Source organism: Colias philodice, chromosome 14 (genome assembly GCF_061535455.1).
Source record: "Colias philodice isolate Cphi_HAF_F1 chromosome 14, ilColPhil1 Martin Lab GWU primary, whole genome shotgun sequence".
In the NCBI taxonomy this organism is placed as follows: domain Eukaryota; kingdom Metazoa; phylum Arthropoda; class Insecta; order Lepidoptera; family Pieridae; genus Colias; species Colias philodice.
In genome coordinates, this window is record NC_143099.1 from 2,967,182 (window position 1) to 3,089,077 (window position 121,896).

The 121,896-nt window shown below is 32.4% G+C and overlaps 5 protein-coding genes and 1 non-coding gene across 7 annotated transcripts; 3 read left to right on the top strand and 3 right to left on the bottom strand.

The window, feature by feature from the left end:
- Positions 1 to 21,604: 21,604 nt before the first annotated feature.
- TRNAE-UUC (transfer RNA glutamic acid (anticodon UUC)) lies at positions 21,605 to 21,676 on the bottom strand. Its single transcript has one exon. It is a non-coding gene; the product is annotated as a tRNA-Glu (tRNA).
- A 1,058-nt stretch (positions 21,677 to 22,734) lies between these two features.
- Positions 22,735 to 60,777, bottom strand: Dh31 (diuretic hormone class 2). Of its 2 annotated transcripts, XM_089703338.1 has the most exons (5): positions 60,624 to 60,777; positions 24,407 to 24,490; positions 23,890 to 23,994; positions 23,638 to 23,658; positions 22,735 to 23,312 (listed from the first exon to the last, which is right to left on the bottom strand). In XM_089703338.1, exons 2-5 carry the CDS (start codon positions 24,487 to 24,489, stop codon positions 23,183 to 23,185), a joined length of 339 nt encoding a protein of 112 aa, XP_089559464.1. In that variant the 5' UTR covers position 24,490; positions 60,624 to 60,777; the 3' UTR covers positions 22,735 to 23,182. The 2 variants fall into 2 exon arrangements, with proteins under 2 accessions (XP_089559464.1, XP_089559465.1); XM_089703339.1 differs by lacking the exon at positions 23,638 to 23,658.
- An 8,052-nt stretch (positions 60,778 to 68,829) lies between these two features.
- On the top strand, positions 68,830 to 72,334 carry LOC149482706 (uncharacterized). The gene is made up of 5 exons (XM_089703334.1): positions 68,830 to 68,914; positions 70,771 to 70,821; positions 71,366 to 71,446; positions 71,695 to 71,928; positions 72,247 to 72,334. Exons 1-5 carry the CDS (start codon positions 68,879 to 68,881, stop codon positions 72,274 to 72,276), a joined length of 432 nt encoding a protein of 143 aa, XP_089559460.1. The 5' UTR covers positions 68,830 to 68,878; the 3' UTR covers positions 72,277 to 72,334.
- Positions 72,335 to 73,157: 823 nt separating this feature from the next.
- LOC149482707 (uncharacterized) lies at positions 73,158 to 81,028 on the top strand. The gene is made up of 6 exons (XM_089703589.1): positions 73,158 to 73,170; positions 73,429 to 73,522; positions 79,926 to 79,995; positions 80,093 to 80,224; positions 80,491 to 80,724; positions 80,948 to 81,028. Exons 1-6 carry the CDS (start codon positions 73,158 to 73,160, stop codon positions 81,026 to 81,028), a joined length of 624 nt encoding a protein of 207 aa, XP_089559715.1.
- Positions 76,888 to 79,614, top strand: LOC149482708 (general odorant-binding protein 66-like). Its single transcript, XM_089703327.1, has 5 exons — positions 76,888 to 77,017; positions 77,288 to 77,338; positions 77,779 to 77,886; positions 78,114 to 78,344; positions 79,458 to 79,614. Exons 1-5 carry the CDS (start codon positions 76,973 to 76,975, stop codon positions 79,542 to 79,544), a joined length of 522 nt encoding a protein of 173 aa, XP_089559453.1. The 5' UTR covers positions 76,888 to 76,972; the 3' UTR covers positions 79,545 to 79,614.
- Positions 81,029 to 81,040: 12 nt separating the features above from the next.
- Positions 81,041 to 121,625, bottom strand: LOC149482709 (uncharacterized). Its single transcript, XM_089703244.1, has 4 exons — positions 121,476 to 121,625; positions 86,169 to 86,265; positions 82,418 to 85,634; positions 81,041 to 82,205 (listed from the first exon to the last, which is right to left on the bottom strand). The coding sequence occupies exons 2-4, from the start codon at positions 86,231 to 86,233 to the stop codon at positions 81,369 to 81,371; spliced, it is 4,119 nt and encodes a 1,372-aa protein (XP_089559370.1). The 5' UTR covers positions 86,234 to 86,265; positions 121,476 to 121,625; the 3' UTR covers positions 81,041 to 81,368.
- Positions 121,626 to 121,896: the final 271 nt, after the last annotated feature.

A 121,896-nucleotide genomic window follows, 5' to 3' on the forward strand; every position in this document is an offset into this window, starting at 1 on the left:
CTGCAATTCAGAATAGTTTATTTACATTTTAAATCACGTGTATTATGTGATAAATAAAGTAAAAACATAGCAAACAATTTCACATAAAACACAAGTTGCCATCAATTAATTAATTTACACGCTGAATTTATTTTTTATCATGACAACCCCAGGCAGGGAGTGTCTAACGCAATCTTACCGACCCTGAAATATTCCCGCGTTTTTCCTTGTGTACTTTTATTAACTTGCTCTTGATTGTTTGTGGAGAGAATATTGTGCCTTTTTGTTTATGTTTTATGTAAATTAGATACTAATAGACATACTCGGTAGTAATTGAAGTGACTTCCTTTTATACATGTATGTATTTCTCGATCTCAAGTTCCTGCGTGTTTATCGTAAATAATTCTAAACAACAGAAAAAAACAAAAGAAGAATATTAAATAAACGTTCTCTGTGGCCTACTTTCAAGTTTTCCTAACAAAAGCAAAGCTATCTGATATGTCCTTCTTGTGAATACCAGAATAACTTATCAAAATTATCCGTCGGCGGTAAATGTGATTGCGTAGGCGTGAAGACGACAAACAGACTTAGTTCTGTTATATTTATAGACTTTTGTATTAAGTACGGATGTTAATAATTCCTATTATGTAATACAATACATTTTTTATGAATATTTCATTAAAAATCACTCATTTCTTATGACATTCTGTTGTACATTTTAATCTCAAATATTATATTTCACACGTTTTTTTCACAGTCTAAAAATACTAGTATATCTATTATTATATTTATAGTACTAGAAACGTGTATTTTTTTTACAATTCCAGTCGTTTAGTATAAAATCAAATTTTACGACAGCATGCATATAAATGAGACGCGAAGCGTGTCTAATCTGCAAGTGATTTAAAGGCTTATTACACTACCCGATATGAAGGGCCCTGCATCTAGGGTGGGCGTGTTCCCTAGTTAGTGTGGCGCTTATTACACTTCTCTGCGAATTGGGCCCTAACTCAGTTTATACGCGAATCTCTAGAGAGATAAACGTATTGTTGCATTTTACATTATGCCGCCGTCAGTATCGAAACTTCAAAAAGTTGCTGTAGCAGTGGCAACCGTTGACGCAATAACAAATATTAAAAAAAGAAGAGAAAGATCTGGGTGAAAGAGTATTTGCGGTTACGTGAAAAGCTTTCAAATATGCAAATACTAAGCGTGCTTGAACCGGGAGTTTTAATGAATTAATTAGAGTAGGTGCAGAACAATTTGAACACTTGTTGAGTTTTAAAACAATTAAATAAACAATTGATTTAAACAACTTATTTATTTGTTAACATGACGGTGTGATCACAAAAATTTGGAACTTCCCTTTTAAGTTATATAAACCTGTAGTAGGGAAGTTTGGTGACACCTTACATACAAAAGCAGCCACTCCACGCACTAGTCGCGCGGCAACTGAGCTCCCTAACCGCCCTAAACGTTATTACATCACCCAATCTGCAGGGCGCTTAGGGAGCTAGGCAGATCGGGCAGACCCGATCGCCCTAAATCGGGACACTAACTCCCTAAGTCTTATTACACCGCTCTTAGTTAGGGTTAGGGTCCCTAAAAATTGGGTGGTCTAATAAGCCTTTAAAATTCATTATTATTTTACAACTCGTCGTAATGGTCCGAATATTAATGACTGGAACCTTGACTATCTTTGAAGCCTAACACAACAATTTAACAACGTTTAAAATGATTAAAGCTAGCCTTTCTAGCCAGACTATATATATAAGAGCCGTATATGCCGCCATATGTTTTGCATAGAATACAAACCTGATGAAAATAATTATTTCATCCCTATTTGACGTCCCTCAAGATTATTTTCGGTATGAATACATATGCCCTTCTTCAAGGGCCTTATCTATGTAATTTACTAAAGTAGTTGCCATTGAAAATGAATGAAGTGATATGTCAGGTATACATAGACTATAAGAGTACAGTTATAACTAATTTTGTTACTTAGTAGTTTCTCGCCGCGACTTCATCTCTTGTTCGGAGTTAGAGCTCTAGCAACTGTAACTACAAATTGCATACAATTATAAATGGCAGTTCTAGCGTAAGACATGTTCATGTTCAAACATACCGTCTAACAGAAATATACTTTAAATACTGTATTGTTTCTATGAACACTCCTATGATGGTTATTTTGCAATATTCTCTACATTTCCCCTGTAGCTAATTTTCGTGAACATTATAATATATTGTTTGACACAAAGACCTGTTTTTAAATAGAATCTAGGTGTTTACAAAATGCAATGGAAGCAATGCAACATGTTGTCTGTTGATTACTCAATTTCTCTGGGGCGGGCGGGCCAGCCGGCTGGCCGGCGACAGATTAATGGAAAACGGTGACGTGTGCCGGTTCAACTTACAAATAGTTACCATAACTATATTGAAAAGTCAATATTGTAGTCTATAATTGAGTGCACAGAAATGTGCGTGCAAAAGTGGCACACAATGATGAATCATATGCACGAGGAGAGGCTGTTTGTATTTTATATCACATTTATTCAAATGGAAACAAAAATCTGATTTGCCCTTTATCCGAACTCATTTTTTATTAACTTGTCAGTGAGCTTTGCCGCGCTTATCATATAGCTAATTTAATGATACATACTTACTTAATATTTTTGGGATGATTATACTTACGTAATTTCCTTGTAGCTGAAGTCACGATCATTAATTAGTCTTACAATATATGCATACACGAGTATCTTACATACTGATGAAACTACACACTCGAGTAAATTTCTCGATGCACGCATATTAATGGATGAGTTTGGAGTTAATCGCTAAAGGGTGTAATGTATGGAATGGTTGGCTTAACAAATAGATTACCAGCCTCACCCCTTCATTCCGTTAATTGGCTAGCTATCGCATGAACTGTTATTGGTTAGCAACAAGGTGAATAGTCTACTAATAAACTATAGGACGGTCAGGTTGTTGCTGCCTTATGCTTAGGTTATCTACGGTATGCTTTTATATAGCAATGACATTTTTGGGAAATAGGGAATAGCTTTTACCTATTGCTCTACTACAGTCAGAGACGTGAAAAAATGTAATGGAATTCTACATTGTAATTGTAATAAAAAACGGGAAAAATGTAAGAAAAATTATTAGCAAGAGCCCTTTTCCTTTTTCCGAATTAATGAGGTTTGGCAAATGTCTAATGTGTAAGTTTAGAGTAAAGATATAGAAAAAAACTGATGATTGATGACATTTTCTCAAGTTCTTTCTACTAAAACACGAAGATCTAGTCATACTCGCAATGTACTATAAATTCCTACAATATGAGTGCGAAAATGTCTACGAATGCTTTCTGGAACCTAATATTATGATATGAGAAACTGTAAAGCCTCAGTCTTTCAGGCGTCAGGTTACGAATAACATACATTACAATGTATACCTAGAGGGATAATAAACGACGTAGTTTAAATGTTAGGACGGTACGACCTTTAGCACTACCAATTTAATATGTATTTCAAGAGTCCTTTCGTTGGTGATAAGTTAAAAGTTTTTGTATGGAGGGATTCCATATCATTAGTTCCAAAAAGAAGGAGTACCTATAATATTCAATTTACTTTGGTATATGATTTCACACTTCTTATAATTACTGTGTTATTGTTAGGGTTAGTGTAAATGAGTATCAGAGTGGAGTTTCGTTACTTCCTTAGTTATGAAATAAAACTGAAAATATTGATGTTGTTTTGTAATATTTATTTCGCTAATCAGTACGTTGATTTCATAATTTGTTACGCCATAAGCAAACCAATTAATTAATGAACAGCCTGCAAACTGACGAAGAAGTAAAAATGACCATGTAACAATTAAATGCCATTACAAAATACATAAACGCACACGTATTCATTTTATATTCTAAAATTTTAAAATAAACGTTTGCTACAAAATATTTTCTCATAAAAAATATGCTGTAATCTTTATAATAGTTGGAGATTTAATATGAAAGTTTAAGAGATTTACGTATAAGTTAGCGCAGCTGGGAATGAATGTGGATTTTATTCCTAAAATGGTGGAATGTCGTGGTGGAATTGCTAGTATTATATGAAATCCTACCCGTTTTAGCACGAAATCTCGCCTTAAATTCAAAATGTACGAGACTGGAGCTACGTAATTTTCATACAATAAATTTCAGAGGGACATTATGTCTTTGCGTACGTAATGGAGAATTCGAGTAATTGGACTATATTAAATTACATTAAGGTATATATTAAGTTATATATTATGATTACTTGAAAGCGTACCTATATGTTCTATGTAGCATTATATGATAGTTATTCCCTTAGCTTATCAATGATTTAGGAAAATACATTCACTTTATACGTTATTATAATATCTGCGTATGGTAAATTTATCTAATTATATGGATTGCAAATGATTTAGTTAGATTCTTTTAGGTTATTGTTTTTGGAATATTAAATTTAGTATTTGGGTCTAAGAAGCCCTTTTCCTACAAGTAAGTAAAGACATAAACAAAGGGTTTAACAATAAAGATATACAACGCAATAAAAAAGTTATTACTCTGTGATAAATAAACCCGTAGACTTCGTAACTTATTTAGTAAAGTGAACACTGTAGCCTATATTTGGCTCTATATTTTGTAATAAATAAATACTTCTATTCTCATAATATGAAGCGGAACAGTTTGTTTTGTTTGAAAGCAAAAACTCATATTATCAAGAATTACAGGTCCGATTTGAAACATTCTTGGCGACATTATACATATTATATATGTATGACCCTAGTAAACTGCGGGGCTGTTAACTTTAAATATGTATATGCGATTATCAGCGATTGACGTGGTAAATCCCGTTTTCATGAATCAGGATATTTTATTTACTGTATTTTAATTATTATTTGAATATTTAATCGCTATCGAGTAATCACAATCTATTCATAGTGAGGATAATTGTTTAGGAAGAGAAAGTAATTGCGGGTTCCGGTATTGATTATATAATATTTTACTCGAAATTCATCGCGTTATTGTGCTTATTCATTTATGTTCTCTTCACTATACATACTACAGAATAAGGTAATATTTAAATATACATAGAATTATAGGTACGTGATACTAGACCGCCTTATCACTTAATAGAGATCTCTGGCGAGCCTCGCTTAATTTGCGAAAACGATGCTATGGCGTTAATTTTGGAAATAATAATATCAACCTTATATATCAATATGTCTTTTTTTATTTTTGAACGAAGATATAGTGTATGTAGAGCCCAGACTCCGTCCGGGACAAAAAATAGAGTATAATCTCACTCTGGAATAATATAGCTTCCAATTGCTTTTTAAGTTTAAATCAATAAAAAACAATAAACCAAAAAATATTTATTATATTATCAGCGACAGAAGAAATGAACATTATGAAGAGATTCAGAGTATTCTATAAAATTAAAATGACATCTTTAACCCAATCTTTAACAAGTTGCCTAACTAATAACTAACATATAACTAAGGTTAGTTACGACTAGGTAGTCGTAGGTGGATAAATCGATTGAAAATTGAACTCACACCATTCTATTTTCACCAGACCAGCTGTAGACATTTAAATTAATAGCGTTAAATATAGAATGTGTGAAAGATAAATTAACATTAAACAATTTTGGCAGATTTATGTGTATCATAATAACTTCTATAAGCACTGAATTTATCTGCGTAACGTCAGTTTGGCAAGGGAATCTTTTACAGTGTATTATGCGTATTATATATGCGTCAAATTATATGAATTCTTATTGGATTTCTATCCAATAATATAGTAGATATATGTCGTATATTGCCGAAACATAATACTGGCTGTCCCGGCAAACGTTGTACCTTACCCATATGCACATAAAATTTCATGACAATCGGTCAAGCCTTTTTGGAGGAGTTTACCTACAAACACGAGAATTTTATACATCAGAAGTATATTGCCGAAATTCATTCGAAACGTAACCTTATTTACGCATTTTCAATCTACGTTTTATTTTACAGGGAAAAGTCACCAATTCGATTGAGAACGTCTTCCGATAAACGATAGCGCCGGGTGCTGTCAATAAACCAATTCAACCAAGGACAAACTTGCTTTATTTCTATATCATTTTACTTAAAACATCGCCTACATCAACGAGAATCTAAAATTGGAATATAATTGTAAGTGAGAAATAAAATTGGATGATTATTAAATAAAGAATTGATAAAATTATTATGTTAATCTGCTAGATGGGTAGATAATAGATATTAAAATAAAAAAGAAAATTAGATGTACATTAGTATTACAGTAATTATTACATATTTGTTCAATAAAAAAATAAATAAAATAAAAATCGTTTATTGAACAAGGTTCCTTACATCATAATACCCCAGACTCCCAATATAGCTTTCGCTGTTTCAATACTGTCCTAGTCTATGCAAAACTTATTTTTCCATTGATATTAAATATATTATACACATTAGAAGAGATTAGAACTTACCCAGAATTATTCTTTCTTTGGATTTTCGGAAGATTCTCAGATGCCGAATTTGTTTGTATAGTAAAAGGTAACTTTAAATTAACCCTTACCTTACAAAGAACGAATGGTGTCAGTTCTAAATATAAACGAGATTTTATTTAAACGGCGACTCTGTGCCGGATTTTAAAAGGTTTCCAAAGTGTTCAAGTGTTGTGGCAATCACGGAGAGTGCTTTTCTAATCAATCTGTAAGGAAGTTTCCAGGGTTTACAGTGAAAATTTAATTATACATTTATAACACCTTTTAAATTATCCAATTGGGTACATTACTTCCAGATCTTTCTCTATTGGATTTAAGAGAGAAATATTGAAAGAATAGTACTTAATATACGTTCGCAGTGTGATTTTTATAGCACTATAATATTATAGTCTTACAATAATTGACAATTTTCAATTGCTCTGTTGACTGTATCTCTATCTACATATTATGAGACAATTGAAAAACTCTTTCATACATACAAGACAGTGACTTAAACGCGTGAAAAGACAACCTATAGGTACTTATACCAAAGATAATTTATCCTAACATCTAACAGCACTTCGAAGTAATTAAAAAGAATTGAAGAGAGCCACCCAGCTGACCCATTTCCGTTCACGACACAGTCGGGTCAAATTACACGATTTAAACCGTATTGAACTCTATTGATTGAATACTAAAGCACAAATTGCATTACTAAATGATTTCGCTTAATTGATTCGAGAGACGTTCCACAAATGCAAGTCGATTGTGTAATTATTGAAATAGTTTTGCGGTATTTAAATTTATGTTAAAACGTTTTACGTTATATATTAAATAATTTAGCTAAATATACCTATTATGAATTCTTCACAATTAGTAATAGTAGTGGTATTATTATATTCTTTCTCAGAAATGTGTCAGTTCTTAAATTCGTAGTGTATTATTATTTATTTGTAAATAACATAGGTACTTAATTTTATCTTCATCGATAGTTCTGCGGTTTTCCGACACTCACTTTGGGAAATAATTGAATTTGGGATCCGAACTTCGAGAACTTAGTACGAATTAAGCTTTAGCGAACTCAGTCTACTTTGAAAATGAATAATCAAATAAGTATGACGCAAATCTAACATAATTAATAGGATATTGCGAAACAATAACATATTATCAAAGTCAATTACCTACATAGACATTAATTACATAAACACTTCACCAAAATAATCTTAATATTGTGAGTATAATATTATTCGAGTGTTTGTAAATTTATCATGACCTACGGCATCGTTTACAGATATTTTGGCCTGTCCTATTTCGAATCCAGGGCTATCTTGACCTTTTGCTTTGACAGTATTAGCACAGATAGTATAATAGTGTACTGTATTAGTAAATATGAGGCCAAACTCGTCTAATTTCGTCCAAACTATGAGTAAAGTTGCTGTCATACCGTAACGATGTTGTGCTTGAGGATTGCCATCGTTTATGTTACCTAGTTATTAGGAATCTGAAGGACGTACACGAAAATGTAATAAATATAAGTATATAAGTAGGTTAATATTATACTAACATTACGATTACATTAAACCACAGATAATATACTAGCAATTAAACTTGTAATATGATTGAAATTGTTACGAACTATTTATTACAGTTTATTTTTAACTGATCATAGATTTTCGTTGTGGATTTTGCAATACAGATCTATTCTAATATATATTATAAAGCTGAAGAGTTTGTTTGTTTGTTTGAACGCACTAATCTCAGGAACTACTGGTCCGATTTGAAAAATTCTTTCAGTGTTAGATTTTTGCCCATTTGTCATTACGCTAAGACCAACAGGAGCGGAGCCAAGCGGGTGAAACCGCGAAGCGCAGCTATTTTTAAATAAACATCGATGGGTACTATTATCCGGATTGTTGTTTATTATTGTATGATCCATTCTTCGATGTCATCCCGGACAAAGATATGATCGAACGTTTCCAAGAGGTAGTGTGTAGGCGGCGGAAAATAACTAGCAACATAACCTATTCCTAGTGTATACCAGTCAGGGATAATTTATTCATGTTGTAAAGAATCGGGATTTTCGAAAATCTTTTTTGTTTGTGTTAACATGATTTTACATCGAGTTAAAAAAAAATAACTAATGAGTTACAAATGCTGATGTAGTTATAAAAGCCGTATAATTTTGAGTAAAATAAATATCCAAAAATTCATTAATGTTAATTCTGGGCATTGCCGCATTATTGTGGAGTAAGTATTTGCGAATACAGATTAAATAATTTTGGCGTTTGCTTGTTGTTGTTGGTAGGCTTAGAGAATCGAATTTTCAGGCCAGGTAAAGTCAAGATTAAATATTATTAACTTAATACATATTTTCATATTCCTTTTGTTGTTTACCATAAATACGAATACACATTTGTTGCTTTGGTTTCTTTTAATGTATTGGAATAGCATTTAATTCAGTTCAAGAGGTTGATTACAAACATATCGCTTGTTAAATTTTACTATCGCATACAGTTTTCATGATTCACTTGTTCTAAGATTTCTGATGAATCACGGCTTACCTTCCATACGCTGCTGATAAAATATTTACACCTTCAGCCATACTCTTTAAAACTCAAATTGATAAATTATCTTATCGTACTAGATGTAAATATTCTTTTCTATTCTTTCACGATATTGCAGTTTAAATAATACATATATAAAAATTCTGTTCGATACTTATGTAATATATAAGACATGCGAATATAGGTGCATAGAGTAGGTACATAACTATAAAAGTACATAAAACTTTCAGTAGGTTAACAGTTATATGCAGGTTAACAGTTATATAAACAATTTTAACTCACACTGTTAATATTAATTAAAATAATTGAAACATTTTAAAACAACATATCAGCGAGGTTAGTGCTACGGAAGTGTGTGAAATAACCCAGCGCGTTTCAAGAATTTAATTAAAAATAAAATAGTCTTAGATAATTACAACCTACTCAAATATATGTATTAACGACCCAGCCAACATTAAAACGAGTTCATTATCCCACTAATTTTCGAGACATTATCAAACTTTTCTAAATATAGAAGCGGAATATTCCCTCGCATTTACGGCATAATAAAAGATTCATTGTCAAGATCATATCTCTATATCCCTCACAATTTGTACCTTTCAAATTTAAAACACAATACCTGGTTTCGTATTCGCTAAGTTATTTTAAAGGTAAAAGCACTTTGTTTGCAAAACGAACGCGACCGAAAAATGTAAAATAAGCTTTCGGAAATGGGCTTCAGTTTTGAGATATAGACTAGATGGAATTCTGAATGCATTCAGCATAACGTATGTGCATTTCAATTTCAAAACACCGCGGCAAATAGCGATGTTATATTTTTTATAATTTACGTAACTATCGTTCGTTATTTTTATAATTAATAAAACAATTATGTATTTCCACAATGAAGCAACAAATTTGAAGCTACAAGTAGTATTTAATGATAAAAATCTCAGTTTCACGAAGAGCAAACATTACGTAGTGCAATTAATTGGATTCGGGCAGCTAATGACCGAAATCCTACCTTTTTCTGCAATCAAATCAGTGCTTTCGGTGTAACTTTGGTTTTTGTAATACTCGTGTTTACTTTCTTTTATAAGGAATGGAATAAAGAAATGTGGGTTATAATATTATCTTTTTGTTTCACTTATTATTTAGATTACGTTTATGTCCATAAAAATTAATTAATCAAACTGAAATAATATTAAGAGAGAAGCGTAAAAGATAATTTGGAGCTTTTACTTAGGCGATGTGTTATATTTATCCCTATAAATTAAGTCTATTTTGGGTTATTTGGCTAGTGTTAACTTGTTTGTACGTCCGAAGTCATCAAATCTATGTGACAGTCTTTAATGGTGCTCTCATTAATTATAACGTTTAATGGGAGCATAATAAATGCGATAAACGTGTTACTGAGAGCGCAGTCGAGTTATTAATAGATATACTTTATTAGTGCACACAATTTAAAGGACGTTGCCCGGACCTAATTTGCATCTTCCTTTTAAATTAAAAATGTTTCTAAAATAATACACTATTTTCAGCTCGTAAAATTGGTCTGGGTTTCGCAAACATCGTTCTTTCTAGAAGATATTTTTTATTTTTAACAAAATAAGATCGATTATATTTTTCTATTTTAAATGTATAGATAGGCATTTACGTTAAGATTCATTTTGGTGGCGGAAAAGGATGTTAAACAAGGAAGTTTTTACTTTCGTAGTTCTGATTGATTACGAATGTTACATAATTTGGTTAAGTACTTAAGTACTCAGGTAGACTTAATATTTCATTACTGTGATAACTAAAGTTTAAAACCAAAAGTCATTCTAATCTCTTTCATCACTTTAAATATAAATGAAAGCAACGTGCGTTTCACACCTTTCAACAAGTCTAGAAGCTATAAAGAAATTCCCACACTAATAGCAAAATGAATGGAAGGTTAATAGCAAATTAGACTTGGGAAAGTTGAACGATGCTTTATTACTATTAAGACAACAATGCGATAATGAGTTAAGATATAATTTTCTTTAATAAGAGTCATCGTTTGATTAAACTTGCAGGTACTTTATGCAGTGTATTTTTACTTTATAAAAAATATATAAGATTCAAAGGATATTTTTTTTTGATATACCTAATGTAACAGATTGAATACTTGTTTGTTAATTTGTTTCTTACTTTATGTGTAATGTGCCTAGTATATATATAGTATGGACTCTTGACTAAAATTTGTGCTCCGCTAGCCGCCATGCCGAACGCCAAACTTTAGCGTGAATAGTTCATTAGAGAGAGCTCAGAAGATAAATTATAGCGGCAGTGTGTATAATACATAATTATACTCCAATTCCATTACTCTCATAGCCTGATGACATAGAAAATATATAACTAGACAACATAATTTACCAATTTTTCACATCAATTAATTAAAAATTTACCACTATTTTCAACGGAGCTTTCGTTTTTCGCTCCATTCTCCTTCGTAGTATAACAAACACTCTGAATCCTCGAATATTTACTTGAAAATATTTGCACATATTGTAACCTTGATTGTCGATAAACATGTTGCGTTTGTCGACTTAGTGAATTATTTCACTTGATTGAAAGAAAACAAACTCTTATTTGAGCTCTTGATTGTCTTCGCGGGTCCGCAATTTGGGTTTGATTGAATCAAAGTTGATTCACGGTGATTCTTTTCATTTGATATTTTTTGCTTCTTGTTTTTAATTTATTTTATATAGTAATTGTTTCAAGGTCTCTAATATGCACTATAGATAATTTTTGTGATATATTATAATAATTAAATTTTAGTTTAGGTTTATTGTCTTGATAACTTAAACATTATTTATTTCTGGATGACATCTGAGTTTACATTTATCTAAGATGCCTTCTATAAATAATAATGTTAAATGTTACCTTAGCTAGAAGACAAAATATAATCTGCAATATCTTTTTCTTCCCAAAGCAACATAAAATCGAATGTATGATATACACTGTATTAGTAGTTCTTTGCTGTTACGATGAAACAGGATCTTCTTTACTTATCAGTCCCCACACGACATCTATTACAGTTCCCTGGAGATTATTAACGAAAAATAAATGGTATGATAGAAAGTGGAAAATCGCAAGTTTATAAGAAACAAAATAAAGAAGTATTTATATATAATTGTGAACTACATATTTGTAATTTTTTAAAAGACTTATGGCGTAGTGGGTAAATATTGATGTAAAACAAACATGGTCGATAGTCGGTCGATTTAAAAAATTGCAGTTAAAACGGTAGATTAAATTCCTTTACAACAATGAGATATTTCCCGTAATAGTACATGGTGTATATGGATACGGAATCTTTAGCAATAGTTAGTTGAATCTTATATGTTAATAATAATTTTGAAGAAAATAAAAACTTTTTACTTAGTATTTCTAAAAATAATCTTTCCTATTTTGGAAAAAGCAAAACATTAATTCAGGTGGAAAATAGAAATATTTATTTATGCTCGAAAACTATTGTGCAAACTCAGAGCAGCCCACTAGTCCATATAAAGCTTTTAGGGTTCAATCATGCAATATATTAAAGAACCTTATGACTCTGATTAATCACGGCCAATACATCAATGTCAACATGTCATGTTACATGAGAATTATTGATTCATCCTTTTAAGATGATATTTAATATTGAAAATCAGGAATGACAGCCGAGTCTACGTTTTATGGAGCATTACATTCTTTATAAGATTGTATTAGGTAGAGTAATCTAATATATCTAATCTAATCTAATATATATATTGTATATATATTATAAAGGCGAAAGTTTGTAAGGATGTATGGATGTATGGATGTATGGATGTTTGTTACTCTTTCACGTAAAAACTACTGAACCGATTACAATGAAATTTAGCACACATATAGAGGGTAACTTCGATTAACACATAGGATAGTTTTTATCCCGGAAATCCCACGGGAACGGGAACTATGCGGGTTTTCCTTTGCAAACGCGGGCGAAGCCGCGGGCGGAAATCTAGTTAATAACTATAAGTATACTTTTCACTAACTTATACCTTAAAACCTAAACTAAGACTATAGTTATTATACAGGGTGTACCAAAAAGTAGTGATGAACGGAAGCTGAGAGGTAGAAGACCTAGAGGGCTATCCGAATCACCCCCATGTATGTAATGCGATTTTTCGTATTTTCGGAGTTATGACGATTTTTTCAATTTTTCACCTATCGCCGAGTACGATGATATTTTCACTCATGCTGACGTCAATGATTGCGGAAGATGCTTGATTTTTTTTGTGTGCTAAGCTGAAAGATAGGCCAATTCAGTATGGTAACATTTACTATCGTTAGATCTTTGAATGGAATAAAAAAAGAAATAAATGGCAAGAAAGATAAAATTACCCAGTATGTTCACCACTTCAAGGGCCCGTAAAAAAATAAAATCACATAAAAAAAGTTTTCCGTTTGACTTTTAAAAACTTGCTCTATCTGTCAGATAGCTACCCTGGAAATTTCATTTTATTATTCAGAAGGCTTCAATCGAAAAATTTAAATCTAAATGTGGTAAGTGCAAAAATTGAATTAACATGATGATCATTAAAACCAATAAATAGGTGTTTAATTACCAGAAATTTTTAAAATAACCCCGCTGTTGCTCAATGCAAGTGCGACATCACCGTAAAAACTTGTCTTTTAAATGTCTGAATGCCCTTTTATCATTTTTAATGGTTTCTTCTACTACTATGAATTTCCGGGTTATTTTGTCCAAATTGTGGCATTCTCTCAAGTAGCCGAGGTCTTTTTAATATTCCCATTGAAACAAATCAATGGGGTTTAGGTCGAGGGACCGTGGAGGCCAGGCTTTAAGGCAGGCTTCACCGGCGCATGCGCAGGCTGCAACGACCAATCCATCTTTCAGGGTATCTTTGCCCTTTAGCCTGGCCTGCACGGTCCCCGGACATAAACCCTATTGATTTTTATCCGTGGGGATACTATAAAGACGAGAGACTGCCACAATTTGGACGAAATAACCCGGAAATTCATAGTAGCAGAAGAAACCATTAAAAATGATAAAAGGGCATTCAGACATTTAAAAGACAACTTTTTACGGTGATGTCGCACTTGCATTGAGCAACAGCGGGGTTATTTTAAAAATTTCTGGTAATTAAACACCTATTTATTGGTTTTAATGATCCTCATGTTAATTCAATTTTTGCACTTACCACATTTAGATTTAAATTTTTCGATTGAAGCCTTCTGAATAATAAAATGAAATTTCCAGGGTAGCTATCTGACAGATAGAGCAAGTTTTTAAAAGTCAAACGGAAAACTTTTTTTATGTGATTTTATTTTTTTACGGGGCCTTGAAGTGGTGAACATACTGGGTAATTTTATCTTTCTTGCCATTTAATTCTTTTTTTTATTCCATTCAAAGATCTAACGATAGTAAATGTTACCATCCTGAATTGGCCTATCTTTCAGCTTAGCACACAAAAAAAATCAAGCATCTTCCGCAATTATTGACGTCAGCATGAGTGAAAATATCATCGTACTCGGCGATAGGTGAAAAATTGAAAAAATCGTCATAACTCCGAAAATACGAAAAATTGCATAACATACATGGGGGTGATTCGGATAGCCCTCTAGGTCCTCTACCTCTCAGCTTCCGTTCATCACTACTTTTTGGTACACCCTGTATATTTAAACTCGTAACACGAAATAGAGATTGAAGTAAAGAGAAAATCAAAGAGAAAACATATAAAATTAATATTAAATAGCATAATATCATTGATTGAAAATACAGCTGCCCTGAGGAAAATCTTTACTCGGAAATTGTCATCGCATTCGCACTTATAAGAGAACATATCTGCAAACTTATTAAAAATTATTCTGTAGCACCATTTTTTCTCTTTTATTTCATTGTTCTTATTGTTAAGTATTTAAGTAGTTCAAAAGTACAATAAAATTCAAAATAATATAAATACCCAAAGTTATAACCGCCAGGGTCCCTCCGGGTCCTGCATTCGATTTACATAACAAATTAACTTATTTGGACAAACGGCAATTAAAAATCAATTATCTTTGAATGTCCTTGATGAAGAGGGGTTAGTAAATAGGACTCTATTCTGCAGATTAAAAATAACATCGTTTTTCCATCCATTAGAGTTGTTTATTATATTTATGACAGTATTAATCTGCTCCATAAATCCTAGACAGCGTCAGGCAGATTATGTTAATAGCAATCTATGAACGGAGGTTTTTCCAAGCCAGTTGGTTCGGAAAGGCTCTACGTAACCGGCCGACTGGAAACTCGTAACCACTTGTATATGTATCGGACGACCTCAAACGCAGTACTATTTTTAGATGAGTATTTTTATGCAATTAAAGGTTAGTTAAATGTTGAGACCGTTTTGGTACAGGGTGTGGGTATAATGAACTTTGGACGTCTGCAGTTGGGTAGAGACTTAGCGGTGACGTTAAAAATTTCGAGAATGAAATTCATAATTCCCATTATACGTTGATGCTTATTATTATGTTTTTTAAAAAAAATAGTGCAATAATGTCTCTTTTGTAAATTTTTAACATACATTTCATTACTAAAAATTAACATCTCGTCAAGTATACAATAAAAGGTACATATAACGAACATTACAACAAATAAGATAATTCTTATAGAAGAGAGTTTCTGTAACTAATGGTTCTTGTCTTGTTAATATGATAATAATTATTACCATGGCTGGGATTCTAAGACAGGAAAGCTATTCAATTTGCATACAGTTCAAACTACTGCTTATCTCTACATGTATGTTACAGAGGCCAGCTTCCAGCAGGGTATGTGTTAAACCCACCATGTTAATGTGACCTAATTCTCAAAAGCGTACTCGACACCCACTTTAAAACAGGGGTATTTGTAAATTATTCTCGTTAAAATATGCTAACTAGTAAAAGTAGTTACATTATGGATTTGTTTTGTTATAATTAAGCATAATTAATTAAGTACCCATCCACAACGTTGTGCATCTTTTATAATTTATTCAATGTTTTAAAACCATTTACGAGTATATGGAAGTTATAAAGATCTCATTCTTGACAAATCCAGGTAAAATATAAATAATGTAAAGATTCAATTTCTACACGTAAGTATATTTCTTCGTAGAGCTCAACAACGTAGCGCCATAGTTGCGTAAATGGAAAAGTGATTATTTTCATACCACTTGTTCCAGTACAAATGTTCATTTTCATATATTATGTATATGCACTGCTTATTGTTAACTTCATCTATAAAGATTTAAGTAAAATAATAATCACTCCTACCTCTTACGTAGGCGGCGGCGTATTGCGTAGAACTAGAAGATAAGAATATGCAATGACCAATGTAAATCGATAAAAGACAGAAATAGTCCACTCCACTGAAGGTTCAAGGTCCAGTCTGACTCACTATCTGATTACAGTACACGTGTAACAATTGTATAATACTTTCATATTAGAGAGAGCTATCTAGCGCAGTGGCGTAGCCAGGTAAAGAATGACCCGGAATAACAAAATAGGGCCTCTGAACGATGACCGGTAAAAACGCCTTGTCTAGTTAAGTCGCAAAGTCACATATTTATGTTGAAAATGTGAGAATTTTTTTTAAACTTCAGTTCTATTGAGATTTTTTGTTAAGAATCGAGGGCCCCCCAGGTAGCTCTAGGGCCCTGGGGGCCTCGCACCACATAGCCTAAATAGCTACGCCACTGTACTAGGGTAGTTTATCTTGATCGTGAACTTCCATTTCAGTCAGTTAAATTACATTAACAACAGTTACTAGTTATTGATTTCATGAAATAACTGGTTTCAATATAGAATTACATCAAACATAATTAATAAGCCATGGCTTCAAGGGCTATTGTAAAACCAAGTATATAAAGCTTCTAAAATATGTATGGATTTCACATCAGTATTGTAAAGAATAAAGATAGACTATCAGTTGAACTTCATCGAGTATTTCAATTATAGGCATCAGGGATCCAAACAAATCTTTAACAACTATAATAAAGCATACAGGATTCTCTGTGAAAGAAGTAAAGAGTTACTACAGTGGCAGACTGAATATATCTTTATAAATGAAGTGAAATACAATACAGTCTTATAATCTCGCCGCAGTTCTCGTGTCGTAAAAAGTATAATACCTCTATTTTGTCTCGATTTTCTAAACGATTAGTATGCACTGCGAATAATAAGACCCATTCCCACGAAAGCATTGCTCTTTGAAAGGCTGTTGAACTTGTACAAAAATATTACTCGTTATTTTTAAATCTTTATTCCCTATGCTCAAATATATTCCCACTTCTCAGAATTCAAGACACTACTATGTTTAAAGTGTAGATATTAATGTGTATTATTTATAGCTACGTTATATATTCTTTCTTTTTCGTTTCTGTTGGGTAAATTTTATCTAATACGATAGAAAATGCAATTGAGAGTTTAATGTTTGTAATGCCACTTTAATTTTATTGGTCTCATTGACACTAGTTTTGATTGTCTCTATTATCTTCAATAAAATTTAAATTTCAGTACATTTGTGTGATTATTATATTGAAACGACGCAGAAAACCATTATTTTAAGAACCCCTAGAATAATTTTGATATAAGTTTCCATTGAATGAAGATAAAATTTTAATATTTAGTTTAATGCACTTTCTGAAGCCAGCGAGGAATAAAATAATTAGGAAAGTCTGCGCTAAAGCTTCTGAATTATGTATCGCATTCAAGTTTAAAAGTTTTATATTAAAATTTTCAATCCATTAGTAACGAGTTTTAATTCTTATAAAATTTCCACGTTTCTGCAAACTTCTTGTATCATATTTCGCTATACGTATTGGAATATGGTCATTGGTCATGAAAAGTTTTACTTAATTTTATTTGACGATGTCCATGACTAATTAATTTGGAACTGCATATTTTCATATATTTTTTTTCTTTTTTTATCTTTGATCGGTTTTAAACTGTTTTAAAAGGTGGTGTTTTACGGAATTTTCGAAATCCTTTTCATACGCGGCATTACATGATATGTGATGCAAAATAGAAGAATAACGTTAATAAAGTAAATTGGCGTATTCAATTTCGTACGATGTATGGAATTCAGTAAAAAATAATATATTAAAACAGGAAGATGAGCAAAAACACTAGCATTATGTTACATAACAATTTACTTCGGAAAATACTCAAGTGTATCGCAAGAATCTAAAATGTTCCCCAAATTGATTTTCTCTCTGGAGTAACAAATATCTCGACGATTCAAGGGCGAACATTGAAAACAAATAAAAGTTAGACAATACGATTGAAAAGTAAATATCATATCGAAACCACGGAACACTCGACCTGTTTTGATATCCAATGGCTATTTTTGACACCATTTCATAGAATTTCATATTGTGTATAGGAAAAATATACTTAAGCGATGTTTTGAGTAATAGGGATTTTTAATAGACAAATAAAGCAAGAATGTGTTATTAGAATGAATTTAAGAAATTATTTTTGTCTCAAAATACAGCTTCTATGTGTATTGTGTAGTGCCCTCTTATCAGCTAGTGCTTTTAGTAAAAACAGGAGTCTATTTCATGTACATTTTTTATTGTATTCAGTGAATATAGGTAAGATAATAATAGGTTTTGAACAAATAATGTACCTAATACACTATACAATTTTTAAAAGTGATATGTAGGCTCAAAGTCATGCAGGGTTATCTAAACACAGCTTTATACATATAAAATATTTTCACGTTTATAATCGAATGGACTTGTCTGTTTTTTCCTATCAGTCAGCAATAAGACGGCTCTATTATATCATTGGTTGATTTATCATTTATTCGTTTAGGAATAGAAACAAAAAGATTGGCTTATATTTTCGAGATTACAGAGTCACAATTATATCAAATACTTTCGAAGCCAATTCTTACGAAAGATGTTCGAATGATATTATCCTTACGCTATACGCCATTGCGGTGCTTTTCTTTGCCAAAAATATTAAAATTCAAAAGGCTCCGTCCGATCGTGTATTGCACGTTTTATAAGTTCAATGTAAATTCAAAATGTGTGCATGTAAATGGAGAATCAGTGACATTTATGTCTATTAAGTATTGATTTATTGGTGCAGGGATAAAAAATATATTTTTATGCATTTATAAATAGAAATAATACCTATATCTTACGCTAACGTCTATGTTAATATTCAATTCTATTTATACCATTTTGTACTCAAAATTAATAAAATATATGAAATATTGTATGATACTTTTCCTTCGCCAAATATAGTGGTGGAAATAAATTATTACGTTCTTATAAAATATGTAAAAGCTGCCTGCAAAGTTTAGGATTTCTCACTTATCGATATATCACATTTAGCACACAATAAACATTTTTGTTAATTAGGCAGAATTTATTACATTGTATTTATTCAAATTATATAATATATTTAGCATCAGCTTGTCTTTTTTCGAAGAACCAACCAAAAATATGTCAACGGTAAAAATTTGGCTTACGCTTTTAAAATTGTTAACTAAGTACATACTAACTAACTAAGTGATTCATTAGCAATTTGTACATACCTATACTCAAAGAAAGAAACTATTATCGTAATGAACATAAAGTAATTACGTAACCTTCCAAGTTCCAAGATTTAACGTTCACCTAGACCCCAGAGAATAGTTTTCTAGAAAGAAATAACCGATTTGCAATTAAAAACGACGCGTTGGACGTAATTAATTATTTTTCTTCTGCAACTATTTTAGTTATTTAAGAACTGTATTGCTACTAGATAATATTATCATAGTATTTATACTACATAATATGGTATTATGTTATCTGTGCTACTAGTATATTATTATATTATCTATGGCAATGTTGTACGGATTGTATGAGGCGTTAGCAAACGATGAAATTGAAAATTGTAAGCATATAAATTTCAAGTAAGCAATTGATTGTTATTGTTCAATTTATTTTTGTGAGCATTAATCCGCTTTGTATCTTTCGCCATTGTTTCTGCCCTGTCTGAAACAGTTGAATAGGTATTTTATATTACACAGTACCGGTTGGTATATTTATATGTAAATTATATTATAATTTATATCTTATATAAGCCGACGGCTTCGCTTGGGGAATGGATCATATTGCGAAAAGAAAATTTGAAAATTAAATAAAAAAAAATTTATGCCCAGTACTTTTTACTTAATCTATTGTGATGTATGTATCTACACAAAGAAACATTTTATACGACAGACAGATATTCCCTTACAAGTAAAGATAGCAAACGTCGAATGTCTGAAAAATAATTTTATCCGAAAGGTCTGAAATGTGTTCTTTCACGCAAAAACTATAAAAGCAATTTGGCTGAAATTTTGTATGCGGATAAATTGTGGCTAGAAATAATAATATTATGTGGGTTTTTATCAGCATAAAGTTTTATCTTGTGGTATATCCAAATCATGTCTTGAATAAACTGTGAAAATTTTCATGAAATTCGCACTTTGTAAGAAATTTAAGCGTAGATATTTTTCGTAACTAATGACCAAATTTATAATTAAAATTCCTCGCTGTTAAATATAACTCTTGGATATAATTGCATTTTACATTAGTCGAGATGAGTCTAGACAAGTATAAAGTATTATATTACAGTCTGGGTATAAGTGTTTGTAAAAACTATTCTTTTTGTCTGTATGTCACTGTCAAGTTGCTATTAAAGATAAAAGCTTTGGGTAAAATAGTGAAACATTAACATTTAACATTAACATTTGAACCTATAGGTGAATTCTTTTATGGAGATTAAAGACTTTGAGTTAATTTAAATGACGCAATTAATAAATCGTTAAAAGTTATCCCAAATAAATAAAAATAAGTATTAAGGCTAAAGTCACATGAAGACGGGACGTATAGTTCTCGATAGGAAGGCTGCTGGCTGATATATTTTATGATGCAAAGCAACATCCATCGGTGAAACCAAGAACTAAAACCATTAAAACCATAATAAATACGAGCAATGTTATTTGTAAGGATTATGTACCATTACGCAAGTCTATTATTCTAATACTTTGTATTTTGCGTAAGCACATAATATGAAAGATAAAAATTAAAGCTTCAAAGTTATTCAAGCAAATGCACGATTTTTCGCTCGTTATACAAACCAGTAAAAGTTGATCCGCAAGAACATTTATAATGGACGGGAGAACAAAGGCACGTGGGACTTATCGTCGAGTATAGAGGTCTATGTATATTGGGGACCATTAGTCCGCGTTTTGTTGATACAGCTTTAGCTAAGCAGATGTCGCAAGCGTTGAATGTAGAATACGGTATAAATATGGCTGTATAGACATTACCTTTTGTTGGTTTATAAATAGAATTGTAACTTTGTTTACTAATTTTTAAAACCCATAACTTCTGTTTCAATAAAATTTTCTTATATATTTCGTTAAAAAAAGAACTTTTGCGTTTTAAGCATCCAAAATCAAATTAGAACTTAAAACGGTATGTTGTATTATGAAATTTTTAAGTTAACAGAATTTCATAGTATAAGAAAAATAAAAAGAAAAACAAAAGGATTTTCCCGTACCGGGAATCGAACCCGAGCCTCCTGGGTGAAAGCCAGGTATCCTAGCCACTAGACCATACGGGAGTTATGAACACTGCCAAAATACCACTATGGTTATTGTAGAAGTAACATTAATGTGTAAATTTAGTTATTTTTGGTAATAGACGTCTTATTTATTATTATTAGAATTTTAAAGAAATAAATACCGAACAACGTAACAATAAAATACCGAAAAATGTTCAATACAATTTTTTATACATTAAAATCGAAATGAAAATTTTCAATAATTAATCAAATATGACGTATTTCGTTAATCAATAATATCACGAATTCTACATTAAATAACTGTACAGGTAAAAAGAAATGCCTATGAAAATATTAAAATTGAGTACCTATCGCCATCTATGTTATTATTCATGAACTATGTATTTGTAATTCGCAGCGCGCGCTGTTTGCGAATTTTTTCTGTTTTAATTTAGAACAAAACTTGATTTTGTAGTAATACTATTTGTTATCACTAGATGTCATTGTTATCAAAAATCGCTTCATGGATGTAAGAGGAGTTTTTTTTTCAGATTAAAATCAATCTCCAACTAAGCGGAGATAATTTTACGATTTATATTCAAAATAATGATAAAATTAATGTAATATTGATTATTTCCATTATTTAAAATTAGATTAAAGATTATTTTAACGCTTATAGGTATCTAGTATCTACCTATGTATGAAATGTTTTAAATTGTAGGTATAATATAATTTATAATATTAATATCACAGAATACATAATATCATAATATATTTTATAAGCTAAACGCTAAACTCAAACGCTAAATATCGCTAAAACGCTAAATATCATAACTAAACAGTAAACACTATAATTTCATATTTTTTAATACTCTTTAATATATGTAAGTAATATAATAAATTTGGAATTATTTTAAATCTACTGTCATTTTTATTATTGCCTAAATGCGGCCTATTATTCGGAAAAATATACCTACTGGTAACTGGACGGAAAATAATAGCTTCTAGCTTTTTTGTATATTTTTAAATGTACATATAAACAAATAGGATCCTTTTGGGAAGGGGAATTTATAAAAAAAAACTCATATAAAATACGAATATCTTTATTTCGACAACAATTTAAGACAGAAGGATTTGTAACTTATCCAAATAATTATATTATTTATTTACTAAACTTTGTCACATACGTTTTAAATAGGAAAATAAACGTTTCTTACAAGTAGATAATATTATCTAACAAAGCAAAGTAGGTACATCGAAAGCGTAATTTTTACAATGGAAAGACGAAACGATTTATGCCGTGGCTAGGTATAACAATATAATACTGAGTCAAAAAATACTGACACTACCGAAGAGATAGATAGATGAAATATAGATAGGGTGTTTAATAAGTAATTTTAAATCTCTATATAGGAATTTGAATTACACTACGTTAGCAATAGGCCGATTGTTTGATACTATTGTTGTTTGTAACCAAAAGCATTTTTTTGTGTTTGACACAAACGATAGTGGAGTGTAAGTTTAATAAGTCGTATCAGCACGCATGTGACTATAATGTAAGCGTTTTTAGTGTGCGTCGCGTCGCCTCCTGCCGGGGCCTCCTGCGAAGTTGGCGGCTGCGACTCCCATCATGTGCTTTGCGTGGAGGGCACCGGAGTAGCCGCGGTTCAGGCCGAGGTCCAGGGCACGCTTCTCGCTGTAAATATAAGGTTGTTTAATACACATCTGGTAGTACCAGAGACGTAGAAGAATGTTAGGAAGATCAATGTTGATTTTCGTCAACAATACAGAATAAGCGCAGAAAATGGAGAATGATGGGAAAGTGTAGGTGTAAATAGTGTAGGTACATTGAGTAATAATATGAAAATAGTCAAATTATTTTTTAATTTAATTTCGCATTAGGTACCTACTAATATCAATTGGATATAGGTGTATGACTTTTCCTGTAGTGGGTCGTTTTAGGTATGTGGGCGGAAACTTGCTTAATATAATAAAATTGTTATCATAATGTGACTACATACCTTGAAATTACATCTTTGTAGCTGTAAAAAAATTGATATTAGTATTTGAATGAATACTTACAAGTGGGTTAAATACAGGTTTTTAAAACTACAATAATATTTAAAAGTGCCCAACATAACAGCTCTATCTATTAGGATAGAGCACAAAATATGCGTTAAACAGATTTTACTTAAAAAAATTGTCCAGTAATTTAAACTTTTATTTCATTGTTTTTCGAGTTTTTAATTGAATTTGGTGGAAAAAAAACTTACTTAGCGACTCTGCGTTCAAGCTGGAGGTAGTTGTCCAGGCGGTTAAGCATGTCCACGATTTCTTCAGGCTCGTATGGTCCATCGTCGAGGAAGTAGTTGCCAGCGCTGAAACATTAATTTTAAAATTAGTAAATTCTTGAATTATTGAAGAGCTTTGACAACGCCGCTAAATTTCAACAAAAAATGTTTGTTGAAAATTTAATGAGCATTATAAGTCTTAAGCTAAGCCTATAAGAGCTTTCTTTGTGAGAGGTAAGTATTTATATGATGAGCTTTAAGTAAATATTATTACGTGATTATTAGTTAATCTAATAATGTAAAAACTGTCATGTGTAAAACATTGAATTAATATAATTCAGTCACAACGAAAGCTAAAGTTACAAAGTGAAAAAGCTCTATTTACGTCTTTCTGTTTTGATAGACTTTACACTACAGCTATACTTATATTGCATTTCAATCTATTCACTAGTACTTTACTAAAACTGTATTCTTAATCCTAAATATATTAATTACTTACATCCTGGGATAGCATGTGGCTGGTGTCGCCAGCAGAAGTGCGCCGAGGAGGAAGAAAGCAAGCAAACACGTGAATCGCACCATTCTGAAACGATTAATATATTTTATCATGTCATGTTTGCATTTTGCACGTAGATTATGGAGTGAGGGATTAAATATTGAAAGAGATTTCATGTTATCGTGTGTTCCATATATCAAGCTTTTGGGTACAGCAATTTGCTTATGAAAATTCAGCTTAGATTTAATCAATTTATTTTATTTTCAAAGTATCTATTCATATATTTTGCGTTGACTTATTTTCTGTTAATATAGAATAGAGAATAAGATAATACGTGTACATTTTTAATGCATAATTACGGTAATGCAAGTTTCATGAATGTTCTATTTCTACACAATTGACTGACAGATATGAAATATTTTCCTGGCTATTTTAGAACGACAATACACATAGCTTGCTAGAGTTTAAATGAAAAGAAAATGTATGTTGCTCATGATTAATATCATTTATCCCGCATTATTGTTCCGTATATTTCACAAATACGAAATTAAATGGACATAGTTTAAAGTACCGAGTATTATTATTGAACATTGCAAATGAGGACAAGGATTATGAGCTCTTGAAACTGAAGCTATGCCTGGCTGTTTAGCTTCACAATTACGTAGTCAATTAGCAGGTAGGTCTAGCAGACAATCGGATCAGTGCACTCCACAAGCGAGGTGGACTTTGTTTGATACTAGTGTCGAGTATACTCGTAGCTTCTAGAACATTCTATTGCAACGAATGGTGATGAAGGATACGTTTAATATTTGAATTGGTTTTCGATGGTATATTATTAATCGGATTTGAAATAGTAACGTAGAGCTTTTGAACTTTAGAACTATTATGATTTGAATTGAAAGGTACATTAAAAGTACCTATATATTACGTGAAATATTTTTTCTATATTTTGGTTTTTAATTTTTATTTTAGTGCGTAAAAATTATCAGTTTAAGATTTCTCCGAGGACAATTTTTAGCGCCATAATATTATATCTATTAATGTAGACACTTAAAAGTTTCATGAACTCAAAGATGCTAATACCAGTATAATTAAGTCAATTAAAGTATATAGGACTACATAAGTGTGCTCTTATCGTTAGATATACAACACCTAATACGATGGCTTTGTCTGTAAACGGTTATAGCTTTTCACATTACGTGGAAGTATAGAAGATATCTAGCTTTAGTAATCTTAATTCAAGGCATTATGAAAGAAGCCTTTGTGCGCTTTTGTTCGTGATAATGTTTATTGTGACGAAAATAGGTATTCTACTAAACTTTTTGATAAGACTAATTTAAAAAAGAAATATTTCGAATTAAAATGTGTCGTGAAAACCTTTACGATACTTTCTCATAATTTATAAGTGCTTTTAAAGATCCAATGAATTTTTATAATTGGTCATCAAAGGTCATTTCTTTGCTAAAATAATAATTTCATAGATTAATCAAAAGATTTATATAAATAAATCAGGAATTTGACTCGCATATCTTTTGGATTTTCAATATTTTTATAATTTGCCACGTGAGAGATAACGACAAAATCACAACCTTCAATAGTAGGTAATTGGCAATGGCGGCGTAGTTCGTTTATTAATAAGACTGTCAGACCGTATCCAGATTTACGTATCTCATATTAAATTACGAAAAAAAATCAGTAACTAACCTCAATTATGAATTAAGCCGTCATAAACAAAACAGAATAAATTTGCGGATCAGAGTCTAAAGGCGCGTAAAGTAAAGTTTTTGGGACTTTGTTAAATATAGACGTAGGGGTCGTAAATTTTATTTATCCTAACTGTTATAAGTCATTGTTGACACGACATTTTGTTAAATAGTCAGTCGTGAAAGTTTTATAATTAATAATCTGTGTTTTACTAATAATTTATATAAATGTTATTTTAATTACTTGATGCCTGAGGGTTTTTTTTTCATTTTTATTTAGTTCTTACCGGTACAAACTTAACAAATGAATTAAATGTACCTAACTGAAAAATAAGACATTAGGCATATCTATCGTCATTATTATTCACAATATTCTCCATACATGTCTGTGTTCTCCATAGATAGTAAATATAGTTACTATATCTAAATACGATTGCAAATATGTAAAGATCAATTGATTGAACTAATACAAACTGACGCTTGGGTTTGGGTACATTCCCTTGTGGCCGTGATGCTGAACCTTATGTAGATAGTATGTAAATATTGTTCCTATAATAAAAATGACTAATGTAAAAAGATGATATAAGAAGGGTTACAAAAGCAAGATTTGATTTTGTATTGTAAGGATGCGACTTATGTTATCGTTTACAACAGATATGAAACGGATAAGCTACCATATAAGGTAATTTTAATCATAATTATATCCCTTTATACTGGAAAGTCGTGCCCCGGAAAACACATCGTTTCAAATTGTTAGAAATAAAAATTAAAAATACTCGTAGGTAATCCTTGTAAGAATAAAAACTAAGAAAATAGCTTTGGATTGCAAAAGTTAAGATTCAACTAAGGTCGAAAGCTAACATTTACTTGCTTCATCCTGAAAAAAAATCCGTAAAAAGACAAACCGGGCGTTTGTTTATATGCAAAACAGCAATTTCATACAAACATCTAATATTACTATTCGATTATCTTTTATCGCCGGTGACCGATCATGCATATAGTTGACATAACCCACTCGATGCTAATGAGCATGGCGCTGATTGGACATACGAGTGTGTCGATCGATGGACATGCTTACCTTTGTTAATGAAACACTGAAAATAAATCACGTGACGTAAAGTTTGTTTAAAGAAAAGCTCTTATGTTGGACACTCTACAGCTATTTGTTTTACACCAGCTTCGACAGTGACCAAGGAAATTAAAAAGTAGCATATATACAACCTTGCTCTGTGTATACAACCTCCTATCTCCACATACGCGAAATAAAGACAAACAAACTATAGCATATTAGTAACGTATATATGTATAACTTATTATGTTACTACTTCTCAAATCTTGATGAAAATTTTTATGTAGTGTATACGGTATACCTAATTGTATAACGTACTTATATTTAAATGTTCCCTTCGTGTATCGCGTTGATACATCGTTGATGCCTATTAAAATATTCGTTCGTTGTTTTCATATAACAATGGTATCTACGTGTAGTGGAACGCACATTAGAAATTCTGTGGTTAAATTTTGCCTAATGGATGATCCTAGTTTTACTTATTATGTCATCTGTTTAAATTGAGGTACAGGTGTGCAATTATTAGTGGTATGAATAATAAAATATTTGTTTCTTAATGAATAATTCTATTAGTTTTAAAATCAAGGAAAATAATAATAGCTTATCCATCGTGCTTTCAATAGTCGAATAAAATAAAATTCCAATCGAGAAGCGTGGAAGACAGTTACGTTTCTCTTTACAGCATCTTCGAAATTTCAAGTCACTTAAAAAATTCAACTTACAGAACAAGAGTTGCCTGTCTTTCACGTAAGGTTTAGCAATGTAAATTTATGTGAACGTTTTATTTTACGTGAGCTTTTTTACGATTTCTGAAATACAATTTATTAAAATGATTACAATATATTTGGCTACAGTAATCTAATTTATATTACAGACTTTCTTCTTATATTTAAATTCAGAGAAAAGAAACCTCATACCAATAAACTCATGTAAATTGTTAAACCATCTGCACTCTCTCAGTCTAAGCTTAACTGGATTAAAAATTTAAACCAAAGAAAGTCATAAAGCCGTGACATACGGAGCAAAGGATGGACATTAACCGTTGGCTCGTTTTATTATTCTGTCGTTGACGTACATTGCCCGTAAGAACGTGTCCACCAGCCTGGCTGGGAGCTTTGCACAATGCACATATTGTTATATAATGCGGTGCAAGCTCGAAAAAGTATTGTTAATTATGCTTTAAATGTTTATAACAAAAAGCGCGCGAAACAAAAGGATTTTAGCGGAATTGCTAACGAGATTTAGGTTTGCGACTTGGTTTTATGAAGTGGAAATTAATATCCTTTATAATAATACAATATAATGTTTAAAGAATATTTTTCTTTTATTAACATTGACTGGCTATAAACATAAATACCTACCTACTTGACAAAAATAGATGTGATAGATTTTTTGAACTTGAGGCACCGGAACGATAATCAGGTATCTAAAAATACGGTAATTGGCAATTATAAAGAATACTGATATACGTAGTGTAATCAAATTGCAATGTGATGTTACACGTTAGTGTGGGTGCGATAGTAAAACACGATTTGTAACCTTACACTACAGTGATAAGAAAAATCAAGATGACCTTTAGGTACTCAAAACTTCGAATACATACCGTGATTATCTTTAGAGTACTCTTGATATTATCCACTTAATATTGAAATGTATTAATAATAATTTATCCGGGATAAATTAGCTTTATTTACTAAGGGCCGATTTTTCAATGCTTGGATAAAACTTATCCGTCCAATAAAGTATTACACGATAATATTAAAATGTCACTTATACTGTCAAATACGGGCAATTAGAATATGTTTTTAAAATGGTAGTTTTATACATTATTCGACGAATAAGTTTTATCCAAGCATTGAAAAATCGGCCCTAAATGAATTATTATAATTAATAACGGACAATTATAAAAATCTCTTTGTTCTTTACAAAAGCAATTATCGTTAGAAGTTCCAAGAGAATTTGGTAACAAAGTGATACCTTTATTTATTATTTTTGAGAAGATCGCTTTGATTGGTACAATTTTAGTACCCAGCTGTGATGGATGGCCTAAATTAAGCTGATAAAAATTAACATGGAAATAAGAATATTATGGAAATTAGTTACTTAGTATCTTTTTTCACAGATATATGTAAATTTTTGGAGTTAACAAAAATTGGGACATAAGGTAAAGATTAGATATAATCGTTAATTATTATAAAGCTTCTACTATAGTGAAACTTAATTTCTATCAGCCTTAGTCATATGTTCCTACATAATACATCGAATATGGAAAGCGAGAATATTACTCAAATTATATTATTATTCGAGTAAAGCACAGTTTGTCCAACAAGTAAACTCAAGAAACACAGTTTTACAAGCAAGAAGTTTGTATGAGAGTAATGTATGAACTTTTGTGATGTAGAAAATTGCTTTCGACAAGCAATTAAGACGAGTTGCAAGATTGTGTTGTATCCGCTGGGAAGTGGATGAATGGTGAACGAATATTTTGAACGAAAATTGATTAATATTGAAAACTTAACAACAAGAATAATGGTGAAAAATAAATGGTTCTTTAATAATTTTTGAATGTAGAGCATATGGGAGTTGCCGTTTATAGTAGGAAAATTTTGAAAGTTGTGAACCCCATTTCAGATTTTCATAGGCTTTATTTTATGTTTGATTATTATTGTTGTTATGATTATTGTTTGAATCGTGTCGAAATAGTATGAAAATAAATAGAATATAATAATAAATTGTCGACTTATTCAGCAATTTATAATGATTCAAGTAGATTTCCAGAACGGAGAAGCATGAATAATATAATATTTAAAAAACATTGAAGTTCAACAGAAATTTCACGAAAAGTTACGACATAGTAAAAATTCTATTTAACATTCTAATTCTTGTTCTTGAGTGGTTACTACCAAGTTTATAACCTATGCTTAAATTTGTTCAGTTCAAATATTTTAAAATGTAGAACAATTTATTATATTTTTATGATTAAATATTAACAATTTTTAACATAAACCCAAATAGTAAACAGACAAATTTTCACTTAAATATATAATAACTAAAATTTACAATGGAAGAAATACAATGTAATTACATATTTTCCTAATTACCTCTTTCACCCCTCAAAAGTGAATACAGTGAGTATCATATCCTTTGTACTACTAGATAATATTACTATACTAGATACTAAATTTAAATAGATCGTAATATATAGAACCTTCTTGAACCGTCTCAAAAGAGATACAATTTCCTTTACTTTTTAAGGAGGTGAAAAGTAACAAGGTTCTAACATTTTACACGGCTCTATCTCGTATCCCACGTACATTCAATAAATACAATTTCGCTAGCCGTGCTCTGCTTTCGATACTAGGTACACTGTGATTTACCACGATTAGTGACCTGCTGTACCTATCGGAAAATTGGGAAAGTTAAGATGTTTATAAATTGAGAGAAAAATACAGAGTAGAAACATCATGTGGGCAACTTAATTTTTAATTGTCTGGGTTTGGTTTATCTATGGACAATTTTTCAGAAATTTCAAATGTTTCGTGTCTTTTCAAAATTTTTAACTTGTAAAAATACAACAACAAAAGTAATTTTCTTCATATTCTTCAATGTTCCTGATTTTAGAGTTTCAAGTTGAAACTCGTATGTATATTCTAATTAATAAATACAGAAACGGAAAATTGTCATAATTTTCCTGTTTTCTAGTATTGAATGTTATGTGAACAATCTACATAATGTACGGCAATGTACATTATGTAGATTCAAAATGGGTCATCGGGTAAATATTCCAAGGACTTATCCACTTCAATGTTACTTGAACATTGAGTTGTGTAAGTTAAAGTTCAATTTCATTACTTTTTAAAAGTGAATGTTACCGAAATATAAGTATATCTATTTTTTAGGTTCTTTTGCGTATCATTAATTCTTTAATACAGATAATGAAACATTCTGATTTAGAAGTTTTTTCAATTCCATATTTAACTAAAAACAGGAAAGACGAAACAACAAAAAAGCTAGCACTTTTAATAGACTTTATTATTCTTTACCCATTAAGGCGTTTACAAATGTGCACCTGACACGTTTTCTTCAACCTTTAGATGTGTTCCAGATATCGTTTAAGATGAAAGAACATTGTATGGACGTTCTCTAAGATAGCTTTGTCTGTTCTGATTTGAAAAGAAGACGACTACGCTATCGGACTTTTAACGTCGCTATTGTGCCTTACACGTTTTTGACTAACATTTTTCATTTTGTAATACGTTTTTTTGATTTCGTGTTTCCGTAGAGCTATCGTATTTTGTAGAGCTTATATAATATCATAAAAAGACTTAAAACAATGTACTAGAAACATAATTATCTGCATATTAACGACAGCAGAAATTTTTAATTCTGAAATCTATGACTGTCAAAATTATTGTTCCACCAAAAATATTATGCACCAAAGAATACAACCGTATAAAGTTGCTAGTTAATGTTATGTATATTGTATAAACGTTGTGTAAATATTTTCCTACGACTTTAATGTGCTTCCCTATATCGTGAAAAAATAACGTATATTTATACAAGAAAATTGTTGTTATAAGGTAAAGTTAGATTTATGCCTTTTAGCCGTATAAAATATTATGCTATATAGAACTAATTTATTTCTGTTTTATCACAAGAAAATTTAAGAGACTTGTTTTATTTATACGTAAGTATTTATTTATTTATTTATTTGATTTGCCAACAGATGTACATCTTATATTTATAATATACTAGCGGTCCGCCCCGGCTTCGCCCGTGGTACATGTTTACGTTTTCTCTACATAAAAACCATCCTCGTACTTCAAGGAATATAATAAAAAAAGAATTATCGAAATCGGTTCAGCCGCTCTCGAGTTATGCGCTTACCAACACATTTTGCGATTCATTTTTATATATAAGAAGATTTTGAGTATGTGACATAAATTAGCATGCATAGCAAGATGTAGATCCAATTACAGGCAAATACAACATGCATTTTTGAGTTGTATCAAATTATAGCTTCTAATCGTAGTATAAATTCTAATCAGAAAACATTATTCTCATCAGTATAATTTTTATGTAAAACGCTTTTATATGCAAACAAACTAAGAAAGTTGATGTCAACTTTTGTGCTATTAAATAATCTATTATGTTCCCGACAAACTCTAGCAATGACGCTGTTGAAGCCTAAATTGGTTCTATATCTTTTGACAAAAAATACATTGGTTTTCCTAGAGTATCTCCTTGGAACAGCTATATTAATTTTTGATAGAAGATTAGGACAAATATACGAATTTGTAAGAATAATTATGGAGTAATCCATATAAATATTATAAATGCGAAAGTTAGTGAGGATGGATGGATGTTTGTTAATCTTTCACAATAAATACTACTGAACCGATTACAATGAAATTTGGTATGTAGATAGCTAAAGACCCAGAATAATACATAGGCATTTATCCCGGAAATCCCACAGAAACGGGAACTATGCGGGTTTTTCTTTGAAAACGCGAACGGAAATCTAGTAAATAATAAGGTACCTAAGTCTGAAATTCTTAAGTCTTTACCGAGGTTTAAAAAGGGATGAAGGGCAATGTTAATGAAAAGTTCATTTGTGCATGTCGTTAAATAAATATTAATAACAATACTCCAAAGGGAAGTAATTTCTACAGAACGTGTATTTCTGAAGTTTAATTTCTTACAAACAAAAGCTACATCGCAGAAAGTGAGAACGTTTTGCGGAATTCGCTATTCTACGACATAATAAAGGTATTTTAAAATATGATTCGTTTCAGTATTAAATTTTTAATAACTTTCAGTATACTTTTATATTTTAGTGCAATATTATTAAAAAAGTAGTTATATATGGACTTTTTTTATTGTACAATAGGGGAGCGCTTGGCCACAATCTCGCCTGATCGTAAGCTGATATGTGGCCTAAGATGGAGCGCGCTTCCCTAGAATGTACCTGTTCACTCTCCTCTTGAAGACCTCCAAATTGTACTCGTCGGGGAATACAGATTCAGGAAACATGTTCCAGTCCCTCGCGATTCGAATAAAGAAAATTTAATTTAGGATATATGAACGCATTTAATTTAATTATGTCTATCTCGGCAATGGATACATAAGGATATTAAATCTTAAATATTGATAATCTTACAAAAATCTTCAACCAGGGAGCACAGAGCTATTTCAAATCGCGGGACGCGACAAATACCACACAATCATAAATACGATTCTTCAAGCTTTGTATGCAATAAGATATTTAATCTTTTTATCCATACATATAGAATATTCCGCTGTGAAGCCAACGAAGCCGCAGAGATAAACCTTTTGTCATAAATTGTATTGAAAGGATTCGTTATCTGTATTATGTAAAGGAATTGGACTGTTTGCATTATTTCACAAATTTTATACACATCTATATGAAAGTTACATTGCAATTTATCTCGTTTTGACATTTGTATTTAATTACAATAAAATAATAATAAAATTTCATCATATTTATAATTTCGCATATTAAAAACTCCGCAGTGTTTGAGTGGTACCCATTCATATATTTTCCATAAATATATTAACAGGCTTTGACTATCTATTTCTATTTACAATTCAAGGTTTCATAGGATATGAATACGTAACAAAGCAACAGGGCCAGGACAAGGCCTAAAACTTCAATTCCTTGTAAAAGTTAAGACAACTTCATAATCCCTTTGGGATCGAGGAATGATGACCCTTATCTTTGGGCTTGTAACTTGTTGTACATGTGTTCACGCCGTCATTATAAGGGACACGGATTTGAATAATTGATTTAAACAACACATGTTTGTTTCGAACAATTTGTAATTTCTAAAAACCATTTTATACCTACTGGGAAGGCTAAAGTTCAGTTATACCTAACATAAAATGAACAGGTATATATAAGGCATATAGTTTTTATTTACAGATTCATCTGTATTTATCAAATTAAATAAAGCTTTAAACATGAAAAAGACCACCAAAAAATTAATTTTGCCTTTTTAAATAGGTATAGGTAAGCCAATGTGCATATTTGAATCACGCTACACAAGTTTACGTATTTATACCCTAAAGAGTTTTTACAAACCATAAATGATATCCAACACAATAATATAAAGGAACTTACAGCCAAAGGAGATGTCCAAAAAATGACCCAGAATCGACAGGAATGAAATGTGTACCAATGGATTGGTAATTAAATATAATATAATATAGCAAAAGCAGTAATCCTGAAATCGTTATAGTATAGGAGCTAGGAGCAAAATAAAATAAGTAAGAAATTCGTTTAAAAAATCAAAAAATAAGTTTACGTCATGTTGTAGCTTAATATGACGTTATAATAATGTTGTATCACTTGTGTTATACATGATAATTATCATCAACACATTTTAAAAGCAACAGCAACATAATAACATCATGTTCAATCACAACATAACTGACTAAAGATTCCGTTATTAGTAGTTTTTATTTTGGTTCAAGATACTACAATTGCCATAGTACTGTGTGTATTATTGGTGCCTAATTCTGTGGCTAAGGATTGGAAATAAAAAATAATAATAGGTATAGTATAGGAGTTAAAAGACAATAGAACTGAATAAAAAATCGTTTGAAAATTATTATGATGTGGATGAGATTATCGTTGTTATTATAATTTTAATTTTTAATTGATTAATTGCTTTTGCTGGTACATTCATGTGTAACACAATTTGTTGTAGATTCGAATGTAGTTGTTATTATAGATAGGTAGATTATAATATCATTAAAACTTAATAAAATTAGACCTAATTATAAAAATAAATGAATAACAACGATATTCTAACACACAACATAACGAGTTTTTATTATTTTCAAACGATTTTTCACTTTGTTTTTTGGCTCTTAGCTCCTATACTATACAGATTTTTTTTTTCAATCTTTAGCCATAGAATTACCAATAATACATAATATAATACTATAACAATCGTAGTATCTATAAAATAAAAGAACAAAACTACAAATTCGAGAGTTTTTGTTATGTTGTGCTTTAACGTTTTTGTTTCGTTTCTTGTAAAAATGATATTTATTAAATGTAACACAAGTGATAAAACATTATAACATCGTCATATTAAGCCACAACATAACGGAAACTTATGTATATTATGTTTTTTAAGGAATTTCTTAGTTATTTTATTTTGCTCCTAGCTCCTATACTATAACGATTTCGGAGTTGCCCCCTTGGTAATATTATATTATACTTCAATGCGAATCCATTGGTATACGTTTCATTCCTGTCGATTCTGGGTTTTTGGTTCATACATTTTTGGACATGTCCTTTATCGATGTACAAAATTCCTTGACTTATTAAAATACCAAGAAAATATCTATGGTTAATATCGAACGTTTATTTCGCCTCAAGACATTTCACTCTATTGTGAGATTTGCCACAGCCAATATGGACTTATATTTATTGTCTTATAAATATATTATGATTTATAACCCAAATATATGTCTTCCATTTTTACTATTACAAGGTTAAAAAAAACTATATACAAAGCTTAAAAAAACTCGTAGTAATAAGTCAGAAAACATATTTTATGCTGACACCATTATCTGAAATTCGTGATTTATGTGTCCAGAGTTATAACATTAAGTATTTATCAAATAATAATACAAAATAGGAATTTGGTAGTGCATTTTATATTAAAAATCCCCTTCTAAAAATTTGTCGAATAAAATTAAACGAGTACGATATAGGCACAAAGAAATACCGCTCAAGTATTTGGTCAAAACTTAAATATGCATGGTTAAGTTTCTTCACACGTTTGCATCTCGGTCGCCAACTACGGGAAGTATGTTCGGCATCCTTTGAAAACATTTGCAATATCTTGCTTCAAATAAACTTTAAGCTTTGCTATATTGCTAGACAATGTCGTACTTAAACGAGCATTCTAGGTCAAACTGTACGAAATGTCCGATGCATAATTTCATGTCACTAAACATAATTTCATATTGGCCGAATACTTTATCAGAAGTTTCAAACTACATACGATTAGGCCTACTCAAACTCAAACATTTAGGTATTTCTTCAATTAGACTTCATATAGAAGCACTTTTGAATGGCCTTTGTGTGATTAATATTGTGTACTTTCTCATTATTCAAAATAATTAAATTGAATATCACTATGATTTTTAAAATAGAATTACGGCCATTACTTTTAACCTAACCGTTTATAGCCATCAAATCTTATGAAGCGTTTTATTTTCTATAAAGTTATTTTTGTTTTCTCCCCGTCGTAATTTGATCATGTATTTTTTATTACCCCGATATTGGGCAAACTGCGAGATTTGATTCCGCGGACGTTGGCTAAACAACATTATTTGATGAACGCAATAGTGTAGCAAAACCTCGACTTTGACGGATCGAGATAAACTTATTGCTTCGCTTGATTTATTATCTTTTGACGATTGTTTTGATCCTAATTGAGTTTGTTAGCTTGGGAAGGTTTATTTTTTACGTTTATAGCGTACGAGGTTGTACATATAGATATAAATAAAATATATTTATTATTTACGTCTTACGCACTGGTAGCGCAAAAAGAAAGTCTAGAATTTATAAGTTGTACCTCGCTTGATTTAAGGGCCTTTCGCAAACCTTTGCAACTATGAGAGCTATATCCAAGAGGCAAGAAAGATGAAGAATTCCATACTTCTGTTTTCTATTTAAAGACACTATTTGTACGTAGCCTGACTTCTGGGCACCATATCGCCTTTTGAAACAGTAGGTGGGCCGTGGTATTTACACAACCCACCTAACACGAACATGGATGAAGATATTAAGCCTATATGTTATTTATTTATTTACAGGATAATTTAATACAACTTTTTGTTTACTATATGTTTATAAGACGTCTACATAATAATGTATTTCCGAAAACCGCCTTACGATCTCGATAATTGACCCTTTCATGTCCCTTCACACCCAAACAGACTAATATATGTATTGTTGTCCCGTCACGCTTCACCGAGAGACGGCAATAAGGCGACATGTCCTTATCACGACGTGTCGTAATGGACCTTGCGTGACACGTGATAAGAGAAAGATTTGTGAAAGGAGATGGTGAATAAAGAGGAATAGCAGATTAACGAGATTTTTGAAGAGCGGAGTTTGGAAAGCAAGAAAGAATATTCATCGCGTTTAAAATAAAATTTAACAAGCAAAATCTGAACGTGAAAGTTTATAAGTATTCAAAGAAGATGTTTACTAAACAACGAACCATTCAACCGACATACAATATTACATATTTTATTGTGAAATATTTTAGTGACGTATATTTAAACCCTAAAGAACCAACAAATCTTCGTTTTTCTACAATATGACTAAGAAATAAATAAAACAGTAGGGGAATTTAAGAAATATTGTAATTAAATATAAGCTATATTAAACCTATCGTTTAATAAAAGAGCGGTTAATCCTTACATTAATTCAGATTAAACACAGAAGTGTCCTTTCGGAATAACCAGATGATTTGAAATAGTTACCGACATTACTCATAAAGATTATGAGGAGTGAAAATTTGTCCAGTTAATTCTTATTTATAGACATCGTTTAAAGTTAAATGACTTTAGACTATGAAACCTAATAAAATATAGGGCTTGTGAACAATTAAAAAGAAGGACAAAAAAATGTAAAGCACAGGATGAATGGAAGGAAATGTGTTCATTTAGCATTGACTTAACGTCACTTCTCAAGTTCGCGAAATTAATAAAAAAAAAAACATCATTTCTCTACATGCCGAACGATATTCAATTTCGGAAATACAACATGCTCAGGCATATTTTTTTTCTATTCCATAAAAAATATATTTATAAAGCATTTGAATGCAGGCCTATCAAAATTACTAATACTTACTTATGAAGTTTTTTTTACACTAGGTAGGTATTAAATGAATATTTCACTATTTACCTAGTGTATTTTAATAAGAATATAAACAAACAACTAATAACAAAAGGTACATGACGTACTTTGTTTTCATATTTTCCTTGTTTAAGGTAAAAGTTCACCGTAAGCTTGAACACACCCCAATGAATAATATAGAGTTATTTCACTTCGTGGTATTATTTAATTTGCTGGTTTCTTTCATTCGTACAGATTAAAAACATTTAAGGAATGAAGGAAATAATATTATTTTCCTGTTCATAGTTTTATTTAAAACTAGCTTCCGCCCGTGACTCCGTCCGCGCGGAAAAATTAAGATTTATTTATTTCTACGTATTTTTCCGGGATAAAAAGTATCCTATTTTATGCCCAGGATAATAAGGTATAATTATACCAAGTTTCATCGAAATCGAACCGTTAGTTTTTACGTGATGCCTTCACATACAGACAGACAGACAAAAATTTTTTTAATCACATATTTGGGTTTGGTATCGATCCAGTAACACCCCCTGCTATTTATTTTTTCAATATTTTCAATGTACAGAATTGACCCTTCTACAGATTTATTATATGTATAGAATAGATTTGTGTACATATTTCCTTTAAAAATAGATGAGTACCTATTTTGTTAATGGTCAAAATACTAATATGTACATTGTAATATATATTTGTACTAGCGGTCCCCCCGGCTTCTCCCGTAGTACCTACATGTTTAAACTATCCTATCTCTCAAGTTGGATCGAACTGCACATGGTGTGCGAATTTCATTATAATCGGTTAAGTGGTTTAGGAGTCCATTGAGGACAAACATTGTGACACGAGATTTATATATATTAAGATTATGTATATAGAAAACCATCATATTCATATAATATGTAAACTTTTATATCTTTTCATCTACTGAATCAACTTTGTCGCTAATACCTTTATATTTAACAACCTTAATGATGAAGTAACAAACTTTCTTATATAAATGAGTAAGTATTATTAACACGCTCATTAACTGGTATAGGTGTAAGTTAAAACTTTAATTAAATACATAGAACTCATAAAGCCTGAACTCACAAGGGGTAATAGCGCTTTTATGACGATACTGCGTTGAAATAAAGTGACACTGGGTGTAACCTATGTTGTTTCAAAAATCTTTGGCATGTTTGAGGTAGAAGGGAAAACTGACAATTTTAAAAGCTTGAGATTTTTTTTAAACTCTACTGTATATACTGATACATATTAGTAATTACCACTTTTATAAAAGCAAAGGCTATCCTTATTACCTCTGATATTATGAAAGCGAAAGTGTTTGTTTCTTTGTGTGTCTCGTCGAAACGGAGCGATTTTATGATATATTTTTTTAGTACAATGATCAGGTGACTAGAGAAACTACGCGGGCGAAGCAGCAGTCAGAAAGCTGTTCGTAATCTCTCTGAATTTAAAAAACAGCTCGAAATAAATATCATTTATTTTATTCATAATGAATTGACGGACTAAAGGACACATGGAGTTAAAAGATTTCATAGTAATATTGACAATATAAAGCTATGTGTATAGATAACTCGAACCCCTTTGTTCTATAAATGTAGGACCCCTCTTTGCTTCATTGCATAATCGAGTGCCATTGAAAATAAGGTTAATGTTTTAAATAAATCATCGCATCACTTGGTAATTGTATGATTTGACATTTATAGTAGAGCCAATTTAATAGGCAACATTTGACGTCTATCAATTTTATCTTCATAGGGTGGTAAACTGCTTAAAAACATCGATTAAAGTGAATTAATCGATACGAACTTGAAACATTTGTCAATCGAACTTGAAACACATGTCAATAATTTATGATAATTTTTATTCCCAAGTAATCAATGCATTCGATTCTAGATGTCAGATTTCGATTTTTAGAGTAACGTCTCTGGTATTTAAAAATAAAAAAGGTTTATTGACACAAAATTGTAGCGACGTCAGTTCTTTAAATCAGAAATTGTTAATTATGTTTAGAATGGTTTATCAGTGAAATCAAATCCTAAAATTACTTCTATCGGTCATTATTATTATAAATATGTAATCGTAATTGAAAAAAGTTAAACAAATGTGCAGTTCTAACAAAACGAAATATCATGTTATTCTATGTCGTGGTTACTAGGTTACGTTGTTGAATTTTGTTGAACTGTCAAATGTTGCCTATTAAAATGGCTCTACAATAAGCCGCAAAACTCAATATTATATTTTCCTATATGGAAGAATATTTTTTATTGAATTGGAAATAACAAATAAAGTCGTCTATAACATAATAACATCATATTCTATGTATAAATGTACACAAAAGTTTTTTTTCCTTTAAATTTAGATATCTCGAAAGCCTACAAAATGATGCTGAGTCGTAAAATGCAGTCGCCGACATTGCATTGAATCTATTAGCTAAATTAGTATGCAATTAGCACAAGGAACTATCTAATTAATGGTGAAATTTATTTATGAGAGTCTAATTGCTTTTGGAGTGGCTTTTAAAATTGCATTTCCTATTCCTGCTGACTGCTCCCAAGTAGGCAAAGCTATGGCTATATCAACCCACAAACATTTGGTTATAATTTTGAAAAATGTTAGTATCCAATGAAATAAAATACGAATATTCACATTAACAATTTTCACATAGGTACAAAAATATGTTAGTAAATACCAAATAGTCCGGGATACATCGCCCATTTTTGCAAGTGATTACTATCAAGCTAATTTTTCGTCAGTAGCTTTATTTTGATGAGATGCCCAATAATTTCATGTACGAAACTCTCGATTCTGGTAGCTTACAGAGGTAACAAGGATAAAAATTTTTGATTTGACGGTTCTCAAATATTTATTACGCAATTTGTAGGACAATATGTCTGTTGAATTATATAAGTATTAAATAAGTGAAAATAAAAAAATCAGCTGGTTAGTAATCATTTATGATGACTTCGTTATCGATACACATTGGAAAGGGGGACTCTTTGATCATACCATAGATTTTGTAGGACAAATATTTTTTCGAATAATTTAGATAATTATCTTGAGATTGAACATAAAAAAAACATTCAGTTAGTAATTAATATTTGAGAACCATCAAATCAAAATATTTTATCCTTGTTTCCTCTGGTAGCTACCACAATCGAGAGTTTCGTACATGAAATTATTGGGCATCTCATCAAAATAAAGCTACTCACGAAAAATTAGCTTGATAGTAATCACTTGCAAAAATGGGCGATGGATCCCGGACTAAAATCACTGTTCTTTTGACAACAGTTTAGTAAAAAGCACAATACGAGTTTAATCTGCTAAACTGAAATAGTATTTGGTTTGGCTTTCAAAAAATCCATTCAACGTTCGACTCGATTTGTGACGATCACTTCATATCAAAAATAAATAAAATTGCATCGAAAAAGTCTATTTAAACTACACGTGGCACACAATTTCTAAGCAGTTATCTCTTGTATAATGGATATACCTTGTAAGAACATTTGTGAGGACGGCTAGAGCAATTTATTTTAAAGATATTTTATAAGTAACAATGTCAACACCGCTCCCAGGTTTGCACGTCGTAAAACCACCTCTGGAGCGACCCCAGGAAGTGCATTTTCTTTTGCTTTCAGAGCTCTAAGACAATATACACGATAATAGATGATATTTTTTTTTAATTTTCTTGTCCATCTAAGGTACAACTACAATAGTATTGTCTTGAGAGTCGCTAGCATTTCAGATATGTTTTACACAAAATTTTAGATAATAATATACATTATTATTTTATATTGTGTTCAATAAATTGTAGATTGTATTTAAACTGCGAAATTACGAGTTGAGGGAAATTATTTTAAGCAAAAACCTACTGGGATCATTACCAAACATATTCACATTTAAATGATTACCAGAAAGCATTCAAAGAGTAAATCGCAAAAATATTAAAAATAAATAATAAAGTTCTATGAAAATTGCGAAAAAAACGCGTGCAAAATTGTGACTCAAATAACGCAAAGGAAATCTCACGAGAGCAATTCGTTTAAGCTGTATACACCTCGCTGAAATTTAAATTTCTATGATGCTGTGAAGTGTGCTTATTTTTGCGAATAAATTTAAATGTTAGCAAAAAAATTAAATATTTTAATATCATTTAATAGCGTGACGTCATTCATAGTATCCGGGTTCATTGAAAAAATATAAAAAACCATATTTCATTTCGTTGTTTACAAACAGAAGCGTCACACCTATAGATTTTATTTTGTAAATAAACATGTTATTAGGTCGAAGCTGGGTCAACCAGTTTAGTTCACGAAGGCCTTTTACAACGCATTGAAGAAAAATCAAATAAAAAGAAGCCATACTTTATGCATACCTATTAAGAAAATTTCGTGTTGAGAATATTAAAATTTCCAATTCGACTCCAATTAACAGACAATATGAAAAACGTTCTTATAAATTTTAATTTATTCGTAATACCCCAACGATGATTTCTTTTCAAATACAATCTGTGAACTAGTGAAACGAAAATCTTTTGTCTATGCCTGTTTGAGTTTAATCAATAGAGAAAATTTTTGAGTTGGCAAAAATTATTAGCTGTGTTTTACCTGAAAATAAAACACATATTAAATACTTACCTATATTTGAAGCTTACTTCATTGAGAAGGCACCTAGCTTTTTCCGCCTATTCTTCCCTCTCTTTCCGTTGTATGTATGCTATCTCTCTCGCACACCTCTCCACCAGGTGGCGGGGCGCACGATAATGTCGGGCGCTGGATGTTTTTCATTGAGTCGAAATCCACAACAGGTGGACGTTAAGTGTAAGCTTCAAATATAGGTAAGTATTTAATATGTGTTTTATTTTCAGGTAAAACACAGCTATTAAACACTTGACCGTAATTTGAAGCTTACTTCATTGAGACCTGCTTGTTACCCACCTGGTGTACAATATATGGACGCCAATGTGAATTTGAATACATAAGTAATTACTTATTTCTTTATTTGAAAGAGTAAGGTGTGCAGATAGTATACCTACCAATAAATCACACAAATTTTTATATTATATAATATATTAACAATCCCAGATGAAAAGTTAATCAAATAAGAACCAAAAAGTTAATCATAATGATTAAAAGTATTAGAACTTATGAGATTGGTTCAAGCGTACCTTAGTTAACCTTTTGGGCTTGAAAAGTTAAAGTTACTACAATTTTCACTATCTTTAGCGTAAATCTGCGAAAGCGCCAGTAACGACTTTCAATTACGCATTTAGATGTTACTTACAAAATGAAGCAACAGCTGATCCCGACGAGGCAAAAATACCTCAAACTCAAACCTTTATTTATTCAATTAGAACTCTGTAGAAGCACAATTGAATCATCTTAACATAGAATTACCACCTGTCTCAACTCACACAGTTTTAACCCAACCTGCTACAAGCGGACAAGAAGAGAACTTGGTCCTTACTTTTGGGGTCAGAAATAAATTTAAAAGGTCACCCCTTGAATAAGGCAATAAAATATCAAAACAGGTAAACGGTTTTAATTATAATACAGATTTTTAACATCCAACCAAACCGTGCGGTATCTATTAATGTTTAGAGCCAACGCCACCAATCATAATCTAAACATGGCTAGTACTTTCAGTACAATGCATCAATTATTTATTTAAAACTGATAGGTCATAAACTCTGTACTGGAAACAAATATACTGAACTTAAGAGACTAAAATGATAAGGAGCTTATCTGTGTCCCAAAACTGCAATTACTACAGCCAAGTACGTTACTTTTAATCAATTCGGTTTTAAGATATAATTATGATTTACATCAGAACTTATATACCGAAAGCCTCGGGACTACATAACGTGACTTATCTTCTTATTCTTATACTTATATAAAAATGAATCGCAAAATGTGTTGGTAAGCGCATAACTCGAGAACGGCTGAACCGATTTCGATAATTCTTTTTATATTCCTTGAAGTACGAGGATGGTTTTTATGTAGAGAAAACGTAAGTACCACGAGCGAAGCCGGGGCGGACCGCTAGTTAATAATAATAGTGTTTGTGCACAACACTAGGCAGTCAACAGCTATATGAACGTCAGATAGGAAAAGAGCCAAATTTATTCAGTCAGTAACAAAGGATTTTAACTATAGTTACTTTATTCTAATTCAACCAACTACTACTAGCTACTCCGTATGTCTTTTGGATAGACGGAGGCAAATAGGATTTTTATTCCAACTATATCATTTGATATTTTGAAAATGTACTCCACATTTTCATACCGTCAGAGTCATTTTGCAGATTATAGTGGTGCAGCACTGAACACTGTCTATTAGGTGGCTGATGCTGCTGACCGGGCCTTCAGTTCCGCTTTCCAGAATACCTTCACCCTTCTAGGTGTTACTACTACTGAAATAGCGGTACTCTATCGCGTCGTTCAGGTCTCTAACTGACTAGGATTTCTCATATTATCGTAACAACCCTCGCTCGTTCTAACGAGGATAAATTATCGCCAAGGAATTCTGCTGCAGGATAATGGCAAGAGAGATTATAAGCTTAACTATGCATTATTATGTTAAGGAATATGGTGGGTTTTGAATACTATCGTCGTCTGAAAGTATCTCCTTTCGATTAACTGCATGAAGGATGCAGATCTGATCCCATCTTTGTTCCGTAGGAATGCTACGACAGTCTAAACGTTACACTGAACAAAGAAAATTGCCCTGAATATAGTCGGTTGTTCCAACATCCGTAATATGGCTAGCCTAAGGTTAGTTATCCCTTGATTGTAACTGCTACCAATGGAGGCATTGCTCTTGTGTTGTCCACAGTTGTGCGAGTGCAAAAATGAAGAACTGAGCTCGTGGGGAGCTATGTCGAATGAATCTGTGTTAAGATTATGATAGTATAGGACAGTTAGCTGTGGATGCGAAGACAGGACATTACTTTATTCATCCGTAAACACGCGAGGCAGCCACGGACAGCGATATAGCAAGAACTAAACTAGCAAAGTTTAGTTCGCTTACCAGACTTTGTCATGTTTTAAATGCAGTATATCCTCTGAATAGTATTGCATTTATGACTATTGATAAACTTAATTCACCCGTAAACACGAGAAGCAGGCACGGATAGCGATATAGCAAGAACTAAACCAGCAAAGTTTAGTTCGCTTACCAGACTTATATTTTAAAAGCCGTATAGCCTGTACATTTCATTTATTGCCCCCCCCCCCCCTCAACGCAAAGAAATGAGAAGTCATTTGGCAGAGCTTTCTCGTTAAGGGTAGGGGTTCCAAGTAATATCTAATAATAAGAGGCTTTTGTTTAGAAAGATTGACTTTCCGTTATTTATCCTCTATCCTATGTAACTCAACAGTCAGTATTCTCAGCATTCGTTGAGTACTTAAACGTTTTACGTTAATAGTTGTATATAACTTTATTATACAATATAATAATCCTGGTGGGATGACAAAAAAACTTGTCTAACAAACGATTATCCTAATCCCTCAGCGATTTATTGTTTGAGCCCCGAAGAAAAATCTCATGGGTGCAATAATGAGGTCAAATGGGTTGAAAAACGAGTCAAATAAATTGCCTACAAGACCGGGCAACTAAAATAGGCCTATGAGAGGTCAACTATACGTAATCAATCGTCATTTGTTACATTCAATCGCTTTGCGATTAAAAAATCTCTTCCGATGTTTGTATATGAAAATTGGTCGGCTAGTGCCATTTAATTACGATACCAAACATACCGTTGACACAAGGCTTGGTGACAATCCTCGAAACCACCGCCACAAATCATTTGCGAGATGATATTTGATCAGACTCGCCTTCCTTTGTTGTGATTAGGCTTTGCATTGGTAAATACAATTTGTTCAATTCCAATTTCCATAATTGGTAAACCAATGGTGGTTTCCTGATTCCTGAAGCGTAAACTTTTAGGATACGAAGTATCAATTTCATGCGCCCATTATTTGACGTATCTAACCTTTATTGTATTTATTAGGTCATTTACTATACTGCCCACTGTGAAGTAGATTTCAAAACCTTTTTCTACCTACCTTAGAAGAGTGAAGATCCGATACGGTCATATCCAAAACTTCTTTCGTGGGTCCTCGTTGACAAAAGCAAATATCTATGATCATTTTAATGATCAATCCTTTGTATATTTGCACCAATCGCCATTAAAGCCCCGCGAGGGCTGATATATATTTGCACCATTTCCCCGTGGGGACGGTTGTTATCAAAGCCCCGCGAAGGCTGATATATATTTGCACCATGTCTCCGTGAGGTACTGTTGTAATCAAAGCCCCGCGAGGGCTGATATATATTTTCACCATTTCTCCATGAGGGACGGTTGTAATCAAAGCCCCGCGAGGGCTGATATATATTCGCACCATCTTTTCCGTGAGGGACGATTGTAATCAAAGCCCCGCGAGGGCCGATATATATTTGCACCATTTCCCTGCGAGCGACAGCTGCGCGAGGGATGTTTGTAACTAGAAATAAGTAGGGCCTGCCAAAAAATGCTTAAGAGACACCCTGCGAGGGTGAATTTGACCTGGCTAACCCCTGCGAGGAGTAGTGGCCACATTTATGTATTCTGCTTCGAGCAAGAATACACCTTAGTGCTAATATAAAAATAGCAGTGAATAATCATTTAAATAATATAGCAATTAACAAGGTCCTTTAACTTATTTTCCAATGTTAGCGACATTTAATAAATTCATAATTCAAATCAATTCACTAAATTTTAAAATGAACTTCGATTCATATTTATTTTTGTTCATGCAATCGATGTAACATTTAGTTGCTTTATATCCGTTAACATTCCTTACGAACGCAACCATACCGTCGTAGGACGTTATATTTAATTGCACAAAATAATCTCCACTCACCCGCAATTTTTTACTTTTTGTCAAGGTGTACAAGTTTATAATATTATTCTAAAACGTTAGAAGTGAATTGTAAATCCTTTGAAATAAGTGTATCTAAATCTAATTTATATTAAGATATCTCGATAATTATTATACGATAACCCTTTCAGCACAAGTTCAGTAAACCAAAGAATTTAATTGTAAAATTTTTGGTACTTACTCGTTTTAACAAAAAAGTTGCATCATTTGAACATAGGAAACGTAATTTTCAATCAAATTAGCCGTGTGTAATATGTCTATTTTCACATAAAAACGGATCAGAATAATACTCATAAAAGGACACGTATAGACTACGGATAGTTTTGAATGTGTGGAACATTCATGGTACGTATCTACTATACATGAGCGAATTCCATCATTATTCAGTTGAGCGGTAACTCCCGTACGATTTATAAAATAATATCACAACGTGTTCTGACATGTCGTGACTTCTTGGAGCTGACTCATCTCGTTCGATAATTTTTAGTAATAAACTATGATAGGAATTCCGAACCGTTCCTAGCGATAACGACAATGTAATAAAGTCGTAGCAATGGATTGTATGCCTGTAAAGCTTTGAGTTGGCTCATATCCATACTAAGTATTAATTGTACTTTTTCCACGAAAAATTCACTTGTACCCTTGTAATAAAAACACATTATTAAAAATGAAATAAAATATTAAAAATATCTATATACAAGAGAGGGTATTTGATATATCTAGTAATATCAAATAATCACAAAAGTAATATTAACGATTCGAGTAAAGCCGAACGGTAACACCGTTAAAATAGCTTTACTCACAGTATTAAAAATTCAAATATTAATTAGTACATATTGCATAATGAAATATTTCAAAAGAAAAGTTACTATTTCAAGTAAAATGTAACGGTTGTATCGTTAATTTTAAATATCTTTATTCATGCTATTAAGTATTTAAGCATATTGAAAAATAAACTATTGCTGAAGGATTCATTAAAAACCTCAGCATTTTAAATAAAGTCCAACGATTATACCGTTGACTTTAAAGATTTTTACTCATTTTTAAGTAAAATATTATTAGAATAGATGTAAAAATAACTCACTGTACCGATCCGACGGGATACACTTTTTAACACTTTTAGCACTTGCTTTAAGCAATACTTAATAGCACCAAGGTTGTAGTCTTGTAGACAACCTTCTCGCGGCGGAAGCTAGACGCCAATGAAAAACATCCAGCGCCCGACATTATCGTGCGCCCCGCCACCTGGTGGAGAGGTGTGCGAGAGAGATAGCATACATACAACGGAAAGAGAGGGAAGAATAGGCGGAAAAAGCTAGGTGCCTTCTCAATGAAGTAAGCTTCAAATTACGGTCAAGTGTTTAATAAGGATGTTTTATAACAGTTTTACAACGAAAAACGTTTATGACATAATTTTATAGGTATCGTGATATGAATTTTTCTATGTCTCCTTTTGAATTTCCGACTTTTGTAGGAAATTTAAAATATTGAGCAGCGATTGTATTGAATTGTCAGGGACAAAAGCGGACTTTCAGGTTAAAATCGAAAAAAAAAAACTCTCAGGTGAAAATTTACAAATATATAGAAACATCACATCTTACATTACATATCTGATATACATTTTGCCATTTCTAGTCTGTCTCTAGTTCGTTGAAACACAGCAATTCTGCTGCTACTGCTAAAACGTACTGCTCACGTTAATGTTGTAATTTACAGTTAATGTTTGTATTTTGTGATTTTATTACATACAATAAGTGTGTATCTAGTATGTTATTTATGTCCATAAAATATATTTTTTTAAGTAAAACTTATATGTAATGTTATAGTTTTTTATTAGTTATGTGAATATAGCGTAACGAATTTTGATAAAGACTGCTTGTAGATGTATTTCCATGAGTTTAACAGTGACAAGCAGGAAAATTAGTTTTTATAACTTCGCTCTTCTTACCAAAAGATTCAACACCATTAGCAAATTATTTGACACGACATCTCATAACACGTTCTTAGACGAATTTCTTGCGCACATTAAGTAATAAATCTAACCCCTTTATGGCCTGAGTCACGAGTAAATGTCATATCAACGAAAAACTAATCCGAATTTCAATTTCCTGCATAATACGGACATTTTATGGTACTCTGAGCTTAGATTGTATTTTCTGATTAATTTTCTATATTGGAAAAAGCTATGTCATTTAACAACTGACCGTCTCAAATGGCCGAAGTGATCTCTTCTAAAACTAAGCTTTATTTGTAGACAATTTAAGTTTGTAAAAAAAAACTATTTCTGAAGAAATTTCTTCTTATCAATTTGATAGCGTAAAGTCAACGCTAACTTCGATTCTAAAGAAAACTTTGCTTTCAAACTGTGCTTTAAACTCTGTAAACAGAACTAAAACAATCATTGATATCAATCTTTAATTAAACATTTCAGGAATCAATAATGGGGAAATATCATAAATCTGATACTTTGAGTCTCTTGAGGAATTATAAGCAATGAAAATATATGAGGAGTAGAATAATAAACTAAGACTTTTTGACCACATAAATAAAACCGGCCAAGTGCGAGTCGGGCTCGCGCACAAAGGGTTCCGTAGCAGCAAATATAATAAATTACAGTTAAATCAACCTATCTCAAAAACTATAAGAGATACTTTGATCAAACCAAAAATCGTTGAAAGAGTTAATTAGCATGCATCACCTCTATTTTTTTTAGAATTTTATACCCCGTAGTTATAAAAATAGAGGGGGGGGGACATACTTTTTACGACTTTGAGAGCTGATATCTCAAAAACCGTTCACTTTAAGAAAAATGTTTTTTAGAAAACTTTATATCATTTTAAAAGACCTTTCCATTGATACCCCACACGGGTATGTACATCGAAAAAAAAAATTTCATCCCTCAGTTACATGTATGGGGGGCCCCACCCCCAATTCTTTTTTTTACTATTTAGTGTCATATTTTTGTAGCGGTTCATACAACACATATTCCCATCAAATTTCATCACTGTAGTACTTATAGTTTCCGAGTAAATCGGCTGTGACAGACGGACAGACGGACAGACGGACAGACGGACATGACGAAACTATAAGGGTTCCGTTTTTGCCATTTTGGCTACGGAACCCTAAAAAGGGACGTAAAATATTTAACGTAATGAACCATAAAAGTCAAAGTGGTGAAAGTGAAACAACGTCATGTTTCACCATTTAGCAGTATTTATTTCAGCAAATTTGGTAATGGATAACACGACACCGCACTCCGATGTGCAAACACACATCACTCCTTTTAACGCACGGTTGGTTTAGTCAGATTCATATAAATTGAGATTTAACAAGAATTTGTTAGCCACGCCACAATTTTACGAGTTTAATAAAATCAAGACTCGTGGCGCCGAAATGGTCGGATAATAAAATAAGAATTTTAGCTATATGAAAATGCTCTAAAAATTGACAGTGTATTCTTCTCGGTGTGAGTAATCGCTTGCTGAATTATGTATTGAATTAATAAAAATATTTAAAGAACACTTGTTATCTGCATTTAAGGTAGAATGATGCATGAGGTATCTGCATCTTCAATTTAAAGTGAAAGAATTTATTTCAATTTTCAGATAAATGAATAAATATAATTGTATTACGTGTTAAAGGTGTTTATACCATTCTATTATAAGTTTTGACGTTTCAGATATACTAGCTATATACCTATGTGTAATAACTTATAACTTTAAAATATAAATAATTAATTATATAAAGACAAACAAATATCCTCAATAATGGCATTGTTAGCTTTGCACGAAATATAATAATATATTGTGGTTTTGATACAAGTCATCTACAACAAAGTTACATAAAATTACTTTGCAACAATGTTAAAGCTAGGTACTTAATATATTTCCCACGGTGCCATTTGTACTCGCACTCACGAAACATTACCGCACATAACTTCACAATGAAAGCATTAAATATTCTACCTTTGTACGTATTATCAATTAATTATAAATCTACAATAGCAAAGCAGTAGAAGTAAACATCTAGTGTATAAAATCCCATTATGATTGTCAAACTTCTCTTATAAATTAAATCGGTTTGTTTACGAAGGGTGCCTTATCATTCCGTGAATTTTAGCGCGGATTGGCTTTCAAGGCTCCGTAATTTATAAGCTTGATTTTTCATTATACTGCACAAGTATATCTCTTATTGTTTACAATAAACTTTAAGAACAATTTCACTGTTAAAGATTTTTTCGTGTATTTTATTTCGTTGTGAAACGTACCCATATTAAAATAAGGAATTAAGTATGGAGAATACAATGAAATTTCCTACAAAACATTGTTATACCGTTTATTATATTATTCTACATTAACATAACTAATGCTTTTGCAAAAAAGACATATTGTTTATACTGGCCAGTTAAAACAGCTTTTTCTCAACATCTCATCGCAAACCATTTTTCAATTCCAAAGCAACAGTTATTCTGTGAACATCGCGGAACATCTCGGGGGTGAAGTTAATTGGCCTGATAAACATTTAAGGAATAATTTTCTGCTCGCCGACAAACGGTTAACTCTCTGGGTGATGCTTTTTTGGGTCCGACTCAAATACCCTTGTAATTTTGTTTACCTAATTGTCTAAGCCCTTAAAATTATACGATAATATGTACGTTACTTGAAATTTAAATATACTAACTATAAACGTACTGATGAGTCATACATAGTGATGTTTTGAACATATAAGATAAAAGTTATTAATCTCAAAGATGTAGGTACTTCTTTCTTTAATTGTCATATAATACAGAAGGCGTGTTCTTTTTAATAACCACTTACCTCTGACGCTACCGAGATAATTAAAATTGCGTTTTCTCAGAAACACTGAACCTTGTTATTTTTTTTTAATTTGTGGAACTAGTCTTTTAATCATATTTATCTCCATATAAACAATAAAATACTACCTATCTATTAATTTACTCATGCATATTTATTTACACATATAAACTGTAGGTACATGAGTATGTGCCCTTTATATTGCTCTATCGAGCTAAGAATCTCAAAGCTCAGTTCAAAATTTTTGATCAGCTATAATGTGTAAAAAAATCACCTTCGCGATTATGTTAAAATTTCATAAAGTATGCGAAACATTGTTCCACGTAAAGAGATTACCGAGACGCAAACGGTTATTACCGAAGAGTGTCGAAAATGCTAAATGTATACGAAAATCCGCTTACTGTACTTAACATTTCGTAAGAATGACAATCTGAAGCTTATAAACTTGAAGCTCCAAATCATATCAGAAATAAGTACTTGAAATGAACTGAATGACGTCATTCAAACCACCACTTATTTTAACATAGGCTGTTGAGCTAGCTATCACAATTTTTTTAAGACATATAATATTAAAATGCATAATGCATTCGTCCCAGTTACTACAATATTCATTCATATAGATTAAAACAACTTGATAACTATTTCACAATCGATATTCGATACTTGATACTACATCGCTAGTATTAATTTAAACAATCGAAACAGCAGTGTTTGATCAATTAAACTTCCGAAATGACTTCTAAAGCAACATATCGCAATAAATAGGTATTAATAGAAATAATTTTCGTGACAGTCACACCCCGGGGCGCAATCACGAACATTTTAAGGCACCCTCCGAGGCTCTATCAAACTTTAGGACTCATTGAAATTATTTAAATCAAGATAATTTCGCTATAGAAGTTATGCGTATTAGATGTTAACAGGAAACTTTGTTCATTTTCTAGCAAGCATTGTATTTAATTCCTGGTATTCTATTTAAATGATGTAGGTGTATATAAGTGAGCAAACAGAGTTTTTTTATATATTTTTCACTAGCACCCGCTGAGTTTTATTGCATACATATTATGAACATACACGGTTGTAGACAGTAAAATTTTACTTTAAATATTTTAGATATCAATTGATATGAATTCTAATTATGCATTCCATAGAAATTATCAAGATTTTGAAATCATATAGCAATAATCCTTTTTAAAAATCAGAAAGCAAACGTGGCCATTAATTATTCTACGTAGTCGAATTTCAATTTTCATACAACATGAGAATACTAATCACCGTTGTTGTTAGCTTAATTCGAATATTAATCATCGTCCTATAAGTTTTGAAATCTATACATAAACTAGCGGTCCGCCCCGGCTTATCGAACTGCACATGGTGTGCGAATTTTATTATAATCGGTTAAGTGGTTTAGGAGTCCATTGAGGACAAACATTGTGACACGAGATTTATATATATTAAAGAAGATGTATAGAGTACGAATAAAATAAATATTCCTATAACATCGCAGAAAAAAAGAGAGGTTAAGCCCGATGATGGAATAACACGAGCAAATATTATTCGGGAATATTGTCATAGGTTTCGTGTATTTGGGCCTCTTAAATGCAAGACACCTTTTGTTTACGACACAAAGGCATAACAAGGATTCCGTGTTTGTCTATAGTTAGTGCTCCCCGAGGAATCGCATGCCTCCCCGGGATGAAAAACTATGCGTATTTAGGTACGTAATAAGAAAGAGAAGTTAAACTAATACGAGTAAATCTATCAATGGCTAAACAGTTTCACGGAGCGCAGTAGTTTCAGCAGTTTTAACGCACAAAAATACCTATATCAAATGATTAGCCTAAATGTAAAAAACTAATTACTGTTAATTCTTTGAAACTCAATTTTGTATTAACAAAAAATATTCGTACAGGACCTTTAACGCCTGCCTAATAATTATCGTAAACTGGTAACTTGAACCTATGAAGGGTCCAATCGTCATTCACTCAATTTATTTGTAGTAATATTAGATTCTTGGTATTTATTAGGGATGTAGGATTTATAAATACCTACACCTCTTCACGAAAATAAAACAATATCGTTCTAACAAGATTATAAGTAGTCAGCAATAAAGAAATTTAGCCTAAAATTTATGTCTTGACTTTTCTTTATAAATAATTCGCCCCAAACATTTAAATTCTGATATCCCAAGGGCCTCCCAGATATATTTTCTACGTTGAAGCAAATCCTGTTTCTGAGTTTTAACATCTGTTTCAGACATAATATATCTTTAACGACATCGAAAGGCAGGTATACTGCCTGAATTTGAAATAATTGCCTTTTTTAAGAATATCTCAAAGAATCTTAAAATAGATAGATACTTGAGTATCAGATAAGTAATTCCAGTATTTTTTAAGTAATAAAGTTTAAGAACTGTTTAGATTGTTACTGCATCGCTAGTAATAAAATTGAATGAGCTCTTATTGTAATTGTTTGCCCGAGATATATTGAGCTCTAATAGACCGGAGCTTAAACTATACGAGGGATTTCATTTTAAAAATCTCAAATTTTCTCCAATTTTGTCGCATATAGCAGATTTTAGTGCATACCCCACGGGAGACTATTGGAGATTAAAACTTGTGCACAACAAAGCGCTACGGCAAAATTATTTCCTTCATATTCCTCGAGTTTGAAATTGTATCATTTTATTTGCTTATATGTGACGGAAATGTTTAATATTATGCGCCAAATTATGAAAAGCGAATTAAAAAATATACTAGACTCATAGACAGACCCAACCTGGCTCATAAAAATTGCAAGACTTGGCTTATAAATCCCAGCTTTAATTCAAGAACCTTGGAATGGAAGACACTTTAAAAGCTGATCCAAAGTTGCAGATTAACAATTTAAAAAACAAACTCTTCCTTAACAAATAACCATTAATTTTCTGAGGTACTTTGAAAAGTTTGCCTTAGAAATACGCCGTCAGATTTATGTCCGAAACGTCATGGAAATATAACTTCCACAACAAATATTATACAGTTTTTCCTCTTGACGGATGTACCTTCCGAGTTGTAATACCTGTTTCACAGTTCTCTACTTTAAAATATAATCACGAAGTTTCTTTAGACGTGGAATTACAATATTTCTCCGCGGGATGTAAATATTTCACTACAATTGAAAGAGACTTACACCTGACTTGAGGGATAAGAATATTTGAAATTGTGTGAATGTGATTTCTATTCCGGAGGGTTTATGCAAAGTGTCACAAATTCCTGTGGGATTTTCGCTTTCTGCCTTTGCTATTGCAAAATACATGAGATTAATACCACATATTCTAGTCTTTAGAGGTTATTCTTGTAACATTAATAATAGCAACTACATATTAGTTTTGCTTCTTAGAGAGATAATGAATGTATTTGGTAAAATTAATTACTTTCAAGCATTGAATTCAAGCAATACACTGGAATATGAAAGCATAACGTGCTTCGACACTTTCACACAAAATTGTATTTTTAAACTATTCGATGTGCTTATAAAAATTTAGATAATCGAATTTTCAAAAGCATATCGATTTTTGGTACACATTTAAAACCGTACCAAAAACACTAATAATATACATGTCTTTACAGAGTTTGTTGCTTTATCATCTTTTTTCGAAAATTTTGCATTATTTGCGGTCAAATAACGTATAGGAAGGAAATTCTAGAATAATTGAAAGCTTCCGCTAAAATATCTGTTAGGCACCCCATATGTCGCACCCAGATCGTCAATTTCATGCATCGCGCCGGCCATCTGTCCAATTACATTATCAAATTCACGCGACAGTAAATTTCGCTAACTATTGTTATTTAATGTAAAAAGCTCATAATTATATGTTATCAATTGACCATAGCAACGGATAAAGTTTAGGGGTTGTAGATGATGTTCAATTCTATTAGATTAACTCATAAATACGAAAAAAAAAGCACATAGTTCAGGCAGTATTTTTATGGAGGTTGCATCATATACCTATTCACACCTTTATTATATAGATAGGGGTTAGACCAAAACATAACAGTATGTTTTATATGTTGTTTATTATTCCAGAATAAATTTCCTCGTAACGTCAATTATATAACCAAGTTATTTAAAGAACTCATGGCATCATCTTATTTTTATTCCGCTCTACAACGTGTCTCTACGACAGAAGTTGGGTACAGTGAGCCTACGTCTAACTTGACATGAAGTAGTTACAAGGGCAGAGAAGTGTCACGATGTTGATTATTTTTATTTTGTTTTGATAGATGTTAGTGATGTGGTCTGATTTTGAATATATTATATATTTTTATATTATGTATTTTTATATATAATATATTTTTATTGTTTTGTAGGTATAGTCAATGTTTGGGTCCCTGAAGTGGAAGCATAATGGGCTGCTATGTTAATCGAAAATATGTATTGTAATATGTATCTTTATAGAGAAGAGCCGAAACATATCGATGTTAATTATGAATAAAAAAGACAAAACATCGATACTGGTGTGATTTTTTTACTTTTTTCATGGCAAAATAGTTCCAAGGGTAAATATTGTTTGATATAAAGCGCTCATTACTTAGATAACAACGAACTATCTAGTACATGCTTCATTAGACACATCTATGGCATTAATTTAGGCAGATAGTATATTCAGGTTTCCTGAATTATTAAAAAAGAGAAATTACTTATTATTTTTATCAATATAATTTTTAACTAGGATCAAAACTTCGAAAGTGGAAATAATAATTTACAGTGAAAAATATAATCTCTATTTCCTACAAAAATATTTCTTATTTTATGACGTTTTCCCTGCATACTATTTACTCATAAATTATTTTAAATTCTCACCATATAATAATTTGCATTTTGCATATTATATAACTTCATCCATTCGTTTAAAAATGACACAGACCACGAAGTGTAATAATCACATCTGAATTTCAATAAAAATGAACAGAATTTAACTTTAAACTGTTTCGAATTGAATCGAATTCCATTCATACAGATACATTATGTGTGAAAATTGAAAATGGCATCGAGTCTCGTCGCGATATGACTCATAAAATATTTGCTTTATAAAACGCTAAGTGAATGTGTGCATTACGAATTTGGACTTTATATTTAACTGAAGAGAAAACTTTAAAGAACTAGGATAATCCGCATTGTGAACGTGTTTCTCTTTTCTTATGATGACTTTAAATTGTTGAGTAAGATTTGAAGTTACTGTGGACTTTATATGTGAACATCTTTCTAACTTTTATAAAGATTTTTTCAATTTTTGAATAAGAATTGAATTTAATATTCTTGCCTAAGTAGATACTAGATAACGAATGGCAAAACGAAAGCAATTTTGGGACCTGTGATAGTTTATTTGATGTATTTTGAATATTCTTGTATTAAATATCATATCTTCAATTCAATTTAAGTGTGAAAGGTGCGTAAAAAAAATAAAAAAACATTCAATTTTACCATTTTAATGGATCTGGAATATACTCTATTTCATTTGTAGACTGTAATTCAATAAAATAATAGACTTCTTTTAGATTAATGTATTAAATATAACGTAATATTTTTTACTACAAGAAAAGTATAAATGTACCTACACATTTCAAAGAAACTCTGGAATCTATTTTATCAAGATACGTACATATTTTTATTTTTATCTCCAGAAGTACTCGGCTAATATCAACTTACAAAGTATTACGCCTACAAAAGTCTGAAAATGATCGCGTTGAATGCAAAGCTGAGAAAAGCCGGTTCTTAACGTATATCGAAGAAATCAGCTCATAAGATTATCTCAAACCAATCAATCTAAACCGCGAGTGATATCTTATAAGTGTTCATTGATTGATCATTTTATTATGGATTGTCTATATAGAACAATGTTAAATTCAATTTCACTAGCTCTGTTTATGTTTTTGGTACTTAAAAAAGATTTTTTTTTGTCTGAATATTGTTTAACTCAAAAAATTTCAAATACTTTCAATAAAAATAAGCTAGTAATATTGTTTTATAAATTTAAAATGTACATCCTATTTATGTAATATATTATATCTTTTACATATTTTACAAAGATATGATTTTAGAAAGCTTTGAAACTTCAGTCCAAGTTTTATGTATGAATATTGTGTTTGCGAAGTTGCCTTTGTAGCAGTACCTAATGACAAGACAATATGTAGATATGCGCATATAGCTTTTGTTTTACATTTACGACATTTTTATTACGATAATGAGGTTGTAATAATTAAAAACACCATAACATATTATAATGTCTTAAAAATGTACCAGAGTGAAGGGAAAGATAAAATAAATGTCTTATCTTTAAAAAATGAAAGCTTAGGCGTATAATAATACTAAATAGTAAAAAAATGATCCATTTTGTCATTATGATTTTTCAAATAGCTGGTAAAAAACTGATTCGTTTACTAAAATTTTTACATAATACACAATGTTCATTATAAATTCAAATTCTCGCTTTTCAAAAATGTACCAAAACGTATAAAATGTAGTTTACAGAAGATTTAAAGAACCTTCTCTCCTTGTGTCCAGTAAAAGGTAAAATACACTAGCGTCTCTAAGTGCATCAAGACTGATGGTTCTAACGTGTTCACTTACACTTGAACATTTAAGAGATCTCCTGCTCCGAACAAAATCGTGCAATTCAGCAATGAAAATAACTAATGATAGAGTTACTTTTTATATTGAAAGAGATGTTTTAAAGAAAGTAGATTTTATTGCGTAGTTTATCGCTTTACATTGCACTAGGATTTTTACTTATCTTCTTCTTCTATAATATAAAAATGAATCGCAAAATGTGTTGATAAGCGTTGATAAGCGGATAAGCGTAGCATAACTCGAGAACGGCTGAACCGATTTCGATAATTATTTTTTTATTATATTCCTTGAAGTACGAGGATGGTTTTTATGTAGAGAAAACGTAAATATGTACCACGGGCGAAGCCGGGGCGGACCGCTAGTAATAATATATTTTGGTATACAGATATTGTATATATCACTGGAATCATTCCATTAAACTGATTTATAAAAACTATAGATAAAACAAGAAGGTTTGTACACTGATTTCAGATTATGCATCGGTACACCAATCCAAAAACTTTTGACTTTTATCCAAAGCAAAGCTCTTAATAGAACTTAACTCTCAGAAACTCTGTAGTTTTACCAATTACAAATGAAAAGTTCCTAATACGGGCCCTGTGATGAATGATAATGATATATCTTAGCTGGAACTTAAGTAATAAAAATAATAAGGGATTTATCAACAACTACTCAATGTCTGGCTTCAGGCCCTTGTCAGATTACTATTTTTCTGTTACCTTTGTGAATATACAATTTATTTTATTAAATGACATGTCGCTTTGTAATAACTAAAGTATTATTTTACTTATTCTCTGTTATCGAATATAAGTTAAAATTGTTTCATTGGATTAATACATTGTAATAAAAGAGATATTACAATTTTAATCAAAAATATAGGAATTTAGTTACTATAGTTCGTCAAAATATGTTTGTACTTAAACATTTCAAAACTATTATTCACAATTTTTCATTCGGTGTATTAGGAAATAAATTAATGAAATATTATTCCATCTTTTTATATATTTATGTAATTGAAAATATAATTTATTTATAGATGTTATTGATAAGTTTGGCTCTATACATCTACCCATTTAATCCTACGAATGAGATAGGTTAAGACTTGGTTAAGACCATGTTAAGACACTAATAACGTCCATGTCATTTCAGATATGTTTTATTTTTTATTTTTTAAAAAAACACGTGTAACATAAAGATTGTAACAAATCAATCTCGTTAGTGTAAGTACGATTTCACATTACAGAACCGTTTTTATACATATAAATAAACGATGTGCGTTTAATTAAAAATCAACACGGGCCTCGATTAGCGTAATCTAATTTACATTTCATTTGCAGATGATATGATAATGTTTCTTACGAAAGTTGCTTGGCAAAATTGTATTTACATAATATTTTTATAAAACTTGCAGATTCCGCGACATTTTAGGGTAATTTAAATTGCAAATTGAATTAGCTATGGACACTGAGCAGTATTTTTGGATCCATATTTGTGTGATTTTGTAAATGATCAATTACTATTTTAAGCCACTTTTTGATAGGATTATTTTTCTAGAAGTCACTCAAATAATAAGCTTGCCACAAAAAGTTTATGTGTCTTATGCTTCTCGTTTTGCCTTTTATCTAAAAAAGGGAAATATTAAAACAGAAGCCATCGAAGAAAGAACATTATTAAAGTTTTATTCAAGTGGAATTAATATTCTATAAGTTTTTCATTGCTTCAGCAAATGATAACTTTACTTAACTTGAACTTTGCTCGTAAAGATCCCCAGGGCAATAGTTATTAACAAAAGTTATGAGGTATTGATATATGTAACGAATTATATCTAGCCAAAGTTGATAGGCAATTACTAATTAATAGCCAGGTAATATTAACTTTTATTTTTGGTAATAAATATTATTTCTTGGGCAATAACTTTTCTTTATAAATAATTTTGAATGCATTTGAAAAGTTCTAATGTTTAATGTCTTTATTTTTACTGCACTTTTAATGAAGAAAAAATAAATTTATTATAACACTTACATTGTGATAAAGCACTTTAAACTATTATATAAACTGAATAATTTAATTATACACCGAAAAATATATTTTTCGATTAATATTCGTAACACCAAAAATGTTTACCTCTGCACTCTTACAATCAAATTAGACACTTGGTAAGTGAACTTTTCGCGAGTTTTAACTAAAACTTACCTGACGAGTTAAGTTGCGACGGCTTCTACGACGGCAGGGCTCGCTGGAGGCAACAAGTGTTGTGCCGCCGCCCGCCCAGCGGCGAGCTTATATACCGCTCTCTGCGCCCGCCCAACGCCGCCTACCCAATCAACGGACTAACATAGTTTGCATTTCAATTTCCAGAATCAAAATTAACGTTTTATGGATATCTGTAATTTTATGTCTGTTCTAAAAGTAAATAGTATAGACAATAGTTTGCAATAGTTATATTTGTTTTTCTTGGATGCATTTGCACGTTATTGCGAAGAAAGAGCACAAACAAAAATAATTTGGAAAATCCAAAAGTGCACGCCTCATAATTTTTTTTAATAAATATTTATTAATTATTATTTTTGTTTATTTAATAACAATTAAACCACATCGAATCAGACCCTGAAAAATGAATGGGTTCTATTCCTGAGCATACTCAAGCGTAAGAGAAAAAAAAAGACTCGATTAGTAAAGTATTTCGGTTGCTATCGTGTTAACAAGAAAAAGGATCCGCACAGACACACGGACGTCCAAGACAGAACTTTTTTAAACTGTTTTTTAACTAGTTTAAATAACGAAAATGACATCAAAAATATCATGAACGTTAAAAATAGTGTTTTTTCTTAATATGTGTGTGTATGTATTATCTTACAAGTGCAATGTATGATACATAGACATTTTAAGTTTGAAAAATCAGATGTTTTGCGCGAAGTGACAGTAGTACCCACCTCAACGCTTCGCTTATGAGGCGTGCAATTATCGTATAATTTATGCTTCGTGTTTTGTTCGTAATGTGTTCAATACATTACGGAGGTAAAACTACACTCTTTTTATAATTTTAATGAACTATTAAGGAATAATATTTTCCTTTAGTAGATATTTATGTTATTTGTGTTTGATTCCTGAATTAACTTTTGTTTAAAATCAATCATTACTACTATAGCTAAGCTTAGCTTTAGAAAGAATTAAAATTGATACGACGCGATTCAGGAAAAGTATTAAGTTACCATTTGATATTTCAATTATTTTGTCTCTATAAGAATGTAGTCTCCAAATATAGCCAATAAATTGAAAACAATAACAATATATTTTTCCTCGTCCCGAATAATTAAGAATATATAAAACCTTTAACAAAAGGGCACTATTTATTTGGAAATATGAAAGCAATTTGGTGGATTTGGGGCTGATTTGTGGCGGGTCCGCTATCGTTCATATTGATAGATAGACTCGTTATGAACGAAATCTTTTTTATACACTTCGTAAATAACACTTATATATAGTTTTATGTATTTATTATTGCTTTATTAGTCGAATACATGAGTGGTTGTTGAACGAAATTTATTTATTAAAAAATAAAAAAATGCGTACCTATTGACAAAATGTATTAAAGATTTTTAATAATTATTTTGATTTATGAAATAAAGGCAAACAATAATATACTTGATTATAATAAGATTATAATGTACTTTTGTTTTGCTTACAAATTGACGTAAGTTAAGTTTCTATTTAAGGTCATCGTCATATTGAGGATAACATTTAGTTAAAAAAATCTGTATGTCTGTAATAATATACAAAAGATTAAAGGAAACATTCACTTCCTTTAATTTAATTCTCAGAGAAAATGCTAATTCAAAATTTCCGTTCCATTAATTTTATTAATAAAAATTCAAAACAAACTAATCTCATTACATGTTTGAAGTTTTGTTCAATTTAAATAAAAGTACTTATCGAAAGAACCAGCGAAATAACTTAAGTGCATAATGTCTGGACGATCGTCTCTTATTCAGTTTGTAAGATGTAAATATTTCTATTAAATTGTTTTTCTTATAATACGAAAAGGTATTACTGCATTATTTTTAAGCTAGTAAAACTTCGACGTTATTTTTAAACTGTCTCCTTAAAATTAATTTTGTTTGCAGTTCAACATACTAAAATTATCGCAAAAAACTATATAAGCAGTTAAAGCTTTCTATTTCAGTTTGATCTATCATGCCTACCACGCTTTTGTTAAAAACTGCAAACCGTATCTTATATTATTAAATTAATTAAGGACCTACGTATTACCTAAATGATTTCTAAAGAAATATTTAGTTTATGGTCATATCTACCTACCAAAATGTTTCTTTTGATTTCACTATGAAAAAAACTAAAGGTTTATTGTTATTTTCCTTCGCTTAAAAGTAATTTTAAAGATACACATAAATTCTTTGTAATGTTTTGGCCAACCCAGCCGTTTAACGCGTGACCGAGATGCTTTAGGGCCTTATCTAACAGAATCGTTTCAAGCTCTATCTTATAAGTTCGGTTTTTATAAAACACAAAACAAATATTGTCTTATATAATCGATACAATGGTCCGGGATTTTGGTCGCAGTTTGTTATTTTTAGAGCTTTTTAAATCTATTTCAAATCTTGAAAAATCAAATGACAATGGATAAAGAAATCTTTTATTTTATTTTCTGACGCAATTGATATTATTACTGAACAAATTATTTAAATATGATATCAGCTATTTATTGTATTTTTATACTCAAATATAATTCATCAGATAGAAACTCACCGTGTGTTTCAGGCATTAGTTAGATACTATTCGTAGTCACATATAACCCTACGAAAACCTTATTATGTATTTTTTTTTTTGATAAATATAATTCAACGGAAAGAAACGGCCTGTGTGAAGCAGGCTTTAGTTGTAACGAGCCAGGTTTCGTTCCCTTATTGCTGTACCTCTAAAATTTCTAAAACACGCCTCTCTAATATAGATCCTTAGATAATGTAATGTAATGCAATGCAGGGTTGAATGTAAATGTTTTAATTATTAGGCTGTATATACATAGAAACGTTACCTTTGTATACTCATTTAAGCTTCAGATTTAAATACAAATTTCTTTTAGAAATTGAGAGTATTTTAAAACGGATTTAAAGTTAAAAACCGATAATAATATGATGTACAGTATTGGCAGTGTACTTGTAAAAATCTAATATTATCTCGTAGCCTGTTACTTTCGAACATCAGCTCGACCACAACATGTTCTATGCCTTAAATAAATGCAGTCAAATTCGATAATGATTAACATTATTGATACAATGCAACAACGAATTATCCTGATTTATTCTGAAAAGATATTTTAAGGACTGGGTGGTAATATAGACGATTCTTTATTTGAGTTTATTATACTGTCAAGCACAAAATATCAGTAATTTAAATTATAAAAGGAAAAGTTAAATATTATTTTATTACCTGCATAAACTTTTTAAATTATTAACTATAACTGTGTAGGTAATATAAGATGACATTATAAACTACAGCAAAACTGTTAACAATAATGTTAAACTATGTTCAAAGATTCAATAATATTATAATAATTATGTAACAACATTTAACAACAAGAACACAGAATTCGAAAGCGTTAAATTAAACTGAAGATTTAACACGTTATTAGTAACTTTGCAAGTTTGATACGGGTCGCAATGATACTCTGTATCTAACAATGTCCCGGTATAACAGATAGGATTTCTCAAAGGGAAAAATGGAAGTGTTATACTCACACCGCCTCTTTTAACTGGGTTTAAATTGTTCATTTTACAATACTGAATTGTTACTAGGAATGTAAGCCTAAAGGATTGTTGTGGGGTTATTTTACGCTTTTAATTTGAATTCCCAAAACCATTAAAGATGAGATCTATCCACTTAAAAAATAACATAAGTAATCAAACAGCTAATCGCAAGTTAATATTACTTTTCGGTTTTGTCAAAATTACTCTCGTACATCAAAAAAATATCATAATTGTCTATTAATACCTACTGCATTATAGGTTATATCGAAGGTCGCGCATTGTGCGTATAAACAATTAGTGTGCTAATAAGAAGTTACGTGCGAAAGGTCGTAAGGAGTCCATTGATTAAACAATGGTATCGAGACGATGGACTAACAAAGAAATATGATTGGAAGATCGGCGCCCACTCGCATAGCTTACGATTTGGGTCATGTATGTTGACGGAATTAGTGCCTCCTTGAATGTACTCGATATAGATTTATTGTTTACTAATAAGGTGCAATTTTTAAATGCTACGTCATAGCATAGTGACTGACGATTTTTACTTGACTCGATTTTGAGTTAAAAGATTATGTTTTACAGAACTCTTATAAAATTTTTAAATGTGATTTCCAATGTGGTTGTTGTTTTTAAAATTTGGTCACTGAATGAAAAAAGGGACAGATAAACAGGTATTTTTTTTTAATACCATAATTAGCATTTATTTTTATACCTTTTATTACTACTCTTTAAATAATCTGGCTTATTACGAAACAACAATTTTGTTAGCAAATATTTTCCCTTTAAACAATTCGAAGTCGCTCTAATTGAAAGGTGCGATTTTCTAGATTAATGGGCCTTTTGGAGCTTACTAATTACAATGATTACTATGTTAATCTCGATAAGATTTGTATCATTCGTTTCTATGTGCGTAATTTCTATTTTACTATCGAACATAATATTCAATATAAAAAGACTGCCTATCATTAATATTGCAACTACTGCATTATAGATAGTTGATCGTATCGATCGATCGTAGTCCCGTTTCTTCAAAATATTTTCCTATTTCAGTTTATAAAATAATAATAATAGTTTAAAAAAACTAAAAAACACGCTTTTTAGAGAAAACCGAACTAAAAAATAGAAAATTTTATCAAATTAGCGTATTGTCATCGGTCCTCAATAAATCTACAAAGTTTGAACGAAATCTGGCCGTTTAAAGTGGGTCAAAATTGCACCCAAAGAAGTCGGTTACAAACATACAGGTGAAGCTAATATAAAGCGTGTAATTATGAAAGTTATATGCATGACGCAGCGAACAATAAATGCCCATTACTGATTGGTATGAATGTCGATTGTTGGTATAGGCATATCAACAAGTATGTTACAATATAAAGTATTTATTCCTGTCTTGTTTAAAGTATTTATTATTAAACTTCTATTATTATAATCGAGCCAATTTAATAGGCAACATTTGACGTCTATCAATTTTATCTTCGAAGAGAGGTAACCTGCTTAAAAACATCGATTAAAGTGAATTAATCGATACGGACTTGAAACATTTGTCAATCGAACTTGAAACACATTTATTAATTTATGATGATTTTTATTCACAAGTAATCAATGCATTCGATTCTAGATCATCTAGATGTCAGATTTCGATTTTTAGAGTAACGTCTCTGGTATTTAAAAAGAAATAAAGTTTATTGACACAAAATTGTAGCGACGTCAGTTCTTTAATTCAGAAGTTGTTTATTATGTTTAGAATGGTTTATCAGTAAAATGAAATCTTAAAATTACTTGTATCGGTCATTATTATTATAAATATGTAATCGTAATTGAAAAAAGTTAAGCAAATATGCAGTTCTAACAAAACGAAATATCATGTTATTCTATGTCGTCGTTACTAGGTTACATTGTTGAATTTTGTTGAACTGTCAAATGTTGCCTATTAAAATGGCTCTACTATACTTATTTAAATAAATAAGTATAGTCGTAGAATCATCAGCCATCAATCATCAATCATCAGCCACCAATCATCAGCCTTGCGGTTCTGTAAATCCTTCAAAAGGCAATAAACGACTGATTTCCGAGATACAATGTTATACTTTTTAAAGTGTTTATCGCTCTATCATTTTCCGATATTGATTTAACTTACATTTTTTTAAGAAATAAAGAAAGAGATTTAAATTAGATAGATATTTAGAAAAATAGATTAGATTATTATTCATTATTAATCAAGGGCAATGTATATTAAATATAAAATGAATAGCATTTGGATCTAATTAAATAATGGCTCTTACCAGTCTTACCCCTCCCCTAATTTTTTTATAAAATATTTAATCCTAACTTTGTATGTTTTATAGCACTAATAAAAATACCTAATGAGATAAACTATGTGTCACCGCTATCTTAAATCCTTAGGCAGAGAGTTGAATTACTTTATTAGACCGTTGGTTGATTTGTATAATTTGAGACCTAAATTACAATCACATTACAATCATTTCCCTACAAATCACATTTGCTTATGTATATATTTATATATTATAGCTTTATAAAAAGAGCTTTTTGTATATATTACAGATTATATAAGTAATAATAAAAAACTAGGCGCAATACTTTAAAAGACGTTGCTCTCCTTTTCTCCACAGATTGATAACCTAATTTTACGTGCCATAAATCATACGGATTGCATTGATTTACATGCTACTTTTTAAATTTCAATAAAAATAGCAAATCGCCATCCAGTACTTAGCCTAGGAGTTACGTAATATACCCGTCGCGTCACTAGTCTAGGCTGTAGAGATCTCAATTGTTAGTAAGATTGGGTTTACGACGCATAAACTAACTTCCAATACAAGTGATCACTCCAACGCTTATTACACATAAAGCTGTGCAAATGAGTTGGGGTGAAGATGTAATTTGGGATCTCGTGTCCCGTTTACTACTTATTCTCTTAGAATATGATGTCATCGACATAGGATGAGTTATGAACTGAGCTATCTTACGTCGTCTTATTAGCCAGGTCTTGTTGATTTCAGGAATACATATACCCAGTCCTAAAAGGAAAAAAGAACGTGACGTGAACATAAACAAGGTACCGTAAAGTGCAAAACGTCTTATTTTTAAAGAAAGTAATTTGCTTCCATATTATGCAATGATATAATATAAGTAAAAAGTAGTAGGTAGATATGGAAGTCGCGGAAGAATTCTAACAAATACCCGCGGCCCCATCATTAAAGCGGCTCGACGGAACACAGTGGGGTTTTAGTCGGTAAGAATCCGACATAACCCACGGCTCCTTCCCCGGGAGCCGTAGGTATCTTTGGAAGATTTCCCCACTATTACAAAAAAAAAAAAAAAGTAGATATGGAAGAACTCCGGAGGTAGCAGGTTGAAATGTAACTAATTAGTAATTAGCCACAAATGACTTCAGTTGTCTCTTTTCCCTCACGATAATTTAATCATGCCATCTCATTTTGATGTCTAATCGTGTGTGCTTTTAGTGTGCCGTTTAATCTATACCTTTTGTTATGATATCATTGATATTATGTTCAAATGTATGAAGAAGCTTAAATCTCCGATGCTAAAAAATGAATTGCATGCGATATGCTCGGATATAATGAAATATAAACTTTAACGCTAAGAAAGTTTTCCAAGCACGAGATGCACTTTGGTATATTGTTTTCATAGTTATAACAAGAATATATGGATAGTATCGATAGGATTAGTTCTCTAAAGATTATCAAAATAATGAAATATTTTAAGAGACTTGCTGTAATCATTTCTTTACGTATTCATATAGTTAATATATAATATTATACTTAGGTATCTTTTAGAGAAGTTTTTTTTTGGGTGGGGCAAAAAATTAAGCTCTATTTTAGAGTGAGATAATAATAAAATAATTTTCGTACCTACAACGTATCATCAGAATAGAATAGAAGTTCTTAGCATTACCTAATACCTAAAGATTCATCTCAAAAGTCTACGTAATAATAGGTCATGTTTCAGTACTAATAAATATTTTTCAATAAACGAAACCGTAAGAAAATCGATACATTTACAATAAAATGTCAAGAAAAGGTCAAGTAGAATAATCACATTATCTCGTTTATTATTAACTTTGGGTCAATGATGTGTAAACATAAATCTAGAGCTTGAAAATCCATATAATTTTGTTAAAATTTCAACATTGAACTGAAAATATACTTTTTCTTTTGAACTACAATAAAATAATAATATAGATAGAAGATATTCTCCTTATCCAGGTCATATTATGTTTCTTTCTCGTAGTGTGGTATAAGACAGAAATCTCACTACTATTTTAGTAATTGAATTATTTTAGAATCCAGTGAAACCCACCTTCTCTACACTGCTTTAAGATCTACAATTTTTATCAGTATCGAACAGAGATCGTATATAAAACATGTTAGTTACTATTGTGTTTTGACCACTGCCCCGAGAAGGTTTAAAGGTAATATACATAGTTTAAATCTAAATATAATTCTGACAAACAGATCAACAGTCGATATAATTACAATTCAAAGAAGAAAGTTCAACATTCCCGTCACTCTACATACCAAGATATTTAACCTCTGACACACAGATAACTTTATTTATTTTACAACGTATTTATATGTATATAACACTGCAGATAGGTTTTTCTGTTTATTTGCCGCGAATTGTTGAAATAGGATACAGTGCAAAATGCTTATAATATTTTCATTTCTCTTGTTTGTTTTGGTAAGTGGATTTCGTATTGTTTTCGCCATAACAGTGAATAATGCTTTTATCTCGAAACCTTATCTAGCAATTGTTGATAATTCGCATAGGTTGGCAAAATTTCATTTTTCCCTATTTATATGCCACTTATAAATGAGATAAGCCATAAAAAATCATCTCAATTACATTATTTTACAACTGAAAGCAAAAAGTTGATTTTCCTGTACTGTTATTTAGAGTCAACCACGAATGTAGGTACTATTAATAACTAATTTCTAGGTATTGAGGACGATCATAAGAAATATAGATGATTAAGATTAAAAATATAATTACATTTATTGCTAATTTTATACTAATTTGGTAAACAATGACATCAAATCATCCATATAAACCTAATTTCAATATTGTATGAATAAGGCAAATGATTGCATTACGCTCGAAATGTTTAATCAGATCATTGTTTACATTTACTGCATTAAAATTAATTAAATATGATATCAACGTGCGGGTCGAGACACGCTGACTTTCAATATACGTGAAATGAGTTGAAATAATTATTATCGTGGCTGTCTGTTGATTTGTGACTTGATTAATTTTAAAATAATTGGAACATTGACAATGTAGAATCATCTCTTTCTATGTATAGTTCGTACGTGAACGTTTAACTTTGATAGTGAGGTGAGATTATGAGATTCCTCTGCTGGAGATTAATTTAGTTTCTTTTAGAGGACCATAAGGTAATCGATCATTGAAAAAGGCGTGAAATGCATATTTGTACCCATAACGGGAATGGTCTATTTACTTCATATATCTATTAATGCATTATGAAACACTTTTCATAATAATCTAAACTCTTCTTTCGTTTTTTGAACGTCAAGAAGTCTCAATAGTCCATTGAAAAGTTACATTTGGGATTGCGTTTTTTAGAGGACGCAATTTTATTTTTTTGATGTGTAGGGGGAGTCAGTGTGAAGCTATCACCAAGTTTGTGGGGTCGCCACCCTTGTCCCATGGCCGCCATCTTGAAAATAGCGGTTGAAATGGTTTTTACGATATATCTCTTAAACTATTTATCTGATAATAAAACAATGTTAACATTATTTGTTGCAAATTAAATTCTCTACAACTTAGGTTCAGTAACTTTTTGACGTAGAACTATAAACAAAAAAGTTATAAGCGAAAATGTTCAGAAAATAGAGATGTTTATATTTTTCAATAAAACTTTTTTTTTTATAAGTTTACGAAGAAATTATATCAGACCTATTATTTAACTAAGAAAACTATCATTTAACTCTGTCACAGGCTAGGTATTAACTCTGTCGATTTATTTATAATATGTGCTTATAAAATATGTATGTATGTATATAATATGTATGTATGTGTGTATGCTTGTATATATTTAAGTATGTATTCTTATATATTATCTAATATGTGTATATATATAATATTATTATTTGTGTATGTATATGATAATGTAAGCTGTATATATGTAGGTATAGTATAGTATATAATAAAATATTATTCTGGCACTTTTATTTATTTTGCACCACCATGTTATTGACTCATCTATTTTCCTCATCTTTTCTGGGTTGCCTGGTAGAGATCGCTGCCAGCGATAAGGCCGCCTACTGTACATTGCTATATTATATTTTTAAGTTTGTAAAATGTTTTCTATAAGGTGTACAATAAAGTATTTTTCATTCATTCATTCATTCATTCATTCATTCATTCATTCAGACCATTTTTGTAGATTGTTTTTCGAAGAACAACTTCTATTTACTATGTAATGTGTAATGTAATATGTAATGTAATATATTTGGTATCCTTCAGATATTGTTCTTATAAATGTGTTACATTCTGTCATTATTGAATTGCAGGTTGCCAACGCGGAATTACTAATAGAAGAGAGACATCGTGAAACTGTACTAGTAAGTTTAAACATTATTAATTTATCACAGAATAATTTCATTCCCATCTCACTGGAAACTAAATGTTAATAATAGGTATTTATTTTACAAAAAAAATCTGTGAAATCATCTGCATAGTTTTTTTTATGTGAAAGATAAACAAACATTCACAATCATCGCAATAATTTTTATGTAAAAGAATAAGAAACATATTCACAACCATATGAAGTGAAGTCCCGTGTCCCCGTAGTGGGGTAAGGGGCAGATGCATTATTCATACATCTGTTTCACTGATCGATTTTCTTTAGGGACAAGTAGGTGATCAGCCTTCTGTGTCCTGCCAGACCGAGACATTTTTTTTTCTTCGTCTCCACCGGGAATCGAACCCAGGACCCCTCGGTGCTACGCTCACGCGTCAACCACTGTACCGAGGAGGCGGTCAACAACCATATGAACAGATCAATAATTTACTTAAATACTGCGACATGGCCTAGTTTCAGTTTAGATTTTTGGCCATGATCCATGTTTGGGGTAAATTTATTTCAATGCATTCTTTGTTTTGTAGAAACCAATATCAGCATGCTGCGATATACCAGAATTAGGCGACGCTAAGCCGCTTGCTGAATGTTCCAAACTGGATGGACCGGTAAGTTTTCTTAATTCTTCATATTTTATTAAATAAAAATCTTGTTTAAGAACTATTGCAGGTTAAGTTCTGTTAATAAATAGGTAGAATTATAGTTTGTCAAACGACATGATAACAACTACTTTAACCCCTTGACCACCGAGCGGCCCGATCTATTGTGTCTGTGATTCCGGGGGCTGAGGGATTAATATTGTTTCATATTTATCTTTGTTACAATAGTTATTTTCACTATTAAACTCTCCTTACAGTGCAACGAAATCCAATGTGCATTCGAGAAGTCAGGTTTTCTAGTAGACAAAAACAAATTAAACAAGGAAGCCTACAAGAAACACCTATTAAAATGGTTAGAGTCCCATGAAGGATGGCAGATCGCTATAGAAAAAGCTATCGCTGACTGCGTGGATAGGGATATACGACAGTATCTGGATTATCCTTGTAAGGCATATGATGTGTTCACATGCACCGGAATTGCTATGTTAAAGGTAAGTTAATTTATAAATTAAGTTACATAAGTATAACTAAGAGTTTATAAGGGATTAAAACTAGAAATATAGCTCTAGATTTTTCAAAAATGTATTCTAATAGCATTCAAAAGAGGCTTAGTACCTTCTAATAAGAGCAAGTTTTGTAAATGAAACGTCTTGCAAAATAAGTTCATCAAATAATATTTTCTTTTAAATAATATGTACTCTATCTTTGTTTGTTTTAATTTGTTATTTTTGTGTTTTGCAATAATTAAATTAAATAATCACTTACTATATTTAAAAGTATTGATCCGATTATGTTCTTGTTTTTTGCAGAAATGTCCGAAAGAATTTTGGAAGTGTTAAGAAGAAACAAAGCTTCAAATAATGTTAATTATTATTAAACCTGATAAATAAAAGTATATTCCATATCAACGTCTATGTAGTTTCTTTTTACAACGGTGAAATAATTTTTGAAACCGATCCAATGATTATAGGTATTATAGATCCATAGATAAAATATATTTATTTATTTATTTATTTATAACACTTCATTGTACAAAACAATATAGGAAATTTGGTACAAATTAGTGAGGTACAAAAATTTTGCACAATAGGCGGCCTTATTGCTACACAGCAATCTCTGCCAGGCAACCTGGTAGGAAAGGAAATGTGAGAAGAATAAGGATAGCGCAAAAAAGAAATAAAAGAAAGAATATATTTAAAAAAAAATGCCTACATACTACATAAACTACATATACTGTACATAGATACCACATAGTTATATAAATATACTTGTATTATACACTACACAAACTACAATATATATATATATATATATATATATATATATATATATATATATATATATATATATATATATGTTATATGTATATATATATATATATATATATATATATATATATATAACAATATATACAAAAATTATAATTATACATAAATAATTATTACTAATACAACTATTGCTTGGCTAGATAATGAGCTTTCAATAGGGACTTAAAAGAACTAAGCGTTTGTGCACGTCGGATACTTTCCGGCAAGGCGTTCCAGAGCTGAATGGCACGAACAGTAAACGAGTTGTCATAAAAGTTTGACCGATGGACAGGAGTACATAATAATAAAAGGTTGGAAGAACGAAGAGTGAGAGTGTGAGTAGAGCTAAGATAGTTAAAGTTGTTTTTTAAATAGGACGGTGTTTTAGGATGAAATAAAATACAATACAGGAGATGAAGAATGTGAGTATTCCGGCGGAAGCGAACGGGGAGCCAGTTTAATTATGTTCTAAACTCAGAAATATGATCAAATTTACGTAATCCATAAATAAATCGTATACAAAAATTTTGAAGCTTCTCAAGGGTGTCTAGTTGGTATTCATGGAGATCTGGATAGGATGAATCGGCAAAATCAAGGAGAGGAAGGAGTAAAGAATGAGCTAACGTAATTTTCGTAGCGATCGGTAAAAAGTTTCGTAAACGCCGTAGCGAGAACGCCGATGAGAAAACCCTTTTACGGACTTGTTTTATTTGCTCATCCCACGAAAAAGTTTGGTCAAGTGTCAAACCAAGATTTTTTACTTGTGTGCTATATGGTATAGATACACCATCAACAACGATACTTGGTAAATCGGCCCAGTCGATTTTTGATACGAGCTGCCTGCTTCCGAAAATAATAGCTTTTGTTTTAATTGGGTTAACTGTTAAACCGTAATGTTTACTCCATGAGACGATTGCCGCAAGATCAGCGTTTACTTGAAAAATTGCTTCAGGTAGTTCGAGTAGTGATGCGTGTTTATATAATTGGAAATCGTCTGCATACATATGGTAGGGTGACTCAATATTTTTGGAAATGGTGTTAATAAAAATGGAGAAAAGGAGGGGAGAGAGAACGCCGCCTTGAGGAACGCCAGCAGTAACATTGCACCAAGATGAGGAAATCTCCTCAATCTGTATACGTTGCCGACGTCCCCTTAAGTAGCTATGTACCCAATCGATAGCCGATGCAGATAAATTAAGGGACCGCAGTAAAGCCAGCAATATGTCGTGATCGACCGTATTGAAAGCGTTACTAAAGTCCAGCAACGTTAGAATTGTGAGCTGCTTATTGTCAAAACCTCGCCGGATGTCGTCAGTGATTTTGATAAGTGCAGTGGTCGTACTGTGACCGGGACGGAAACCGGATTGGAAAGGATTAAGGAGATTATTGGAGTTAAGGAAAATACTCAATTGCTCTTGAACCAGTCGTTCGAGAACCTTAGAGAGAAATGGAAGGATGGCAATGGGTCGGTAATCAGATGTAGTGGAAGGGTTAGGAATTTTTGGGAGAGGTATAATGTGAGCACTTTTCCAATCATCAGGAAATATGCCAGATGCAATGGAAAAATTTAGGATATGTGTGATAGTAGGATTGATTATAGGGAGGATTGGAATGATCATGTTCCGACCAATGCAGTCACTACCGACGGCCTTTGAAGTGATTGACAATATGCTTTTCTTAACACTACACTCGGTAAAACGATTGAATACAAAAGGAGGAAAGCTGGGATGGGGTAGGTAATATACCTATGTAATAGGTACTAGGTATACATAGAGCGAATACTATCTAACAAACAACCAAATCCTCAGCTTTCTATTATTATTTCTATTTGTGGCCTAGCAAACTCGTTTGTCTTTTAATTGTACCAAAATATATGTCACCAAGAAATATACACTACAATAATCTTCATTAGAAACTGATTAATAGTTGAAGGTGAAAGTAAAAAATCTATGTACACATTAACATAGTTCATTGTCCTAAAGGAGAATTGACAATAAGTAATTTTATCGTAATTTCCTTGAAGACCTTTGCGACATTCGACACTGATTCAAGCACCATGACGGAGTGTTCGTCTGTCTTTAAATATGTAGTAAAAATGTGCTAGTACTCTTTAATCAGAACTTGAAATATGTTATAATCATAGTTATAAAGTATACTCCATTTAACAGGGTTATCTAACACCGAAAGAATTTTTCAATTTGGACCCTACTGATCCTGGTTCCTGAGATAAGTGCGTTCAAAAAAAACAAACTCCCCAGCATTATAATATTAAGTACACATACAATTTGCCATAATATTTTTAAAGTGAAACTTTTATTACATCGTCTCAAACTTTTTGGTCTGTGTAGCGCATGTCGCGTGTATCGCGGTTTCATAAAACCACACATTTTTTATTCTAGTGAACGAAAGCAATTTTTGTTGTAGTAGAAATTTATTTATAATGACTAGTGAACAATAATCCATACTAATATTATAAATGCGAAAGTAACTCTGTCTGTCTGTTACTCAATCACGCCTAAACTACTGAACCAATTTGCATGAAATTTGGTATGGAGATATTTTGATAGCCCAGTAAGGACATAGGCTACCTTTTATTGCGAAATATCTACCACGGGCGAAGCCCGGGCGGATTACTAGTATCTATTAAAGGAAAAAATAGCTTGACCAGTCAATTTTAACCATATTAAAAGCAAACGAAATTAAGTTATATCACGGCATCATCTATATACCTATACATAAGTAATGAATGTACAGAACATGATTTTAATATATTTTTACGAGGATAACATTGAATCAGGTGTAAATAATTATTCTCATTCACACGTGTTAGCTCGAATGTAAAGAGTTAAACATGTAATTTTAAAAACATAATCACAATATAATGTTTATAAAGTACACGCAATTAGGGACGTTCTTCTCTGGTAGTCGTAATCGTTTTATTGGGTTAAAATGAGAATACTGATGTAGAAACATATATTATGGTAAAAGTGAACATCCACGTAAATTATAATACTATTATATATTTTTAATTTTATAATATTACGATTAAAAGGGCTCGTAAAATGAGTCTTCGGTTTTTAATGGATTACGGAATCGACTGAAATATTTTATTATTATATATATAGATTACATATATAGGTTTATATATCAAATATATATATATAAGTTTCCGTTTAGCCTGCACTGTAAAATGTATCTGAAAGATGTATTAACTGAAAGGAATGGTATTATGTATATACCTACCTACAAAGAGCGCTTTATATAGAGGCTTTAAATTAGAGAGTTCGAGGTATCTCAACTACTAAGTACTGTTATAAAATGTGTATGCAAATATTAAATATCCTCAAAATAATCATAAATGATAGGGTCTACAAATCTTTGTGACTTAATATAAATTCGTGTGAAGTATTTTCGTTTTTATAATTCCTAAACGTTTCTATAAATCTTTGCTAAAAAATATTTGTAATTTGTATCTGAAAAATAATTTAAAATATTCATTTTTTTGTCTACGTCTAGTAATTCGTCATGATACTTTTTATGTGCGAAGATAAAAGTGACATTGTGACAAAGACTAAGCTTCGTTAAAATGTGGGGATTATAAATATAAACATGTGTGACAAAACGTTTTCATTACATCATTCATCAGACCGAGAAGTTTATTAAAATTTAAGTAGTTTTTTTGACGCTCTTTCTGACTATGTGTTGTAGTTTTGTAGAGTATAAGCAATTTGCTATAGAAAAATCTGCGTTTTTTATGAATAGGAAATATGTAAAACATTATTGTTTCTTTAAGGTAACGATGGTTTATTATACCTGATCCATTATTCCTTCATAATTTTGGGAAAACATTATTTTGATCAGATTATTATTTCATTCGTGAAAAGAGAGAAAACCTGTAATATAATGGTCAAAGAAAAATCAGCCTAAAATATAAACGTTCAGATTCAATAAGGTAAATAATACTTCATAGAGTGGTATTTAATTAAGTAAACATGTCCAACATGAATACGACGACACACAAAACCATAATAAAGTTAAGTGATTTGCCGGTAATAATTTGAACCAAAAAGTTATTCATTCTTTATAATAAAACGTTTTAAATAATCTATGACAATGCCTTGGTGGTTTCCCGTGTCGCACAATAGTCAGGGTCATCATTGCATGGTATAAAGCTGTGCAAAACCAAACGCTAACGTCATATCATCAAATACCTTTGACAGACACAAGAATGTGGGCATTCAATTGTTTTTTCGTATTTTTAACAATACTACAGGTAAGCGCAAAAACAATATATTTTATCTGATAACATTTAAAGATTTTTAATTACAATCCAATCAACGTGTACCTAAACATTTTAAACGTTTTTTTAAACATCTTTTCCTGTTTCTTGATTACCGAAGAAGATAATTGTAATTAATAAATAATTTTGCTGATTGAAAACTTTCTTCATTGTCAAATGATTAAATAATCAATAAAATAAGAATATAAATTTAACTAAATAGTTATGTTTTCTATCTGTTATATATTTGTTTTAATATTTTAGGGGGTGCTTTTACAAGGAATGCCACCACCACCTTGTGGTCCGCCACCTGTAGTAAGTTTTATTTTTTTCTCATTATAACAAGAAGGTAATATATTTATAAGAAGTTATGCTGGATGTGTATAATTAATAAAATAGGATTTTTAATCGTAAGATGGGCATCAATAATGATTGATATAGAATCTCCTTATAAAAAATACAGAAATTCTATTTTGATATTTTAGTTTTATAGCATTCAAATACTTTTTAAATATAAATTTTGAAATACTTAATAGAAAAAATCGTTCATCTAGCGAAAGACGCGGTTTCGAATCCCGCCTCTTGATCGTATTTTTTTATGTTTTCAAAATTTATATAATTTATTTACTTATACATAAAAAAATACTTCAAAATGTTTTTACAAAACAGGCATTAATTTCATGCTATCTATAAAAGCTATGAAATCATATTGACTCCATATGAAAAATAATTATCTACGCTATTTTATTTTACAGGATAAACCAGGTGAGTGCTGTAAAATACCGCAATTCTTTACTGATGAGGATCGTAAAGCATGTGGTGTTGATATAGAGGAGAGCAAAGAGCCAGGAGCAAGACCTGATGTAAGTGTTACCTTAGTTTTCCGACAGATGGCGTTATTTAATTTTTGTGTTTTCAATACCTTGTGTATGTAAATGTGTGGAAAATAACAGTTCAAAACTATCTGCAATTTTTTAACATACAAGAAATAAGTTATGAATAAGAATATTTATCAAACAATATTGAATACTTACTTAGCTATAGTAGGCTAGATCGTAAGACTAATCCTAAATTTGTTTATAATTTTTAGTGCTCCAAACTAATTTGCGTATTCGAGAAAAACAAGTTAATGAAAGACGATAATACAGTGGATAAAGAAGCATATGCAGCATTCGCAGATAAATGGGCTGAAGAAAATACTGAATTTAAAGATGTTGTTGAATTAGTGAAGAAAAACTGTTTAAAAGAAGATGGTCCAAAGGGAGCGAAAGTCTGTGAACCGGGGATAATTATTGGTTGCAGCTTTTTTAATACCTTTGATGTGAGTTAAACCAAACGTGTAAATCTTAATAGACCGGGAGATACTGACACAAAATTTCGAGTCATTTGTAACAGGATGGCGGTTCTACAGGGGTCTTAGTATGCAATGACAAAAAGAAAAATGATGGTGTGAACGCTGGTACCGGTGGGTTAGTCGCGTGGGCGTTAGTCGAACTCGTCGAAAAAATAGCGAAAGTCAAACGATTTGTAACACAAAAATTTTAGAATTTACCGATAGCCCATAAAAAAGAAGTAGGCGGTAGTGTCATGCCATACTTTTCCGGTATGACTTACAGCCCGCCATACCGACGCGAATGTGTTGATTTAAAAAAAACAATTATTCAACCATTTGTACCAAGCTAACTTTTGCACAGGTAACCATCGTCGTGCAGCCATTTATGAAAATCGCCATGCCATACTTTTCGGACGATTCCAAATGGTCGCCATACCGCCGAAAATCTGCAATTTTTTTTTATTTCGCCTATCTTTTTGTACCAGTATTGCATTTGGCTTTTTGGAGAGTATTTGATAAAATGTGACCATTATTATATTTGCCATACTTCTAGTAGAGGGAAAAAGTGCTGTCATACTTGAAAAATAAATTTATTATTAATTTATATAAGTGAAGATTTCCAACACCTAGATCTTTGAAATTTTGTATTTATATTCGTTGATCCTCAAACTTACAGGAAAAATAAGTGCCATACTGTTACAAATCGTTTGACTTTCGCTATTTTCCGACGAGTTCGACTAACGCCCACGCGACTAAGCCGCCAGTACCAGCGTTCACACCATCATTTTTCTTTTTGTCATTGCGTACTAAGAACCCTGTAGAACCGCCATCCTGTTACAAATGACTCGAAATTTTGTGTCAGTATCTCCCGGTCTATAAATAGTTCGTAAGAAATCTAAGGCGCTAAATTTAATTTGAAAATATAGGTCCTTTTACCTTACATTAAGTGTAGACTTAAAAAATATACAACATCCAGCTCTTTCGTAACAATTTCAAAATTAATATTATATTAAAATATAAGTGTACTTTTAATAAGACGGCTGAAGAAATTTAATTTTATATAAACTTAAATAAAATAGTATTAACCTATTTTTTTTTCAGAATTGTCCTACTTGGGAAAAAAGCGACAAATGTGATAAAGTCAAAGAACACATACAGAAATGCAAAGAAAAGTTTGGAAAGGCCTAAATCTAAACCTGTTTCTTGTACTTATTTAATTTTTATAATATCATAATCAATAAAGTGTGTATAGCCGAAACATTGTTTTATTTTACAACTGTTTTATATCAATACAATTGGAAATTTAATTTGTGTTACTCGATGCCTTCTGTACTATTTAAAAAAGTATGCATAAATTGAAATCGAGATGTTGTTTTAAAGTTTGATAACTCTGTTTTCAAAACACTGACAGTTCAAAAGCAAGATAAGTGTTAATATGAGTGAGTTTTTAAATCGTAGACGTGATATCGACACGTAGTTTTATACTCAATGAAAAATTCAAAAATTACTGATTTTCAACAGTGTAATTATGAGATTCAATTATATTTTTCTGATTGCAAATATATTATGTCACGCCAAAGGTCAATATGATGATTTACCATTGAAACCTGATAAATGCTTAGGAACAGATGAATTATTTGTAAGTACTTAATGCAACGTTTGTTGTTTGTTTGTTGTAAATAAGAAATCTTAACCAAAGTATTTTTGATGAGATGTAATTGTAATAATAATTTTAGAACCGAAAATGTTGTATCTTCCCTCCATTTTTTGATCGAGAAGTTGCTAGATCTTGTGGAGGTATGTTTTCTCTTATTTACTTGAATAAAGAGGCCAATATGACAGTAATACGAAGAGAGACCACAGAAGAGGTTGGTATGCTTGCATTCATTAAAAAAATACAATTAACTGTGCAATTAACAAATGTTGTGGTCAGTAATTCAGTATGATACTCTTTTATATGACTGTAATTTTTTTTTAATTCCCTTAGTATTTATAAATTTATAATTAGGCTTTCATTCCTTCAATATCCATTAGAAATGAATTTAAGTATTTATTTTTCAATTATCCCTGCTCTAACAGTCGTAAGACAAATGTTACTAAATAACCTAATAAGTTACCTATATTATTTTTACAGTGCCATTACTGGCAATGTATTCTGGAAAAGTACAAGATTTTAAACAGCGACAAAACTGTGAATGAAGAGAAATTTTTCACATATTTAGACAAATGGACTACGTTTAATCCTTCATTTAGTTCCATCATATTGAGCGCAAAAATTCACTGCAGACAAGTGTACAGGAGGTACATGCCACTAACTACTTGTGAGTTTTTCAGTTTGCAAAGATGCCTTCGAAATTTCGTTAATGTGGTACGTATATTCAATAAAGTAGGTTATTTATTATATTCGTGTTCACATACAGATAATAAGTAGAGAATCGATTCAGAAGTTTTCAATTTCGATATATTCGTAGTGTCGATTACAGTAGTTTTACAAAATATTGATGTCAGATAAGGAACTAATGTATTTTATTTCTATTTCAATCTATATATTACGTATTTGACTGGTTTCTAATAAATATCCATAATTTCAGGATTGCCCAAAGGTAGTAAACTCAAAAGAATGTTTCGAATGGAAGGAATTCTTTGAAGAATGCAAAGAATTTTTTATTTAAAATCATACATCGTTCTAATTTGAAATATTGCATTTATTCTGGAATGATAATTACAATGAAATGAACTAACTCTAAGTGCTAACTACAATATATTTTTACAGAAACTTATTTTCCTCATTATAATCCCATATTAAATCTAAATTATTTTATTCCATTTAGTATGAAGGTACGAAGAAACACGTTCAACATAATATCAAGGTACCTGCATACCAAAAACAAGTAATACTGTCACGTAAATGCTCGCCTTAACTAAACTTTGATAAATCCACGCGCCAGTATGTTGTATCACTCTCCTTAAAGGAATTCGATAAATTAAACTACACTAACAGTCTGTTTTGTTTCAAGGTAAGAGTCTTGGGTTGTATCTTCCTACATATAGAATCATTCCTGACGGATTGTGTCTGACAAAATACAGGAATGGCCTGTCGAATTTTAATCGCGCTGGCTGGGCATTTCTTGCTGGCAGGCGAGCTTGCCTTGGTCGTAAATGTAATGGTAAATGCATCGCTTCTCCAACGTCATGCGGATCATGGAATGCTCTCTGATAATCCCTTGGTTCATCCCAGTTCAACCACCTCGAACTTCTACGTTTTTGTACCTTCTCGACTAATTCCAATGATTCAGGATACTCTTCTATATGATGCTGTTCCCCTATTACGCTTTCGCCACAAGTGACGAATGAATTGACTTGAATCATATCCGATAAGTATAGGTTTTTGGATGGACCGTTAACACCACCTAAGTCAGCGTGTTCTGGATCGAATAAGTCTTTTAAACCCATTTTTTTCAAAGAAGATGAGATATTAAATATCGATTTATGTGAGAATCTAGGAATTTGAAGTTCAAGACCAACACGTGGTAACAATGTACGTAATAGGCGATTCCATGTTGGGGTAGCTGGGCCTGACTCCAGCATTCTTTTCTCAAGAGCTTCCAAATCATCTGCGTGTACTATATTGCCTTGTTGGCCAGGCATTAGGAACAATGTACTTATTACTGAGTTTGTATTTCCTAAAGCAGCTGCAGTGGCGTCTAACACTGGATCGTATCCAGCCAAAAAGTTGCTACGAAATACTACTGCCGGCACAGGAACTAATCTTCTCTGGCGTACGTTTGGCGAAACAACGAAGTACATCTCTCCGTCTCTTCCATCTACAGTTGAACCCGAGCAGTCAGTCTGGAATGGTAACAATAAAACATATGAAACAGACATATTTTGTAATATAAATATAACTTTATAAAAGAAATATTTCATTGATTAAAAAAAATAAAGTGCTTTGTGTTATAATTGATAAATAATTAGACAGAGGTACATATAATACTGTCGAAATATTAATGTTTGATCCGACTAGTTTATTTATTTGTAAATCTTATGATAAAAACACCCACCTCAAATATATTCGTCGAAAAAGCTGCAAGTGGCGGTTGCATAACTATAGAATTGCTTTTCATATATTCTATGATTTTCCCATAAGTATATCTTTTGACTAAAAGATTTGTTCTTCGTCGAATAATATCACTTATCAAATTGAAGTTTACTTCTTCTACATGGCCGTTGTAAAATTGTTGAGCTCTTTCTTTGTAGAAAGTTAATATTTTACCTTTGCTACGGTCACTGTAAAGTTCTCGTATAAATGCAGATACGGCCACGCCTGAGGCTGGTGATATATCTATAGAATCGGATATATTTTTCAAGGTAAAATGAGGATTAAATGTTACCATATCATCTAATTTTAGAATTTCGTTCATTTCTCCAGATGTGGCTCCTTTAGCACCCATAAACATCATAGTAAGCATAGACGTAATTGCATAAGGTGAAAAAACAAAACTCCTCTTTTTTTCTATGTGCCCTGACATATCATTCCAATATTGAAATGCAAGATCATTGCATAATTCAATGAATTGTGAAATATCTTCACTTAGATCTTTCGTTGTTACCTCTAATCCTTGATTTTCTTTAGAAAAATCCAATACAATATTTTTATCCGCGCTATTTTCTGGAGTATAAAATCCTTCAGGTTTATATTTATTACCTGTTTCACTGTGAGATTTTGGAGGAGGCACTGTAGGTATAAGTTTCCAAGAATTATTTCGCTCATTCGCTAATTCCTTATCGTCAATGTTTATCTTCTGAAATTTCTTTTTGAACTCTTCCATTTTTGGAATATCAGATACCTTATTTAATTTATTGTCAAATTTTTTATTATCTGATGCATTTATTTTGTTTTCATTGGACGCAATGTTTTTATTTGCATTTATTTTGTTCTCATTAGAGGCAACTTTTTTATTTGAATTTATTTGGTTCTCATTAGATGCAGTGGTTTTATTTGAATTTATTTTGTTATCAATAGCCGCAATGTTTTTATTTGCATTTAATTTGTTTTCATTAGAAATGTTTTTATGCGAAGTTTTTTTATTAGACTGTCCTATGGTTTCTTTGTTTTGATCTTGCAATAAACCTGATTGTGAATTACTGTTTTGTTTTTTATCAGATTTCTCCGATAGTGGAATATGTGGCACAGTCACAACTTTTGTGTTGATGTATTTATGGTCAGAAATATTTGAAGAACTTGAACCAGTTAAATTATTTAGTTGTATATTATGTGTAGATGATGATATTGGCACAAATGTAGGCGTATCATCGCTTTTATTTATTCTTTCTGTAGTAGGCGTCGTTTCTTTCTTCACAACTGAAGCTACAACGTTTTCCTTTGAAATTGATTTCTTATCTTCATTTTTAGTGGTTTCATTTGTTTCAGTTGATGAGATAATATTGTCAATAGGTGTTTCAGTTGTAGTAATATCAATTTCATTGGTTTCTTTTATACGCACAGTCACATCTTGATACTCTGTGTTGTTTCCTTTGATGCCCTCACTTATTTCAGGTAGTTTAAGATCGTCATTGTGATATACAACTTGTGACAATAAATCACCCATCGATTCAGATAAAATAGGATCAATAGTAGTTGTTTCAGTATCAGCAACTGTTGTAAAATCTGTGGGTGGTAATGTAGTTGGCAAGGTGGTGTCTTCTTCAATTTTTATTTTAGAGCTTTCTTCATCATTTTTTTCTATATTCTGTTCATTGTTTTTAGTATGATCTAACATAGAAACTTTGACGTAGTTATCAGATATTGTGTTATTTCCATTATTAGAGACTTTTTCAGTATCCTGTGGAATATCAATCTCAATATTTTCTTTACTCTCTATGTCCATATTGTTTTGATTATACTTGTTTGTCTCTAACATATTGCTTGTAGTTGGCAAAGGCTCAAGGTTGCTACCAAGATCCGACGCGATTTGACTTATACTTTGCGCCACGTCAAATAATGGAGGCAAAGAATCTTCTACTTTATTAAATATATTTTCTTTCATACCCTGATTGCTCGAAGGAATGATCTCCGTCGAAGACATGGTCGTAGATGGAGAAACAGATTGTGTTGTTAGAGTTGTTGAATTGGTATGATCATATTCTGGATTTCTACTCGATGATGCACCTGTAAACTCTGGTGTTGATTGTGGTTTATTTGTACTAGCTAGATTCAATTCAGAATTATTGCTCAACGATATATCTGCTTCATCATTTGTGTGTAAGGTTGAAGAGATTGATGGTTTTAAAGAAGAAACCTTAGTAGGTTTTTTTGTAGACCTCTCAGTGACATACGAAACTGTCGATATAGGAATGAAAACAGTATCTTCATTATCACCCATTGTTTTTGTTACCTGGGTTGTGAGTTCAATCTTTACTGTACTTTTATCATCATTTAAAGAATTTTCACTTTGGTTGTAGGTATCTGTTTGCGATGTTATTGTATTTGCGTTCGTTGGATATTTATTAGTGTATATTTTTGTTGTGACGGTCGACGGAGGTTGAACTGTAGAAGTAGATTCTTTAATTTTTTCAGTGGTAATAAGCGGAGATATTGTGGAACTTGTTGGTTTATCTGAACTTGTTGCAATTTTTTCTGTAGTTACAGGTGATGTTTTTGAATTCTGATTAGGATTAGAAGTTGGTTTGCTTTGATCAACAGTCTCTGTTGAAACTGTAGAATGCGGTGGATTGCTACCTTCTTTACTGAATGCATATAAATAGTCTCCATTGGAATTATCAACATCAATAGTATCTGTTTCAGGTGTTATGAAAGAGTTGGAAGTTTTTTCTGGTACGATATCCATTCCTGTATTGCCAAATATGGAAGGTAATATTAAGCTCCAAGAATCTGATACATCGGGAGTATCAAAGGTTGGTTGCAAATGAGGGTTATTCTTATGTGCTTCCATTTGAGCTTTTAAAACATTCTGTACATTAGTAACTACATTGTGGACTTTTGTATATGGAGGTTCACTAAAGTTAAACGTCATTGTTGGTCGATCGTCATTAGCAAAAGTTACTAAGCTATCCGTATCTTCGCCAGCTGCAACTATTGCCTGAATTTCTTCAAGCGTCATAAGTCTTTTGACAAGTTCGCCAGATTCGTCAAATGTGTAAAATTCATATCTATCGGGAGTCAATAAATTGACTGGACTGCCCACTGTTGCCGGCACACTCGATGGCCGCGGTATCTTATTACCAACGGCATCTGCGATGAACGGGAGTTTGGATCGTCTGAAAATACATAAATTTAAATATTAATATAAATGCAATCAGAAGCATCCATAGATAAACTGCAATAGTATCTCTTTTAATATGGCTATTACATTTATTACTTGAAATACTTATGTAAAGACTGACTCTATCTGATAGATGATAGATTCTGATATTACGTAATGATATGAGCAATAAACAAACATTTTACTGCCCGTGCTTAAGTATATTTACATGCAAACCTCAGTTAGTGAAAAAATATTCTACAAATCTCATAACAACTTTAACCGAAGAATTTAGCGGCATCAGAATTGCTCTACGCCTAAAAAACATGATATCATGACATAACATCCAAATGATAAGCTTAGATTTCTGAAAGTTGTTGCAGAACCTATCAAGTTTAGTGTTAGGTAAGGTGTAAAGATATTCATTAAGTAATACAAAAAACGGAAATCTATCGTGAGACATGCAATCTCGTATCTTTTCTCTTCAATGAAACAAACAAAAAATACTTATGTAAGTAATGAAACTAATATAGGTTTTATATTATATTACCTCTCTTCACTTTCATCAGCAGAAACGCACAACGCGTAGATCAACACGGTGAGTATAATATGCATCTTTGCCTTCCATGCACAGGTGTATCCTGAAACTGAAATAGTTCAATGTTAGCTTAAAGTTTACAAACAAATTTCTTATCTAAATACGTGGTGAGTCTTTCTCTCACACATAGTTTAGTATCTACGTATCGGGGTGAAATGTTTTTTTTTATGTTCGAGCGAGCAATCTAGCTAAGTTCAAGCTCAAGTTGAGTTAGATGGTGGGAAGCGATCACCACATTCTATTTTAAGGGATTAGTTCATAGAAGATGGATTATTATCTAGGTCTTGCTTGTAAACTTTTTAATTTTTAACATATAATCGACATAAGAGGTTTTAGTCGTTTTTAATAATTTTGAAAATAGTTACTGCAGCTCTAAGCTTATATTATACACTTCCTACGTCTTGTTATCTATTTATTCAGTGTCCATTTACACATAATAAGAGCAATCAGTAATTATACATACGATGTAAAATAACATATATTATGTACTTTATTGTACATGAATATAATACAATAAGGAGGCTCTGGATCCCCCTTAAAGTAAGTATAATTAATAATTGTTTAATCTGTGCTATAAATACAAACTATATTGCCCCTATCACACCCAATCATAAACTGCATAACTGAACATAAATCTGACAATGCAATGATCTAAAATATGCTACCACGTGTCTCTAATAAAAAACCGTTTGAAGGATTAACGTACATTAACAGACAATGTATTTCATGATAGCAGATTGTAAATCCGACGAATAGTCAGCTATGAACCTGTATAAAACTAAATAATAAAAAGTATCAGAAACAGTTAACAAAAAGTAATGCACGGTTCGCCGCGTTTTATCTGACGTCTCCGTTATCCGCTGTAACCGTGAGATGAAACTAATTGTTTTGTTATTGCTATCGACACGAGGTTATGTAACGGATGCACGCAATATAGTATACTGAAAAATCGGAATTTACACTGCGACTGTATGACAAAAATATATATAAAAATGTTGTGTCAAATGTCTGCAGGAAGCTTATGAATTCTATCATCTCTACCATACCATACCTTATCCAGGAGGTTCGAGTTTTAGAATAACTGAACTTCAAATTTTGATTCTAGGTAATGTGAATTCCTGCTAGTCTAGTCTTAAAAACTACCTATGTGTTAATTTCATATTTTATTATAGGTACATCTCAAATTCTTACCAAACATATTTGACCGAATATGATTCAGTAAGTAAATAGCAATTGATCTTTTATAAACCTAAGTTTCATCGCACTCTGCTAAACAAAATGTTCAACTTTAAAGGAAACGCTAGTTCAAGTACTAGTTTCAAATAAAAGTTTTATTACCTGATACTACACAATAAGCTTAACCGCAGAACCAGACAGTAATTGCAATACATTGTGGCGACAAAAACAAAAGTTGCAACTTTTAAAACGATCTCAACGTGAATGGCGTGCTTTAGAGTTATGTATTACTCACGTATTACTGAATTTGAAAAATCGCGTGTAACAAATCTAATGTATATCACTGACACTAGGAATTATGAAGACGGATATTGCAATTTGAAATGCAATATCCGTCCGAGATTGAAGAACTCGGATTCGTGAAACTATAACATTTTTATTTTTATTACTTAATCTTTATGCATAATAATTAAGGAAGAAAAAGTCTAGCTTTACATCCATCAAAGTATGACCAATAAGGTTTTCTTATTTTTACTTTATCATTTGTAGCGTTTGTTCTAAATAATTCAGAATTATAAAAGCATAATTCAAATAAATAAATATAGCAAATATAAAATAGGTACTATGTATAAAAATATTGCATTTTAAGGAAACTTGCCCTAGAAAAGTTAAGTAAACACTGCTATAAAATTCATTTAGTTTGCTTCCTTCGTTCCCAAAGCTTACCTTCAAAGCATTTAGATCGGAAATTCAATCGACAACAACGTTTTATTATGCATAAGGTACAGAACAAGTTGATCTTACGATGAGATGATAGTCCATCAGCTGAATGATTTCCTAGAAGAAATACTAAAAATATATTGCAAAACCGACTTATGGAATAAACATTATACCACTTTTATGCTTAAGAAACTTTGAATATGGTTCGTTTCCCTTAAAATACATGAGAAATTATAAAAATAGGTTCAATAATGAACATTTTTGAAAATGGGTTCATTATCGCAATGTGAATAAAAACTAAATATAACTTTTCTTTCAAAAGCAATTAAAGCTAATTACCTTCCATCTGTCTTTAAAAGTTTGACCTTTAATGCTTCTTAAGCTTATTGTTACGTTATCTTTGGGACGATTTATTATTTCATTTTATCCTCTGTTAATTTTCAGTTTGAATTATTTTATCAGTAAAGTTGTTAATTATAATTATTAACGAGCATTTAAATATAAATCTTAACGAAAGCTCACATATTTCATAACGTGTAATTAATTGGTTGAATTGAATTATATGGTTATCAACATAAAGTATCAATATACTTTTTTGACTAAACGAAATTTTGAAATACAAAAACGTATACATACATATATGGATATTCAACAGAACACATTAAGATCTCCCTTTTCACTACAACAATACGACCTAATTAAAACTGTTCAGTTCTTTCTATACTTGGTTCTATATTGTGGTTCTATCCAACGTTGGCAAACCAAGACCTTGACATAATTGTAAATGAGAACCTGTCCGTTATGACAAACAACTAAAACTCCATTTTCGATGTATCTCGTCGAAAGTAAAGGCGAGCGCATAACGGTACCCGTCGTCGTGACAACTAAGGTCATTGCACTATCTCCAAGTCCGTATTTGCGGAAAATTATTATATGTTTAGTTGATTTTTGTGTGGATATGCAAATTGGCGGTTATGGTAGCGTAGATGCTTATAACGAGCAAGAACGACATAACAGTAAGGTGATTAAACAGGAATGTTAAGATTTAATAATGAATAAATTCCTTCAATTCCAAGCATGGGAATGTATTGTGCGTGTTATCATTGTAAATACCATCGATCATAACTTACATCATTTGCACCATTACTATATCTTATAGCTTCTTTTCTATTTGTATTTCTTGAAAAACGTCCTTCTCGATTGAGAGTATCATAATGTAAAATAAAAAATCACGCGAAGAATGCAAAAGAAATGCTCTGCACTCTCCTCATATTTGGGCACCTTAAATTCTTTATTTTAGCTTTAAAATGTAATTAATACTTTCCATAATAGGAAATATACTGAATTCTAATAAATACAAAAGTTCTAGCAAAATGTCTTTAGGACAATAGATACGTGGATCCGGCAACTAGCAGTGCTAATTAAATACTGACTAATCTTTCTGATGTACATTAATGATCTTCCGAAAATACTCGATCGAAATGAAACTATGCCCATACTTTTTGCGGATGATATGTCCGTATTAATAAAATGCAAAAGTCCCGATAATCCGAATCCAGTAATCGAATCTACACTCCATACAATAACAAATTGGCTAAAAGACCACAACTTAGAAATAAACCTTAATAAAACTAAAATAATTCAATTCAAAACGTATAAAAGTCCATCTCTTGCCATAAATATAAAATATCAAAATACACCATTAGAAGAAGTAGACACGTTTAACTTGCTTGGCATAAACATAGATACACATATAAATTGGAAAACACATATTGAATATTTAAAATCTAAGTTGTCGAAATTTACCTATGCCCTATTCCAGATAAAACATAGCACAAATATACACACCGCTTTATCTGCATATTACGGGTACGCTTACTCATGGCTAAGATATGGTGTGATGTTATGGGGAAACAGCGTCGATGCTAATGATGTATTTAAAATGCAGAAGAAGTGCGTGAGAATCTTAGCTCAAATAAAAAACACAGAAAGTTGTAAACCACATTTTAGAAAATATAACATATTAACATTACCATCGATATATATACATGAAATTTGCACATTTGTCTATAAAAATATTAATACATTTTCACGAGTCGAGGATCACCACGAAGTAAATACGCGCTTTAAAAATAGATTACACCTACCATTCTCAAGAATCAAAATGTTAAATCAAAGCCCCTATCACATGGCTATAAAAATTTATAACAAACTTCCTGACCAAATTAAAAACCAAAAATCTATTTATTCTTTTAACAAACAACTAAAGCTCCTTTTAATCCAAAAATGCTTTTATTCAATAAATGAATATTTCGAAGCTAAACTACGCCAAACTTGAATTTTCGTGTTGTTAAGTTCTTCCTATCTCAAATTATTATATGTAACTGAAACTAACAAAAATAAATTATACTTACCTAACGATCTAAACCTACTGAATCAATCACTCTATCTATTAAGAAATCGCATCGAAGTCCGTTGCGTGGCTCTAAAGAATTAAGCATACATAGGTACATAGAGGGCGACTTTGTTTTATACTATGTAGTGAAGCTTCATTCCTAGAGTTTTTAAAAATAATAGAATAAATGTATAATATTGTTTTGTCGTCTTATAGTATGCGCATGTCTTAAGATTTTAATTTCGTTCTTTTTATATTGTCTAATTATTAAGTGCGCGTAGGTGCAAACTGCAAATCTTTATATTATGTATTAGTATTGAATTAGCAGAAAACTTAACTTTAATATAATATGACCTATTGTATTGCAATATCTGTATAAGATTGCTAATATGTATGTATAAATGTATTGGTATGCAAATAAATGATTTGAATTTGAATTTGAATTTACTGTTCTAAAACGTCGACATCTTTATTTGTTGTGCTACATTCTCGTGTTTGCCGCCGACGTGACAGTAAAGTAATAACTTCCATTTTTGTAAAGGATATTACTAAAGTACCTACTTTCTCATAAGTACATCATCAATCTTAGCGTAATAGGCTTTTACATTTTTGTGGATAACCTTTCCTACGTTTACCATGTTAACAACTACAACACGACTAATTTTAGTGAGAAATAGCTATTTAATTTTTAATATGGTCATTAAGAACTCATAAAAAAAGTAAGTTTCAAAGACGACTCTCATTAACGTGCTTATAAGATATAAAAAGATGTTTTATGTTTTGACCTGTTTAAGTCGGTTAAGTGTCACGGGCTCAGGTTGTGTGAGGCGCCTTAGAATCCTATTGACACATATTTAACTCAAAGCTACAACTTGGCTACATTTAATGGATCCCCGGGAAGGCTTTTAGCGTGCACACTTGAAACTCCGTGAATGGCGCTATTGACCAACCAAGTTCATATTTAATCCCACCACACTAGCTATATTTGTGCTTACCCTATAAATGGAATCCTGAGTACTCTGCAGGTATATTTATGGCGACATTTGAATAGAGAAGTCCAGTTTACATGGCAAGAAAATTGTTCTGATGTGAAAAGTTGTACAGGGAATCTAGGGCTAAATTAGAAGCTAAGACTTCAATCTTCTCCCGGCAGGATATTGCGGTTGCGTCGCGACCTATTGTATTTGTGATGCTGTGAAAACATGGCGTTGTTGTGGTGGAATAAATAGGCCCCTTTGTAACTGCAGTGCAACGAGCGTGCTTTTTGTAGTAGTAGTGTTACCATCAGCCGGGATTAGAACCTACTTTCTCAATATGCAGGAAGTTTTCATTTCGTAGCCTTTATTTTATTATACAATATCCAATCTTAAAAAAACATTACAACTTTAAAATAAAAATACTAATCCCCTATCTTGAAATAAGAATAAGAGGAAAGTAATGACACATACACAAAATGAAATACCTCTTGTAAAAAGCTTTGAAGACAATTTTGGGCTGTAACAGCAAGGCAAATCGTCATTCTTCCGTATAAGGTAAAATTTCTTACCAGAAAAATCATGTCCATATACAACAGTACATGTTTTTACATACCAACATTTTGCGTGAAATAAAATGATACACGATGTTATGGTTCCGGCTTTTTTGGTAAATATGTCGTTTGATATAGATGAGTAAGTTACCATGATGTAGAGAATGTGTAAGTTTGAATACACGTAGTTTTTGTGCGTACATGTGAGATATAGTAAGTGAGGGGATGTGTTATTTTATGTTTTAATAACAATCTTTATTAAATACCTGGAGATACTCCGTCGTTATATGCTAAATTTTCAATTTTCGTAGCTTTACCACTGATATCCTCGTAGTCTGCACTGACCTTAATAAAAAAAAAACTTCTAAAAGTAAAACAGACTTCATTGTTTCGATGTTGTTCCGTTAAATAAATATTGTTAGTAAGAATTTCTTCTACATTCATACTTCATGCGCCGCTTTAGTTTATTCAACGGGTATTCTTTACGGCCGGCATAATTTTTTATCTTGCAGAGAAAAAGTCCCTAGAGATGACTTAAATTTTATACGAAACAGGGACGACGCTCAAACAATTCGTCACGTTTCGTCCTTACACTAAAAATAAATTGAATGTTTTATGATCAATTTTAAATATTGAGTTATTCAAATAAAAATATATAAAACTACTTCTTTATATTTTTATATCTTAGATTATCATATGATTAAAAAAATCGAAAACATTAATAACGAAACTAATTATTGTTGCTATATTATCTGTTCGCAATCAAATATGTCGGCGCAACGACGATAAACGACTACCCTCAAACTACTAAATAATTATAACTAGCTAAAGTTTACTTTGATCTTTTTAAATAAGTGGTTGATTCATTAATCAACCACTAATGAAACAATTAAATTAACGAAATAATTAATCTTTGTTAAAAATGATAAAAATTCATTGTAAAAATTCGAGTGGCAACACTCAAACTAATTCTTGTGAGTCATGGTTTGCTTTAAATGCGATCGCCCGACGGCACAGAGCACATTCACTCGCCGGCCGTCGGAGCGTTCGGAGCTCTCTCTAAAATTAGTAATTTCGACGTGAATTAAAAAGGCAGTAAAAATACCTACGGGCGTTCTACTTCGAGTATGAGCGCCTGCTCTGATGATGGTGACGTCGGAATCGCTGACGTCACTCTTTTTAAAAATAGCCTTTGGGCCCCTTCTCCCGTCATCAGAAGTGGGATAGAATTCAAGCTCTCTCTTTTTAAATTTTAAACGTTTACGTAGTTTTGTAACGGCATACTGGCGTTTGTGTTTTTTCGTGCGTTGTGTAAAGTAAAAGTTTGTTACGTGGATTATTGTAACGGGAGTGTAATTCATCGAAGGAATTGTGTGTGTTATCTGAGCTGCGCCTCTCTTTGTGATAAGCATAAATCTACGAGAACCTCCGAGAAATCTACGAGAACCTACGAGAAATCTACGAGAACCTTCGAGAATCTGCCTATATCACAAATGAGTAGGTGTTGATCACATGATACGCGAACGGACTGTGTCTGTCATGTGGAGTGTTCAGTATTCTGAAAGGTCAGTGTGGCCGAGGCAGTGTGTTTTTGAAATCCCGAGATGAACTACCGTAGTGTTGTAATACGAGAAAAGGCGTACGAGGACGTACGATTGTCAGTATGGCCGTGTTAGACTTAAAATCTACGAGAACCTTCGAGAACCTCCGAGAAATCTACGAGAACCTTCGAGACTCTCCGAGAACCTGTTACAAGACTGTCTGGTGCAGTCTGATACACAAATTCCTATAGCAGATTTCACTTGGTCGGTCCAGCGCATTGGTGACCTGCTTGGCATTGTTACAGACATTTACTACGAGGCTGGTGCAGAGCGCGCACCGCCTGTCAGTATGGCCGTGTCGGCGCAACGACGATAAACGACTACCCTCAAACTACTAAATAATTATAACTAGCTAAAGTTTACTTTGATCTTTTTAAATAAGTGGTTGATTCATTAATCAACCACTAATGAAACAATTAAATTAACGAAATAATTAATCTTTGTTAAAAATGATAAAAATTCATTGTAAAAATTCGAGTGGCAACACTCAAACTAATTCTTGTGAGTCATGGTTTGCTTTAAATGCGATCGCCCGACGGCACAGAGCACACTGGAACTTGAACATGAAGACTGCTTGTCGTGGTTGTTTGTTGGTTGTTTGTTCTTGGTCGTTTGGTCTCTCGTTCTCAGCGTTCTGCTCGCTGATCAATAATTAATTGATTAATTGATTAATCAAAATTAATTAATTAATTAATTAAATAAATTAATAACTCATAAATAATTTGTTTATTTCTGAGTTGTTAGAATTTTATTGCGGCCAGATGTGAATAAACACATCCTGCGATCATGCCGCCGCCGAGCGTGCCGCTGCTGCCGCAGCGACGCGCGACTCGTCCGCGCGCACTGGGCCGCAGGGTCTATAGTCGGTCGGTTGCCGCACTTGAAATGGGCCTGGACGCCATTGCTGCTTCCGGCCAGGCTGCAATCGTGGCCCGCTCAACAGCAACCGGCCGGCGTCCTGCGTTGATACCGGAACCTCTGTCAGGTGCCGGCGATGAATCGTTCCTGGCGAGTCCCCTGACGTTGTCGCCGGCCCAATCCACCGAATCAGTATCGTCGATTACTCGCTCGCTCACACCGAGTCGTCAACAGGCCTCGGTAAGCGCCGCCACACCAAATCCGGGCACTTTGAAGCGCCCCGCACAGGCACCACTGCCGCGCACTCCGCGCTTCCCCGCCCCTTTACCGGGTATTCCGGTGGGACGCTTTCCCTCCCCTCCACATAGAGTAGGAGAGAAAGCCATCACAACATCCTCGTCTCCGCCCACGCTGAATATGCCGATGATGTCACCGGGTTCTCCTATGGAAACCGGGACAATTGGCACTTCATACGCGAACATAGCCGCGTCTCAAAAATCCCCAGCACCTACACCCTCCACCTCCTCCGCCGCCGTTGCGCCCGCCGCGACCAACTCTACCTCGACTGCGACCGACACTACTGCCTATGCCTCCACCTCTGCTGCTGCCGGCGCCACAAGCGCCGCGCCCCCTACCAAACAGCCCAACCGCTACCCCCCGCTTATCGTGGAGACGCTGCCTGACTGGCCCACCCACTTTAGAGAGTTAAAGAAGGTCCTCGGGCATACCCCAAACGGACGTCCATTTGGCAAGGGCGTCCGCTTCATACCAAAGACGGACCAGGAGTTCCGACTCATCCAGCGCTATCTTACGCAGCTGGAGAGCAATACCGGAATCTCCTGGTTTTGCTACTCGCTGCCCGCTGAAAGAAGCGTTAAAGTAGCGATCCGCGGCCTGCCGGCTAACACAGAACCGGCACTAGTGGAGACAGAGCTGCGAGAGCTCGGGTTCATCCCAGAGCACGTGCGCGCAATCCCCGCTCGTCCAGGTAGGCCGGGCTGTTTGATGTTCGCGCAATTGCAGCGGACCCCGGATCTCATCCCAGGCATTTATGAGGTGAGCGAACTGCTCTGTATGCCTGGGATCACTATTGAGGCCTGGCGCGGCAGAAAGGGGCCCGCACAATGCCATCGCTGCCAGCAATTTCGGCACTCCTCCCAAAACTGCCACCGGCCAATAGCCTGTGTGCGGTGCGGTGAGAACCACCCGGCGAAGGAGTGTGAACGTCCGCGCGAGGATCCACCAACGTGCGCCAATTGTGGCGGCGCCCACACGGCTAATAATGCGAACTGTCCCATCTTCCGCAAGGAGACGCGCAACCGCCGAGCAGGCACCGTCGCACGCACTGCCACAAATGCCCGTGCGCCCGCAACAGAAGTCGATGCACCTGGCTCGCTCATGGCTGCCGCCAACCAGCCAGGGCCGTCGGGCAAACGCCGCCGTAAACGTGGCAAACGCACACAAAAGCGGCCACCAGCTGCACAGCCTTCCGTGCCACTTACTGCAGCGCCAGTCACTGCACCGCCTAGTATACCGCCTGCAGCAACCACCTCTAGGCCACGCTCTGCGCCGCCCGCTGCGCCGCAGCCTACCCAGCGTAGCAAAACGTCCAAGCCCACCGTGGTCGCCGCCCCCGTACGGGGGACGAAGGCGAAGCGAGTGATGCCGCTGGACCCCCGATTAACCAAAGTAATCAGCACCCTTAACCAGGTGCTGATAGCCATCCAAGAGCAGCGTGACCCAGTACCGCTGATCTTGGGCTGTATCGCGGAGCTTTGCGCCACATATGGCTGAGCTTCGCATTGCCTTTTGGAATGCCGACGGGCTCTCAGCTCAAAAAGCCCGTCTCTTCAAAACCCTGCTCTCCCAGCGCCAAGTGGACATCGGCCTGGTAAACGAAACGCACCTCAGACCAGTAGACAAGTTGAAGGTTTCCGGATACTATGTCTACCGGGAGGACCACTCCTCGCCGATCGGGACTGCTTACAGGGGATTAGCAGTCCTGGTACGTCGGAATCTTATCCACCAACTGCTGCCAGTACCTCAGTTGCAGTCGTCGTACGCCCTCGGCGTAGAAGTCTGCATAGACCGCCAGCCCACCCGTGTGTTCGCCTTCTACAAGCCGCCGCATAATCGGCTCGCAGTGGCTGATGTCCGAATCTTGCTGGACTCGCCACTGCCTACGATCCTCGCTGGCGACTTTAACGCGAAACACACGGCGTGGAACTCTAACACCGTGAATCCGGACGGCAGACGCCTCCTGGACGATGCAGACCGCCACGGCTACGAGGTGCTAGGACCAGAGGTCCCAACGCACTACCCGTACTATGCAGCCCACACTCCGGACGTCATCGACATAGCAGTTGCTCGTGGCCTCGTCGCCACACCGTCGCTTGACGTCCTGGATGACCACCTTATCTCCGACCACCAAGCCGTCCTCCTGACACTGGCAACGACTCCGTTGACGACATCGCTACCCTCTCCAAAGCATCGCCAGGACTGGAGAATCTTCACAAAACACATGGCTGAACATTCGCCGTCCTTCAAAGTAGAGAGCCCTGCAGACGTCGATCGACTCGCAACGGACCTCAGCGCAGTCATGTCCCAGGCGCTTCGAGAGTCCAGACTCGACGCTGCATCTACTCGTAAGAAACCCCAGGTCCCTGCCTACATACAAGCGATGATAGAGGAGAAGAGGAAGCTGCGTAGACTATGGCAAAACCTGCGATGTCCGACCATGAAGACGCGGCTGAACGCTCTGGCAGCCAAGATCTCCGACGCACTGGAAACGGTAGCAGTCGAATCTTGGCACACCGCCATCGAGCGAGCCGGCGACGACTGGTCCGGCATGCACCGCCTTTGCCGCCTGCTCTCCGGGAAGCCGTCTCCGATTAGACCCCTCATGGCCGGTGACGGTACCCCACGTTACCGCGCCGAGGATCGAGCGGAGATATTTGCAGACCACCTGGAGACGCAGTTCATGCCTAACCCGACTACGAATGTGCAGCACGTAGAAACCATCGAGCGACACGTGAAGGATTACTTCGAATCGCCGATTCCGCCGACAGAAGACCCCGTCGTATTCTCTCCTGGACGAGTTCAAAGGATGATTCGACGAACTAAACTACGCAAAGCTCCCGGTCCCGATCGGGTCTCCAATGAAGCGCTGCGTCACCTTCCTCCGCGAGCCATTGCGACGCTGACGCGGCTCTTCAACGGAATCCTCCGTACCGGGCACTTCCCATCTCCGTGGAAGCTCGGCCGAGTCATCCTGATCCCCAAGCCAGGCAAGAATATAATGCTACCTGAGAGCTACCGACCCATCACTCTTCTGTCGTCTACCTCGAAAGTCTTCGAAAAGCTACTGCTGCTGCATATCACGCCTCATCTTCAGCCACGCGACGAACAGTTCGGTTTCCGTGCTGAACACTCCACCACTTTACAAGTGACGAGAGTACTGCACCACCTCGCTACCGCCTACAACAAGCGAGAACAGTCAGTCGCAGTATTTCTCGATATGGAGAAAGCGTTCGATCGCGTCTGGCACACCGGACTCATCTACAAGCTGTCCACGTCTACTACTCCGCGTCGAGTAGTTAAGACTGTGGCCACCTTCCTACAAGACAGGCGTTTTCAAGTGGCGGTTGAAGATGCTCTGTCCACTGAGCGCCCCATCCGAGCCGGTGTGCCCCAGGGAAGCTGCCTATCGCCCGTCTGCTATAGCAGATATACGGACGACATCCCAGTCGCAGGCGGAGCCATTCTGGCGCTGTACGCAGACGACGCAGCGTTTATCACCACCTCGCTGAACGCCAAACATGCATCTGTTAAGATGCAGCGAGCACTGGACGCGCTTCCCTCATGGCTGGAGGACTGGAGACTCAAGGTCAACGTGGGTAAAACTCAGGCGATTTCCATCGGTCGGGCGCGCATTTTGCCACCCCCGGTGTCTCTCATGGGCGAGAACGTCGAGTGGTCACCGAAGGCCAAGTACCTCGGTGTGACCATAGACAAGACCCTCTCGATGCGGCCCCATGTGAAAAACGTGGTCGCCCAGACGCGCGCCGTGCGGAACATACTCCGCCCCATGCTGGCGTCTCACCTGCCTCTCCGTACGAAGCTGTGCATCTACAAGGCGTACGTTCGCACGCGACTCACCTACGCGGCCCCTGCGTGGTTCGCGCTGACCAACGAGACGGACCGCAAGTCCCTGCGAGCGCAGCAGTCGCTAACGCTCCGCACCATCTCCGGAGCACCACGCTTCGTACGGAATCAGGTCATCTCCAGAGACCTGCGCATGGAGAGCCTGGACGACTTCGTTCGTCGCCTGAGTTCCTCTATGTTCGCGCGCGCCGACGGAGCGCGATCCCAGCATTTGCAGGGCATCGCGCCATACCATCGGCGACCGCCGGACATAAGAGGCCTACCACGTGACCTAATCTCCTAGGACACGACCACTTTCTCGCCGCTGGCTGATGGGCGCCCCCCGGCACTCTGCCGGCGGGCTCGACCTCGCTAAGCGGCGGTGAAGCACCCACGGACATTCCTCCCTGCTGCAGCTCGCAGATCGCCCGCGATACACGCGGGCTCGATCGCACTGCAGCAGGACACCTCCCGGACTCGACACCTCGGACCATTAGGTCCCACCCAGTGCCCCGCCTGTAGTTGCAGGCGGCGTTGCCACCACTGAAAGGGGCCGTCGCCCCGAACAGTTACCCCGAGGCCTGTGAAGGCCTGCGTGGAAGACCCGACTTGCTTGACTTGACAGAGCACATTCACTCGCCGGCCGTCGGAGCGTTCGGAGCTCTCTCTAAAATTAGTAATTTCGACGTGAATTAAAAAGGCAGTAAAAATACCTACGGGCGTTCTACTTCGAGTATGAGCGCCTGCTCTGATGATGGTGACGTCGGAATCGCTGACGTCACTCTTTTTAAAAATAGCCTTTGGGCCCCTTCTCCCGTCAAATATAATCTGTTTTCAAAATTCAAAAGCATGAGCGTAATTATTGCGTTCAAATATCATTCTGAAAATATAATTTACTAGCGACCCGCCCCGGCTTCGCACGGGTGCAATGCTGATACTAAATACACTACAGAAAAACTGTGAACGTTGTAATATATAAAAACATAGCGGCCCGCTCCGACTTCGTATAGATAGCCTGGCGGCCGGCCGGTGCCCGGTACCGCCGCAAACGCTACGTCCCGCAATTTTTAAATCTGTAATATCTTCGAAAATATTCACTTAAATCATACGGTGTAAAGGGCCATATAGATCTATATTAAACGGACAATGTATTCAAGGTATTTAATTGGTTAAGGATTAATGCTGTATTGGTTAAAATCGCATCGAAAATTAGCCATTATTTTTCGTAAAAAGTAAATGACAAAAAAATGTTATTGTGGGTTATCCATAAGAGATAGACATATACCATCGCGGACTTTTCTATAGACCTTTTCAATGTGTATAATACTTAGTACATTATTTTGATAAAACTCGTAGGGTTTAGCCTGCGTTTGCAATGTAAGCGGAAAAAATGTAATTTTTTACGACATCACTTTAGAAACCTCAAAAATAACAGTACTTCTCCACTATTTAATGGATGTTACTATACATATAAACCTTCCTCTTGAATCACTCTATCTATTAAAAAAAACCGCATCAAAATCCGTTGCGTAGTTTCAAAGATTTAAGCGTACAAAGGGACATAGGGACATAAGGACATAGGGACATAGGGACAGGGAAATCGACTTTGTTTTATACTATGTAGTGATAAAACAGGCATTTTTCTTGATTTTCGGTGCTTCACCGAACGTTAAGAACTATTTCTCAAGTGTTATTTAATTGGGGTTTGATTGTGGAGAGTTTGTCTGATGAATACGTAAAGTGGGTCAGAAGGGAATACCAAATATATGACCCATACATCACGGCATTAGAAGTGGGTATGTGTGCCTCGAGAACCGATTTCACCTTTTAATTTAAGAGCAATAAACTATCGTCTTTGGGTTTTAAAGTTAAATACAATTTATGAACAATCAAAGATAATAATTAATATTTTATTACGGAACTGTCGTGGACAAGTAGGTGTTGTTTATCGCTTTATAACTGTGTGTGACAGATTTTACAGCGTAAAATATTATTTGTGTTAAAGTTTCATAGCAAATTAATGAATGGGAAATTATAAGTTCAATTTAACTAATATGATAGGTATTATTTATATTTATACAATATAGTGCAGTAGACGTAATATAAACTAAAGATAAGAACTATGGCTAATCGATTGAATCTATACTAATATTATAAAGCTGAAGAGTTTGTTTGTTTGTTTGTTTGTTTGTTTGAACGCACTAATCTCGGGAACTACTGGTCCGATTTGAAAAATTCTTTCGGTGTTAGATAGCCCATTTATCGAGGAAGGTTATAGGCTATATTTCATCACGCTACGGGCAACAGGAGTGGAGCCACGGGGGTGAAACCGCGCGGAGCAGCTAGTGATAGATATATCTATCTCGCTTTCGAATGAAAATAAATTGATCAATTGTTAATTTTATTTATAGACATAGACAGTGGCTTAATTGAAAAGCGCATAGAAAACAAAGAGCATTTACTTTTATTCAGTTACATCAGAGATAGCTAATAACGTTCACCATCAGAGCGACAAAGCACCATTGTCCAGGTTAATTGAATTTTTGATCGCAACTCAAAGAAAGAAGAAAGTCAAAGCATAAAAGCAAACGAAATACGTTTAACTCACGTGTTCCACTGTTATAGTCGTAAAAGACTTAGAAAGTCCGCCATTCTTTCTTGTAACGAATCGATATTGTCTTAAATGCAGACATAAACACAGATAGCTAGCCTAGTTAAGAACAAACAGTCTGTAGATATAGGGCATTTGTGTTAACATTTATTTTTATGAATAGAAATAACGATGATCAGCCGAGAAAGTCAAATACGTACCTTAAACCTTGTAAGAAAAATTTGAGCAACGAATAATTTGGAAATTATGATTATAAACTAATTAATCCTTTTACAACGTTTCTTTCATAATTTTTTTATAAAATAATGAATCCTCCTAAAGCCAACGTAAACTAGAAAATGAATCTCCGACTTATGGCTTCAAGCTTCAAGGGATTATCTAAATATTTATTTATCCAGTACAGCACAGAGGAAGGGAATATCTGCGGAGGAACTATCAACGACTTTGTAAGGGTGTCATAATTTTTATATCGTGTAAGTCTGAACCACAATTTTGTTAGGCAATATAATATATATTTTAAGAATATGGAACTGTAACAATATTGTTATAACCTTACAACATACAAAAATAATATTGCAATCCAATAGGAAAATCTGTCTAGCAGATTTCCACAATGAATTATCAATTAAACACTTATACATAATACTCCATTTACAATATTGTATGTAAAGTATCCAGGCAAATGGCATTAATGTAATTAAAACCATATCAATAAATAGAACACGGCAAATTTGAAACATTCCAAAAGCCATTCATATGAACATTGTTGCGGCTCGTAATACCTTTTAACACGACATATTTATTACAAAATAACTGTACCAAATAACTGGTACAAACGCATTAAGCTTCCATTAAACAATTGCGGTTTTAGATTACTTTCCCGTAATTTTCTAAATCTATAAATCTATAGAGATGTTATCTACCGGTTATAAATGGAGAGGAAAATATGGGAAAATTGCTCTCTCCAGTTTTAAGACGTGCAATATTTTATTAGCTTTTAAGAGGCCTTAGGCGTCGTTCTTGATTATGGATTACACGACCAACGTCTTGTTCATGCTATGTTTAACCCGTCTCGACTATGTACTAAATTATGTACACGATGAAGACTCACCTCACTCACTGCGGCCGGATAAATCAATCACACGCTTTATTAATAACGGCGCTAAATTGTAAGAAGATTAACGTATACTTTCAGCATATCCATGTATATTTAAATAGGAAAACCTCAATCAAAACCCCTTTATTAAATAACCATTTCCTATTTCCTCAATATTTTTTGCTAAATGTGCTAAGAGTTAAAAATGACTTCTCCTTAACTTAACGCAATAATTCTTTGTTCATAAAAAAAGAAAGACCTAAAAACTGTTAACATTTACAATAACATAATAACTTTATCAGTAACGTCTCAATAAAATAACCGTTTTACACCATAAAAGTTTCGATTTATGAGTCCCATCAACTTGTGTTTTATTATATTTTTATTGAAGGTTCTGATTTGCCGGCCGGTAAAACGGTCGTCGAGGCGACAGTCATCAATGTTTATTTTTGGTTCATAATAGAAAAGTATTTTTTCTCTTCCCAGCTTTAATGAAAAGTATTTTAAAAGTTAGCGCAATGATTTAATAAAAGCTCTCTTTTGATGGAAGACAGAAATTACTTTTAAAGAAATTGATTTTACAGGTTTTAAATTACTTTTTTCATGTAAAAATCTTTTGCACTCGCCTTGACACTTGATTTACATATAGGTACATAACAGTCTTAAATATTTTTATCGTTGGTATCTGATCTCGACAATTATTTAAATCCTTTTAAAAAAGTCCATTCTTGACCAATCTCAAAGAGGATCGCACCGCTACATTTTATAAAGCCTATTACTTTCCGTTCCATATAAATATAACATCACCATACATTTTGAATATCAAATGCATTGTATCTACTACAAAATATTCATGTAAAAATATGACTTTGTATTTCTTTCAAAGGAACATTCGAGAAAACAAACTTAATAACGACTTTATCTAAATACCTGTGAGAAAGTTAGCGCCGGGACCGGCGCTTCGGTAACATTTTAATTTGAATGTTAATTAGCAAATGTTTCAGTATTCATTAATAATTCTACTATGAAATGTTAAATACCAAGTTTGTTAATGAAGTTGGTATCGCTTAAATGTGGCATTTTGAGTATTAAGCTCATGTATAGGTAAATGAAAAGAGGTTTATGTGACTCTTTCAAAAACTTGTTATAGAGCCTAGAAGAAAATAATTCGTGGGCTGCAATTATTTTATTATAGAAAAATTTTTAATCTATAAAGTTTATAAGTGCCTATTTAATTATTAGGTAGGATGTTTTCTATTAAATGGTTTGGCGACTGTCAGTGACTCTAGGTTGTCGAGTTTAACATTGTTTTTAGGTTTTTAATAACATCCACGGATTAAATTAGTGCATGTAATAATTGCATATTGTTTATTTATTTATTATTAAAAATTCGTAAACTTTGAATAGATTTTATAAACTGTTGTCGTAAAGAAATCATATTCTACACTCCGCTTGAAGACAAAAGTACTTTAGCAAAATAAAGTCTTTTCCCAACAAGTAATATTAAGCTTGGAGGGGGATTATCCGAGATGAAATAAAGGAATTCTAGTGGCGATTACATTATACAGAATAAGCATTTTATAGACCTGCAAATAAACAGATATTCTGTTTATCTTTTTTATCATTTCTATGCTGTCTTTATTACAATTTGGGGAGTCATAGAAATGTTAAGATAAAATTTCTGATTTGCTTTATTTTGTTAGCAACCAATGTAAAATATATTCAAATGAAATTACACTAGAGTAGATAATTTTTGAAACAAAAAAAAATCGCAGTCGGATGAAACCCATTAGAAAAGGAGGGGAATACGATAAAAATGTAAGGAAAAATAAATTACGGTCAATCCGAGTTCGGGAAGCGGGAGGGGGGAGCTTTTAAGAGAAAAAAATGGTTTCTCTCGATTTCCGACAAAACTACAAGTCCTATAGAAAAAAGTTCAATGGCAAAGTTGTAGGTAATTAAAAGTTCTACAACTTTTGTATTCACAATTTTTTCACATAACCTAAAAATTTAGGTGAAAAATTCAAAAAACCAAGTTTTTGGTCTTTTATTTCTATCTACTTCAAAATTTATTTTTTTTCTACGAAATTTGGTGGAAACTTACTTTATTATGTCCCAAATACACTGTAATTTATTTGATTGAAAATATTTATTTTTTCGCCTTATTTTGAATTAATACCAAAAAAACAACCTAATTTTCAATCGAAAAGTCACCCGTCAAAATATCAGTTTTTTTCAAAAACTTGGGGTGCCTTTTATTTATTGAAATCTCTACTTTCATATGGTGTAAAAAAAATAAACACCACCATAGTAAATGTTCTCAGGAAATGCATACAAACAGTCTGAAAATTAGCTTTTACTAAATCAGGCACACTTCTCGAACTACCTGAAATGTTTTTATCGACATCATTTTGCTTTTGAATATGCTGTAAAATATTAAACTTAGAACAGATAATTATTTTTCTTTTGAAATATTACCGAAAAGCCGATACAAGAGAAGATATAGAGTTCAAGAAGTGTGCCTGATTTAGTAAAAGCTAATTTTCAGACTGTTTGTATGCATTTCCTGAGAACATTTACTATGGTGGTGTTTATTTTTTTTACACCATATGAAAGTAGAGATTTCAATGAATAAAAGGCACCCCAAGTTTTTGAAAAAAGCTGATATTTTGACGGGTGACTTTTCGATTGAAAATTAGGTTGTTTTTTTGGTATTAATTCAAAATCAGGCGAAAAAATAAATATTTTCAATCAAATAAATTACAGTGTATTTGGGACATAATAAAGTAAGTTTCCACCAAATTTCGTAGAAAAAAAATAAATTTTGAAGTAGATAGAAATAAAAGACCAAAAACTTGGTTTTTTGAATTTTTCACCTAAATTTTTAGGTTATGTGAAAAAATTGTGAATACAAAAGTTGTAGAACTTTTAATTACCTACAACTTTGCCATTGAACTTTTTTCTATAGGACTTGTAGTTTTGTCGGAAATCGAGAGAAAACATTTTTTTCTCTTAAAAGCTCCCCCCTCCCGCTTCCCGAACTCGGATTGACCGTAATTTATTTTTCCTTACATTTTTATCATATTCCCCTCCTTTTCTAATGGGTTTCATCCGACTGCGATTTTTTTTATCTTTTCATTATTTTCAAAGGCTTCTACCCCAGTCTAAATGTACAAGAGGCAATGTAAATGCTATTAAGCTATAGAGGTTTAAATAGCTTAACTGGGCTTTGTACCAACCATGGCTTAGAATGCGTTTTAAAGGTGACGCGAGGACTATAAAAGACCTCTTGTGAAATATGGAAGTGGCATTGAGGAACATATATGCATTCTTTTGCATCTCAATAAAGTAAATTATTAAAACATTCGGTTTTTATAAAACGATGGATATTTATGTCAAAACTGTACACCGTGCGTTTATAGCATAGGTTTATAGCATAAATAAAAATATGGTAATTGAATGGGAAGATAAATAAAATAGCAAAAGATTTAGACTGAAAATGTTCATTGATACTTTTCATGCCTATTTTTATACCGACTTTCGTATTATGCCTTGACAAACCGCGGCTCATTTATCAAGATACAGTTACAAATTATAAATCTTCTAAAGAGAATTCATTCAATCCTTAGTCTCGTACTCAATTGGATTCAAGAACCTTGCTTTACTAGTAATGAAAGGGTAAACATTCGTTACATAGACTTGGCCCTTTGATCTCCTGTAACATCAAGTTGAGCTTTCGAATCGTTGCAATTCTACACAATGTGTGCTATGCTTTATATTCACTAGAAACTAGCTGTGAATAGTATTGATTGTACCATACTAGTGGAAATTATCTAGGACTACAATATATTATTGACTAGCTGTTCCCCGCGGTTTCACCCGCATCGCTCCGCTCCGCTGTTGGTCCGCTGTTGGTCTTAGCGTGATGATATATAGTCTATAGCCTTCCTCGATAAATGGGCTATCTAACATCCAAATTTTTTTTTAAATCGGACAAGTAGTTCCTGAGATTAGCGCGTTCAAACAAACAAACAAACAAACTCTTCAGCTTTATAATATTAGTATAAGAAATATTTCAAAAAGAAATATAACGAAATCCAGGTTAAGCAAGAAATTGATAACATTTATATAAATACGAATAAACGCTATTGTTTTATGAAACAACTTTGCTACTAAATAAATTCAAGAAAACTAACAGCTAGCTAGTCATAACAAAATTGCTCTACATTTGAAAAACCTTATTATTTTAAAAAATAATACTAAGAAAATAGACCTAAAAATAAGTCTGAAACAGTCTACTCTCGCATGTATATGATATTGAAATAACGTTCCTTATTGTATTTTTTCTAAATAAGTAACTACGAATCAAACGTGAAACAAAATATATTAAGCTCTACAAATAATATGTTTCTGAAAATCTTCAATATTACTCATATAATCATACCTGTTATTAAGATTTATATAACATTGAATATAAAGACTGTTCTAGTTATTTCATTGATTCTTTCAACATTCAAGAATCTGATCCATTTGCATGTAGTAAATGGAAGTGCTCTCTTTGATATTCGCGACGAATGCTGCGGTGTTTTAAAACAACGAACTGTGGTCTGTGGCCGAAATATGAGTTTTCTTGTTATAGTTTATTTATTCTCAAAAAAATTTTATGGTATTTTATGCACATTGTATGGTATTACATAAAAGTACAACTTAAAATTAAAAGCTTAAACATTATGTGAAGACTAACTATATTAAATAAATAAATAAATAAATAAATAAATAAATTATATCTGGATATTAGGTAAATTCATATGAGATATGAGTAGGTATAAAATTAAAATACTTTTACTGCTACACAGTAATTTACGTCCTAATTTGAATTTTTAACAATATACAATGCCATTAAATTTTTCAAGTACCTACAACATTGATTGTGTGTCTTTTTAAATTTGATATGGCTTTAAACAATTGATGCTCTTAGGCAAACCGCAGCTTATCGATATTATATCGTAAGCCATTTAAACTAAACGATCAGAAATTATAGGTAGGTAACGGTTTATCAGCGCGATCTTTGATGAGATAGAAATGAGATAATCAAAGAAAGTGGTTGCGTAAATACTTCAATGGGTTATGGGCAATGGGCAATGGGCAATAGCTTACAGATAGATACAATATCAAAATTAAAGGAAAAATTAATATGTATTACTATATAACTAACGACTGATACATAGATTGAAAATGCTTAGCTATAATTTTCTACTTATACGCAGGTAGATTTATTATTAAAGGTAATCACATTTTTGTATCATATTCAAATATTTAAAATACATATTAAAACAATTTAAACGTTTCTAATTTCATCATAAAGGGCAAGCAGCGAAAAAGTTGATGATTAATTTAAAGTCAAAATGTAAATTGTTCGAATTATAAAGTAGCCCCAACGCAAAACCTCAAAGGGCGCATTAAAACTTAGCCCTGTTTAATAATAACGAGTCTCTCTTCACCTAGAAAAGATACTTTAATAAAAATAGAAATTACCTTTACAGAAACAGAATAGATGTATCGTTGATCGCAATCACATGTATGGTTAAAAGTGAAAACAGACGTGCCATAGACATTGTTAACATTCCTTTATTTATTGGTAAAGACTTTTGACTGTTGAATGACCTTTTTCGTTTCATATAGATATAAGCCACATAATGTAAAGGTTTTGCATTATACATATACACAATTATTTTTATGTTGAGAAAAGTTAATATCACAGCAATAAAACCAATAAACTTTTTTAAACAAGTAAAAGGTATGTGTTATGAATTAGTGCAATTTAACAAACTAAAAGTATTTGAGATTTTTTTCATGAAAACAAAACATACGGCAAAATGAAATAACTAAACTAATCTCCCTCTAGCTGAGTACCTAATTATGATGTTATAATGATACAATATGTAATAATACATCCAAGATATAATAGACACATACTTATAAAAATATCGTACCTACGTGAGAGGCTCACGTAGAAGCGTTACAATCGATTCCATTCCGCACACTTGATTAACGCCTCCAACTGCTTCCAACATCCGCGCCATTTCCCATCCAACTGAATTACATAAATGTATGTATGTATGTATGTGTGCTATATGGATGTAGGGAAATGGGAAATACAATTTGAGCAATCATAACAACACTTACAATGTCAGTATATAGATAACATGCTTCAATCTGCTTAATGTGCCGATATTGAGGATATGCGTGTTCAAAAATAAATAATGAATTTTTGGTTATTGTAATTAAGTCTAGTTAAATTTTAATATGGAAATTTCACATTCGTTTATATTTAATGTGCCTGAAAAATATGTTGAAAATTATACAAGAATTTCCCTACTTATTAGGGAGCCAGCAGTACCAGCAATTTAGGGAAACTTGATAAGTTTTGCAAATGGTTCATAAAACATGAAAGCTAAAGGTTAGATGAAGCCATTAGTTTGGAGGGTTTTACATATTATATAATTGTATGTAAAACATATAGGCATAGCTGCTATGTTACGCGGCATAAATTTGTTTATAAATCCTAATTTTACTTGTTCCAAACAACAGATTTTTTTATTTCGTCAGTGAATCATACTGGATTTAAATTTTTCCTGTCCCAAAATAGTAGCGAATATCAGCGAGTTATTTGCCCATATTATTATAACTATGCAGTCAGCTTTAGTTCTTAAATTGTACCTATAAAGGCTTCTGGCCAATTAACTAAGAGTACAATCGGTGGTGACTTCGTGAATTTGGATGGAGCGGTAAATTGCATTCAACCACAAGTCTATTGGTGTTGGTCTAACGAAGCTCATTGAGTTTCTATTGCTTTACACGCATATAACTTGAACATCTTTGAATAAAACGCTAACATAAGCATCAATGTATATCGCAATTCGCAAATCACAATAACACGTTAAAATAGAACTATTCATTGTTAAAATCTACCTAATATAAGTGCGCTACTTAACTTAACGTGCTACTTAAATATACATTAACGAGTAAATTTTGATTTGAATTCAATATTCATATATTCATCGATGTCGATACGGTACTTGAATAAGCTGCGTAATGTTGCACTATCAAAATAATATTTTGCTAAATTGGGTTCAAAATTCTCACGTTCCCTATTGTTGCGTTGCGTACAGCTTATATTTTATGCTTTTACTTCATAGTTAATGTACGTTAATATTATATTTAAAGCTTGGTGTATGTAATCATTTAATATAGAAAGATATTCAGATACGTATTTGTTAATAGATACCACCTATCGAATCCCTTATTATGCCAACTTCACATCACAAAGATTACAATATGGTTTCCCTATCTACGGGAAGACATCAGGTCAATCGAATGTATGAAATTGGGTCAAACTCAGAACGTAAACTTGTAAGATTTGATTACCTCCAACAGGCATCTTAAACAGAAGTTTTTACAAACAACTGCAACGTGCTATATATACGTGCAACGAAGTATAAGTAGTATCTATATGTAAATTGTGAATAAGGGTTATTCCAAATATATAGAGGATATCATAATTAATAATCGGCTCTATATTAATTATTAATCACCAGCTACATAAAATCAATATTTTAGACCATCTCTTTATACACCCAAAATCTCTTTTATACCTCATTAAAAAAATTATATGTATATCCTCATTTATATCTAAAAGTACGTATAGTTAAATGCTTCATAAAATAATGACATTATAGAAAAAAACAATTATTATTTAATAAAAATATTATTTGGTTGACGAGCCAGAGGGCACAATTCGTATATAGGTAGTTTCACTGAAAATATATTGTGTGATGAACATTATGTTTGCGTAATGGATGCGTGTTCTATGTAATATGATGTACATATATAATAACTCAATAAAAACAAGTTTCTATCAAAATAAACATTACGAGGTTCGGAACTAGCAGAGTTGTACAAAATTACTGGGAGTATTAATATTTATTTATATAAAGACTCAAAATACACAAGCTTAATACTCTCAAAGCGAACTTCTGTTCATAATTTATATGGACATTCTGCCGTTTATAACAGATATATTTATATTAAATACAAGGTTTTATGTAGAGAAAATTAGTGTATAGCAATCACTTAACATAACGGCTCAATAACTGTAGTTGTAAAGCTTAATAACCTATGAAATAATAATACTTTAATGTTTTATCCTCATTAATACCGAAATACTTTTTGCTACCATAAATTTGTTAAGTGTTGAAACCGGTCTTTATTATTAATGGAAAATGGATTTATTGAAATACACTCAATTGGAATTATAATTACGGGTTATTGCATTTATTTGACAGGTCGCTTCAGCGGTAAAATTGGGCGTTATTCACAGCATGTATTTTTATTTGGATTCCATAAATTTTACTGGACTTTTTCTGCCAATTGCGAACAAAGAGTTGATAATAAAAAAGTTAAGTTGATTATAAAAAAGAGTTGAGGTTGATAGTTGGCGGTGTTCAAGAGGAAATGTCATTAAAAGTCCTGCTGCCTTCGCGCTTCGTTAGTGCTTCCTAATCACATCACAACTTCAGTACTTTCTTTCATGAGCAAGTACAAGACAACTTAGTACATAAGTTCTCATATATGTCACTTTTACGGCTAAATTGACTTCAGTGGGACACGCAAAATTTATTTTGTAAATATCAAATAATATTAAAATTTATAAATAACAAGTACGTGTCTACATATCCTCGTAGTAATTGCAATTTTCACTTTAATATGTAGGACTAAGACGAACACTTATAAATCATGATAAATGAGCATTTTAGCAGACCTCACAAAATATACCCAACAATTGTAATTTAAGCTAATCTCAAATTCTCTCAACGGATTAACCGTTGTGGTCAACAAACAAATGGGTACATGGAGCGGACAAAATTTTCACATAATCATACGGTGAATTGAAATACAGTGGAGTGCAAATCTTGAATTATTCATCTGGCAACACCATCAAGGCTTTGGTTTTGCAGTCAAATTTATACAATCTTTTCTCTGAGCACCATAAATACATACAATAAAAATACATATAAACTGTTTTTTTACAATTATATTTCACTTTTTTTTCGCTATACTGTGTTTATATTTTATCATAGAAACCAAATATTAGGATAGGGATGGACCAAACATTATTTTTGGGATATGGTTCGAGTTATTTATTTTATGTTATTGTAAGAGTTTTTACGTTGATATAGTGGAAACATGGCTGTACGACCGCATTTTACTGCCTGAACTAGCTTCAGTCAGCTTTTGGAAACAAAGAGCGCGCCAAAACGTTATTCAAAGTGACAAAGTGTTTTTAATTAAATGTCTATGGCTAATCATTTGTTCCTACTTCACTTATACAGTATACTACTTTTACTAATAGCAGTTACATTGACAGGTAGTTGAAACCGACGTAATTTAAGATTTCCAATTGTCCAAGTTGAGAGGCATCGCAGAAGCTATTATTGCTGAAAACACCCCCTACATTCTTCAGTTATATTTATTAATAAAATCAAGTTCATGCATAACTGAAATATTTTAATAAAATTTTGTTCATGTATGTAGGTACATATGTGTTTCCATTGGTGATGCCTTCCCAGAATTAATATCACTTTCTGTAACAGTACTAACATTACTGTAATATTACCCTTTATTTAATTTCCACGTAATATATGTATAATATTAATACATTTCAATTTCCCTGAAATATTTTCACGAAATCGCACATTGGTTCCCTTTATACTAAGTACGTTCTCTTGCAATATGACGCCGCAGTACATTACCCAGGCTATACATTACAACATGTTTACAAACTAGTGTAATACAAGTATTCCCGTTAACTAAATTAAACACCCATTTATAGAGCAATTATCTTCCTATTTCATTGGCTAGAGAGCTTTAGGAATAGCTCGAGTATAAAACCATAAATAACAGTTACGAATATTAATATCCTTGTCATTTACTACGAGTCAGTCTGGTTTTCTGTCTAGTCAAAATCAGTACGACTATACTTAGAGTATGAAGTGTGAAATCGGGGCCTAACTTAAAATATCCCAGATTCCATTAGTTTCCTAAAATGCATTATTTCAGCTCATGCTATTTATATTTCAAAATATGCTTTAATAGAATCTTTATTGATAAATGATTGATTTTCAATTTTTTTACAAAAAATAAGTAATCATAAAGAGCTAAAAATACTATGCCATAAGATTAATAATAATTCTACGTAATTTTTTTTTAACAATAAACATAATAAAATAAATCTTGATCATATTATCCACTTAATACAGCGCTCTATATTGGACAAGACCTGACCTATTTATTGAGACGATTAAAACTAAGTTTGATTAAAGTAACATTAAATACACAACCGCTTCATTCCCACTTCCACTCCCTGTAATACCTATCTAACTGGCATAATTCGTTCCCTCTTTAATAAGTTTATGAGCGTTGGTATTCCAACAGCCCTCCCAGTTAACAGTAACTTGAAAGGAAACCTTAACTTTGTTGTTTGCGAGGAATTATATTAAGGGAATGCTTTTGATTGGAGGTTTTGTATACTTTGTGATTCCAGCTTTATTTGAGATATATTTATTTGTACAATTGGTCGGTAGCGTTTATTTAAATGACAATTGGGTTAACGATTCCAACTTTTGTCCCACGGTACGTTAGTTTTCCCGTATAAGTTTTTGACTTTCATCGACTATAGTTGCTATAGTCTAATGTAATAAATAATCAAGGTTTTAAATTTCAAATTATATTAAGTTAAATTATTGGAATACAAACCATGCAATTAGATATCGAGAATTGGAAAATAAACTTTTAATAACTTACGAATTCACAAGAGACGAAGAAAAAGTACCTAGATTAATATAAAAAATCGGAGTGTTTTTCCTTTTTTTCTTGCGAAGTTTAAAAGAAAACTTTTCTCAGAAAATATCAATAAGCTACTTAATGACACCATAAAAATGGAAAACATACAAGAGTTGCATTTTCTTAGTAGGTAAATTATGATAAAACAATATAACGTCGTAAATGAATTACAAATCTTATTTACTTGCGCTAAAACTGTTCAAATATATAATAGCTCCTAAAGCATATTCAACGTTTATTTAAAGAAAATCCTGAATAAAAATATAATAATCATATTCAAATCTACGTAGAACTATATTTACACTTTACGAAATGGGACCACGGAATCTCCATTCGTCCATCTCATGAATATTTTCTTGGCAACAATTCTTTGACACGAAGTTCGCTACAAAGGAAAAATCGAGATGTTTCCTCTTATCGTACAACTTATATTCGTAAACTCTGAGATAAATTACAATACACAACATTTTGACTTGTTGTGAATATTATATAAGATTAATATGTATAAAGGTTAATATGTAGTCCGAACTGTGACCTTATAACTTTGGAAAGAAGAGCATGGTTTCTATTCAATTACTTACTTAGTTACTCAGGTGGATTCCCTATAATTCATGTCCCTTTAAAAGAAGCTTTAGTAAAGAGATTGCCACTATTAAACATCTTAATCTATACTAATATTATAAAACTGTAGAGTTTGTTTGTTAGTTTGAACGCGCTAATCTCAGGAACTACCTTCTGGTCCGATTTAAAAAAAATATTTTGTGTTAGATGGTCCATTTACCAAGGAAGACTATAAATAGGCTATATATCATCACGCTAAGACCAACAGGAGCAGAGCAATGCGGGTAAAACCGCGGGGCACAGCTAATACATAATATCAGACGGATGATTTATTAAAGCGCCCTATTTACAAAACAAGAAAGAATTTCAACAACTAATACTGAACACAAAGCGGTACGAATAAAATCAAAACAAACTAACATGGTTGAAGGCTTTTAATCTATGAATATAGCAAACACGTAGAAAGCTCTGGTAAACCAATACTGGAACACGTCTGATATTACACGGATTGGATATGCTAAAACATAACATCACTACATTACATACATAGTATTCTTGCACATTGCAAGTAACATTTATAATTATTGTACATATATGAAAAAATGAGACTTTATACGACTGTTTAACTTAAATATATAACGTATTCATGTATGAACTGTAATTGACTGAATTCACTTTATTTTGATAAATATTCAAGAAAGTAAACAGTAAATCTTTATGTCTCTGAACTATCAACTTTATATTCCCATAGTACAAAAAAGTCCGTTAATTAAGCACTTACTGGCGTGTATTCATAAAGATTGGTGTGAAATGGCTTAATTAATTAAATCTATAGTTTCTCAGTGAAATAACTGTAATTACCCAGTAGATGTAAAGTTCCCACACTCACTGAGCAATTTAGGTAGCTTTACCGAATTGAAATGGCAGCGATACGTTTATTTTGTACTTTACGGTATAATAACATGTTTTAAAGTAAGCACTTTCCAAATTAGTAATTTGTTATACTTTGTTTTAACTTTAAATTTTATAGGCGTTCCACTGCCATGTGCATTTTTAAATATAAGTCTATTTTTTTAACTTACCTATTACTTACTTAAATAATTGTATAAATATGGTAATTTTTCAAGAACCATATATCCGGACCACGTAGAGTCACGTTAGTGTCGTGATATGAACTATAGGATAATTATGGTATTAACATTACTCAAAAAGTCTTGCAACAATAAAAAAAACTAATTATTGAGAGCTGTCAAATTATCATTACAAAATACGCTAATAATAATCATCATTCATTATAATATCTACTTTGACCAAGATTTGCATTAGATTGATGTTATAAATCAAATGCCTTTATGAATAGGTAATAAGTGGTGTAATTTGGGCGCAATTGTTTCGACACAAAAGATTCATCTCTAGAAATAAGTGTAGAAGCCGTAACTGTAGTAGGCCTTAGTTATTATCTTATGAATAGACAACAGAACAAGGTCGACTATCTCTAAAATATGATGAAAACACTGAAACTTTTATAAGATAAAAAATGTTTATATTGTTTGCAACGCTACAGACATAATTCATTTATTATTTTTGTATTGCATTCCTCATAGTCATCTATCATCCTTTCAGAGAGACAAGATACAAACTAAAAATACTCCTAGGAAAAATATGTTTTACATGAAAAGTGCATTTGGCTAACAAACACGCGGCTCTATTAAAACACGTTCATAAAATAACGCCCAAAAGTATAACCATCAAGAGTAACTTTTGCGGTATTAAAATTTATCTGCACGACCACAAGCCCAGCCCGTCGTAAACATGTTCTGGCTCGTTTTTGCTCTACGAAGTCATTACTGGTCGCTACGTGTTTCCATTATATCTCGACCACAGCGTTTTTTGTTCCGCCTGATGTACGATGCATTTTTACGATAATTCTAAAACAAGTCGAACTCAGGATGGGAAACAAACAATCCCATGATAATTGCAGCGGATGAGCTCACTTTTTAATATTCTTCTCAATATTTTACGGTATTTTTAAATATGGTTCATTGTTTATGCGTGAACACTTTTTGTTCGTTAATCCCCACTCGGTTATTAATGCATTTTCAAAAAGCGAAAAAATGTAGCAACAAACAATACGTAATAAGTGTTAATAAAATAGAGCTGCAGAATATTGAATAAGCCAGTGCACCATGAAGGTATAATTGTTTCAGACCACTTCAATCAGCCGTGCTAACAAGCTTTTTTATATTTATTCCAATGAATCAAATTTGTTACATCATTCTAAACAGAGTTTTGTTTTTCATGTGTAAATTTAAACTGATATGCCTGCTCTTGCATAAAATAAATGTACATTATTGAATGAAAATTATGAGATAATATTTTTTTGAAGCTACCTACTTCTATGCCCAAGTTAAAATAATTTAGACATTTGATGTTATACACGCATAAATGCTGTCATCCCTGCGCGTGAATGGATAGGAGTCTTCGATAGGAGTCGAACGGAAGATGACGTCAGATCGTCTATTCGTTTTGACTTTGATAGTGATCTATTATCAAAATAGGAAAATATACTTAATGTAGATTATTATCAACTGATTTACAAGAACCATCCCATAATTACAAAGTTGCTAAAGGTTTGTAAATATATTATGTGTCTAATTTAAAGATTAATATTCCAGAGTATTAAAATAAGATAAAGTTTAAGATATTAACTATCTTGATTCATTGGTACCGAAATATTATGGGACGTTTAATTATTGTAGTTTAAAATAGGATCTAGTCACCGTTAAAGAATATATTGCACGCCTCATAAGCGAAGCGTTGAGGTGGGTACTACTGTCACTTCGCGCAAAACATCTGATTTTTCAAACTTAAAATTTCTTTATGTATCATACATTGCACTTGTAAGATAATACATACACACACATATTAAGACAAAACACTATTTTTAACGTTCATGATATTTTTGATGTCATTTTTGTTATTTAAACTAGTTAAAAAACAGTTTAAAAAAGTTCTGTCTTGGACGTCCGTGTGTCTGTATGTGCGGATCCTTTTTCTTGTTAACACGATAGCGACCGAAATACTTTGCTAATCGAGTCTTTTTTTTTCTCTTACGCTTGAGTATGCTCAGGAATAGAACCCTTTCATTTTTCAGGGTCTGATTCGATGTGGTTTAATTGTTATTAAATAAACAAAAATAATAATTAATAAATATTTATTAAAAAAAAATTATGAGGCGTGCACTTTTGGATTTTCCAAATTATTTAAAAATACTATAAGTTTTTGTTAGTAAACAATTTCATTCAACCGTATAAAAAGAACCTATTGACTTGAATAGTACTTACATTTATTATTTCTATTTATAGCAAGTCATCTAAATAATTCATCATCGCGAATAAAAAGCCATGAATACTCTCTATATCACAATTTGTATTGAAATCAAAACTTGTTATATTTGTGCAATTGTATAATACATCTTGACACAATATTAAAGTAAAGAAAAACAGACGCACGGCAATACACAGCATGCACTCGTATCTTTCACGTAATGAGTCTCGTAATTAGTTGCACTACTCCAGTCTTTCTTGTTAAAGTAAAACAGTACATTAATTTTGCTTCTCAGGGCATGTATGTACTCGTATACGATTCTCATGAGGGATACTTCAAGCAATACGTCGACAAATTATTAAACACAGGTAATTAAACAAAAAAAATATGATATGAATCACGGTTCATATGATTTTAATATTTAAATAAAGTTACTTTACATTTCTAAAATAATAATAACTACGTGTAACTTTAAAAATCACACAACATATTCGAAATATTTTAATAGCTTAAATTCGTGCGCTTTTCGGGAGTATTGTATGTAATTAAAATCAATACACTTTAATTTAAATCACATCCACGTCAGAAGTTTAATACACATAATCACTATTATAAGGTCCTGGAGCAATGTCGTACAATGAATATAACAAGATAGTAAGACGTTAATTAAACCCAGAGGAGCTTATAAATCACGCTCAGCAAACTTATTGGAAACTTGACAAATACGGGCGAGGACTGACCTAATTTTTATAACCTGCAATGCAGCAAGCCTACACTGAATCTTGTACGTGCATATTGCATTGTATTCAAATAATTGACTATTTTATTGCTCATATAATTTCATACGCGATGGTAATTAGTACCACTTGGGCTATAGTGGCGATAGAAACTGAAAGTGACCGAGAGAGCAGGAAGAAAATGCTGAATCAGGCCAAGGTCCACTTGTGGTATAGAGCCTCAGATTATGATGGTGAAAGACGGAAAAAGTTGGTAGTTACTAAATTAATCCTAAAACAACCTAGTACGTCGATACTTTATCATATATATATATATTATTTGTCTTACGTGAGTATAATCCAAATGAATAAAATCATAGCTATAAAATCAAACTTTGCCATCTGCCTGTCTGGCTGTTAATTCGTACAATAGAACTCAATTAAAGCATTGCATGAATTATGATATCCACGTGGATCTAGCTTTTGAGATAGGTTGAGTTTTATAGCGAAAATAAAGATAATTAAATAGGGAAGGGAACTTATAACAGCTGGTTTATAAATAAAGTTTTATTCAATTGCATATTTCACAAGCTTTTATTGAATGCACTTAACATTCCAGTGTCTATTATACCGATCCTCGAGTTATCAATTTTTAAAGACTCAGCTACTACTGCGAACTAAATTTAGCTTAAAGGCAATTTTGCTGGTGAAGCAATTTTACTTTATTTTATAATTTTAGAGTAGTGAGTTCCTAGTATTAACGCGAAAGCGTAGAAGGGAGGTATCCCAGGTTCCATTACCAGTGAAGACTTACAATTAAGGAACTTGTTCACGTTGAATGAATTTTGATCATCTAGTTGACGGTATCAGTGGAACAAATATGAAGTGCATCATGTCTCCCATACACCAATAACGGCCATGGCACAAAGCGACAAAATAACTGTTACATTGTCACAAATAAAAAGTTTTATTAAAAAATTTGTTTCCCTAAGTATACAAATGAGCACAGAAGAGAATATTTACGACCGTTATTTCTTAAATATAAAACATTTTGAATAACAAATTACCTAGTCTCCAATATTACGGTATTACACTTCCAAACTACAGTTTAAAGTTTTAGTGTATCGAAAAGTGATTAAAATAATTTATGTATCAAGTAACTATTCCAAATTGTATATAATTAGAACTATTAGAACGGATAATAATTGTTGTAACATTTTTAATAATAATTGTTCTACTATATTCTAATTATCAACTGAAATTAAGTTTATAAAACAATAGACAACATGTTCAACTATACGTGCCTATATCGTACAACATACGAGGATAAAAAAAATCCATAATAAATCGTCTAAAGTGCAATTAATTTAAAAGTAAAATTGATGGGACTACACACTAATTAATCACATACATTTATTTAATGCAACGCCGTAAAGATCCTCAAGCCTGTTTCATTTCTTATTGCCATCTTTAGAAAAAAGTTGTTTACATAATGATTAAAGATAGCAGATATTTTCACACGGCAGTAAAAACGTGACATACAAAGTGACCTTACCACTATTTACATGTCGTTGACTCGAGTACATCTAGTAATAGAATAAAAGACATAACTGCATGTATATTACATATTACGAGATTTGTTTCTAGTTTTTATCTTAAAATTAATAAAGAAAAAGATAAACATTTTTATATATTTATTCCAAGTTTATAAAGCCTTAATCAAAATACGGCATCAAATAATTTAAGAATGTTACGGGGAAGAGTCAAATAGATATTAACTATTAATAAGGAAAATCCATATTTGATGTTTAAACATCAAACATTGGATTAAGTAAATAAAAATATACATCAATAATAAATACAAACATTAATATCAAAAATAAATATTACGATTTTATATTAAGTAGCTAAGTCGGCACTTAGAAGATTAGTTTCTTTAAGATTCTTCTTGATCATATCATACTAATATAGAAAGAAAGAAGAATTGAGACGTTCCAAAGTTTTACTATCATTACACACACACAAACAAACTCACTCCGTAATGCATATATCATGGCCCTATATAAAATAATTTGTATTAAATCAACACAGAGCTATACAGTTTCTAAGTTTTCTTGTAGAAATGTACAACATTAATACTAGAATATTATTTGATTCTTCATTGCAGAATGCAGATTTAATCTTAGTTCATTTTATAAGCTCTACGGAAAAATTGTAGAGCTTTACGAACCAATGCCTCAATAAGTTATGTCTATTGGTTGATTTTTAACAGAACTGTATCATTGGTGAAATAGTGTATTAAAATACATGAACTATAAATCCCAAACTTAAAATCCATAAATTATAAATACATGATCATAAATAATTTAAATTATAAAGAGGTAAATCAAATATAAATAATATTTTATATCCTTAATTACACTTATGCAATATTGAAAATATCACTGAAATTCATAGGTCATAAATTGAAATTCATCAATAATAATTTATTTTATTTGTACTTTCTTTATACGATAATATTACATATTTTTTGGTACCTAATTTTTTTTAATTCCTTGTAGATTCATATGAAAATAAAAAGCACTTTGTTCTTGTCATCGAAACAACTTTTAGAGTTCAGGTACCGAATAAACGAATTAAATATACTATGTTTTATATATTTTTTTTATGAAAAAGGCAAGTAGGTAAATTATATACGTAAGACCTGTCTTTTATCCGCTAAAGGGAGTTGTAAATTTATCCAACCTTTGAAATTGTAAACTGTGCTTGCACATTGTTGATGTTATTATTATTTATGTAAGCGCCGGGAACCTGAATATAAATTGTACTTTACAATAATTATTAACATCCTAATACTGAAATAAATAAAACTGAAAAATATGTTTCATTACAGTTGAATACACACATTAATTAATTCAATTATAATTGCTATATCAAAATGTATTTATTACTTTATAATTTTAAAAACAACAACAAAAGTTTTTATTATATCTCGCTCAAAGATTCATTTTGTATTACATATTATATCTTTTATTATGTCCTTTTGAATTTACCACCAACGTACATTTATTAGATGGTAAACGGTAAAAACTCATGTTGAATCAATATTTGAAAAGTGATTCATATTTATAAAATAGCGTAAAACGAAAGCTTTCCATTATAATTTTAAACCCACAACGTCGACAGAATAGTTTGAATCTCGTGTTTTAACTTGCAAAGAAGAACACGCTGAACCCACCTTAATCTAATATTTTACCTAACTGCTTTTAGCTTACATTGCTTGTTATCCTAAAGGATAAATGTAAGAGCGCTGTTATATCCATAGTAATAGATCAGTGTACTTTGTGTCAAAGCCGGTAAAGCTTGCACGCGAAATGTTTTTCACTCAACTACACGAGTTTGTAACTTACTTTAACCGGCGTTTGCGGCATACGCTTTTTAAATTGCTGTGCTGTATAAAATTTTATGTTTTTATTTATCCTGAGTAAAAGCAAATGTTGAGATTAAACATTCACCACTTTTAATAAATTGCAGCAAAAAGTGTTAAAAACTTTAAAATTTTCTTTTAAAGGCGCTATAAATACCTACAAAAACCAGAAACGATATAAAAATAAAAATAACTCACCAACAAATCAATCTCTCATAGAAACAGCGTTGATAAAGTTCATAGCCATTAGCGGTAATCACGAAAAAAGCGTAGGTTCGAGCGTCCGTGACGAGCCTCCCGCGCGAGCTTTGTCGAGTAAAGGCAGCGATAGACTGACGGACGCTGCTCTTGCCTGCCCCCCGGCTATCACTCCACTTTCTGTTATATCCTCTGATCTCTCCCCCGTGACAAGGCCGATTTATCACGCCGTATCTGGGCTCAGGGAATATCCTTAACACAACACACTTGGCTCTCGGCGCGCCAACACCGAATTAGAATTTCGTAAAGTCACTGACCGTATAATGCCGCGAAAAAAACAAATAAATACAAGAGCAAATTCGTTGCAATCGTTAATTTCTTATATCACGGCTGGAGGCTCGAGACGGGGCATTGAACTGGC

What these genes read in the sequence shown, in the direction of transcription:
- Dh31 (XM_089703338.1), bottom strand. Translation starts at nt 24,489, where the DNA reads ATGGTGCGATTCACGTGTTTGCTTGCTTTCTTCCTCCTCGGCGCACTT. An exon ending in GCCACATGCTATCCCAGGAT is followed by an intron (nt 23,995 to 24,406) that starts GTAAGTAATTAA and finishes TTAATGTTTCAG; the next exon opens with CGCTGGCAACTACTTCCTCG. An exon ending in CTTGAACGCAGAGTCGCTAA is followed by an intron (nt 23,659 to 23,889) that starts GTAAGTTTTTTT and finishes ATTTTTTTACAG; the next exon opens with CTACAAAGATGTAATTTCAA.
- LOC149482706 (XM_089703334.1), top strand. Translation starts at nt 68,879, where the DNA reads ATGCTTATAATATTTTCATTTCTCTTGTTTGTTTTG. An exon ending in CATTTCTCTTGTTTGTTTTG is followed by an intron (nt 68,915 to 70,770) that starts GTAAGTGGATTT and finishes ATTGAATTGCAG; the next exon opens with GTTGCCAACGCGGAATTACT. An exon ending in GTTCCAAACTGGATGGACCG is followed by an intron (nt 71,447 to 71,694) that starts GTAAGTTTTCTT and finishes CTCTCCTTACAG; the next exon opens with TGCAACGAAATCCAATGTGC.
- LOC149482707 (XM_089703589.1), top strand. An exon ending in TACTTGTGTGCTATATGGTA is followed by an intron (nt 73,523 to 79,925) that starts TAGATACACCAT and finishes AAATATATTATG; the next exon opens with TCACGCCAAAGGTCAATATG. An exon ending in TTCGAAATTTCGTTAATGTG is followed by an intron (nt 80,725 to 80,947) that starts GTACGTATATTC and finishes CCATAATTTCAG; the next exon opens with GATTGCCCAAAGGTAGTAAA.
- LOC149482708 (XM_089703327.1), top strand. Translation starts at nt 76,973, where the DNA reads ATGTGGGCATTCAATTGTTTTTTCGTATTTTTAACAATACTACAG. An exon ending in TATTTTTAACAATACTACAG is followed by an intron (nt 77,018 to 77,287) that starts GTAAGCGCAAAA and finishes TTAATATTTTAG; the next exon opens with GGGGTGCTTTTACAAGGAAT. An exon ending in CTTGTGGTCCGCCACCTGTA is followed by an intron (nt 77,339 to 77,778) that starts GTAAGTTTTATT and finishes TTTATTTTACAG; the next exon opens with GATAAACCAGGTGAGTGCTG.
- LOC149482709 (XM_089703244.1), bottom strand. Translation starts at nt 86,233, where the DNA reads ATGCATATTATACTCACCGTGTTGATCTACGCGTTGTGCGTTTCTGCT. An exon ending in GCTGATGAAAGTGAAGAGAG is followed by an intron (nt 85,635 to 86,168) that starts GTAATATAATAT and finishes ATGTATTTTCAG; the next exon opens with ACGATCCAAACTCCCGTTCA. An exon ending in TTTCGACGAATATATTTGAG is followed by an intron (nt 82,206 to 82,417) that starts GTGGGTGTTTTT and finishes TTACCATTCCAG; the next exon opens with ACTGACTGCTCGGGTTCAAC.